Genomic DNA, 144,179 nt, shown 5'->3' on the forward strand with positions numbered 1-144,179 from the left:
TATATACTAAAGTATTTCATATTTTGAGGGAATATGTGTTATTATATTTTTAATTTTTGTATCCACATGTTCTTTACTAATAGATAGAAATATAATTGATTCTTGCATGTTTACCTTGGATCCTGTGAACTTGGTAAATTGACTATAGGAGGGGTTTTTGGATTTTCTTTGGGATTTTCTATGTCAACAATCATTTCATCTGGAAATAAGAACAATTTTATGTCTCTCTCCCTGATCTTTATGTATTTTATTTCCTTTTTTATGGCACTACACTGGCTAGACCTTCCAGTACTATGTTAAATAAGAGAACCCATATCTTACCTTTTTCATGATCTTAGGGGGCCAGTATTATGTTAAATAAGAGAGCCCAGGGGCCGGTCCAATGGCACAGCACTTAAGTTCACATGTTCTGCTTCTTGGCAGCCCGTTGTTCTCCGGTTTGGATCCCAGGTGTGGACATGGCACCGCTTGGCAAAAGCCATGCTGTGGTAGGAGTCTCATATATAAAGTAGAGGAAGATGGGCATGGATGTTAGCTCAGGGCCAGTCTTCCTCAGCAAAAAGAGGAGGATTGGCAGCAGTTAGCTCAGGGCTAATGTTCCTCAAAAAATAAAAATAAAAAAAATAAGAGAGCCCATATACTTGTCTTTTTCATGATCTTAGGGGGAAAGCTTTCACTCTTTCATCATTAATTATCATGTTAGCTGTAGGTATTGCATAGACTCCTTTTATCAAGATGGAGAATTTCCCTCTGTTTATAGTTTGCTGAGAGATTTTGTCATGAATGGTTGTCAAATTTTGTCAAATGCTATTTTTATATCAATTGATATAATCAGTAATTTTTCTTCTTTAACCTGTTAATATTATGAGTTACATTGATTTTCAAATATTGAACCAACCTTGCATCCCTGGAGTAAATCCCACTTGGTCATGGCATTCATATGTATTGTTGAATAATATTCACTAATATTTTGTTAAGAAATATTACATCAATATTTATGAGGATTATTGCTATGTAGTTTCTTGCTTTTATTTTTTTAACTGTCTTTATCTGGTTTTGGTATTGAGGAAATACTATGTTCATAAAATTAATTGAGAAGTGTTCTCTCTTCCTAAGTTTTCTAAAAGTGATTGTGTAGAATCTTCTCTAATTCTTCCTTAAACATTTGGCAGAATTCTCTAGTGAATCCAACTGAGTTTGCAAATCTCTTTTTATGGGAGTTTTTCAAATACGGATTCAATTTACTTAATAATTCTAGGGCTATCCAGATTATCTATCTCTTATTGGGTAAATTGTGCTAGTTTGTGTTTTTTCAAGGAATTAGTTCATCTCATCTAAGTTGTCGAACTTATATGTGTAGTTATTCATAGTAGTCCATTATTATCCTTTCGATATCCACAGAGTTGGTAGTGATATCCACTGTTTTATTTCTGATATAGGTATTTGTGTCTTCTCTATTTTTTCCTTTATAAGTCCTGCTAGAGCTTTGTCACTTGTACTGATATTTACAAAGAACCTCTTTTTGTTTCATTGATTTTCACTCTTGTCGTTACTGTTTCCTTCCTTCTGATTGATTTGGGTTTACTTTTTTCTTTTTGTTTTAGGTTCTTAAGGCAGGATCATGGATTACTGAATTGCTACTTCTGGTTCCCTAATGTAAGCATTTATTGCTATGAATTTTCCTCTCAGCACAGCTTTGGCTGTGTCTCACAAATGTTGATATGTTGTGTTTTCATTTAATACAGTTCAATGTATTTTTTTTAACTTCCCTTGAGAATCCCTCTTTGACCCATGGATTACTTAGAAATGTGCTATTCAGTTTCCAAGTATTTGGAGAGTTAACTATTATTCTTCTGTTGTCGATTTCTAGTTATTTCATTGTGGTACTTCCAGTTTCGGTTTCGACATGTAAAGACTCTAAAACTCATCATTCTCATCCTTACAACAAAAATAAAAGCTGAATGACTGACATCAGTAACTTTTCTTGGACACATCAAAAAACTGAGTTCACCAGGCAATCCACCATTCCAAAACCTAAAGAGCCAGACAAATCCAGAGATTTACAGTCAAGATCTACTTATATGGAGCAGAAGCTGCTGGAGTCATTACTTGGTAGGAATACTGAAACAGTAATTTTGATGAATTTCCGAAGGCTGAGTGTGGAGAAGTGTGAGAATGGGAAACTCTCAACTATGCACTCTTGAGGGTGGAGCACACTGTCATGGGTTTTTATCTTCAGGAGCCCCATCAAGTTCTTGAGATGAAGAATCAAGAAGGTTCCCTCCAGATTCTGGGAGGGAGATGGGAAGAGTAACCATAGTGAAATACGCCCAGAGCATTCTACACAAAAAGACCTGTTCTCTGGGGTAAAAGTCTTTCTTAGTGCCTCATCCAACCTTGAGGAAAGGTATTTCCCAACTAGAGCCCCTTGTAGTCTCCCTGTATGATCTAAGGGGAAAATTAAAGCTAAGAACTTTTGAAGGTCACAACCTAGTTTCAGAACTCCACTAAAACACTTAGATTTAATCATAAGATTATAGAAGACTTCCACTACTCACCTTACTGCCACACCAACAGGGCTCCAGTATAATAACAGTGGATTGCAGCTGAGAGAGCTACACAACTCTACTTAAGGAAGAATTCTTAGGGAAACCCAAAGACGACTGGGGAGGCAAAAACAAGGACACTAGAGGAATTGGAAACCTCTTGAATACTCTCATAGCTTTAGCAATGCTACCTCTAAGCTAATGGAGCACTCTACCTTCCTCTTTATCTGGCGAGCTCTTCCTGACCAGTCAGGACTAATTTGAATCACTTCTTCAAGAAACACACATGAATACAAGGCTTTGTGAAATGTACCACAAAACTGCATAAATTTCTGATCTCCAAGGCAGGGTTTGGCTCCTCCTTGTGTGTTCTTAGTATCTACTACCTACCCCAGATGTGCATTTTAATGCTCTTGATTGCCACGTTACCCAACATTCTTTGTCTGTAACCATAAGTTCATTACTACCAAGGATTCATGTGGTTCACTTGTGAGTTGTTATTTCTGATCACTCATACTTCCTCACACATACGAGGGTCTCAATAAAATATATGAATTCAAAGAGAAATGAGCCCATCCATATTAGAAGCAGGGATGAGATAAACCAAGATTAATAACCACTGAATCCTTACTCTCAGATTAAAGGTAATAGACCTAGAATGGTTCTGGCTCATATAACTCTTCCTTAGGGACACATCGTTGTCCTTTAAATAGATAACGCCCCTCGGTTTTTTCCTCCAACTAGTTCTAGTTGGGTTTTAGAAACGTTTCTCTTTGGTAGTATGGAGAATGGATCAGAAAGTTCTCTTTATTCCAAATGGGCTGTCTCCTTAGAAAAGGGAACATGGCCTCCAGTAACTCTGAGCCGACATGACACAGTTTAGGAAACCATAAGGAAAGAGGAAATTCAAGTTCCATCTCCATTAGGAAAATCTCAGGGAAGCTTCTGATTAGGGTCAGCTTGGGTCACACAAAAATTCCTGAACTAATTACTGTGATAAAAGATGGGGCGGAGGGGGGATTAGGATCAGAATAGAAGCACATGGATGGGACAGTTCCCACAATGGAAGAGGAAGGACTCATGTCAGTTGAGAGGTCAAAGAAGTCAGAGGAATCCCAGAGAGACCAACTAGTAGCTGTTTATTACAATTGGCTTCTCCTTCTTACACCTCACCTCAATTTCTAACAACTTATGACTTTTGCATTGATGGGATAAGAAAGGACATTTGAAACAACTTCCTTTGTGTTTATGGGGCTCTGGAGGTTTAGAAACATATTTCATTTTTTCTAAGAAATGTACTCTGATACAAAATTTACAAAAAAATGTACCACAAAGATGGATAATTGCTTTCATTCACTTAATAAATTTTTTTTGTATGCCAGAAACAGAAATCTTACCTAGAACTTTGACTTATGGGTATTGTACATCAGCCAACACAAACACTTTGAGTCTTAAGTCATTTCCTAAGTAATCCCGTCAAAACTGCACCTCATGTAGGAATCATTTCTAGCTTTTCTGACATTGATCCGAGTTTTTATTGGAATACTTTCAGTGATGAGAAATTCATTGCTTTGCAAACAAACAGAAAACAAAACAATTCCACTCTTAGACAACTACAATTATTAGGGATATTCTTCTTATGATAAATCTAAATCCTCTCTTGCATTATCACTATTGTTCCTTATTTTATTTTCTGGAGTGTTGTATAACAAATCTGTTTCATCTTTTACGTGATGACATTTTAACTGCTTGAAGACAGATACGTTGTTCCTTCCTCATCTTCTCTGTTTTAGATTAAATGTCTCCATGTCTTATTAGTATGGAATGATAAAAAAAAGCTTCTGATTAGAAAAGCAGCTTTATAGTCTTCACACCACAACACAAATTTAAAAAATACATTGGTATCTTTAAAGTTAGCCTTTGTGATTTTCGTCATTCAGGAGTCATTTTGAAAGTTACGCCATGTGCTGATTTATACTTTTTAGAGTATGCTTTTATTTGAGTTGCAAAAGCACATCCTTTACCATTGAGCGCCCCTCACTGCCGGCTGTTACAAGCATAGAAGGACAAATGTGTATGTCATATTGCATTTGGAAATTTGAAGAGGAGGATATTTCTGGAACTATCCCTTGAAACCGTTAAATGCCTATTCTACATATAGTAAGTGTGTTACAGTTTAATTTTGTTTGAGTAAAAGATTGGTCATTGTTTACATCCCCAGCATTTGTATTGGTTCACACATCACATCAATCCCGGAAAAGTAATTACCCTTCCTTAGGCCAAGAAAACTTGATAAATTGTAAAAGCCTTCCAGGGAAGCCCTCCCATCACCTAGCTGCGGTAATAAATCAACTAGGCAATCCCACCTAGGAGTCACTTCATTACTGAGTGTGCACTGAGAAAATGACTTTTGATATTAGCATTGCTTACTTGGGAGGTAATGGATATTATAATGATAGGAAAAATGTGACCTTAAATATCGCCTCCATGATGCGTAATTGGCATTTAAAAAATAATAATGTTCAATAATATACTTGGATCTTTTTTACTTAATTCTGGATTCTGATAAAAGCATTTTTTCTAGCCTCTGTGACTGTAAAGCTGAAACGCGACCTCATGCTTGGAGTCTCTGGCTGTGGGAGGTCTTTCCTGCATGCGGGGCTTCCTCCAGCATCCTTTTCCTGCACCTCCTCAGTACTATTCTGCTCATGATCCCTGTTCCCGATAACACCTAGCTCCCTGACTTCCCTGTCTGCTTCTTGTGCTCCTGCAAAAATCTCAACCCAGTTTATCATGAATGCCTTTCCATTGATTTTCAAACAAAACACAGAATCATTACAGTGGTCTCAAAGATTCTGCATGACCTAACTCCATCTTTACCTCTAAGGTAACTCTCTCAGTAGAGCACCATACATGTGAAATGTTTCTCTCATTGCAACAATTCAGAAAGTGAACGATATCAACATGACTTAGCAGTGGTGAGCAAAGCTTCACCACTTGGATGAGGTGGTATCTGACAGGTTTCTCCACTAAGCAATTACTGTATTCCCTTTGCGTCTCTGTTCTTCGGAGGCAAGCCACTAAGGGCAACCCACACATAAGGGAAGAGGAATTAAGTTTAATCTCCTGAAGGGGGTGGATTGACACATACTGTTTGTAATTCTTCTGTAAGGAGTATTTGTCCCTTCTCATTTATTTTTGTTTAATCATTTCTTTACATCAGTATGGATTCATGAATATTTATTTTATTCTTTGAGTATAATCCAAGACTTTTTAAAACTTTCGTTGCTCAAATTATACCAGCTTTGGTGATTGGAAGGTCTTTCAAGCTGTTTTTGTCCACTTGGATGGGATTATCTGTCTTTTATTTTAAGCCTTTTGTCAGACACAGGCATTGTCAATATCATGCTCCTTGTCTATGGCTTGTCTTTTTACACTCTTAAAGATGTATTTAATTAAGAAAAGTTCTTAATTTTAATTAATCCCAATTTATACACCTATTTAAGATTATTTTTAATCTAGGAAACTAGCTATAGGAGGAAACTTCTCTAATCTACAAAAGGATATCTACAAAAGACCCCAACAACTTTCATACTTAATGGTCAAATATTAAAACATGCCAAAGTTAGAAACAAGAAAAGAATGTCCATTATCACCACTTACATTTAACATTGTACTGCATCCTGCCCAGGAGAAAAAGAAAGAAAATATATCACAGTTGGAAAAGAAGAAATTAACATGCCATTACTCACAGATGACATGTTTATGCATGTAGAAAAGCTAAAAGGATCCACAAACAAATTAATAAAAATAATGTGTATACAACAATATTGCTGATTAGAAAGTCAATATATAAAAATCAACTTTATATGGTAATAACAAACATCTGGAAAATAAAATTTTAAACACCATTTACAAGAGAATCAAAAGTAAAGTAAAAAATGTTCATGACATCAACAGTGAACCCTTAAAAACATAACTTCGAAAGAAAGATTATCTAAATAAGTGGAGATACACACCACGTTCATGGGTTGAAAAAATCAATATTGTTAAAAAGTCAGTTTTCTCAATATTGATGCAAAGATTCAATGCAATCCTAATCAAAATCCCAGAAGAACTGTTTTGTAAAAATTGGCAGGCTGATTTTAAACTTTATATGTGAATGAGAAAGAACTAGAATAGCCAAGCCAAGGCTAATAAACAATAAAGCTGGAGAATATGGAACCCTGATATCAATACAGTGTAATGATGGGCAAGGGTAGATACAAAGACTAATGTAATAGAGAGTCTAAAAGAGTTCCAAACGTGCACACTCACCAGATTTATGACAAAGGCTCCACTGTAATTAATTAGGGAAAGAATGATCTTTTCAATAAATAGTAATCCATTAATTAGATAGGAAAAAAATCTTAATCTCTCCACCTTACATGATACATAAAATTAATTTGAGAAAAATCAGAGATCTAAATAGAAAAGATAAAACAATAATGTTTCTAAAGGAAAACAGAATAGCATCATGATTTTGGGAAAGAAAAATTTTTCCAAAACAGCACTGCAAAAGCACTAACCATGAAATTAATACATTTTTTTCAGTTCCTTTTCTGAAAAATTTATCTCAAGAAACACTTTCCCTTTACTCTCTGAATATTGTATATCATGAACTCATTTTTGGCAATTCTTTTTCCATTTGTTTAGAACTCAACCTTTTACTTAAAACTGTAAAATGAAAAGGTTTGACTAAATACTACTTAATATCTCTTTTTACCTCTAGTACACTATTATCCCAATATATTGAAGAAGATTATTTTTCCCAAGGTATTTAATTTTTAAATACAAGATTACAAAGTGATATTTAAATAACAGTTTCAGTTGTAAAATCCTGCATGCTTTTGAACGACTGAGAGCCCCTGTGAATAACAGCCATACTTGTCAAGTGCCAGCAAACTTCCTAGTCACAGGAAAAGGACATCTCTGTTGCATATTCCTGCTCCAGGTGAGATGTTCCCAATATCAAGACATTAGTGCAGCTACTGAAATTGCCAAGTGTCTCCCAACAACGAAACAAAATAGTCCTAAGATACATTTAGTACAAAGCCTAATTATAGGATACTATGGGTCTATAACTATCATCATTCGAAGAGTTAAAGCACTTTACCTAAATTGTTGCTTTCTTTTTTCCTCATAAGAAATTGATTCAGAATAACTGGAAGACTTCAGTGAGGTGATTATACAAAAAGCAATCCAAAATTATATATATATTTGCATGCTACACATACGTTTCCAGCTGCTAGTATCTCCATAAACTACATATAAAAAACAGAGATATAAAAGGATGGAAAACAGAAATGTACTTAACTTCGCTCCTTGGCATTTGAACACGGGCAACAAACTAGGATTCCGATACAATATGATCTCCAGTAACATGTGGAAGCTAATACCCATACACACATATACAGAAACTATAAAACTCTGAAGACTTTTAATTTTTTATACCTTTGTTTTCAATGAGGGTGTGTATTTGTGTTAAAGGAAACAGATATCTTTATGGGTTTGAAAAGGATATTGGGGCAATAGCCATTTTCAGACAAAATTTTAAAATAGTATCCATTGATTATTTCTGATTATAAAAGTAATGCATGTTCAATGAAGACAATTTGAAAAATAGGGAGGAGTGAAGAGCCAACTTTCATGCTATCCTCCAGAGATAACCATGTTAGCATCTCAGTATATTATACATCCTTCTAGTCTTTTTTCTTTAGGCATGATTTTAAATGAAAAGATAAAAAATAGGTATGTTAAGTCTCTGAGAAAGCTAAAAAAAAAAGCAGAGTCGAGGGGCGATTTGTAAAATTCCATTCAGGAATAAACTGAATAGCATTATAAACCATTTTCATTTCCTATAAAAAAGTCTCATATACTGCATGCAGTTTGGAAATCATTTGCATTTAAAATTGCAAAATGATAGAAACTGAATTATTCGAACTTATTTTTTTAAGAATCACTTCAACATGAGGAAATCGAACTTTTTCAACAGAAAAAAGATGAAGCGGGGCCAGCCCCGTGGCCGAGTGGTTAAGTTCATGTGCTCCGCTTTGGCGGCCCAGGGTTTCACTGGTTCGGATCCTGGGCGCGGACATGGCACCGCTCGTCAGGCCACGTTGAGGCAGCGTCCCACATGCCACAACTAGAAGGACCTGCAACTAAGATATACAACTATGTACCACAGGGGATTTGGGGAGATAAAGCAGGAAAAAAAAAAAAAGATGAAGTGATCCCTTGTGTTGGCGACCTAATGCATCTGCTCTTTGTCCTTTGACATCTTTGTGACCCATTCATCTCTCCTCTACTCCTTCAAAGTGTTCTAGCTGTGTAAGATTCTACTTCCTGCTCTGAGTCTCTAGACTTGAGACCGTGGACCCGCTAAAGGCTCCTTAAGTCTGACTTTCTGAGATATGAACACTTCTCGCTTTCCCACTTCCTTGGGGCTCCAGAGTTATTTCACTCTATGTTCTCAGGCTCTGCCCATCACATGTCTCTTGAAGCCATTTGGCCTCGTTGGAGGGTTGAGTCCAAGTTCACCAACCTTCCCCTCAACGCCCACCTTGCAAGCTCTAACCCGAAAATGAGAAGCCTATAGTCCCTAATTGACCTAACACCTCCATGTGTCCCAGAAGCCAGTCCAATAACCACAGCACGACTCTCCCAGGCTCAATTTTTCCAATTCTCATAGTCCCAGGTTCCATACACATCGATGCATGACCGCAGTTTTGAATAAACAAGGTCACACCACCTTCTTCCCGCTTCAGTGATAATTTCAGACACAGCCTTAAAAAACAGTTAGGTGCCTTCTCACCAAAGAAGGCAACAACCACAACTCTGATCGTGCGGCTGTATGCTCTTCTGAACTCACGTCTTTCTCATTTTTCATTTCCAACTTTAATGACAACAGCTTCACTGCTGCCGCAATACAGCTACTGAGGTAACCATCAGCAAGTGGACTCCAGCAAATTCTTTGTTAAACAGGACCCACTTCTCCACTCCCACCAGCTTTTTATTTAAGAGTATTGTTACGGCAGCATCTGGCAGAAATACCTAATCAGGGAGTTTAGAGTATCAACAATTTTAACCTATGTCCACCCCACTCTCATTTCCACTGGCTGAAACTTTTGTTCTCTTGGGAACGTGCCTGGTATTGTACATCGATTCCTCCCTCTTCTGGAGGAGAGTTCCCCTATTTCAAGTGTCAGGTACCATCTGCCACTGTTGGCCACCTTTACAATTTCGAAATTGCTGAGAAATAGAGCATAAAAGCCAGGCAGGCTAGGTTGAAATGGAAAGCCCTGGGGCCTGTGCCTCAGCTGGGACTGTAATAGCTGATGATGCAAGAAAGTTTTCCTTACAAAATATTAACCATAATATGCTCATGACACTTTGCATGACCACATGTAATACAACGAGGATGTCAGAGATTGAAACCATGAACCTTGACAGAACCTTTGAACTTTATCAAGAGATAGAGCCAGAACGTGGGGGACCTAATCTTGGCTGGAGGCCTGGATCTCCATCACAGTAACACCATGAGCAAATGAACTAGAATGGGAAATTTTGTCAGACACACTTAATTTCCCCTAGGATAACGGATGGCTTCTAGTGGCACCGGGCCAGACTCCTGGGGCCCTCAGAGAGTTGTAGGCTGTGCAGCATCTGATGACACCAATACTTCAGGCTCTGTGAATTGAAACTATGGCTCTCTCAATAAATTTTCCTTTCCTCCCTCTCAGCTATCTGAGAAGCGCGATTGAAAGGCCACATTTTTAGATGTGCACCATCTGGATGTAAAAAACTGTAGTTGCCAACATCAGGGAGACAGGTCCGTCTCCTTAGGAGTGCCTGATAATAACTTAGCACATGAAGGTGTAAATGAGAAGATAAATGGATTTATGAGTTCTTAATAGGGTACATGATTATTTTAATTCTAGTCTATTACAAAAATGGTTTGAAGTGATTTACATTATTACATATATTATAGCAAGTTTTTAAAAAATAAATATAGATTGGGTTAAGGGAAAAAGTGAAGCCAATGAATGCACGACTTAATTTCCTCTGCAGTAATTAGAAAAAGGTAGATTTGACTTGAAGTGCCCTAGTATACGAAGAACAAAGAAACAGACGCTTGAAATAAGCACAACTTTTTTTCTGATACTGGACAGTATCATTTAATTTAAATTAATTTAAATTTTAGACCCTCATAAAGAAGACTTTTGGAATTTATTGAACCATATCCTCAAAAATATTGCTAAAACAAATGCAAAAGTAATTTGCCAATATTTTTTTTAAAACATCAATTTATGCCAATGGCACGAAACCAAAGCATCATTTGATAAGAACAAGTCAACTATGAGCTTACACAAGGCAGTCTAGATACTGATACGGTTGTTTGATCCAAGAATAAAATTTAAACTAGAAAAATAAAGAGCCACTCAGCTCAAAGAAGGACCAGGAAATACTATCACCTAATTAACGCCTTTAATAATAAAGACCTCAAAGCAGACAGACAAAGAAATGCACACACACATAGGATGATGCTACTGGCTTAGGAGAGCATTCTTCAGACAAAAAGGCAGTTTTACATGCTGTTGACTGTCTCATAGGTTAACTTCTAAGGATTGAAAAAGTTAAAGCAGAATGAAAAAGAATGGAAAAGGAAAGGTGCATGAATTATCAAACAGAGGACTACAGAACCATTTTAACTCAATAGTTTCATCTTTTAAGTGAAATAAAAATAATTAACTGTGAATGTTATTGGGCGCAGACCCTTATGAAAACACATTTGGGGATAAATATTTGTGTTCCCCATAATATACAGTAGATTTGACATGCTACACCAGAACTGCTCTTAACCAACCTCCACTTAAGTGACTCACCAGAAACCAATGCTCTCAATTACTACTGTAAAAACATTCTGATTGATGTCTCTGGTATATTTGAATGCTCATGGCTATATTATCTTCTCTCCCCTTGAGTTGCTTACTCTAAAGCGTTGCTCCCAAACCTGATTACAACAGTTGAACTTGTAATTGCAATCAATTGACTAAATATTACAAAAATCAATAACCTATGAATACAAAAAGAAAGACATTTCTATGAAAACCAAATCGAATGCTCTGGAAAGTACTACAAAGCTGAGTTGCTAAAAATAATTATTCTCCAGGGGCCGGCTCCCTGGCCGAGTGGTTAAGTTCGCATCCTCCGCTGCGGCAGCCCAGGGTTCGGATCCTAGGCGCGGACATGGCACCGCTCATCAGGCCACGTTGAGGCAGCGTCCCATATCCCACAACGAGAATGACCTGCAACTAAGATACACAACTATGGGGGGGGGGGGGGGGAATAAAGCAGAAAAAAAAAATATTGGCAACAGTTGTTAGCCCACGTGCCAATCCTTAAAAAAAAAAAGGAAGATTGGCAACAGTTGTTAGCCTAGGTGCCAATCTTTAAAAAAAAAAAAAAAAAAAAGAGTGGGTCATCTTTAAGACCTTCTCCTTCTTAAAAAAAAAAATTAAAAAAATAATAATTATTCTCCAGTGAAGCACAGGAAAGGCAACTATGAAATACCAGGAGGAGAAAAGCTAAAATCTTGAAGGCCTCTGCACTCAGATTAGATCACAAACGTCTTGAATTCCCAACTCCTTTTTAAGAAACGAGAAGTGGAAATTCTTAATAATGCACTATGCAGTTTACATTAAAAAAAAGTGTCACTCCAATCAATGGCTCCTAGGCCATGTATCTGAACGTTCTTTTTTTAATTTCCCACTTGTTGTCCCTCCACAGATGCCTCACAGTTCTACTCTTCCTATCTGCGTTTTAAAGAACACACTTCTCCAAAAGCTGAGATTTCTACATACCCCCGGGTAACTTTGCTCCCAGACAGGACAGGTTTCTCCGAGTCGCACAGGACCACGTGCTGGGAAGGGCCATATGCTGGGTTTGAGGCTCTGCTACCTTGTCTGAAAATAACCTTATCTTTGAACTTGAATTTTGCAGTGAAGTCAAATGGTACAATGGAACTCGGCGGACGTGAGGAGACACGCCGGCTGGAAGCTCACACAGGCGGCTTTGGTCCAGGAGCAGACTGGACATGCGCAGGATCAAGCCCACGGGCACAGCCTGCTGCGCCTGCGCAGACAGTTGATCTGGCACAGAGGTGTGGGTCTTGGAGCCCTCTGGGATGCTGTGGGGCCTCAAGGAGGTTGCCCAGCCCACGTCAGGACCTGGGGCCAGACTGCTGGCAGAATTGGCAGCATTAGCCCCTGCTGTGGGAGCAGTGCATGGGGCCCCAGGACACACGGTGGTGCCGGGTGCCCATCTCTCTCTGCACTCTGTTGCGGCAACAGCTGCACAACCACCGTCTTTCCAGCCTGAGCACCTAATCAGGAACTACCAGCACTCAGGTTGCAAAATTTGTCAGTAAATTATTACAAAATAAAAGTGTATGCCTCGGGGCCAGCCCAGTGGCACAGTGGTTAAGTTTGCACGTTCCGCTTTGGCGGCCGGGGTTCGCAGGTTCGGATCCCGGGTGCAGACATGGCACCACTTGGCACGCGATGCTGTGGCAGCCGTCCCATATACAAAAGTAGAGGGAGATGGGCACGGATGTTAGCTCAGGGCCAGTCTTCCTCAGCAAAAAGAGGAGGATTGGCAGCAGATGTTAGCTTCAACATCCCCATAAAGCATATCAGGAAGTTACCAGAATCTTTTTAAAGAGTTTAGAATTTCTGGTTTTGAAAACTAGTGCAACACAGCAAAGCAAGCATCTGCAAGCTTAGAAATAGAAATTAAACTTAAAGAGCATAGCATTCAATGGAAAAGAACACTATTTTCATCTGAAGCTTCAGATAAACCAGTTATTAATAAGGAAGACAAATTTGTCTTCCTTATATTTGAAGCTATAGTAGTAAAATGCATAAACAGGCATTTTGAATTATATACAAAGCATGAAGCCTTTTTCAGTTTTTCATACAACCCACACAAATTTCAAAAAATGTCAGAGGAAACAATTTATACTTAAAAGCAAATTCAGATTTGCACAAAACTGATTTTCACAGAGTTAAATCTTTTTAGAAAAATTATTCAATGAGCATTATCAACTCTAAATATACTAAAATTTATATGTGAAATGATTAATCAAAAAGAGATCCCAATGTTGTCACAGCTTACAAAATACTCTTAACGGCTATAGTAATATTTGCATCAGCAGAAAGATCCCTTTCAAATTTAAAAAGGATAAAAAATTATTTGCAGCCTTGCATTTGCCAGGAACAACTGATGTCACTTTCAACTTTTTGAAAACAAAGTTACAGTGATCTAATAAATTAATTTCCAGAAAAGTGAGTTAGAAAAATCACGTGATCAATCAAGATATCACATTATTATATAATTATTTACTATGTTACAATATTTACTATTACAACAATAAAAGTCTTTTTAAATTTGTAAGCCTATACTGTTACTCATGTATCACTGTTACATGTATTATAAATAATAAAATATTTTAAACAGCAAAATTTATATTTCAGTATTTAGTGGCACTTTCCCCCTGGTTTTTGAATAAGAGGTCCGGCATTTTCATTTCATATTGGGCCTCATAATTTATGACACTAGTCTTACCATAGAAGTTTGCTTTTTGAATTTCATAATATTAGTTGAGCTCTTTTGACCACAATTTATCTCAAAAAAAAAAAAGGTAGCCTTTAGTAATGTTTTACCAGGTTTATTAGAAAGAAATCTTGATGCTTTAAGTATCTCTCTTCAGAAAGGGAGGGATTTTTTTTAAACAATGGACTCATCAAAATTTCTCCTTTTTTAAAAAAAATATTGGCACCTGAGCTAACGTCTTCTGCCAATCTTGGTTTCTTCTTCTTCTCCCCAAAGCCCCCCACTACATAGTTGTATATTCTAGTTATAGATCCTTCTAGTCGTGCTACATGGGATGCTACCTCAGTCTGGCTTGATGAGCGGTGCCATGTCTGCACCCAGGATCCAAACTGGTGAAACCCTGGGCCGCTAAAGTGGAGCGCAGGAACTTAATTACTCAGCCAGGGGGCCAGCCCCTAAAATTCCTCCTATCTTAAAGGCCATAGACGTTTCTTTGGAGATTTTCCGTCTTCAACCATCATTGACAATAACTTCATGAAAACTGTCTATTGGCAGGAGTGAGGAAAGTAGTTATGTATTGCTGAAGTAAAGACCCTTGGGAAGAAAGCCTTTTAAAAATCTGGTATCCTGATGGAATTCTTCAGGTTCCTATGGGAGAAAAGAAAATTAGTCAAAGTGCTTTATTGAATCCACAAGAATTTTCCCAAGTAGTGAGCCTTTTGTCTGCACCTTAACTTGTAAGAAGGCCGGCTTTGTTAGAGCCAAAGAGAAAAGTGTTAATCCGATAAAGGAGCTAAAAATACTAAACCCTGGCAGCTTCCCCAGGGCCTCTGAAAAAATGATTGACAGGGCAAACAACTAACTTCATATGGAAAAATTTTGAAATACAAAGTCAGCACACTGCTTACTTAGGCTCTCAGGCCACAGGCAGCAAGAAGCAGCAGTGTTGTTACTGCCCGAGGTGGGTCATCTGCTCGCCGCTAGACATGCCAATAGTCAGGAGGCAAGGTAATGGGAGAGAAAGGGTTTCTTTATTACAGCTTGCTGGCAAGAGGGATGATGGCCCACTAATGTCCAAAAGAACCATCTTACAGAACAAAGACTACAGGCCAATTATATTAGGGAGTGGTTTCTGGGTGCGGGAGGCAGCTGGTCTCTGGGTGGGGGCAGACATCTGGTCTTAGTTCCTGATAGTCTTTTTGTTTTACTGTATTTGCATCAGAGACCAGAAAATGCCCTATACCTTGACCTTTCAGTTGTCCTGGGTGATGGCTATCAGGGTAGACTCTCTCCCAGGGGTGATCACATTCCTAAGGAATGCAAAAGAACAAAGTTATGATCTTAAAGCAGTTGGGAGGGGCCACAAAATCTACAGAGCGTGTCTGGGACAGTTCATCATAGGTCGTTTAAAGTTACAATATGGTTTCTTTTCTACAATATGGCTTCCCTTATGTCAACCTTGTCTTGAGCTGGTATTAGTGTCCCTCTGGGCTGCCTCAGCCCTCCCGGTTGCCCAGTTCAGGACAGGCTCTGCCTTCTTTCTGCATTTCCAGTGATGGAGCTGTCTCAGGAGTGGTGGCACGTCAGCAGGCCCTTCCTATGTAAAGGGTAGTCAGATGCTGCTCTGACCCGTTCATGTTCGTTGGTCAAAATATTTTCATTCTTCGACATTATCATATGAAAGTATAAAGTTCCAGATCTTTCCCTCTTGGCAAGGTCATTACAGGAGACAACAGTTGCTTAAAAAACAAAACAAAACAAAAAAAAACCCTGGTTTACTTGTAAGACTTAATTGCTTTTCCTTTAGCAGATCAAGTTCATTCCTGATCTGAGTTTTTGCTCCTAAGGAAGTAAAACTTCTACAAAAATCTATGGAGAGGTTTTGACCTACAAACTCATTTCTGAGACTTAAAGTGCCACAGGAATCAAACAAACCCATTAATTTCACATATTTGGCGAATGTACATTCTCACCAGCTCTGCTGTAGAAACTTTCACTCCATCACATGCAAAGCCACTTCCAAATTTTCTATTTTAACTATCTTTTGTTATTAAATATTGTTGTTTTAGAGTTTATTATTTAAAATGTACCATGGTCTGGGTATTGAAAAGAGAATTCTGTTCTCTGCGACTTTAAAATTAAAGCAATCTTTTAGCACAAAAAGTCCATTATCTGGGTTACTGTCCTTTGTGAGTTTATGTCTTAAAGAGTTTTTAGAAACAAAGCCCAGTATCTTAGTCCTTGGACAACATTTTACTCTCCCTCCTCAGCCCTGCCAGGGCACATTTTTATGAATGTTACAAGCAAAAGAATTCTTCTCTAGAACTGGTTACAGGCTTTTACTGGAAAGGAAAGAAATCTAATATTTATTATCATATAATAAGTCAATTTCATAATAATATCCCCATATAAAGAAGAGCAAATTATGGCAAGAAGAACTTGTATAATTTATTTCAAACCACGAAGTGGAAGAGTCAGAATTTGAAATGAATTTGTGCCTTCCATTGCTGCATCTCTACCGTCTTCCTGAATAATAATAAGCATATTATATAATAAAATAACATAATTAACAGAGATGACTAATCTTCATATGGAAAACTGTAATAATATTTTAATATCAATAGAAGCTCTTTCCATATATATTATAAAAAAGGGGTAAGTAACAAGTAGGAGTGGGGTTACATGTTCTAAGCCCTACTTTGGGGATTTTATATCTTATACACTATTTTCCATACTTAAAAGAAAGTGAAATATTTGATACAAGAACGTAAGATGACTTGAGAAGCACATACAAGACTTGAAGGAAACACTGGCTGGTTGAAACTTCTGGTGTTTCTCAAACTTTAGAACTACCTACAGAGCTTTTCAATAATTCACATTTCTTATTCCCACTCCTACAGTAAGTCTGCATTTTGAAAAATCCCTGGAAGATGATCGTAGTGGAGGTGGTCCATGGAACACACTTGGAGAAACACCAATCTAGAAATTTAATTAAGGAAGTGGAATAGAACAGAAATAATGGTGAAAATATGGCAACAAACGAGCTCTCAATTTTCAGACACCCAAATAGAAACCTAGTCTTAAATCCCCATTGTGAGCCACAAGCAATAAAAATTGCATTATTGCAACCTTCCTTTGAATAACAAATAAGCTATGAATAGTAAATACGCCTATTTTAAGATTTTGAATTCCCGTTCATAACTGGAATGAGATAATCCTCACATAACTAGTACTATGAATGTCAGATTATTTACCTTGATGAATTTCTCCCTATTAAAACTCTTTCTTGGGGCCAGCCCCGTGACTGAGTGGTCAAGTTCGAGCGCTCTGCTTCAGAGGCCCATGGTATCACCAGTTTGGATCCTAAGCATGGACCTAGCACTGCTCATCAGGCCATGCTGAGGTGGTGTCCCACGTGGCAGAACTAGAAGGACCTGCAACTAAAATATACAACTATGTACTGGGGGGCTTTGGGGAGAAGAAGAAAAAAAGATTGGCAATAGATGTTAGCTCAGGGCCAATCTTTAAAAACAAAAAACTCTTTCTTACTCTAAGACAGGAGAAAGCAATCCCAGATATGTCTGTCATTTGGTTTTTACCAATTAGCACAGTATCATTTATTGAACATTATTTGGTGGTGGGCTCTAGTCTGAGCATTTGAAGTACATTCTCTAATTTAATCTTCTCAATCACCCATTAAGTTTGTGATTATTAGCATTCTCAATTTGTAAATTAAGGAACTGAAGTAGAGAGGGGTTAAATAAATCAGCCAACATTGCAATCAAGTTTAATGGATACCATGTTGATCAATGCTTTTAACTAGACAACCCAAAAAGGGATCCCAACCATTTTTTCCCATCACTTTGTCCCAGGTTACTGGGTGCCTCCCTCTTGATTCCACACAGAGATAACTCTGACACCCCAAAAGAGGCGTATTCCCATTGCCTCATCAGATGTTCCCCAGGCTCTCTCTCTACATTCTAATTCAGAGCACCAGACACAAGGCACCCCGAGTGTCATGGAAACAGGAATTTAGTTCGGGGAGGAATGTCTTGGCTTGCTCCAGAATCTCATATTGTGTAATTTTAGCCACTTTCAGCCCTGTCTACTTTCCAGCATCAAGTTTGTTCAATTTCCCCACAGTTGTACGACTCAGCATCCCAATGCGTCACTTCTACTCCTGCTTCATGTAGACTTTTCTTCACATGGTGGCCAGAGGGACCCTTGAAAATAAATCAAATCACATTACTTCCTTGCTGCAAATCTTTTAATGGCTTTCTATCACTGTCAGAACAACTCCAAATCTAAATCTTTCCCATGACCTGCAAGACCCACCGTGAACTGACCCCTGGCGATCACTTTGACATAATTTCCTACTCCTTCCTCCTGATCCACGGGGTTCCATCCCACCTGTTGATGGAACATGCCAAGCATCTTCCTTTCCAGGACATGTACACCTGCTGTTCCCTCTTTGGAAGATTTCTTCCTCACACACTTGCATGACTTGTTCCTTCACTTCATTTGGGTCCCTGCTCAATATCACTTCCTCAGAGAGGCACTTTCTGAGCATCTCCTAGTAACATCGTATTTCCCACCGTCTTTTTTTCCTTCCTACAACTTACCACTGCCTTAAGTCGTATTGTACTATTTTTGATAATTTATTACCTGTCTCCCCAATTAGAATGTAAGCTCCATTAAGGCAGTATTCCAATTTTGAGAATATTTAAAAGTTTCCCAGATGTTTCAAATGCACAGTCAAGTTTGAGAACCATTTCTCTAAAGGAAAGTAGGGAATTCAACCTTGCTTTGAGCAGTTATTCCCACCAAAAGTCATTGATGAGAAAGAGAGGCCAGAGGTTCTGGATAGCAGGTGGTTCTCATAGTAAAGAAGCTGTTAGCATTGAGATTCTGGGAGATCAGTTTACTTGAAACTGGACCCAAACAACAAAGAGATCTGGGGAGTAAGGCCCAGGATGCCAAGAGGAGCAAAGTTAAGAGCAAGGCAGAATGCCAAATCCTTGGTCAATGGGGCTGACATGAAAGGGAACAAGGGTGCACAACGGGCCGTGAGGCAGGAATAAGGGGACGTTTGCATCTGATGAACATGTACATGCATAAAGGCAGACAAAGGGGCTCTGGAAATCCAACTAGCTTCTGCCCTCACCTGCTGAGGGAGGAACATTTGTAAGGCACCAGCTTTCTAAGGAATTCCAAAATTAGTCATCGTTGGTCCTTCTTATAAGCTCAGACTCTGGAGTTCCACCTTAGAAATCCTGATTTATTGACTATGGGATAAGAGAAGGACTCTCCAGCTTTACAGGTGCCCAGGATGAGTCTGAAGCATGTGGTTTCGGGGACACAGTTGGAGAAGTCACATCCTTGGTGGCATCTAATAGGCGGAGCTGAGCAGGCAGGAAAGATGCCTGTGGCTACACACAGCTGCATAGGAGCTAATAAGTTGGATCTGGTGGTGTGGATCTGAGGTTAATCTCCAGTCTGTAGCCAAAAAGTTGTCCAGAGACCTTCAAGAGTCTCAGCCATGACTCCTCTTCTACTCTGGACTTGGGTCAGCTTGTGCCATTGCCAATCTCAAGCTCTGATTCCCTGCTTGGCATGAAGCAAGTGGCCTCAGATCTTCCCCAAGAAGTAAGAGGAGGGAAAATCATGTCCCATGAGATAGCTCCACCTTGATGAGTAGCCTCGCTCCCTCCTAATAAATTGAAAAGAGTATTAGCTGCATTGTGCACGCCCGCACACACACTCTAACCACCACTGGACCTAGTGTCTACCAACTAACTCTGGAAATACTCAAATACAAGTAACATCTTGCAGTCACGGGGCCAGCCAGAAGTGAGAGAACGTGAGCGTATCTGGCTCTGGCAGGCCAGTACTCAGAGAAAGGTGAGACGCGACGGGCCCTGACAGAATATTTTCCTCAAGTAAGGAGTAAACTTTACAGTAAATCATAAGAAACATTGTCTGTGAGCCTGTGCCCAGGCAAGACATCAGCATCTCCAGGTAGGACCTGTTCTGATCAGCTAGAAAATGTACCAGCTGCCAGGACCATCCAGAGCCATGTCCTGGCATCTCAAACATCTATTTTGTGGGGAGAGCAGGCCCTGAACAGTGTTTGTGTAGAGTCTCCCACTGCCCCAGTAATCTCTGCCCACACTTGGGCACCAGCATATCCCTCCAGACTACCCTTCCAGTGTTTTCTCTACACCATCCTCAATGTGAAATAGGGAGAACTTGCCTCAGGCGTTTAGGTCCATCCCCTCCAGCCCCCTCAGGCCTGCGACCCACCAATAGAACGTCCTTCACCTCGTCAGGGCCACCAAGGGCTTCTGAGCAGCCAGCATCACCAAAGCCAGACTGGGCACATGGAGACAGAAAGAGTTGGGGACCCTTGTTACCCTTTTGGCTCTACCCAGAACCGCGCAACATGACCCTAGCTTAGGAGCTGGTTCCTCTGGGAAAACAGGCTCATTTGTTTCATTTAAAAAATTGGTTTTTCTCCTCAGGGTGAAGTAAGCCTTCCTCTGTGTTCATAGGTAGAGGGAGGGTGACTCCCTCACCGCTGAGGGGCTCATGTGCAGCTCCTGTGCCATCTCCTCAGCCCCCTCACCAGATCTAATTCTTACATCTTTAAAAGGCTCACAGGCTTTCCCGGGACACAAGAGATAAACCCCTTGGACTCCTTTACAGCCTCCATTTTCCTATTATTTTCTCTTTATCTAGGGATTTCGGAGTCTTTGGATTGTCATTACTAAATTCAGCACAGGATTTCACCTGATTTTCATCTTAAATTCCTCAAACAGCTTTATCTGTGCAGAGAGATTGTATGAAAATGATACAAAGGCGTCTAGATCACTTGCTGATCAAGGAGATAATTTGCCAAAAGTGAAATTCTATAAATAATTTGTCAAATGTGGACATCTTTCTATCTGTTCATGGATTACGAAAACCCCTCAGCTTTTCTTTCTGAGCAAAAGCTACCAACATTCATCAAAAGCCAATTCATTTTCAAGGTGTGATCATTTCTGAACCATAATGCCAGTGGTTTTCTTCCTGAAAATGAGCCTGGAATCTCATCCCACATACAGTGGCCTTAGAGGAGGTAGACCAGGGGCTATGAAGTATCTTGCAAGACACATGAGGAACCACAGCCAAATTTGGCCTCATTCTCCTAAGAACACGAGTGTTGTGTTCAACTGTCTCATTCATAGCCATGTAGGTAAAAGCACATTTCAATGTTGAAAGTCCATCTTAACTAGTCACCGGCTCTCTGACCATGCCTTTACTAAAATCAACAAATAGATCATGCACAGCAGCACAGGTAAAGCCTTGTCTGCAGCCTAGCACACAGTAAGTGTTTAGATATATGTATTACCCTCCCGTTTTCTTATAATTTGCATCAATTCTATTTGACATATCTATTTGCTATATTTCTACCGAAGAGGAATTCAGTTTCCTGTCTTGTGGTTTCAATCAAATTTTGAGAAAAGTAAAAATATACACAAATTCACTAGCTGTTATTCTTACTGCTGTAATAATCATCATCATCATCCATTCCATGTTAATCATGTATCCTAAAATACTTTTCATTGGAAACTCAACTTTTCCCCAGAACTTCCTTTCCTTTTTATAAAGCCTTGGGTAGTGTTTTCAATCAATACCACAAGTGAAATCTCAGCTTTCTGCGGGCCTTGATATTTCAGGAGTCTTTGACAAATTCACCACATTCCCAGTGACTGTTCCCTTCCCCAACGTTATTCAGAAATGCCAATTAGTTTTCTCTGAAATCCAGCTGTCTGATAGAAACTTGTGAATATCTTAGTTTCCCTGGCGATGCCTATAGATTTCACTGTATCACACAAGGAGATTAAATAAGGTCTCCAGAGAATTTGTGTTACCTCTAGCTTTTGGTCAACCAAAGATGTCCTCCTGGGAACCTATTAAAAACCCAAGTGTTCAAGTCCAGAGCTCAGCTGCCTGATAATAAATGGAAGTTACTTCCTAGCCCGTCTAGTGCTTGCCCTGTAATCTGAATTCCTTCCTACACAGAACAGCATTTTTCCTGCAGCCTCATCTTATTGCTCCCTTGAAACTTCAAGAAGGGGCTATGTTTTCCTTCAGCATCTCCTTGGACCAATTTGAAGGCTGACATTATGACTCTTCCCTTTGTCTCTCCAAATAACGATTTTCAAAGCCACTTGTTTCATTTCACATTTGACATGAAAAGAAAAGCAAGTGCTATCGAAAAAACCTGTTGGACAGGTAATAAACACCATGACTCATTAAATCCAGACAGAGTTTCCCAAAGCTTTCCCAGGTCTGAGCAGTTAGATGCAGTAAAACAACTTGACTGTCTTTAACCAGCCTTGATTGTTGTCTAATAGTGCAAGACACTCCTGAGACTCCCTGGTTACATTACACAGGAAGACGCATTTAATGCATCCTATATTTTGGATGTCTGGTAACCTCTAAAATGGTGGCACCTTTGGTCGTGTAAAAAGAACCTGCATCTTATGTGTTACCCATAAAACAGTCTCAATAATTGCAAAGTGCTCATCATGGACAGGCGGGAACTGAAGATTCCTTCCCCCGGGCCACTGTGGCTTTGGAAATGCAGCTCTGCCTTCCTGGCCTTGTACTTAATCTCTTCTGACAATTGTCGTGACTTGTAGTAGGTCATCACAGCACACCTTCAGACCACAGTGAGTACTCTTACCTGTTGTTGACACTATTTTGCTGTAGACAGCGGGGAGTAAGCACGCTATAGTTTCAAAAACTGGACATACATAAAGTTTGGAAAGTCTAGCCATTAAGGTCACATCTTATTGGTTCCTTCATGCCTTTAGAGTGGATCTCTGAAGGAACGAGTTTATTTTTCTTAGCCAGGAATCGTTTTTATCTGGCTCCCCCAGAAGAATTCCTGGTTTGAATTTGCACTCCTTCAGATGCCCAAGAAATCTGTTCTCATTCTCATTTTAAACTGATCCTTCTTTCTTGGTTCCTCTTTGTTCATATCATTTTAGAAATCTCATATCATGTGGCATCTAGCAGATGCTCAATAAATATGTGTTGAATGAGCACGGACCCATAAGGTCCATTAAATAGCAGGCATGAACAAAAGATTGGGTCAGTCACATACCTTGAAGAAAGTAAAATTCTCATTTTGTGCAAGACACAAGCAAAGACTAATACAATGGTGATTTTAAGTGATACAAGATGTCGGAGAAGAGAAAGATTCAAATGGAGCCGAAGAATTCTGGAAAGGTTTTATAAAAAGGAATAAATTCAAGCAGAATTCGATCATATTATGAGCAAGCGGAGAGTGCAGAGGAGACAAGAATTCAAGGGAAGAAAAATTCAAGAACTACAGAGAAGCAAAAAATAGTTTGAAAACTAATTCTGTAACTTACTAGGTCTCTAACTTTGGAAACAAGATCTTCTGACCTCGTTTTTCTCATCTCTTAAATAACAACAGTGCTTATGTTGTGAGCAGTTATTAAGATAATTTATGTAAAATTTAACAGTGTCTGATAATAATAACAAATAGTAACCATTATTGTTATCACTGCTATTGTTTTTACTGAGATAGTATTATTAAGACAATGAACACAACCAGCCTGATGGATGAAACGTTTCAAATGGACCACAGAGGAAAATAAAACCAGTGAAGTAACATGACTGTGAAGGTATCTGAATGTAATTGTGAATGCAGAAAATTGATCCTGTAAGCAAGGACTTTATATATCCCTGAAAAAGAAATAAATACTGTTTTCACCTTATTTTTTTAAAAAAAGAAGTGAACTTTATGGCACTGAATAAAGGAAAAGAATATTACCTTAGCTGAATTCCCGCTAAGTGATTGGTGCTTTGGTGAATATTATCATATTTATTTTCTTGTGAGATGGTAGAGAATGAAGCTAGAATGAAAATCCAAGCATGCATGATCTCAGACCCAGTTTCTTTCTAAGATTGAATGCTGCCTCTCTAACTGAAGGCCATTTACTGGATTAAAACCTGTGTCAGATGGTAATAATCTAGAACAGGGATCAGAAAACTACAATACACAGGCCAAATCCTGTTTCTGTAGATAAAAGTTTTTTGGAACACAGCCACACCTGCTTGTTCCACGTTATCTATGGCAGCTTTTGGACCACAGCACCAGAATTGAATAGCTGCAACAGTCACAGACCTCCAAAGCCTAAAATGTTTAATAACTGACCCTTTACAACAAAAGTTTGCCTACTCTTGGGCTAAAATATACCCTCTAAACCATCTCTCTCCTCTTCTATTCTGCCTCTTCTAGTTTGGTTCATATTTCACAGTAGAAATCTTGGAGTGTTCCACATTGATATCAAGATACAGTCCAACCTTTCTTGTGTAATAGTCAGATCGTTAACTGTCTTTGACTGCACTTACTTTCCAGCCTTCTTTTTTTTCACTTTCTCCACATGACCTTCTCACCTGTAGGCTTAGTTCTAATTGTCCTATCGACCCACCATGTCCTCATTCCCCTTCTGCCTGCCTCCGTTCTATCCATCCTTCAAAGCCCAGATCAAACATCATCTCCTTCCAGCAACCCTCCTACCTCAACTTCCCTCCAAACAGTATCCAGCTTCCCTTTTTCCCAACGCATGTCTCTTTGTATTATACTTACTTTTACGCATCTCATGTTCCCCTTATTTTACAAGTCTCATGGTCCCCTGTAAGTTCCTTGAAGGTGTATATTGTGCCACAATCATCTTTACCACTCATACTATTAAGCACCTTATAGATACATAACACATTTTTAAAAAATATATGAGTAGCCACTTGGTTTAAAGAGCAAACAATCTGAGTATATTTCTATTTCATGTAATAAGTAACAAAGTCATAATTATATTAACATAAATATAAAATATAAAGATTTTCACATTCCTAACCTTTAGTCACCATTTCATCTATACAAGGACTAAGGAAAATTTAGATCTATCCTCTTGGTGAATTTTATTTTGCCTAGAAATTTCCCCATCATCCTGATAAGGGAAGATGTATCTTTAAAATCACTCATTGTACTGGACCACATATCCTATTGTTCTTCCCAAATAAGACTAAAGACCAAATAATAAGATGATAAGCATGAGGCCATAAGTCATGGTGAAGATTTCCTTTGCAAAACTGTAATAAATGTCCATCCTCATTAGTAACGCATTCTTGACTAGAGTCTAAAGCCAATCATCCTTTATTAAAAATATTATTAGTACAAATGAAGAATATGCTGACAAACTCGTACTTAATCATCTAACTTCCTCATTTTTCCTGGTGTTTTAGTTAACACTTTGTTAATTGTATTCTATGTAAGGCTTTATTTTCTTGCATCTAAGATTTCTAAAATTTCATTTCATTTTTGTGATTTTGCTGTTAACAACTACTGAAAACCCAATGTGGCACATTCATTCAGATTCTCACACATTGGCCAAAGGCTTTACATAAAGTGTTCATGCATTAGAAAACACTGTTAAAAATACACTTATTTTTAGTAAACATCTACGCATCTATGGGCCCAGAAAAGTAGACTTTCAAAATTATTTTGCAAGAAAATCTGCTGGTTTCTTCTAGTTCTTCTGGCAAGAAATGGAAATACATTCTTTATTTTAAAATACACACACATGCACACACACATAGATAACTAGGCCTTTTTGGTCAAGAAACCATTTTTCTGGGAAATGGGTGTAAGAAGACTTTTGAAAGTTTGGAAAAAGGTCTTCCTACACCAGTATAACAGCTAATTTTATGTGTTATCTTGACTAAGCCAAGGGATGCCCAGGTATCTGGTTAAACATTATCTCTGGGTGTGTTTGTAAGACTGTTTCTGGAAGAAATTAGCATTTTATTTGGTGGACTGAGTAAAGCAGATGGCCCTCGCCAATGTGGGGAGGCTTCAGCCAATCTGTTGAAGGGCCTGAAGAGGACAAAAAGAGGAAGGAAGGTTGAATTCACTCTCTGCCTGACCTCTGAGTTGATACATCAGTCTTCTGCCCTTGGTGCTCCTGGTTCTCAGGTCTTCAGACTTGACCTGGAATCTACACCATTGGCTCTCTGGCTCACAGGCCTTGGAACTACAGCATCAGCCTTCCTGAGTCTCCATCTTTAAGATGGCAGATCATGGAATTTCTCTGCCTCCATAATCATGTGAGCCAGTACCTGGTAATAAATCTCTTTTGATAGATAGATAGATAGATAGATAGATAGATAGATAGAAGACAGAGAGAGAGAAAGATATTCTATTGATTCCATTTCTCTGGAGAATCCTAACTAATACACCTGCACCCATCATTTCCCTGATTGTTGGAAAGAAGTAGGTCTATTTACATAGAGGCCCAATGAACCTACTGGGAGACCATGACCCCTCTTTTGAGGTTGGATCTTGTCAGAATAACTCTGTTGAGGTAATACCAGAGATTCCCCAAGGAAAAAGTAGTCAAGGAGGTAGAGTTGGGGAACTTTGGACTCTTGATAAGGTCTGGGCCATGAGACCAGAGACAAGGCTTACCCTAGAGGAGGGCTGTTTGTGTGACTGAGGCCAAGACCCCTCCCAGATGTGGACACCCAGAAGTCCTGGGCATGCCTTGGCGAGATGGTTGTAAATGCAATAAAGATCTACAATATTGAGAGTCTGGGCCAATGGAGGTGCAGAATGGACCTACTGGACATAACCAGCCCACTCCACTTCCTCCTTGTCAAACCTATGCACAGATAAGCTACCACATGACCTAGACGCACAGTGTGCTCGGTCAGCACAGGTCTCCCCACGGTGGACAGTGCAGTAGCTAGATAGGCCAGGTCATTTCTATTTCAACAGTGGCAGAAATTACAAGTGAAAAAAGTTGAACTTCTCCATGGTGGCTGGAGCAAGCTTATGGCTTTCTCTGCTCTGGGCATTAAGCACCCAGTTCTGATATTGGGATAACCATGTTCCTTGGAGAGGGGAAGACAGAAGGAAGGAGGGAGGGAGAGGAGAAGGAGGACCCCAAAGGGAAGAAAGCTAACCTTACAGGAGGTAAGATGGACTCCAGCAATCATTTAATTTGTTGATATTAATTAATTAGGTTGTTATTATTAATAAATATTAGATGAAGCTGAATATATCCATAAAAACCCAAAATGAGGTGTGAATTCTCTGAAATTAAGTATTTAAAAGCCTGTAGTAAAGATAATCAAATTGTTCTTCACACAAAGCCAACAATTTTGGTGATGAACTATTGCAAGGTATCATTTTGGACTCATCAAGAATTTCTCACTGCTAAATGCAATACTAGACCCACCCTCTGGCTGATTACTGCTCCCTGAACTTACAGTATTAGGTCTATATTGCATTTGTAATCATTATTCCTACTTAATTTAGGACTTGGTGATTTAGAAACTTTCAAATTATGTATATCTTCACTTAATCTGCCAAAATAGCCAGTGAGAATATATTTTTATTCCATCATATAGATGAATAAACTGAGGCTTATTCTCCAAAGATCAGTTCCACAAATGGAAGAGCCTGGATCAAAGTCACCTGGGGTGTATGCTTGGATATTCTCGGACAATCTGACAAATGAAAACTCATAATGCATACACAGCATAACATAGTGCATTTTAGAATATCAATTAAGAACAGGTTTTGAAAAAGGGACAAAAGAAAGATCTGGAAGAGTGGGTAGGCATGGATGGGCACTGAGAGACAATGAGTAGGAAAGGATTGCAGAACTGAAATATTAGATAGTAACAACCACCAACTTTACCTTCGAACAAGCATCAGGCTAGCACAGGCTTCTGAAACGAGCCTGGTTGACAGAAAAGCAGACTGGTTTCCATTCCGTATGGACTCTTTTTTTTCCCCATTTTTGATAGCTAGACAACCTAGTTCTTAATAAATAAAATAATAAATAAATAAATGAAGGTGGAACCACGAGTGAATCTCAGACTTCTATTTAGGGCTAAGAGGCTTCCCTCATTTCAACTCATACCTCTATTTTTATCTGTCAGCATTAAGAAAAGAGAAAGATTATCCATTCAAAGGCAGCTGCCATCCAATTAACACTTGACTCCAAGTAATAAATCATATCACAGATTTTATTGACAACCTGTAGGACATTATCTTTCCAGTGACACTTGGCATGACCTTTAACTCCAAATGGGTTAAAAGAGGTTCAAGTACAGCAATTCAGAGGCTGCCACAAGCCCTATGCATGACACATCCTGGCTAACACACAATATGGAAAGGGCACGCTTTGCTTAAAATACAATTACTGTTGATTAAGTATCACCCAACATCTCATGTATACACAATCTATTTTTAACAGGCATATTTAAAATTCCATTGAACTGGGTTTCCTTTCTCAAGTGTTCATTCTTGCTACCTTTTTTTTTTCCCAGAGAAAAATCAAATGTTCTGTAATGCATTTTGTGTAGAACACTGTTCTAACACCACAGAAAATTCCGTTCAATGTCAGAAGAATTTAAAGCCTTGTTGTTGAAAATCACAGGCTCAGGATGTTACGAGTATTTAGATCTTTGCAAACCTTAATAACCAATGAGTGTGAAAATCTTTTAGAAGTCCCTATTTGGCTGTAGAATATGATATGTTCACTAGTTTATTAAAAGAAACCAGTAATTATCATGTGAAACAAGGGAAAGATTTGGAACGCTTTCACTGTGGTGCCATATAAGCATTCATTCCAATATAGTCTCATATATTTCATGAATATAAGCATTTCTTCTCATTCATCCATTCACTATATTAAATAATAACGTCTGTAAGGCTGTTAAAATAATTTTCCATCTTGTTTTATGCTGTGAGTACTTGAAGTATTGAAAGAAAAACAGAGGGAGACTTTTAATCTACAGGTGGAAATTTCGGAAGACACCAGAAGGAATTCAACACAGGTTAACACTCACATGCACGTGTGCTCGCATACGTACACTTGTGCCCACACATGCATGCACATGCAGAGACACTCACCACACAGAGTTATCTAACTTTGAAACTAGAAATCTAAGAAGACCTTTTTCCTTCTGGTTAAGCTCTAGGTTACTTAGGAAGACATTCCTATCCCTAATAAGTATTCATGTTTCCTTTCAAAAATGTTCTAAACCTCACTAACTACTGCTTTTCTTAGCCATGCAATAGTTATAGTCCTAGAGGTATGAAGCCTGATGGTGTGGATAGTAAAATATTTAGCAAAGAACTATTATGGCAGCTGGATAATTAATCTCAAAATTAATAAAACTAAAAACTTAGGAAAGAGTACAATATGAAGCAAAGACATTTGAACTCCATACAGAAGATGCTAGCAAAACTTACAAACCTGATGTCTATACTGATTCATTTAATTTAAATACAAATATTAATATGTATAAAGATAGTGTGTCTTCCGTTTGACAGGCCCTCAACTAAACATTAAGGGTAGAGAAATAAATGTGAATATTCCTGCTGTCACAGAGCGCTTAATCTCGTGGACACATAAATAAATTAAACTACTAAACACAACACAAAGAATAATCCTGATGTAAACTTTAGCCAACAATCATAACTATTCTATAGGTCAGATATTCATTATATGTTATATATGTAAATTCAACAGTAGAATTAATCTGGGAAAGCTTCATGAAGGCAATATATTTTAAATCCAATGTCGAAGAAAAGAAAAGGACAAGATGTGTTAGGCCAAATTGGAGTAGGAAAATAAAGAAATTCTATACTTTGAGATATTAGGGAAGCAAGAGAATTTGAATTGTGTGCAAAAGGTAAATACTTAAAAATTACTTCTTGAATTGAATACACATGAAAAGTTTTAAGGGGAGATGGTAAAAGGAATAAAAACTAAGTTCATAAAAGGCCCCAGGCGTGGACCTACACACTGCTTATCAAGCCATGCTGTGGCAGGCATCCCACGTATAAAATAGAGAAAGATGGGACCCGAGCTCATTGGTGGTGAATGTTAGTTCAGGGCTAATCTTCAAAATAAAAGGGACCTCTTGCTTAATGAATCTCAAATCTCTATCCTTAGTTCCAGAATAATATTGATATATTTTATGGTAAGCTATGGAAGAAGAGTATAAGTTTTAGAGTTTATTTAGTAAATATGACCTTGAAGGAGTAACTCTGATCTGAAAATTAGACCAGGAACTCTAATTTAAGAGATAGGTTTGAGAATTAAGTGAGATAAAATACGGAAAGGGCCTAGCACACTGCTTGATACCTACAGTACATGAAATAAATGTTAGTTCATTTACTCCCCTAAATCTTAGTTCCCTAAACACATTGGTACAGAAAATTCTTACAGTTGGATTTTACCAACACATCATAAAGCACTGGAACAGAATGATATTTGAAGACATGATTTTTATGTTTAAGATTCACGCTACTCTAATAAAAGAAAATTCTCTGAGTTAGGATTTTATAAATCTGCTTTGCAATAGACCCTATAGAAGTTTAAAGAAGCAAATCTTACATGATTTAATCACAATCGGATGGATCCACACACTGTTGCTATAACGTGTATTTCAGGTAGTAAACTAAGGTCCTCATCCACATTTGTAAGAATTCTGTTTCTTTTGTGTACTGTGCCCACCCCTCTCTCCTACTGCCCCTGACGGTCTTGCCTGATGTATTGCAATAATAAGCTACTTGATGAAGAGTTATAAGGAATATTTCCTCAATTAAGCATAAGGGGAAGGGAGTTTTCTATGTGCCCCTGTGATTATCTTCTGACGTGCACTGGCCAGTCTAATCTCAAAGTGAGACCCATATGGTTTCTCACTCCCTCCTTGGAGCCAGGCAAAGCCCCTCCTTTCTGCAGCAGCCAGTAGCTGAGTTTCCCTTGAAAGCTCCGTGTTTGCCTCTCCTGGATCCCGGGAGGCACAAGAGGTAGGGGAGTGACGTTTGTAAGCCAAGGTCACCCTCTGGAGAAGGCTGGGTTCCATTGAGCACTCGCGGGAAAAGTCTAAAGACGCACAATGTGGTTCTGCCCTCACCTCCTCCCCAGAAAGGAGCACAGTGCTTCCTCTGCAGAAGTGCAGGATTTTAATGAGACACTGGCTGTCAAAATTCATGCTCAGGTGTTGAACCTCTCCAAAAGTGGGAGTGTCCTGCCATGAGGAAAGAAAGCTGCTAGCCTCAGTTAACAACACATTACCACCATCGTAACGAGAGAGAAACTGGAATCTCACAAGCAGGGTCTTCAAAATAGGAGAGGATAATTTATGAGCAGGAAGTAGAAGATAATGAAATAATTCAGATCTGCTTTGGTTTTACCAGCAGTCATAAATATTGCATGTAGTGTTTCTCAGGCAATAAGAAAATCTCAAATCACAGAGCTAAAACTAAAATACAAGCCTATTTCATTAAGGCATATTCAATTCAATTCAACAAAGATTTATTAAACAAAATATGACTGAGCATCTACTATATGATTTTCTCTTCAGTTTGTTCATTACTAATATACACCCTGATTTAATCCTTCTTTTTGCCTTTTAAGCATTCACACTACTAAACTCTGCTTGATGTGTCCTCCTTTCCCACTTGTAATTAAAATGTTGCTATCTATTTAGTGTTTCCCCACAATGAATTTGAAACTGGAAAAGAAATTTCTTTCTTATATGAGGTAACTACTTCACAGATATGTGCATCCTCAGTTATACAGCCAACCACACACTTTGCTAAAACGTAATATCTTTTGTAAATAGAAGTCTTTCTCCAAAAGTTCTGTTTCCCAAAACTCCTGGACACTTTTGCCAGCCTATTTTTCTCACACGTTGACTGAGTAGAAGATTTAGTAAGTTTCACTCCTTCCATTCCCTCGTTACCCATTCATTCATTCAACCAATATTGATTACTGATGATAGGGGAGGCTCTTAGCTAGAAGCTGGGGCCACAGGGGATCCATCAAGACAGGGTCTGACTCATGGAGTTGACAGTTGTGGTTCCATTTTACGATTGCGGAGATTTCCTGGGATGCTACACAACTCTGGCAGCCTGACAGGGAGACTGTGGAGCTGAGTGGTAAAGCATACACACTAAGAAGCCATAGTACATGTTCAGATAGGAGTTCCACCGTGGTCTTGGGACCTTAGGGAAGTTATTCTGCCTTCTGATGCTTATTTGCCTCACGGATAATTACAGAACCTTCATAGGGTTGGCATGAGGAGAAACTATTATGTTGTCTAGACTTTTTTCCAACTGAAGATTTGATTTTTTTTTTAGACCCAGGACCGAGATGACAAAACGCCAGCCTCCAGCCAGCTGCCATCGCTCATAGCAAGCATACACGCCGTACTTCTTCTACTCTATAACACTGATTAAAAATAGATTTTCATTCCCCACAGGACAACGCTAAATCTGTGCACCTGTGCTTGCTCATTCCACTAGGTAAACCCTGTCAGCTCCCTGACAGGATGCTCTGCAAACAAGTTGTAAGCTTACCCATGTCTGCAGGACCAAAGGAATTCAGGAATCACTCCCCCTGGAGAAGGGAATCTTGCTCATTAGACAAGAATTATGAAGGCACTTTTGCCACCATGTCGTAAACTTATTTTCTTAGTTCTAGCAAATCAATTGAAAAATTTTAAAAAGCCTCCAAAGAATTATAAGAGAGATTGTCTCGTATCAAAGTTTTGCCCAATATAAACCCTTTGGGGGAGGGGGGAGGGAGGAGGGAGGTGGGGGAAGCTGGGACACATTGGCTGGGACAGAGGACATTCCAGCCCCGCCTCACGCTCGGACACTGGGTTCTTTATTCTAAAATTAGAATGTCCTCTGCATTTCTGGGCATTTAATGCCTGCGCTATATCTCTTTCCCTTGAATTCTGGGTGTGTTTATCTTAATTTACAGAGACAATTTAAAAATCTTAACGTGTAATAGTTTTGTCAACCCCAGTCTAATGATTAGCGATGTGGGGAAATATTTCAACGATATTTCTATGGTTCACTAGGAGCCAAATATTCCAAACTGTCCAACTAGATTCCAAGTGCCCTGAAAAGGAATCAAGTCTTGTTCAACTTTTTACCCCACAGAAACGTGCCTGTCTCCTGCGAATATACGATAACGAATGAATGAACAGAAGAATGCACAGTAAATTGGTGTTCCTGCGGTAGAAACCTGCGGCCTCGGCCATGTTGCCCTATCGTTCTCACGGCTCTCCAGGGTCAGAGAGAACCTTACATTGATTCCCAAACACATTCTGAACAGCTGTCTGCAGGCGCTCTGAACTGGAGACTTGGGAATTAGTGCGGAAGCAAGATAGGGCACTAGCGTGGGGTCATCGGTAATCCTTAATCAGATGCATCTGGGAACGGAGAAAGAAGAAAGCTGGACCTTTAGGCAGAGAAAGATACACTCACACTCTTCCCTTCTTCTGCCCGGACTTCCTTCTTCCACAAGCCCTTCCCTATTTTCCCCAAACCCCGCCCCTTTTCCAACCAGGCCCCTCCCCATTCCCCAACCCCTCCCCCTTTCCCCCTGAGACCCCCCCCCCTTCTGCCTCACACCCCTGGATGTGAGTCAGCTTCCTTCACAGCCTCATAAGGAACCATGAATATGGGTATTCTCTAAAATTCCATCCTCCTCCTCTTCCTTTTCCTCTTCCTCTCTCTCAGAAATCCCTTCTACTCCCACAGATTCAACTGTCTTTGTAACGTCATGATTAAGAACACCAGTTCTGACGCCAGGCTGCTCTAGCACTTTTTAGGTGTCGAACCATATGCAAGTTGTTTAAAATCTCTGCCTCCATTTCCTAATCTTTAAAATAGGAATAATAATAGTACCTCTTTAAATGGCATCATTGTGAGAGTTAAATGAGTTGATCTCTGCACAATCCTAAGAAAAACGCCTTTTTAAGTGTTTTTTAAAGCATTGCTATTGTTCCTTCTGAATGCCGATGACTCTCAAATCCTTATCTATGCTAAAAACTCTGACATTCATCTCACAGTCCAGATGTCTGAATCTGCACTCATTATATTGGCATATCTCAAACCTGCTCTCCTATAAATTTTCCCCAACTCAATTATGACACCCTCATTCACCCATTTACCCAATCTAGAGACCCAAAGAGTGTGCTTTCCTCTGCACTCTGCTTCACCTCTGTTCAGGATCAAGGATAACTACTAATTTTCCTTGAGCTCTGCCCCCAGGTCCCCTTGCTGGAGTGACCACCACCACAGTGGGTCTCACTTCCACAGGTCTCCACTTCCTCCACTCTTCACTGCCTCAAAAAGCAGATCTGACCTGAGAATCACTGACCGATCCTGTTCTTTGGAAAGTGTTAGCACACCGTTTAGGACAGTGCTTGTGTCTCTGGGAGGGCAGATAAGAGGGGATGCAAATAGAGAGATCAAAGTTCTTGATGTTTCTTAAGCTGAGTGGAAGGCACGCAAGTGTTTGCTGATTCGTCTTGCTTAAATCATATGGATACACATTATATAAACTCTTCTGTATGTAAGATTTATTTAATTTAAAAATGAGCAAAAGTCTACAAAGAACTCTAACTGGGGGCAGTGCCTGCAGAAAGGGCCAAAACCTGATTCATAAGTCTTTCCACAACGTGACTCAAATAACTCCCCAGTCCCTAATTCTCGGTCCTCATCATACAGGTAGAGTTAACCCACCTTAGGCTTTCTCCAAATACAAGGCAAAGGGATTTTTGTGTATTTGTGTAACGAAGAGGGTGTGAGGGCAGGAAGGGAGAGAGGCACGACAGCACAATCTGTGTGATCTGTGGAGCTTTCCTGCCCCAGTCCAGAGGAGGAGCTCTGATGTCCTTACTGAAACCCAGGTGGGTTCCCTCCTGGCAAATTCAATCAGACTCTACCAGAAACATTTGTCCCACAAGTAAAGTATGTTTGCTGCAAAGAGGAGACCATGCAGAATCATTTCCAGAGTCATGGTGTCCCCAAACAAAGGGAAGCGGGGACTTTTATTTCAGATGGGGAATGAATATTCAAAAGGGTGAGGTGGGTATTCCCTTGCACAGGTTCAGTTGGAAACATGCATCCACACACACTGCAGGTTACAGTAATAAGGCCTATGCCCCTCCTGGAGAGACCTTAGCACTAAAAATAAGGCACAGGTCATAGACGTAGCTCTCGTGGTGAGGTTTGGTCTGGTTCAGTGTGGTTGGTGATGGCATCTCCTTAACATAACAAAAGAAAAAAGAACAATTTGAAAAAGTTAAAATATCCAAAACCACCCTTGAGTTCCTTGGCGTATCTAGTCGGTGACAATGTCACCTGTTCCCTTGTTCCTTTCACACACCAACGTGCTGCAGAAATCAGCAGCTCTTTATGTTACACAGAAATGAGCAACTAGTTCCATTCCTACACACACACGAACAAGAGTGAGCAATGCGGTCTTTAGGGAGCATGGCACAGCAGAGGCAGAAACCGCGCCCCCACAGAAGTCAGCTTTAAAATCTCTGACCTCTCTGTTCCCCAAACCGCTCCTCAGCTGAACTTCTTCCGGGGAAGCTCCCAGGCTGGTGTCTGCTCCCCTCCCTGTACGTTTGCGTGTGTGTGCACACGCGCGTGTGATCTCCTCCTTTCTCTTCCCCACCTCGCCTGTAGGCAAGCTTTCCTGTCATCTGGTTCTTGGTACTTTACCATGCTCTGTGAGTCTCACGTTCTACCTTATCACGATTAGTCTTTCTAATACCATCATCTCCTGACAGGAATCCTGGTGAACATCATGTTCTTCATCTTAGAATAGTTTTTCTCTCTCTAACAATTTTGAGATACTTACAACTTTCCCCTCTTGGGATATCAGCATTATGTTGCAATATTGTGGGGTATGCTGTCACACGACTGGGGGAAGTGACTTCTTCTCCAGTGGTCCCTACCCCACAGTGTTTCCCCACTGATACTGAGATATTCCCAGGCTCTGAGCATTCCCACATGTTATTGGCTCTGTCTGGAAACTCTCTCTCCCTCTTTATCACATAGTTAATTCCTATTCATTCTGCCATCTTCCTTCCATTCAATGTGAGCCCCTCTCCAGAGCTCCTCTAGGGAAATCTTTACTCCTCTCTGGATCACAGCATACAGTTGCCCGGGTCGTTCACTGCACAGCTCCAGTGGGCGCCATCCTCATAGCCATTCACATTGGAATCTATATGAATACTGCAGGGTGTAACCTGTATGATCTAATACTCCTTCTTTTGTTCTTCCTCAACAAAGCACTTTCCTATTTTTGTGTAATTTCTTTCTTCCTGCTTGCCTTTCCCCTACTGAACTCTGTGCCTCTGAGGAGCAAGGAACATGTTGTCTTTGAGTCTGTCCAACATCTTAGCCTAGTGCCAGGCACAAGTGGCTCTCTGTAAATAAGTGTGAGCTAATTGATTGGTTGATTCCAAATGGCTTGTAAACTCGTCACGTTCTCTCTCAAACACACTGCTAACTTCATGAAGATTTTTGACCAATTGCTCTACATACATTAGTCAAAGAGAGAGAGGGACACAGAGAGAGAGAGAGAGAGAAGGGGGTAGAGAGAGAGAATGTTCAAATAAAAACGCAGGAAAATAATACGTGTAATAAAACTGAGTAAACCCTAAAGAAAGTGTCCTAACCACCATATGTGATTCAGATCAAGTGTTAGGGGGTCTACCCAGCTGCGTGGATAGAGTGTGGGTAAAGCAAAGCAAGCAGGGAGATAAACAGCCAAAAAGGACATCTCCTGTGCTTTGGGGGGAAATGTCGGCATTACTGCTCTGTTTAGTAAAAAAATATCACCCTTAAATATTATTAGCTTGTTTTCATTAAACTTCAGGTTAGTGAAATGAAGATAAGTCAAGGCTCCATTCACCTGGTCTTAATTACAATTCCTTGCTCATTGCAGTGGAATCCAAAGATTGTGCCCCCACAGAATAAATAGAGCCCGCCCAAGCCTGCGCTTTGGGGTCATTCTGCCTTGTTTGGTACGTACTGTTTTAATTCACATTATTTCTGGAAACAAGGTAATTGTCTCCTGGCTACGTAATTCCCCAGAATTCTCCCAGGGCGCTGCTGCTGGGAGAGCTGGAGGCAGCGGGAATGCCATTAGCAGCTCTAGATTGTACCGACCCCTCACAACCTCCCCTGGGTCTCCCCAACTCCTGGGGAATATAGATCAGCTTGTCAACGTCCACCCCTGGGGAATTCTCCAGCATGAAAACCCTGGAGAATTATTTTCCATTTTAGGAAGGGAGGGAGGACAACTTTAGCATCTTTACAGTAGTCAAAATTAGGGAAGAGGCTGAAAAGAATTCTGTTAAGAGGAGAATGAACAGGATCCTGAAATATCTCTATGTAGAAAGTCTTGCTAATAAGCCAAAAGGCAGAGTTGTAAGATCACTCATGTACATACCTCCCAGGATGTCTTCCCTGATTAAGGATGTGTGAGGGTTATTGAATTTTGAATTAGATGCACTTTAATAAAACAGTAGAATGCTCTTGTCTGATTGCACCTGTATTGATTCTGTTAAAGAGGTTTATCCTTGGATCAGGGTCAATGATTTTACATAAACTTACTAGGGACTCAGACTGAGTATTAGTGTTTGAATTCTTGTAGGCTATTCAATTTGTTAGATTTCAATAATCTAAGGAATGTGAGAGCTGGCCTTTTGTTGGTAAAGTTTTATTTTCCTTGTGTTGTATTTTCCTTAATCTCCCTGACTACATGGTCAACTGAGGTCTTTAAAAAACAACCCACTTAAATAACAGCATTTATTTCAGTTGTTTTTAAATTTTCAGAAGTCTTTGGTACAAATGTAAAATACATCATTAAATATCATCACAGAAGAAAACTATCCACATCTCTAAATAAAATGGAATGCATGGTTGATAATTAAAATGTGGAATATGCATTCAGCAGTATATTCAAATTACTAGTTGTATTGTTTCTGTTGACTTCCAGAAAATCAATATACACAAGCAAAGTCATGGGCAACCTCCTACCTGTTAGTATTGTAAACCTCACTTCTGCAAGGGAAAACATTAATAGAGCTGACGTTTGGAAAATTTTCAGTTGCCACATGTATGACATTGTAAACTCTATCCTGTATTTGGAGGATATTAACAAGGACATCTTTGAAGTTTTCTCTCTACATTATACAGATGTTCTTTTAACATACTTTTAGATTTTACGTGTAAAGGAAAACCAACACCTCAACATTAGAATTTATTAATTTTTTTATTCAGTAAAGTCTTTTTAGTTCATACTATAGCCTGGCACTGTTCTAGGAACTGGAGATATGATGATAAACATTCTGATGGGATCTGCGCCTTTATGGAGCCAATGAGCTAGTGAAGATGACTGACAATATGAGCTGACAAATAGATACACGTGAATTCAGATGAGATGGAGAAAATAATGCATGGTGGGGTTATAGAAAGATGGAGGAGAGGTTAGGGATTACCAGATGGTAGGAGGTTATGGTGGTTCTCTTAGAAGAGGTAAGAGATTATTAGCAATATGACCAAAGAGGAGAGGAAAGTGTGAAAATGTGCAGGAAGAGTGTTCTAGGTAGAAAAATCAACAAGGGTGAAGACCAAATGTAGGATGAGTTTGTTATGCCTTAGAAACAATATGGCTAGAGAGGAAAGAGTAAAGAAAAGAATAGGAGGGAAGATGAAATAGAGATTTATTTGGGGGCCAGATCAAAAAGAACCATAAAGGACATAGTAAAGACCTTTGGTTTTAAGTGCAGTGGGAAGCTATTTAATAGTTTAAATAGGGGAGTACCATGTTCTGATTTATCATATAAGATATCACACTGGCTGCTGTATGTAGAATGGATCCATGAGGGCATGAAATTAAGCAGTGAGGTAAATACAAAGATGTGTGAAGCATTGCTAATATCCACCCATGGCTCTTCTCCTTTCTTACTTAGTAAAACAATTCAGCATCTTTTCTGGACAGTCTTACGACTACCTAGACAGCTATATTCATTTGCCCTCATTCAGGTTGGGAGTTGCCAGGGGGGTGTAATCAGAAGTTGTGGATTTTCTGGAGAGGGAGACAGTTGTGTGGCATGTGTCTTGTTTGCCCTTCCCCCTGGCTGTGGTCAGCCATGTGAACATGATGACCTGCCACTGATGCACGCAGCTTGGACCATGGGGTGACTCTAGGATGGCAGAGTGGGAAGGTAGAAGAATTCCCTGACTCTGGAATGCTTCTGTGTGAAAGAATAAATTCTATTTTGTTTAAGCCACTGGTATTCTGGGATTTATGTTAGGCAAATCTAATTCTGACTAATTTGCTATACAACAATGGCTCAATAAGACACACAAATGCTTGGATTGGGTATAGTATAGAAAGGTGGGAATAGATGATATAAAAATATATTTTGAAGGTAGAATTGTGAGTGTTTACTGATCTGAATCTTCTGGATGAATGTGGATGATGAAAGAAAGAGAGGAACCAAGGATGGCTCCCAGGATTTTGGCCTGAGTTACTGGTTGGATTGTAAGCATGGAATGTAAAACCAGCTCTTAGTGTATAATTACAAGGGGGCAGATTTGTGATGAAAACATAAGAAACTTCCCTATAAATTACTTCTATTTCTATTTCTTCAGTGAAAAGAAGTAAGTTTCTCAGCTGAGAATGAGAATGATAGAGGGGCCGTTGAACACTTAAGGGGAGAAGAAAATGTGTAGAATGGACATTTGGAAGAGGAGGTGAGTAAATTGAGCTTTGAGATGTACTTACATTGCCAGCCAGCCCTGAAATTTCACTTAACATTTGCGATAAGAAATTTAAAGTAAGATGAATCTCTCCACCACCAGCAGAACCGTTAGATAATTTTTCCCGAGGCACATTCAACTAGTCAGGTACGAACACATAGCTAATAGAGCTGGATTTAACCAAAATAGTCCTTTTACTTAGAGAGTACAAATAGAGGGTTAGTGGATGTATCAAGGGAGCCACCATAGCAATGGACCATGAAATCTGAGCAGGTGACCAGGGGAGCATGAGATAAAGTACGATAGACATTGAAGAAGGGGTAGATATGTGAATGAGAGGTCTCAGTTCAGATGAAGTCATATTGGTGTAGGTGTACCAGAGGAAGTGAGCTGGAAAGATCAGAGATTGGGTCAGAGGATGCTTTAATTAAAGGTTTTGTAGGGAGTATGTTTTTGGTAGTAATAAATACAAGGAAATAGTCATGGAAGTGGATGGCATATGTGGGAGGCAGAAAATTTATATTGGAGGTGAGAGAATTAAGGAAGAGTGGGGCAAGGTGTTTGATGATCCTTTTCTTGGATATGAAAGTCTCCAGGAGCAATGGTCAGTGTGTTGATGGAGAGAGAGATGTGGATGCTCAACTCTGGCACTGCCCAGGAGAATGGTAGATGCTTCCAACTAGGAGAGGCAGAGTTTGGAATAATCCGATGGCATGGGCTTCAAGGATGCTGGTGGAAGCATCTGCTTGGTTTAGCTTATTTATTTTATAGAAGAGAGACAGATAGTGGTCCAGAAAGAGCAAGAAGGACACCACCCCACCTCCGGGCCTTGTGGAGTGTGTCACGTGAGAGGTAGCCATCATCTGAGTGGCTCGCAGGTGAAACTGTGGCTTCAGAAGGGAGTTAGGTCTGTGGCAGAGCAGGAAGGTATCAGTAACAGAACATCAGTAACAATAAGACTCCTCATGAAGAAAACAAAGTTTGGCAGAAATGTAGTAAAAAGAGAAAGAAAGGCAAACTGTGAACACAGCTGGAGGCCAACAGCTGGAACACTCTTCAGACTTGAACATATGGAAAGCATCTTTGGTTTGGAGGGTGGGACAGAGGCCTGTGGGAAGCGGTCGGCTCTTCCTATCACAGCCTCATGAGTAGGTACAGCTGATTGTCAAGGACCTGAGGATCGTTTGGCCCCCATTTCCTCTCAGGGGATATATGTGAAGGTTGAAACTGGACTAACTCGGCAGGCTGTCTCTGTTTAACCAGCCCTACCCTGAAGCTTCCCTGTATTGGAATCAAAGGTCAGAGGGTCGTCACATAGAGATATTGCAGTATGCTCTCTTAGGAAATGTCCAAAGTCCCAGAGGGGTGTGCCCTTTTAGCTTTAATTCCTAAAGCTTGGGGCTAGATGAATTCGGATGTTCTTTCCAAATCTAAGAATCCATAACATCAAACTATTCTTGGAGTATAAATCATAAAAATGAATTTTTAGAAAGAGAAATTCTAAGACCCAAAAATGTTGATACTAGCCCTTCCTGGACTGTGAGCACACATGCACACACATGCACACACATTCTCCTCCTGCCTCATTGATGTTTATCATTCAAACCTCTTTGAATCCCCACTCTTATGCCCTCTCGGAAGCCTCCATACCCATTCCTATTAAGCACGTACAGGATTGTGTAATTTTTCTCTGTTCTTCTTACCAGATTTGAAGATAGGAGCTGTCTTTTATCTTTGTGTCCCATAACTCAGTAAGTGGTAGGTGCTTGAGAAATGCTTATTGGATATAAAAGAATAAATAAAAGAATGCCCTGAGACACATGAGGTAGTAGGAGACATCATTTTGTTTTCATGACTCCAGACATACACGACAAGTGTAGAGTTTGCCCTCGTTCTAAGTGGGGCCAACCACCTTTGCCTTCTTATTCACCCCGTAAGCCAAGCTAACTGGTGGAGGTTGTGGAAATGGTTTCAGAGGGGTTCATGGTTGTGACAGGATCATCAATACTGGGCTGTCCTTTTCCAAGTCGGGGGGATCCTGGGAGTTTCATCCATTTCATGACTAGGCCCTAACATAACGCATACCATTAACAGACATTTGTTCATTCATTAAGTAGTTTGTGGCCTCCACACTATGTCTACCTCAAAGAATCAAAGGCTGAAAAATAAGTATGTTTCAATGAATTCACTTACTCACACATTTCAAGTATGTTCTTGAATAGTTTCTTCAAAAACCAAACAAAAGCGCACCTAATCGTATCAATGAAGCTAGAGTACCGAAATAGTACCGCTGATCAAAGCCCTGTTCATACCACAATTGCCCCTCACAGATGCATTTCTCTCTAATCACTGTCACCTTATACTGAACCTATGCAAACAAGAGCATTCTGTGCACTGAAGGTGTACAAAGGCCATATGCATGGAACCAAGTAGTCCTCGGAGGGGACACATTACCTGGTCTCCATAGGTAATAACTTCATTGTCAAAAGGCACTTCTGTCCTCACAACTATCCTTCAAATCAGGAATTAAGTAAGAAGCTGAGGATTCAATTTAAGTAAATCACAAAAGGTTAAGAAAAAAATAGTTGCATGTGACCAAGCCAAAAGAAGAAGTTTCATTTCATACTCTCATTGCCGTCATAAGGAGACAAGAGAGAGCCTGACTATATGTGTGTGTCAGCTCATGTCACTCTCCCAAACCTCGTGCAGATGGCAGCAAAAACCCCACAACCATGAAGCCACTGATGAAAGTCAGTCGCACTGGCTGGTGAGATTCTTGTGCCAACCGTACATTTGGCAGCTAATGTAGGAAGAGTGTGCAGAATAGCTCAGGTTCAGCACTGGCTTAGCATTCACAGATAGGGGGTCTTCCATGGATTACCTCCATGACTTATCCTGCCTCAGTTGGGGACCCAAGGCCAACAGAACACGCCAGTGGGAGAGCAGGACTCTCTACGTCCAAGATTTGACAATAATGTGAACACACAGAAGCGTTTTGAGGGAAGAGGGAAGAGAAGAAAAAGAGATTCATTTGTCCCCGGGAATGATGTCCTTCGGTCCTGAATAGTTGCCATTGGCTACGAATAGTTGCTGTTGGCTACAAATAGTTACTATTGACAGTCGGGCTGAGGAAATATAAGGTCCTTCTAGCATCTAAATTTTGGGTCCTAAGATCAGACACAAAAACTGTTTTGGAAACCACTATTGATCCTTGCCAAAATTTTTATTGGTTTCTGGTGAAATGAGAAAAATAGGGGCAACGTGGCAAGTTTTCTGTAAAATTAAATATAATCGTAAGATCTTGTCTTATTGTTTAAAATTAACCTCTCCCCTTTTTTTGGTGTTAAAATGTCTTTTTTCCTCCTTGATTACGGTGATATATATGAGGTAAAAATTGTACCCATTTGGCATGACTTACAATGTCCTCGTTAGCACAATATGGGGTAGGCAACACTGCCAGACGTCTACTTTCTTTGGAGGTTTTTTTCTCAGCTGGAGACCACTCTCCCAGAGGAGCAGAAAAGAAGCTGCTCCAGAAAGCAGTCTTGACTCTTGCATTTAAAACTTTCAGCAGAAATTATTGCGGCATCCAGACAAAACCCAGGAGACTGGAAGGAAGTTCTGTTGCGCAACTTGCTCTGCTGTGAAAGTGAGCATGTGTCCTGGACCCTCTCTTGAACCTCCCATCCTGAAGGCGTTTTATAAATCAGCAGAATTCAAAGGACTTCTCAAAACGTACCACAGGATATCCCACAAGCTCTGCCATCAGTGGAGAGCTCCAGCATCCCTAATTAGAATGAAAACCTAAAGGTCAGGGTCAAGTTTCTCCCCTTCATCCTTCCCAGACTGGAAGTCATCCCAAGATACAGTTCTAAGAACAGAACACAGAAGATACATTCTGCTCGTTACTCCTAAAAGCAGGGCATTATGTGTGACTCATGATTAGTGTCATTTCAGAAAATGGTCTCCTAAAGAGTCCCTCTCTCTGGAAATCTCTTTTCAAGCATGCTTTCTCTGCAATCTTTTAGAACATCTTTCCCTTCAGCCACTCCAGCTCCTTCTTTCCCTTTTCTTTTCTTTTTTAACCTTCCTGACTCATGGCACCTTATTTCTCCAATTGGAATCATTTATGGTAGAGAAACTTACAGAGAGACCACATGATGTGGTAAAGAGATATTGATCCGGTCCTAACAATGAATTCTTTTATCTTAGACTTTTCGGAGGTATCAATTTCTGCTGAAATTCTCTCTAGTATCTCTTCCGGCTCTAAACATATGATCTAGGATGGATCAGATGTAAATATATTTTCTTTAACTGTAGTCGCAGGAATTCTCCCAGAATCTAGCCAATGATCCCCTCCACTCCTCTTTGCTTATACTAGTGTGTGTCTGGTTGTGATTTCACTTACCTATTTTTTCATTCATTTGTTTATTCACCCAGTCAATCATTTCTTATTTATCAAATATTGAATAATTATCACCTGTTTTTGCCCACAGGGGAGAATGGAAAAGCAATTGCTGTTTTCTGCACACACAAGCCTTTCTCTTCCCCTCTGTAAAGTCTTCATTTACCTTCCCTCACAAAGATTTCCCAACTTTGTGTTTCATTTGGACTTCCGTTGTGAGATTTGTAACGCTGTGTTATTTTTCATTGTTTACACACCTCCCTCCCTGACTATCATGTGAGCTCCTTGAGGATGGGAATCTGGGTCTTACCCACTTCGAATGCCTAGAACAGAGCACGGTGCATAGCGAGTGTCCATTACAACAGCAAGAGCAATTCCTTATAGAGTGCTTTCTAAGTTACATACACTGTTGTAGCCAATTTACACATATTAAGTCATGTAAACCTGGGAGTTACCCTATCATTTATTTATTGTTATCATCCCCACTATTCAGATGAAAAACTGAGGCTCAAAGAGTTCAAGAAATTTGCCCAATTTCCCACAGAAGATAAGCAATAGAGTTGGGATTCAAGCCAGTAGACTGATTCCTAATTTCAGGCAGTAAATCTTCCACTATGTGGCTTCATCATTCATTGAACAAATTGAAGAAATAATAATACCCCTTGGCCTCACAAGAATGCTGGGATGACATAAAATGCAGTAATTAAATCCAATATGTAATATACCCAAAGAGCAGGAATTTTGTAATGATCATCAGATTCGGAAATCCTATTTTTATGCATAATTTTAATAGCTTATATCTCTATTTACTGTATAATATCTCATATTATATTAATTACATAACTCTTTGGGAGCATTCCATGGTAAACTCCTCCACTGAACTGAACATATTTCTCATCTCCTGAGCCCTCTTCTAATTCTCCTTCCACATCAATCTGCTAAGTTTAACTTGTAAATACACTTACTTGAATAGTTCAGGTTTTAGTCAGGGAAAAAAAAAATTGCAATTAGGTTGAAAATTCCTGATTTTGGAAACGAGAAATAAATCTCAAGGTGTTAGCCTTGATTGAAAATATTTCAGTGAATAAATGGACAAATTTAAAAAACGTGCTTTCAACCTTTATTATTCACTGAATATTGACTAAATAAATGCTGAACTGTGGGCTGTTCACAGATTAATTTGCCAGTTCAATGTGCAAATTCCTTTGAGGTTTCCTCAAGCTGGACTCAGTCCTCAGTTAATTTCATTACAGCTTGAAGAGACTAGATAAAAAGGAAGATGAATGATATTTGAAATTAGTATTTTCCCCTCCAGGGCTAATCTACAAATCAGATATTATCAATTTTTTATTCCGTTCCCAAATCAAATCATTTCGGAGACTCTGTACTGGCTGAATTTGAAACAGAAATCCCCAGTGACTTGAGACTCACAGCTGTGGTTTACTTGCTGCGTCCTCAACTTAGAAGCAGATTCATTAATTTAGACTTAGATTCCAGCCTTGGCTCCCCTGCAAGGGGAGGGGTCGGGGGTGGGAGCTTGGCAACTTCCCTCAGGCCTTGAGGAGTTAGACCTAAATACATCAGCACTTCTTTTTAAAAGATACAATAGGAACTTGTGAAGATTCCTTTTTTATTGGTCATTTAATTTTCCTCTCTTTAAAGACATTCTTTAGTAATGTGGTCCTCTTAGCATCTTAAATATCTCACAGGCTGTTACAAAGACTCCATTCAGGGCTTTGCCGAAGCAAAGCTCTGAGATATCGCAAACACAGGAACTGGGAAGCTACAGTACGTTCCCCAGGAAGGACCCACAGCCTCAGAGAGTTGGCAGAGGGCAGTCACTGCTTCAAGAAGAGAAGATGGCATGAATATATTTGAAACAAAGGGCCGAGCGAGGCCGGACCCATTTTCCACTGAAAAAACTATAATCAGCGAAACTACTTAGCTCTGTTCTCTTTCATTCTTCTCTTCTCTAACCTTCCTGTCAGCATTATCGAATAAGCCACACCATTATATGTCATAGAAATTCTGTAAAACACAGAAATGGGATTTTATCGAGGAATATAAAGCTTAACTTGGTGGGTCACCCACCATATTTGCTGCTTTTATGGGCAAAGTAACCTAGGAGGCAAATATGCATTTTATCTAATGAAAAACTGAGTTTACTCTCCGGGTGACATATCCTTGAGACCCAAAACATTTTATTTTTCAATGACAGTAATGTTGTTACAATAGTGTTTTATAGACTTACCACATGCTTTCCTCCCAAAACAAAAACTGTTTAGGAAGGGTGAATGAACCCCGTGATCAAAAAATCAAGAAACTTTTAAAAAACAATTTACTTCATCCACATTATTGGTAAATGGACCAAGAAGTCCTCAATGATCAATAAACCATTATATTATTTAAATCATTAAACCAAGAGAATATAACAAAATCTGCCTCCCTAATATCTAAAACAAAGATATTTGGAGACTTAATGCTCTTCAGTCTTACATTATTGTTACTGTACATTACATGTTGTTACCAGGTAATGGAACTGTTTTATAACAATATTGCAGGAACTAAAACTTGGGCTATTCAATTATGATTGTTCAATAATGAAGAATTGCATGCATCTTTCCCACAGGATGAAAGCAAATTATAGAAACGCTTTTTCTCTCTGACAGCAATACTCAACAAAAGGCCATTTCTTTTGAAAGTCCAATTTAATTATGGTCTTTGAAAAGCAGTGGGCATTTTGGAATTTCACTTAAATCCAATAACCGTGGCAGAGTATTTGACTTATGAACAATATTAACAAAGTCTAAAAAACGGACAGTAGAATCCCCAAATTTCCCTTTGCTCATTTCAAACAAAGTTCTTGATAAACAAGTTGGTCGGTTTTCTCCTCGCTCAACTAGCATAGCCCACATGCTTTTCTAAGCATGCCCTTAAGTTGCAACTTTTATAAAGTCTCCTCTTGGGGCTACTTCAAGGTGGGAAGTCCCCTACAGAGATGTCTGCAGCTTCCCCTGAAGACCATCTATGGGACTCAGTTGGAATCATGATTCACTGTTGTCCCTAGCAGAGATGCTGAAGCATTTGTTTTGTCCAGCTCACTGAGCAAGTCCTGAAGCTCCCGACTGAGATGGTCTTCAGTTATTTTGGTCCCTATAAACTATTCGTGAAACCTCCATTCAAATGTCCCTCACCTGTAGGATATGAATTCTGGACAGTATGGTATGCGATATGACAAAAGATCATCAAGAACAGTTCCTTCTCCTCCTCTTACTGTCTATGTGACCTCAGGAAAGAGCATTCATCTCTCTGATTTTCAGTTTCTCATCTTTAAAACGGATACAACAGAACTCACAACTCATATCACAGGGTCATTTTGAGGCTTAAAAATGATCATGTTTGTCAAGAACTTACTAGAGCACCTTGCACAGAAAAAATGTTAGAATAGCTATTATTTGGAGACTCATGAGACAAGAATAAAAAGCCTGGGAAAGTCAACAAGAAGAGGAAAAGTGATGAATGAGCTAAAGCATGGAAATAAATGAAAATGCTCAATTACCAAAGGGTTTTTCACCGACTAGTCATTCTGCTTTGTAAAAAGCTATGTAGAAGGGTTACTCGCCCTCATTATTGTTGCAATCCATGTAACAAGATGGTGCCTTCAATCCAGTTGGAACAACGTGGAGTGTAAATAAACACTGAAATGCTGGATGTTGAGAATGCATGTCTACAATCTGGGAAGAAGAGCCAGTTGTAGGTCTGCACTCCCTACTAGGTATGCTTTCTTGCGTTTTCATAATTGTGACAAAAAACAGACAGCCCCAGCTCAAGGTGATTGACCAGAGAACTGCAGGGCCCCAGCCCCTGCCCTGTAAATGCTTACAGTTCAAGGAGGGCAAGAGTGGCAGAGACAGATGGCCAGTGGAAGACATACAGCTCTGAGCCAGCATGAGGCTGACAAGGAATGTGTGTGATGGGAAGATTCAACGTCAATGTCATTGAGGTAAGGATGAGTTTATAACTGAATGCCTAGCCAAAGGGTTGGATATCCAGACTTGGTAAAAGCTGGAGAAAGAAGAGATGCTGGCATTTTCTGATGAGCCCAGGAGGACCCTGCAAGTATGCTTCTCAACACTGAGAGTGTCACGGAAAGGATAAAATGTGGTCAGGATAGAACTTCACGTGCCACAAACAATCTCCTTCACTTCTGAGGAACTGAAAAGGCCCTGCTGCCAAAGGGACCAAGAGCAAGATTGACATGTGATGGCTGCATTGGTGTTCAGCAACCCTGCCCTGTCCACTGGGCTTGAGCCCAGTTGTGGTAGAAATTTCACTGGGGCAAACTGGACCCATTTAAGGAACTCCATAGAGAAGAAACTGATCAGGAAATCAAAACTGGCCATGGGACTTACAGCACAATTGATCAAGCCATCACTCTTATACCTAAACTTTCCATTAAAACACTCTGATTTTGGAATCACGCCCAATAGTGAGCTATTTTGGGGTAGTCTTTGAGGGTCAATATGTGCAAGAAGTTCTGAACCCTCTCTGCAGGTGCCGTAGATGTTCTGGGGTATCTCTGCATCCCCAGCAGCTTTGCTAGGCAGGAGACTCCACTGATATTTGCCCAAACTGCCCAGGAGCTGGTCCTCACCTTGGGGTTTATCCTCTTGGTCCAGACAGGAAGGAAAACTGGAGAGGCCATGGTGGCTTCTAGGAGTTTCTAGTCTTTAGACAGCAGCAGGGTGTTCTCTCTCTTTCCAGGACTCAGTGAGCCAGGTACAGCCTTTGGCCATCTTAAGCCAGGGACACTTTTCAGGACCTCAACCCTCTTCCACAGACAACAATGGGGAGGCAGGTGCCCACCAGAAATGGTGAAGCCATAACAGCAAGTATCTTGACTGGACCTTGGCTTGATGGCAGTAAATATGTCTATTCATTATTTCTCTGCTAAGCCAATGTTTAACCAAGATTTGGAAGGTAATATTAAGGGATAATTTAGTTAAGAATTTCTAATGGTACAATTAAAGAACTTCTGTATGAAAGTGAAAAATATCTGGTTTTAAGAGAAATACATGACCCTTGTAAGTACACATCTAACATCACCAGTTATTAGCTGTAGACAAGATTTTTAAACTTTCTAGAATTCAATTCGTAATCTGGCAATAAAGTGAACACTTAAACATATTTCTTATACTAATATAGTACTGTTCCAGATTGACTGCGTATAGTAGGAGCTATGAATATATTGATTAGTGACAACGCTTATCTTCATAGGGATAGTCCAGTGATGGAGACAGAGAGGCTAACAGCTAATTTCATCTGAGAAACGCTTTCAGAGATCTGAGCAGAGAGCTGTGAGGGCATAAGAGAGGGAGAACTAGACTTCTGGGGAAAGCAGGTCTGACCCAAGAACCAGCACCTGAGCTGGGTAGGAAAGGATGGCTAGGAGTTTGCTCAGTGAAGGAAGTCACCTGATGTGTCTAAGGTTAGGACGATAAGGGATAGATTTTCCAGTTGCTATCTTCCAATCCTTTAGTTTAGTTTTGGACTTGGATCCTTGCAATAGTCTTTTTGCCATGATTGACTAGAAACTGTGCTACAGTCAGAACGAGACTGGCATTTGCTTCCCCCACCCCCACCAAAATGTAACTAGGTAAATATTAATCTGGGAGAGGAGATGTAAATTAAATCTGACTTTTACATCTAGCAATGGCTAGGAAATAAGAGTGTGTGTTTCAGTTGAGAAACCTTTTCTCCACTGTGCAACAAAGGAGTCTAAGCAGAAATATTGAGAGGAAATTTTCCCGAGCATAATATGTGTTTTCAAAGGAAAGGGAGCAAAATTGATAGAATCTATGGTTTAAGTGGAGCAAATGCTTCCTTTTATTTAAATAGATTAACTCTCCTTGATGAGCAACTGACTTAGGGGACACATTGAAGAAATGGAAATTTTCTCCTAGGAAAAGTTTCAGGTCTTCATAAAAATAAAGAAATTTATGAGGCCATTTCTTTTGAGAGTCCAGTTTAATTATAAGGCCATGTGCACATGACCTCCAGAAGTGACCAACTCAGAGAACAAAGATTCCGTATTTCGAGCAAGTTCCCATTGATTGGCATCCACACCACACCTTGCTTTCCTCACACACACTTGTGAAGAAAACTCACGTTCTCAGTGACAGTAAGACAGCATGAGTGATCACATGTGACCCAAGAGCCTGTGAAATTTTCTCTAATAATTGGATTTTTCTTTTCTTTTTAAATTTATATCTTATTGGTCTTGGGTAAGTGTGTCTTTCTGCATCAATTCTTTTGCAAGGACCTTTTATCGCGAATGTTTATTTCAGCATTTTCGAATGCTGATGCAAAACACGGATGAGTAAAAGCCAAGCAGCTGCTGGTGACAATGGGTCCAGGATTCCTTGTGCTCACCCTAGGACATCTGTTCAGACTAGTTCAGCACCTGGAACAGCTCCCCCCTTACCTGAGGGTCCAGCCACAGATGCCCTATGAAAGGGTGACTCTACCCACCCTCATTTCCCTAGAGTGATCTCTAATGCAGTCCCTTGGTCTCCCTCTTCTCTCAGGCTGGTCCATTTGGATTGGAAATTTTGCTCAGAGCCCACTTTTGGTTCCCACCTCTTGTTCCATTTGTGGATCCTACACAGTAGGGTGCACCATGACTCCTGCCCTCAACCTGGGCCACATTTGCCACTCAAGGTCCAGGTCCTGACTCCACAAACTTCTTAGAAGGTGGTCCAGAATCAAGAATGTTAATACACTGTGATAACTATAAGTAGAACAGGAAGATAAAAGTGATACCAGATATCTTAACTGAGCTCTTTCCTGTGTCTCATAATTTCTTTTCTGTCTCTAATTTCGTGGGAATCAATGTATGACCTTGAGCGCACGCTGTGTTTTAGGCATTCTTTAGACCCTTTTGCATAAAGATCTTCATCATTATTGTCATTGTCCTCATTTTCATCACTTACCATGAGTCTGTTATTCAGACTCTTGTTAAGCACATTGCGTAGACTTTTGTATTTAACTTTATTTATGATTTTGCTGAGTAGGCATTTGTACATAGCAGGAAGCGGGGGCTCAGGCTGGCTACATTACCAGCCTGTCTAGTTATCAATAGAGCAAGCGTTGATTCTGAGGAAGAAGGGCTCAACTCCCAGTCCAGCTGTTATCTCCGGGACCTTGCTTCATTAATTATATATGCTCTTTCATCTTCAGTCTCTTCACTACCTATGCCACTTTTCCCTCCACCCACAAATAGGCTTAATTCTACTGGAAAAAAAAACAAAAACAAAACTTCTTTGGATCCTGCTACTCCTCTTTTCTTTTTTCTTTCAAGGTCAAACTTCTTTGAAAAGTGAGAGAAAACTCCCGCCCCCACTTTCTTACCACCTGCTTGCTTCCTCCTCAACACATTGCTGAAATGACTCTCAGAAATCACTGCAAATCCTCAATTTGTTTTTTTGGTTCATTCTCTTCTACTTCTCTAAGCACATTCACTCTGAACTCCTCTGTTCCCTCACCCCCCGTATCAGTTATAACGTTCTTTAAAGTTTACTTTCATAATTTTTCTTGCATTTAACTCTGTATTTCCTTCCCACGTCACACTGTCATTGTTGTAGGTTCTTATTATTTTTCACCAGGATTATAAAAACAATTTTTCACTTGTCTTTGCAGTTACATCCATTTCCTCTATAAATCCCAGCAGAGATGATGCTATTTTTCTGCTCATGCCTTCTTAATCCCTCTTTTCCTTCTTGATGCCTAATTATCCCATCTTCAAAGAGCTCCCAGCACTAAACTTCAATTTAGAGCATCCTTTCTTCCTCTCTATCCCGACCCCAGAGTTCAAGTAAGGGAGCACCACAGACAAAGCCCAGTTGGAAGTCTTGTTGCACAAGATCCCATTGAAGTGGCCCATTAGTTGGGTGGTTGTGCAGTGCTGTTTACTCCTCCCAGACTCATTAAGAACATGAGGAGATGTTTGAAGTCTAGAAAATCTTAAAATATATGGATGGGGCGAGTCATTCATGCATCTAGCAATCTGTCCCAACATAACAGAATTATAGGACACTCTTTGAAACTTAAAAGGGCAAATGAGGTCAATTAAACGTTGCTTTTGCAAACTTGATAGCCTATGAATGAGAAATTTTGAGATGTTTTTAAAAGGGTCAAGAAAAATTTGCACAAATGCATAACCTAAATTTCTGCTGGAGTAGTGGGTGTGATGAACATCTAAACTCTATGTTTCCCACATGGCCTAGCCGTGGCCCGCTCTTCAAGCTCCTTGTTCTGAGTTCCCACAGCACTAAGAGTTCAGTGCAGACAAGTTACCGCTTAATTACACACTGTCTCAAAATTTTTGATGTATCATGGATGTTCATTCTATGACTTCAGCTAGATTATAAACTCCTAGAGTTCAGAGCCACATATGCTTTTTTTATACATCCCCACAAATTCTATTTTAATAACCATGCAAACATTTTTTAATAAGTAATTGCAATTAATCTTCAAAAATTTGAGATTTTTGTCATCTTAGTCAATCACATTTTTTACATTTAACAGAATGCTGGGAGTCAGCTCTGATGGCCTAGTGGTTAAATTCAGTGTGCTCCGCTTCAGCAGCCCAGGTTCGGTTCCCAGGTAAAGAACCACACCATTCATCTGTCAGTAGCCATGCTGTGGTGACAGCTTACATAGAAGAACTAGAAGGACCTACCACTAGAATACACAACTATGTACTCGGGCCTTTAGGGAGGAAAAAAGAAGAGAGAGGAAGACTGGCAACAGATGTTAGCTCAAGGCCACTCTTTCCTAGCAAAAAAATATTGGTTAAAAAAATACACTTCTCACCGTCTCCACTGCTATCACCACAATTAAAAAAAAGCAAAAGAATGTTGGTACCTCTTCCTAGGCAGAGCAAGGCAGCACATGGATTGTTGATCTGACCAATTACAGTATTTCTTGTATGTGTGTGGGGGTAAACTATAATTCATTCTCCCAGAATTGATCATTTTAGAGCTATATATTAACAGTTCAAGCCAAGGACATATAGAGACAGATAAAAATTATGCTTAAAATTTCCTAACACAACCAAGACAAGTCTTTGGTAATTATTTTTAATATTAAGCTTACACTATGATGTGCAACATTAAATATGAAAATATTATTTCCTCTAAAACAGATCTTAATTCTTTAATAAGTATTCACTTATTTTTTCTATAGTATGCATTTTTTATAACCTAACCCATAATTTGTAAGTACTTAGAGGCCCACATCAGTTGTTATTTTTTCAAGGATTATATAATATTTATAAATACTCCATTGCAACGTTCATGTAGGAAGACTTGTAGGAAATGTGTATTTCTTGACGTAATTAAAACTTAGGCATGTTGAGGAAATGGAAAAGAATCTGCAGGGACTCTAGTCCATTTTCTATAAAATTTATAAACACTTCTCTTACACAGAAATGCTTCTCTTACACATAAATACTTGAGCCTTTATAGTACTTTCAGTCTACCAACAGCATTATTTTTTGTTGAATTGCAAATGGCAAGTTTAAGAGATTCTGTTAAAATTTGGGATTAAGCACAATCCACTGTCATCGAATTTGGTGAGAATGTGTCTTTCTAGACATCAGGGGAGTGAATCCTGAGTTCATGCAACCATATTTACATGACAGAAGAGAAAACCACTGAAGTTGGAATAAGATGTTGGTCCTGCATTGATGGTTTCTCTCCAGTGCTGGCCCACTTCCTTCAGAGATAGATTCTCTTTTTCAGGCATAATTTTGAGGTTATTTGTAGACAGGGGAATCTCTCGGGACAAAAACTTAGTCCTTACAGTGAGGAAGCAGCCACTGAGCACCACAGGGCTAATAGCAGAGTCTCGGCTCTCAGAAGTTGGTTCTTGGTCAGCTAAGGGCGGAAATCACAAAGAATTGTTCAGTCTTAAATGAATAGTGCCATTTTCATATTGCTACCAAATCTGCATGCTTAAAATTCCACTCGCTCAGAAAGTATTAAGTGTCTGGACTTCACAACCACTTCTGCTCGTTTTTTTGTTTTTATTTTTTCACTTTGAAAAAATAAAAGCTTGAATCTAAAAGGAGAAATAGTCAAAAAGATCTCAGTCCTTGAGAAGTACGATTTAGGCAGAATCTATTCGTACTTTCCTTAGCTGTACCTGTAGGGATGTTATTCTTTATTCTCATCTTTCCTCTCCTTCCTTACCTCTGCTTTGAAGAACTAAGAGCTTTACAGAAAATTTTATTGATTCAAGGAACCAAATGTGGGAGATGCTGTCCCAGCAGAGCCATCTGCTAAGCAGTCAGATTCCCCCAGGCATCTGCTTGTAGCAAATACGACATAACACCTCCAGGCAAATTGCATGACCCAGATGCCAATAGATTTGCTGTTCTTGAATCGTTTCTGTGTGGTGAAGATTTCAATCTTGGCAATCATAAACATGGCTTCTGATTTATTCCAATATAAGACAATTTTCCTTTTTGTCCGATACTAGGGGTCGCATTCTTTTGATAAAGTCACACTCTCCTTCTAGAAAGCTACACTATTCCCCATCTTATCACAACCTTTTCTTGCTCTTTGCTTGTGTGCATTACAAAGTATCTTGAAAGGCACTTAAAAGAATTTCCTTGACCTAGTATAGAAATATCTCCACATACATATAAAATAAAATAAAACAGCTTCCAGTTTCTGAGCACTCCCTGTGTTCATCTTTAACTAAAATTCAAGAACAATATAGTAGCTATAAGCCATCCTAAGCTGCCTAGGGAAAATGTTATTTTGCAGAGAGTCAGTCATCTGGCTATTCTGCATTAATGAATGCCTTCTGTATGTTTCCTTAGATAAAGCTATGATTCACCGAGCAGATGCTCACTAACGTAGCTCAAAGGTCAGAAAATGACAAGGAAAAACATTTTAAAATACAAACACAGATTGATTATTCCTAAACTCCTTATTCCCGACCCTCCCATCCCTCTCAATCGTGTGGAGCAAAATAACTCCTTGCATTTTCTGACCGAAGCAGTTCCATTTGAAAAGCTTGCCAACCGGGATGTTTTAAAATGTTGCTGAATGATTAAACACAAATCCTTAAATGGAGAGAGCTGATTTTTATTAAATATCCTAGAGCAATGCTGTCTGCCCACACTTGTGCCCATGTCTGGCTGCTGGCTGATAAACGTTGTGGCTTTAAGATATTACTTATTAGCATGCCTGTATATTTCTACCTCACACAGTCACCCAAGGGTGATTGCTATCTGTTAATTGAATTCTGTGCCAGCAACTGTGTCTTTGTGCGCTTGCCATTATAATTTCAAGGATTGTAACTTCATTTCCTATTTACAAATAATAGTGATAAAAATATAAAGTTAAGTATTTATGCATTCCTGAGCATGTGATGTGTGCATGTAACAATAAGCAAAAAATATATATATATAAAAATATATATATAAATATATATATGTGTGTGTGTGTATATATATTTACATATATGTGTATATATATATTTTTAAGGAGAGTCACTTAAAGTCACAATATATTACAGAAATACACAATTTAATAAGCCAACCACTTCTATATAGAAACACACCTATCCAACCACTTGACAATTTTCTGCTATTGAGCGTGGCTGGTAAATCTACAAAACAGAAGCAGGCATTTTTATTTTTTGCACAATAATCAAAATTGACATGGTGGCCAGAATAATAAGTGAGCAGTTATAAAACTGTTCATTTATAAACCTGTGCCTTTCCAAAGCGTATAAGAATCAGCCACAGTGATTGGGTTAGCCCGCTTTGGATTTCAAAATGTCTGCATCTGCTTTAAGCGTTGCATGAAATTAACCTCCAGTGAGGAAGGAACCTGGACTCGAGATCGGGATGACAGTTTGTCGGCTGCGGTGAGTAAGGTGAGGGGATGGGGCTGTGGATGGCTTCCGGTCAAGGATTTCAGCTGCTTCGATGCCAACCTGATCTCAATCTCCTCTCATAGAGAGTGAATCATTTGCTCCAATTTTCTAAGACTCAAGCAGTCTCCTAAAGCATGGTGAAAGTTTTAAGTCCTCATGTAGCAAAATAATGCCTGATGAAATGTTTGGTTAATCATTGGTAAGGAACAAAGGTAATGACGGACTGACATAACTAATCCAGAAAAAGTGTTCCAGGCATTACTAAGAGCCCAAATGATTTCACCAAATCATACAACAGCCATTTCCCACTTTGTGGAAGACAAAAAGAGTGGTTTCGATTTTCTAGAGACAAGTGGTTGAATCTTAGGTGCTCTGACCATTACCTTTACTGGGACCTCTATTTATGTACCCTTGATCCCTAGTTCTGGGTAAAACTTTCTCCTTTAGATGTCCCAAGGAATGTAGCAAGGCAGTACATATTGCCATGCTTAAAGTTTTCATAAGATTCCTGGTATCTCAGAATATTTAGATTAAAATTACAACGCATCTCTACTTTTAGACTGAATGTGGCAAAGTAACAATAAGCAAAAAATGATTAATCAAATGAATGGACGCAGTTTTCTAAAGAATCGAATTTGATCTGGAGATAGTTTCCAGTTTTATAGAAACTGCTGCTTCCATTCCTAGGGTAAACGTTGATCCAGAAGGACATGGCAGATAGACAGAGGCTTGTCTTTCTATACCACACCAAGTCCTGGCATTCTCTCTGCCCAACTCTGAGGTTCCCCAACACTTGATACAGACCCATGACTATGCTAAGCTCCCTCCTAAAGTGAATCATCCCAGACATGGAATTACTTACTCACAGCATATGGTATCTTCCCCACAACCACAAACCAATTTAAAATGTCATTCTATTACTGCAGGTGATTTTTTTTAGGGACTGGGGAAAATACAAACTATTTTTTTTCAACTCAATTCAAATAAAAGTTGAGACCCTACTTTGTAAAGCACTGACTTTCAAACCACAGAAAAGACAAAAAAGGAGGGGGCTTACACTCAAGCTTAGAAGAGGGTTTGGGTGGGGTAAAGTGGGAGTGATGGAGAAACAGGAAGAAGGCAAGCATGCAAAAAAAGTGAGTGTCATAAATAAAAGAGAAAATTAGAATAGTATTGAAAAGAGGAAAAGATTACAACACCCACAGTGTTGAAAGAATGGCAAAGAATTTGTGGAGAGATGGTGCCAAGGATTTATCTTGAAAGATGTTTAGGATTCCCAAGTTTGACAAAAAATGAGACAGACAATCTGAGCTAATGAAACAAATCGAGGAAAGACACAAGCAAGCAAAAACCTTGGGTGTATTTTGAGTGTGTAAGCACTTCGGTTTGACTATAGACTACGTACAGATAAAGAGAGTGAGTTGAACCCTGAAATGGAGGATAAGCCGTACTGTGCAGGGCCCTCACTGACAAGCTGTGGGAGGTGGATCACACAATAAGAAATAGGGGGCCCCTGAAAGTTGTTGAGCTTCTTCTGAAGTCTATGACTACGAATATGCTTCAGAATAGTAGTCTACCAAGTATGAAATAGAGGTTGGAGTTGAGACAGAGAGAAGACAGAATTAGAAGCAGGGAATATTAGAATAGAAACAGAGGTATGCCAGTTAACTATGGCCACAATAATGCTGTGTAACAAACAACAGCAAAATTAACAGCAGTGAATAACAATAAACCTTTATTTAGGTCACAAACCTGCAGGTTGCCTGGGGTCAGCTGATCAGGGCTTCTGTGGGGCCAACACCCCTCTCTCAGGACCAGTGGGCTAACTCACGCCAGTCTTCTCCTGGCAAGGGCAGACACTCAAGACCAGAAGCACAAGGACAGGTGCACAAGAGCACAAGCACAATTGTGTAAGCACATTTCAAGCTCTATGGAGTCCAATCTTCTAACATCCCATTGGTTAAACAGGTCACTCGTTCAAGCCCAGGGTTAACAGAGTAGGGATGTCTACCTCTCCCATGAAAATAAGCAGGAAAGAGTGAACAGTCCAATCAATAGTCCAACCTGCCATAAAGGGGTCAAGCCAAGGCAGTGACACTGGAAATTGTGAAGAAGAAACAGATGTGTGGAATCTTACAGAGGTAAAACCTGAAAAGTCAACCATCATTTCACATAAAGTATAGGATTAAATGACCAAGTAAACAGACAAGAATTTCAGGTTTCAAACCTGGGCAGTTACGATGATTATGAGGCCACTGTCATAAGTGTTAAAAAGAAATAAAATTTGAGAAGGAACATAATGAATTTCATTGTGGATGTATTGCATTTAAACTGTCAAGAGAACATAGCATCAATGTCAAGGCGGCAGCTGCTGCCATAGAGCTGGAACTCAGATAAGAGTCATATTGAGAGAGAAGTCTATTAATCATCTGCATAGGGGTTGCACTGAAGGAGTGAACAAGATCTTCAAGAAAGATACCAGTCTTAAAAAAAAAAGAGAGGAGAGGCCCAAAGTCAAGGCCCACCACTCACTTAGATTCCACACAGCAGGTTGTCTCCTACCGTTCCTTCTCCTTCATCTTTCACATCCAATCACTTTCAAAGTTCTAAACACTCTGACTGTCCATCAAATGTTTTCTCTAATTTTCATCTCCACTGCCACATTAGAGTTTGATATGATAGTAGCACATCTCATGCCTCATGGGAGGCTTAAAATATAGATTTGGAGTGTCGTAGCTTTGAGAGCTACAAAAGCTAGAGAGACAGATAAGAGAGTGGTCTATATAGATTTGGGAGAGTTGAAGTTATAGGAACTAGTTGAGATCGCCAAGGGGATAAGTAAGTAATGGAGTAAGAAAATCAGAAACTCAAGGGAGAGCATCCCTACATTTTGGAGCTGCCTGGAGGAAGAGCCAGTAAAGTATGGGATTCATTCAGAGAAGATGGAGAGGCAGGACTGTATGATGTCAAGACCCTAAGGGTCCAGAGAAATCTAGAAATGAAGTGGTTCCATGTGCCAAATGTGATCGAGTAATAGGAAGAAGGCGAGGTCTAGAGAAAAGACAAGATATGAAAAGTAGGAAGTCATGAGTGTTTTAGAGAGACTTTGTACTCAAATGAAGGAGAAAGCCGGATAACAAGGGGTTAAGTAGGAACAGGGGGAAAATTCAGACCATGCTCCCAAGAAACTTGATAATAAGGCAAGAAGACAGCCTGTGAGGGACCTGGAGAAAAAGAAAGGCAGAAAGCAGTAATCAGAGGAAGCTTTCAAATGTTTGCACACTTAAAATAATTCCATTATTCTCCGATGGAATCTTTGCATTTGAAGAAGATTCTTTAGTAAACTGTTGAAGTGTGGCAATTGGGCAGAAGCATTTTAGTACTTTTCTTGTGTCTCCTTGCCCTCTCCCGACATGCAATCCCATCCTTTCACCAATTTACTTCTAACTAACAAGGGCTGAAGATTTGGCTGGCTTTTCAAAGTAATCAAAACTCCAATCAAAAATTAACTGTCATTTTCTATTTTCTTGGGGCTGAAAATTCTCCTGATTCTATTATCCTGGGCCACTGTAGTACGTTGTTCATATTCTTTCAGCTACCGGCTCCCACCTATTTCCTGGCTGGATCTCAGAGCGGTCTTTCTCCTGACCCTTACACGATGTGGGTACACAAAGGAGGTGTCAAGGGTCATTAGGGTGACTCAAGGTTGTTGCTTTCCACTATGTCTGAGTTTTGCGGCAACTGGAATACGCTAATCAAAAGCACAGGAGACTTAAAACAAAGTTAAATATTTTTTACTAAATATAATACCAAATGCGCCTGTTTAACAAGGCATGACAGTTTCCTGCAGAAGGTTTCAATTATTAACAGGGAAGTCAACCTGAGCAGCCAGACTGGGGGAAAAAAGAGTGTGTGTGTGTGTGTGTGTGTGTGTGTGTGTGTGTGTTTAGAGAGGGAACTTAATCATTTTTAAAGTGAAACACTTGCCTCGTCTTCTCCATGATGCAGATGGTAACCAGAACTACCATTTGGGAGCATTTGCTGTGTGGGCACTTTACACAGATTACCTCGCTCAGTAGTTTACCTTTCAGATAAACTATTAATATTTTTGAGTCCTCAGAGCAAAATGCTGCTCTCTTTTGGACACTGGCACATTTATACTGTCCCTCTTTGTCCCATCTTGCCTTTCTTTTCAAAATATCTTTTCTAGAATTGACTTAGAATGGGGTGTTTTGATTTTCACCACTCCCAGTGGTTTTCATTTTTAATTTTTTGGTATAATCACAGTTTAGCTAAAAGACAAAATCAGAGAACATTAGAATGCAAAAGAACTCAGGAGGCCTTTATTGCTCCCCTGGTTCTGTTGATAAGAGAATCAAGGCTCATAGAGGCTGAGAGAATTGTGAAGCTTACGGGCTAATTCCTGGACAAGAACTCCAGTTTCCTGGATCCAAGTCCTAGCACTTGACTCATGAACTGTTCAATTCTCCAGAGCGGTTCTAAATCCACTTGATCTGCCGCTTCCCCGGGCCCCTTTCTGAGTCAGTGGCTGGATTTCCCAAAGCTGATGTCACTCTGCAGCTGGCCTGAGTACATGAATAAATTCAAAAGGACAGTAGGCAATTCTCAAAGAGTGAGTGAGATCAACTTCACTTGCCTAGGTATGGGATTAGTAATGATCTGCAAACCAAGTCATTGGCCCCAGTTTATCAGGGCTATTGCTGGCTTTGGGGAGCTCAGGTAAGGAAATCCAAGAGTAGATTCAGTACTAAGACGACCTGAGACACGAACACATTGCACAGCCCATAAACTCACAAAAATTAACTCCTCTGCTGCCAAGATTCCACTGCCCCATGGAAAATGGGAGCTTTCCTAGCCAGAAGATAAGCAAAGCAGAGGCTGGTTACCTAGGGACCCATCACCATAATTCTTCGAGTCCATAGGACCTGCTAATTCTATGTATTTGAAAGATGAACATTATTTCTTTAGTTTCAAAAGTTAAGAGCAATTTGGTTTAGTTTTTTGTATTATGTGTTTCCTGAACATGCAATATAGCAGCCAACATTAAGGTATCGTCTTAGTTCAGTGATTGAGTGGAAATTTTCATGAAAATAAATATCCAAGTATTTCCTAAATATTTACATAATGAGCTATTTAAATGCAAGGGATTCTAACATATGTAAACAACTGCAAATAGCGTATGTGTGAAAATCCAAAGTAAAAATGTCCACTGTTACTTGTAATATGTGATTCATAATTTAGCCAAAGCATATTTCTAAGTTTTTATGCAATAAAGAACTATATACCATATTCATAAGCATAATAGATTTTCAAAGCACTTAGAAATCGATAACATGAAGGAGTTAAAACGTAGCATGACAGTGTTGAAAAGTTATCAGTTTGACCAAGCGTCAATTATAAGTGCTTTTCCTTTAATTACGTAGTGCATAACGCCCAGAGGAATATATTTTTAAATCATTAGGATCATTTCTATTGCAAGAAAGCCCATAGGAAGTGATTTCACACTTTTTTAGTAAATTCTGACAAATCGCATAATGCATAGTTTTTGTTCAGAAACATCCAAAATCTTGTTTCAATTCTCAGTAGCTGTGAAGTTTTTTAACTAACCAATCAAAATATGCACTCTCAAACTATCTGTTAAGGTCAAGTTTGCAGAGCCAGCTCGGTTGTGCAGCCTGTATGGATTAGCTTGTCCTTCTTCTCCATATTCCAATCTCTTTCCACTCTTTCTCTTTTCTAGTTTTTTTCTAGAAGTGAAAGTGGAGAAGGATAAAGAGGTGAAGATAGTGACAGTGAATGCTTTCTGCTTTTGATAAGCAGTCAGACTGTATCCAGCCAGGAGAGACGTGACATAAACTGTATTTCATATCTGCTCCATACTAATTACTGCCCTAGGAAAACCGCTTTTCACACACAAACAGCTAAGATCAGTTAGCTCAAGGCTAATGGGGGACACTGTCGCTGTTGTCGATGTCGGGGATGTGGAAACTGTTTGAGCAGACAAAAATATCTGTTATTTGCTGGTCAGCTACTTCCTTTCCTCCCTTTCCTCATTCCAGATGACCTGAAATAACCAAACTCCTGAACAGAACGTGGCGTGATGGTTTTTTCCATCTGCATAGGCCACCATAATACATTTCAAAAGCCAAAAGCAAATTAAAATTACGAGTGGCCTTGAAATTTTTCCTTAGTTCCCAAGGCTTACCTTATTCAAGGGTCTGAATATTTGAAAACTAATTTCTCTAAAGAACTTAAGAGCCATGGTAGTGATATCAGATGAACAGAAAAGAGCTGGACATCATCTATTATGTAGCCCTGAGCATTTTGTACAGTGTCAGCGCCACATTAGGCAAGATGGTGGCTTGTTTTGTAGATGAAGTGTGAGCCTGGAGGAGCAGCTGCATATACATACTACGTGTGTGTGAATATTCATATGAATCTGAGTGGGAGGGGTCCTATTTGCCATTTACAACTCTCAACTCTAAGATGAACTCTCTGAGACTGTATAATTCCCTGCCACTCTGTAAACTGAAGAGTGTCTTTTCTGTGGATTCTTCTGCGTTACCTGAGGAGAAGATAGCATAACCAACAGGGTCCACTCTCTTAGTATGGATTTTAGCTCCTCAGCCATTTAACTGGCTGAAATGGACGAAAATAGACCTTGTCATCCACAAACACAATGTTTTTTTGTTCTTTGCGTTGAAATAACAATGGCCTATCATTTAGCCCGTTAAAGTTTTCAAGTAATATTCAAATTAGCAATCCAAAAAAAAAAAAAAAAAACCACAGAAGTAGCCAACAAGGGCTTCAAAAGTTTTTTGAAAGATTTTTAAGGAAAAAATATTATGAAAACAAAACACAAAAATTGGCTTGATGAGCCATTTCTTCCAGCACGTACGTTATTTTCACAGCAAGCTCTTCTGAAGGAAACTACAAGCTTTCAACAGCCTCATTTTCCCCAGCCTGTGTCCAAGTCAGTCAGTTTTCACATCTGAGTGCATGTATTTTGTTCTGGACACTGAGGAAGGTTCACTTTCTTTTTCCTTGAAATTCTTCCCCCATGGATTTTTTTCTTTTCTTGCAAAGTAATTTTATACTGCTGGTGGTGTTGGAAATAATATATTAAAAGTTAAGTTTATGTCAACATCCCCAGATCAACTCTCAGATGTTGCTATTAACATTGACATCAAAATCATTAAGAAATTTCCATCATGTAAATTAATTATCAGAATTGTATTGGCATGAATACATAATGGCATTATTCATGCAAATAATTAAAAATATGCTTCCTGAAAACAAATTATAATAAGGGAATAAAATGTCATTATTCTGGCTTCTTGACAATCCATTAGGCTTGGTTTTAGGATCAAGACTTCCAGATTATCATAAGGAAAGGGAACAGAGTGAAGTCATGTTATCAACGTTATTAATGCCAAACTGGAGACTCTGGGAACAAGACAGCAATGGGTGGGATTATGGTGATGACCAGGCAACCTTTTTATGGCACCTCTTTGCTGTACAATTATCTCCACAATTATTGTTGAAAAGAAGCTAGGTTATTTTATTGTCAATATCAAGTCCCAAAGGACCTCTCACAGAAAAAAGTTGTAGTTATTAAAACACTAGTGTGATTCTAGAAGACAGCAGAAAAGAAATAATTAACCTGTGTTCTCACAGGTTATCTCTCACCATTCCACAAAAACGCAATTCCTACCCATCACTGAGCACAGAGAGAGATTAATTATGGAGTTTGCAGATGTCTACCACCTTTCCCAATAAGAGAGAGACATAGCAACGATGGGATCCAGGTTCCTCTAGGGTAAAAAAGTCTAACTTTGCTGAATTAACACGGCTGAGAATTTGTACAGCATTGAACTTAGTTCTATGGTACTTCCCATTGATTAATAATATTTAGAACAGAGAAAACATTTACTGTGAGGCTAAGGGAGCAGCAAGCACTGAAACCATTAGCAAATAGGGCCTTTGAGCCTCTCTCTTAGAGCCAAATTCTCTCAAAGAAACGTTATCTGCAGAAGATTTAGAACCTCAACCAAATCTGCTTATAACTTGGGGCTCTAATTCTGGAAAAGCAAGCAAAAATTCATAAGCATGAGTTGCAATTAAATAATATAAAAATGGCAGCTCTACCTGTTGAATACACGTTCTGATAGTGTTGTCCGCAGAATAAGTAGCAATGGTAGATGGAGAAAAGGGACGTTGTATCCATTCCCTAGAAAGGTGCTTTTCTAGAAAATAGAGAGCTAATGTTTGATGGAGTTTGCTTAACAAAACATCAAAATTTCCATCACTGCTTGGAAGCTCAGGTCCTGCTGTTGTTACTCTAAAAACACACAGATCAAACGTGGACCCTTAACTTTAAGTTGTATTAACAAAACCATGTCTTGCAGCATCTCAACGATAATATGTAACGTGTTGTAACCATTGTGTTTTTGCAAAGAAATCACTTGTACATAATTCACGTGAAGTACTGCAATTTAAAAATAGCATATTTTAAAAAACTAAACCAAACATAATTTAAATAAATGTCTTTCACAGGGACCCTCTATAAATCCACAGTGGGGATTTGCCACATCAATCAAACATGAGTGGAAAGAAGACTGAGAATTCGTCCTTAGGAACGGAAGATATAGACCACAGACCATGCCTGTCTGGAGTGATGAGGGAACTGTTTGTGATGTTCTCAAGAGGGATAGTCTCCTGAAGTTAGGAATATTTTAATTTGCCAAATGCTTAATAAATAACTATAAATCGAATCTTCTTCAGAACTGGAAAACCTAGTCTCTTACCACAGAAGGTCACAAGAGTCCTAAGAATAAAACCCTGGAAAACCTTGGAAAAAATGGAACGTTTATTATGATGACACACTCTAAGTTAGAAACCCCAACAAGTTACCTCCAAACCAAAAATTATCATGCACCAAAACTTCCCCGAAAAAATGAATATTCCCTGTAAAATATAACACATATATTAAGTAATACATAACTACATATATTTACCTACATACTTATACATTGTGTAAGATATAGCACTCACAATACAAAGCGCCCAGAAAACCAGTTTTAAGATCATCTAGAAATCAAAAATAAATACACATTTGTCTTCCCTCTTTGTAGGCATTATTTTTAATTTTAGCAAGAAAAGTAAATGATTTATTATTGTGTCATGGCCCTAAACCCCCGTGGAGGTCATCAGCCCTCGGCAATAAGAGAACCAGTTTCCAGGTTCTCCTGGTGGAGAAGTAACTTCTAACTCCTTCTGCTCCCTGTATTATCTGCAGAGTTAAGTGATAAAGCCTGTGATGACTGTAGTCGGTGGCCAGGTTTTGTCACGACTACCTCTTAGGGAGGGAGAGAATGGGATCCGGTTGTGTTACCTGCTGGGCAGGAGCATGAGGAGGACGGTGAGCACCACAAAAGAAAATGAACAGAGGGATCAAAAGTCCCAACAGGGACACAGCAGAGTCATCCATGTCTAAGCCAAACCTCAGGAGTCCAGGGAGAGCAATGCACGGGATGGAGCCCAGTTCTGATAGTGCAAAGTGGACAGAATGGGATTCCCCAACCTAAGCTGAGTCATGCCCAAAAGTCCATTTGAGCCACAGACGGAAGAGCAGAAGTTTCCCAGTTACCCAGGGATGGACAGGCAGAAATACGGCAAGAAGTAGAATCCCATTCCAGTGGGGTAACAGTCAGGCCTGTGCCATGGGGTCAGGGCCCTGAATGGGGGTAGAGAAACCCTGGGCAGTCATAGGATTCAGGCGGAAAGGTGTGGCCAGCATTCGGCCACCACGGATGTAGAAAAGACTAGAGGGGTGTCTCAAGTCTCTAAAGCATCCACAGGCAAGCTGAAGGCCAAGTCCACTCACCGTAAAACCTACTGGGAAGCAGAGAGGCCGGGAGTGCTGCTGGCCTGCTCTCCCCTAATTAGCTGGGGCAAAGTAGCATTGAAACCCGCATCAGCAGCTTGTTTATGCCTGCACCGCGAATGGAGCCAAGCAGGCGCATGAGCTGATCCGTGTGGGTTTGTCTGACAAAACTACACAGGCCAGTTAATTAAGCCTTGGCCATTTGCCTGAAAGCAGTCTGGTGTCAATCAACGAACAGTGGTTCCTATTAATTGGCATACTGTCTCAGAGCGATGTGCCCCCAGAGTGTGATGCCCCAAGAGAAACAGAATGTGTACTTATCTCAACCAGCCAACCATTTTCTCTCCTACAAACACATAACTCCTTTTTAAAATACTAGAGTAAATATTTACAGTGACCTCTGATTGAATGCACTCTGAGACAGTCTTCTTCCAAATACACAAAAACTTAATCAGATTCACTCCCAGCCTCTCTCCTTCCACCAAGAACATTGCTAGCTCTAAGTTTGAGTGGAGGCCTGGATTAAACAAATGCAAGTGCTTCCTTAATGGCACCAAATCCCTTTGATAATAATAATTTTTTGAGAAATTACAAACATAGTAACAGTCACCCAAGTTCCCACCAATTTAATTAATAAATATTACATTGCTTTATTAACTTTTAGACCTTTTCTCCTATAGGTGTGCTTTAAAAAATAAATTAGGGGCCAGCCCTGTGGCACAGTGGTTAAGTTCGCATGTTCCCCGTCAGTGGCCCGGGGTTTGCTGGTTCGAATCTCGGGTGAGGACATGGCACTGTTTGGCAAGCCATGCTGTGGTAGGTGTCCCATATGTGAAGTGGAGGAGGATGAGCACAGATGTTAATTCAGGGCCAGTCTTCCTCAGCAAAAAGAGGAGGATTGGCAGCAGATGTTAGCTCAGGGATAATCTTCCTCAAAAAAAAAATAATAAAAAAAATAATAATAAAAAATAGTAATAGGTTCACATGGCCTGTCCTTCAAAATGAAGACAACTTTCCAGGTGAAGGTTAGTCCCCTCTGTCACTGCTCCAATTCCACCCCTTTTAGCTATTTTCCAGAGGAAAGCATCATAGGCCTAATAGGTCTTTCCGGAATATCCATAAACCCTTGAATTTAGGCAACTGCAAACCCAAATTTGGTCATACCACAGCCAAAGTGGTACAAACTTCTCTTCATTTCGCTCCATCTTCCTCAATCTTTTACTTCCTCCTAAGATTATCGTTCTCACTTGTCTTATTGATGGCAAAATCTTTTTTTGTTCTTCCTACATGAGAGCATGGCTGTTACAACTCTCCAGTCAAAATGACTTCTATCATTTCTCTGCATTATTCTTGCTTTAATCAAACAGCCTTTCAATGCTTCTTCAACTTGATAGGAACCTGTATCCTCACCCCAGCAAGAAAAACACCAGTTGCCACAATGTTTTATATGAAGAAACATCCATGCTCTTTATTACTCCTGTCATGGTATGGGAGACTTTTAGTAGGGTTGTCACACTACTAAGATAGAGGGACGATGGTTGGGTGGAGGGAAGGAATGGCATAGGTAACATCAGCTTGAAATTGTCATTACACAAATTCATACCATTGTTAATTAAATATCCAGATTTTTGAGGTCGCCAAAGGTAGACACTCACCTTTGAGGTAGAATGTTAAGGACATTGCACCACCAAAATATTTCCTCTGGGAACCTGGGACTAAGGCTGTGGCTGACTTGACTTTCTCATCATTAGTCACTTAAAAACATTTCTTAATGTGAAAATACAAAAATCTAAGAAGATAGCAATCTTCTGGTTGCTTAAGATCTGGTTGTGGTTTATTAAGATAAGCACAGAGCATGATTCTAAGAGGTAGTAGAGAGAAAGACTAGACATGTCGCAATGAAAAGAAGAAAGACCAACTGTACTTGGAGCAGGTGGCTCTGGGAGAGAGGCCAAATCTCAGAGACTCCACAACAGGTGGAGATGAGCGGGGTCACTGCGGGGACCCCTGGGGGCCACGCTGAGTGGATGAGCTGCACTGGAAGGGCTCTTGAATTAAAGAAGGAACTTCAAGTCCCCTTGACCCCCCAGGAAAAGGAAGAGCAGAGAAAGATAGTGACTATGTCCAGCAAGCTATCCAAGCATTTCCCAAATAGGAGGTCACCCTGGGTTCTTCATGGGGCCAGTGGGGGCTGCTCACATCTGTCTAACTTGCCTTGAGAGGGGATCTAGTGACATAACGCAGCTTCTGGTTGCAAGTGAACAGAAATTCACTTCAGATTGGTTTAAGATATAAGAGGAATTCATTAGAAGTGATCCGTAATATTCCTCAGGACCTAAAAGAAGACTGCTTTTCTCTCTCTCTCTCTCTCTTTCTATCTACACACATACACATAGACACACACACACACACACACACATACAGATGTATACATATCACATAAACACTCATGCATATGCACATATGATGCTGTGATGAATGATTGCCAATATTCAGTCATTTTTCACCTTTAAAAATGGTAATTTTATAAGGTGCATTATACATAATTTTTCTTCTCTCCCTCCCCCACTCCTTGCCTCTCTTGAAGATCGTCTATCTCAGTTTAAGAGAAAACTTTCAACAGTGTTGAATCATCTCATCCAAATTCCCGAATTCCAAATACCTGGGAGAGAGGATCTTATTGGCACAACTTTCATCCAATAGTTAGAGGCTGGGATTAGAGGCTACTGACAGGTTACTTTTTTGAGTAAGGAGTGTGTGTGTGTGTGCACACGCGTGCACATGTGCATATGTGTTGTGTGTGCATATGTGTGTTTACTTGTGCTTTGTGTGCACATATACGTGTGTGTGTGCACGCACACCTGTGTGTGTATGAGTGTAGGGGGTAGATGGGGCCACTAGCATCAGAACTCTAAGAAAAACGATCGTGGATTGGGACACCAAACTGGGGTAAATTTTAGTGTGCGTATTATTTCTACAAAACACTCAGACCCTGACAGGAACCTAATAAAAATTAATTCAATGATAAGGATGAAGTTTCAGTTCACTTACTACACTGTTGAACCATTTCATTTGATGGCTGCATGTAACCTTATATCCTGTCATTACCACCCAAATACCTCCCAAGGAGCTCCATGCTTACAAGACAAAGTCCAAATTCCTAAGCCTGCTGTGTGAGGCCTTCCTTGATCTGACTCCACTCCCGCCTAACTAACCTCATCTCCCATCTCTCCCCCAAAATTATGCTTTTCTGTTTGGCCAAGCTGGACTCAGTTTCCTCAGTCACATCTCCCTGAATCTCAGCACCAAGTCTTCACTCTTTGCCCAGGAATTGCCTTCTTCCTCCTCACTGCTTCTCCCCATTCTGCTTCTTCAATATTCTGCCCAATTTCATCTCCTCCGTGAAGACACTTCTCAAGTGTAGAGAAGTAACAACGCCTTTTTCATAAAATTGCTGTGGGCAGGCACCAAGGTAATATACAGCAAGCAGCGTGTCTGGCGCTCTAGAACTGCTCAGTGATAACTGGTATTGATATTATTCTCTCTCTATTGGCAATATTATCTCATAATAGTGTCCAATATTATTCTCTCGCTATTGCCTTTCCCGCACACTTCTCCATTCCCAGAGCCTTAGAGCTCTTCCCTACTTTGATTCCATTGTGCGCTGCCTGGCATTGTTATCCAGCAGTGTCACACCTGTAAGCTGTGTCTTCCCAAGCCTGTGTTCTCCTGAAGAGCATGACCCCAGGACCCTGCATCGTGCTTCTCACCTCCTAATGAAGTGCTGGTTAGAGCAGGCGCTCAATAGATACCTATTAAATTGTTTAGACAATGAGTGAGAAAAAGCAGTGAATAAGTAAATAATTTTAGAAAACCAGACTTTGCACATTTTATATGAAAAAAAACCCCACTAAATGGCAAAAAGATGAATTCCGAATGGTAGAAGGAGGGTGCACATAAACAGCAGCAGAAGCAGAGAACATTGCAATTTATTTTCATGTCGCATCTTTTATTCAAAGCATTAGGAGACATTTGCTGGAAAGAGTTAGTTGCACCAAGGACAGATGACTCAATGAAATATTTTAGTCACATTGTGTAATGGCGGCGAGGCCCTCCCGAGATGTCTTTTTGCCAAGCTGAGACCCAGCAAATGATCAGTAGGCAAGAAATCAGCGGTGCGGGAAATTCGGAGGCTAAAACAAGCCTTCGCGTTTAACCAGACAACAGGCTCGATGCAGAGCTGAGGCAAGCTTCTTGTAACTCAGTGTCCTAGCCACTCGAAGGGATGATAACAGGCCATTCCAGGAAGCAGCCTCAGTCTACCAGGCTGCTCTGTGGATGAATGCCTTCCTCCAGGGCACCAGGGAACCAGAATTGATGTAAGTCATGCCAATATTGTTCTGCTAGGAGCGTAAGGGGCAAATACATTCTGGATAAATCCCCACACAGGCAACATCTACACATGTCACCAACAAAAGACACATTTACTGCATTCATCTGGGAAAATACAAAGTTTGAAGTATTTTTATTGGTATTGTAAAAGATTGGGCTACTTATTCATATTATTTATTACTTGTTCCGAAGTCCCTACCCCTTGATTGTAAGAAAGCAGTAATAAGAGAGTAGTTTTCTGACCACTAATGCCCCCTCCCCATCTTTCTGGCAATATTAGTCAACTAAACTACCGTGAGCAGGGAAAACAGAGAAGAGAAACAAGGAAATTTCTCTAATATTTGATTCAGCAGAGTGAGATTTATGCATGAGATGCAAATTACTACGTGTTATTTACACATCTGAGGAAAAACAAATCTTGAATGTAAATGTTTGGAGGGCATATTATTTTTGAATATGAAAGTGGTAGAAAATTATTAGAGTGTCTGCAACTCCCACTCCGTTACAGAGACATTCAAATAAGTTTTTAAAAGAACTTTTGTCAGAATTACAGGAATGACATCAAAAAAATAAAAAAGCATAAAATATCTGGCTGTCTCTACTTCTGCAAATCCTTTAGAATAATTAGTTGGGATTTTCAAGTGATCTTAGGATTAGTGCTCTCTCTATAAACACTTTGCTATTGATTAAACACCAAACGTCCAACATTCACCCATTTTTTTTGAAGCCCGCCATTGTTTCTGTTGAAATTCAAATAAATAGAGCATCATATTATTTAACTATCTTGGTCTGATCTCTTTTATAAACTTAATTTTAAAAAAGTGAAAGAAGTCAAGAAAATGGAGATTTTCTGAATCACTAGTAGTGTGTTTGGTAAATTATGCTAAATATCCAAGTATATGCTGTGCAGGACAAGGTTTATTTTACTCACAGACAACAGAATAATCACTAACACTTAGCACTTGTTATGTGTCATCTCTGTTCTAGGTGTTAGCATCTACTATTTCATTTAATTCTCACAATCATATCAAGTCAGCACTATGATTACGGTTGTCATACAGATGGAGAAACGGAAGCTCCGGGAGTTAATAGGATTAACTTAAGTGGTGCAACCAGAATCTGATGCGAGCGCTGTGCCATGCTGAAGAGCAACTCCTACAGTTGAGATTTACAGGGTGTATCTCAAAGGCTGTCATGGGACATGGGAGAGAAAGATGCACACATGCGTTCATAAAAATTGCTCACTAAACACAAATGGCCAGCCACTATGCTAAGCACCTTATGTATCACTATCTCATTTAATCTTCCCAACAGCCCAGTGAAGCCAATCAAGGAGAAGAGGATCCTGGCTCTGTTCAAGGTCACAGACTTAGACATTGATGGGGAAGAATTCACACCCAAGTCCCCTGACTCCAAGCCCATGTTTCTAACTAGATTTCCTTCCCAAATTATTTTCTTTTGGATTAAAGTGAAGAGTCCCAACTCACGGATGAGAGACCAATTAGCAAAAGTTGGATGGATCTATTCATGTCTTGGAAAAGCGCTCTCTAGTCTGAAAAAATGCTTTCTTACTCCTATTGGTACAGCTCTTTTTCGAAGACCTACTTCTTGTTACTCCTTTTTAAACAGTTTGGGATTTAAGTTGAGGTATAATTGATAAACAATAAACTGTGCATATTTCAAGTTTTGATTTATGTGTATACCCATGAAACCGTCCTGCAGTCAAGGTGGTGAACTTATCCGTACCCAGGCAGGTGTGTGACTGGGCGTGTAACTGTGCACTTGCACAGGGCCCCACACTTAGAAGGGCACTACACTTGGTTTAGTGCTCTGCTGTCAGCATCTTGAAATTCTTAATAATTTTTTTTTTTTTATTTTTTATTTTTATTTTTTTTTAAAGATTTTATTTTTTCCTTTTTCTCCCGAAAGCCCCCCGGTACATAGTTGTGTATTCTTCGTTGTGGGTTCTTCTAGTTGTGGCATGTGGGACGCTGCTTCAGCGTGGTCTGATGAGCAGTGCCATCTCCGCGCCCAGGATTCGAACTAACGAAACACTGGGCCGCCTGCAGCGGAGCGCGCGAACTTAACCACTCGGCCACGGGGCCAGCCCCGAAATTCTTAATAATTTTTGAAGAAGAGTTTCCACATTCTCATTTTGCCCCATAAATTATGTAGTCAGTCCTACCATCACCCACAGATGCTGCCTCATGCCCCTTTATTTTTATTGTGGTAAAATTCACGTAACATAAAATATATAGTTTTGATCATTTTTAAGTGTACAGTTCAGTGTGCATTAAATACATCCACATTGTTGGGCAACCATCACCACCATCCGTCCAAAGATCTGTGTCATCTTCCCAAATAGAAACGCGGTCCCCATTAAACAACTCCTCATTTCCCCTCTAGCTTCTGGTGACCACCCTTCTCCTTTCTGTCTCTATGAGTTTGACTACTCTAGTTGCTCCTGTAAATAGAATCATAGTATTTGTCCTTTTGCGACTGGTCCATTGCACTTAGGATAATGTCTTCAAGCTTTATCCATGGTGTAGCATGTGTCAGAATTTCCTTCCTTTCTAAGACTGCACTACCCTCCATTGTATGGCTACACCACGTTTAACTTCTCCATTCATCAGTGGATGTCTTGTGCCCTTTTGTAATCTCTTCCTCATGCTCCTCCTTTCTCCTCATGCTATCTCCAGGCAACTGATCTGCTTTCTGTCCCTATAGATTAGTTTGTATTCTCTAGAATTTTATATGTAAATAGAATAGAATTTTATATGTAAATAGAAGCATGGTTTTTTTGGTTGACTTCTTTTGCTCAACATTATTTTGAGATTCATCCATATTACCTTGTGTATCAATAGTTCATTCCTTCTTATTTCTGAGTAGTATTCCATTGAATGGATGTCCCACAGTTTGGTTTCTGTTTTATACTGTTACAAATGAAACCACTGTGAACTTTTGTGTACAGGTCTTTGTACGCATATAAGTTTTTACTTCCTTGGATAAATACCTAGGAGTAAAATGGATGGATCATATGGTAAATGTATGTTTAACTTTTTAAGAAACTGCCAAATTGTGTCCAAAGCAGTTGTAGCATTTTACATTCCTACCAATTGACTGGAGAGGTCCAACTCCGCCACATTCTTGACAAAACTTGATAATGTCTGTCTTTTTAATTTTAGCCAACTTCAGTAGATGGGTAGTGGTACCTCACTGTGGTTTTAATTTGTTCTTCTCTAACTACTCATGATGTTGAGCATCCTTTCATGTGCTTATTTGCCATCTCTACGTTTTCTTTGATGAGGTATCTATTCAAGTCTTTTGCCCATTTTTAAAATTGGGCTGTTTGTTTTCTTATTTTTGAGTTTTGAGAGTTGTTAATATATTCTAGATATAAACCTTTCACCAGATATAAGCCTTGCAAATAATTTCCCCCAGTCCGTGGCTTGTCTATCTACAGAGTCTTTTGAAGATCAGTCATGGGGCTCACTTCATTTGTTTGCATCTCTCAGGGATTCCTGTCCCTTGTTGCCTGGTATCCAGGGTTTTGAAAACTATTGTTACATATATTTTTTCTGGTTTTATTGGTTGTTTCTGATGACAGGGTAAATCCATTCTTTATTACATGGAAACTAAAGTTTTATGTATGCTAAAACAAGTATAAGATTGAGGTTACCAAAATACAAATTTGTTTCAAAGTATTTTAAGTTGAATTTTTAGCAGACTTTTGGTAGGATGCATTTTTTCACTCAAATGATACTTGGAGAATAACTATCAACATGTCGGAATCTGAAATTTTTTCTGAAGTTGACAAATGGTTTTCACTTTTGTAAGACAAAAACTAAACAATAAACGTTACTTCTAAGAGGAATTATCCTCGCTGTGAAAAAGTTGAGACATCTCAGAACTAAGGGGATTAGCCAAGATGCAAGGAAACTGCGAGTGGTCATCCTTTAAACAATTGATACCATGGTGTGAATTAGCTTCCAAGAGATTTTTAAAAGTTAGTCATTTGGCAAAACTAGAAGAAAATACTTTCAGAATTCAGAGATGACAAATTAATGACCTTAGAGCAAACTCTGTCCTCAGACATCTTTTGGCTGGAACCCACACAGGGCATTTCAAATTTTGAAATCATTGTCAGTCATTATGAATTGGGAGACTTCACAGAAAAAGCTAATTCCTGGCTTTTTTTTGAAAACTCTGGCAACATGGTGCCCTGTTCCCTAACGGCAACAATTGAGCAAGAAGTGGCCGTCCCGTCCCAGCTTCCTGTTTTCTCCCGGAGACCAAGTGAGATCGACATTCATTTTCACGTGTGCAACAACGTGCCGCTTAAACTCTCCAGCTCCTCTCCTTTCCACTCTGCTCAGCCCCTTTGGAAAGCCCTGGCTGAGAGTCTGGAGGATGTACAGAGGGAAAGCAAAGAGCGCTGGGTATGATGGGAGTAAGGGACTGAGAGGAAGGAGAAAGGCAAAGAAATGGCCAAGTGGTGCTCACCTGTCACCTGGCCTGGACTGCCCTTGAAAGCTGGACATTGTTAATAGAACTCAGCCTAATATTTTGGAGGCAAGGTTATCTCTAGAAGCAGGGCAAAAAAACGGTATAAGGTTTCTTCTTGGTTTGTGATTTGTTTGTAGATGACTCTTCATGTACCCTCCACTCTCCATCCTCCTTTTTTAAGAATTGAGAGAATTGAGGCCAGATCAACAGACATGTCTCTGCAAATGGGAAAATGGCCAAGACATTTTAATCTCAGGTGTTTCCTGGAAATTAGGGAGGCATATATATGTGTATGTGTACACGTATATACACACTCCTACACATAAATATATATAAACACACACATATACACGCACACAAACATATAACACACTCACACACACACCATACATAAATATATATACACACATTCTCACACAGATATATACACATACACACGTAAATATATATACACATTCAGACATACACACAAATATACACATACACATATATATCTATATATATATCTTTATTTTTGGAAACCTATAGATATAAGTATATATCTTAATGAATACAAAGGTCTATTAGACTCACCATTATATAATACTTTACCATGTTTATTTTTATCTCTAATTTGCTTCTTCTTTTTTTTTTTTTTGGTGAGGAAGATTGACCCTGAGCTAACATCTCTTGCCAATCCTCCTCCATTTTGTGTGTGGGTCACAGCCACAGCATGACTTGACACTTGATGAGCATTATGTAAGTCTGCGCCCAGGATCCAAACCCTCAAAGACAGGTCACCAAAGCGGGGCATGTGAACTTAATCACTACACCATTGGCTTGGCCCCTCTAATTTGCATTTTAAAAATGAGAATATTATACATTTTAGTCTACATATCAATATACTACCAAAAGAAAGAATATACAGAGGTTGTTGTGCCAACCTCCATCTCCTTCACTCCAAAGAGCTGGGCATGTCCCTCTTAGCCACTGGGTTCAAGGACATACTCCTGGTACAGTTCTAGATCTTGTCTACATCCCACACCTTGGGCCTCAGGGTCCTTACCACTCAGCTCCTGGTTTGTGCATTAATGTGCACCCTTGTCCAGCTTTCCTCTTCCCTTGGCCAAGGCCTCCTCTCCTTGAGCATCCTTTGTCCCACACTCCCATAGACACCAATGTTAACAACCTGGTAGGTGTCTTTCCGTCTTTGTAGCCTATGTATATATGCATAGATAATAGTATATATAAGTAGGATATTAGTCTTGGTTTCTGTTTTAGTGTCCTAGGGTTGTTGTAACAGATCACCCAAAACTAGGTAGCTTAAGACAGAAGTTTGTTCTCTCACAGTTCAGAAGGCCAGGAGTCTGAAATCAGGATGTTGGTGGGGTTGGTTCCTCCTGGCAGCTCTGAGGGAGGATCTACTCTACACCTCTCTCCTAGATTCTGGTGTTTCCAGGCCATTGCTGCTTGTAGATGCGTCACTCCAATCTCTGCCTCCATCTTTTTTTTACATGCCTTTCTCTCTCTGTATATCTGTGTCCCAAATCTTGGGACAATAGGACACTAGTAATTGGATTTGGGGCCCATCTAAATCCAGGATAATCACATCTTTGGATCCTGAACATAATTACATCTGCAAAGACCCTATTTCCAAATAAGGTCACATTCACAGGTACAAGTGTTAAGAATTGGGCGTCTCTTTTGGGGGCCATACATAACTCCACCCACTATAGTTTCCTTCAAAAATATTGTATTGTGTGTTATTAAACTTCTCCGAGTCTTGATTTTCTCACTTAATGGTACATAGTGAGATTTCTTCCAAGTTGCTGGATAAAGATCAATCTCTTTATTTTAGGTAACTCCATAATATTTCATTGTACAAGTGTACCATATTTTATTTAATGATTTTCATTAATTGGCACTTATTTTGGGTTTGATTTTAAGTATGAACAGCACTACACTGAACAGTCTTGTAAATATAGTCTTATAGTCCGATATTGTATTTCTATGGAATAAGTCCTACACATGGGATTACTATGTTAAGAATCTATATGACTCGTTTTAATGTTAATAGAAGTTTCCAGATTGCTTTTCAAGAAAGATGAAATAATTCACATTTCCACCAAAAATTTGTGAGAGTACAGTTTTCCCACATCCTGCCACCTTTTTTAAAATTTTCCAATCTGGTATGTATAATGTGAGAACTATGACTTTGGATTGAATTTCTTTGACTATGAGAGAGGTTGAGCACCCTATTGTGTGTTTATAGGATGTATGGATTTACTGATCTATTGTTTATGGGTAACCTTTGCATATTTTCTCCTGGATTATTTGCATTAATGTTATCAGTTTGTAAACATTCTTTACATATTTGTAAATTTTAACTTTTTATCTCTCTTTTAACTCCCCTGGATTGTAATGTTTTTCCTCCATCTTTCATTCATCAGTTGACTATGTGTGTGGTATCTTTGCCTTACAAAAATTGTTTTATTTTTAAGTAGGTGAACATTTTTACTTATTTATTGTTTTATGGCTTCTGGATTTACTATCTTGCTTATAAAGATTCCGTCATCTTCGAGTTTAACATATCACCTGTCTAATTTTGTTTTACAATTTTTACCTTTAAATTTCTGCCTTCAAGTAGTCAATGCATCTCATGTTTTGTATATCATGAGAGAGAATCCAGGCTAAATTTATTTTAGACAGAGAGCCAGTTCCACCAGCCCCTGTAGTAACAGTCTCTCCCTTTCTCACTGAATTTACCTCTTTGTCAGGTTTCCGTAATATACTGGGGTCTATTTCTGGGATTTCAATATTGTTCCACTTTTTAAAATGTGAGAATCTTGGAGTTTGTGGATATGCACTCAGATGAGCAAGAAGAATAACTTTATATTTTCTCTGCAAGTATTCTAAAGACTATTTCCTTTTCTTATCCTATTAGATTTCCTAGAAACTCAAAAATATCAATAATAATAATGATAGTAAATATTGCTGTCTTGTTCCCAGTTTTAGTGGAAATCAGTTTAGCATTTCACCATTTAGAATAATACCCGCTGTTGCCTTTTCACAAATTGTTTCTTTCAAATTTAAATTATTTCCTCCTAATTCGGATTTGCTTAGATATTTTATTAAGAATACCTGCCAAAGTTTATAAAATATCTTTTTAGAATGAGTTGATGTGATTTTTTTTTCTCCTCCGACAGGCTGGTGCAGTGAATTGTCTAAAGAGATGTCGTGATGGTGAACCATTCCCACATTTCTAAAATAACGTCCATTTAAATACATATAATCTGGGGGACACATTGTTGGAATTTGGTTGCCAATTTTTGGTTTAGAATCTCTGCATCTGGAGTTATAACAGGGGGAGTTGTTAATGGATTTGCTCTTGATGATCAGTTTATCAACTTGCAGTGTTGAAGTCATGCATAAAGAGACTGTGAGATGCTTGGTTTGGCCATAGGTCTATGCCAGGTCCTGCTTTTCCTCTGACAGCCCTGTGCGGTTGCTGACTAAGGAGAAGCTGCCCTTTCTGTGTTGCTCTCTCGTGCCAATGCTCCCACCTACCCCTAATCTCTGCAGACACCCACAGTCCCTGCATTGATACACACAGACAAGGCCTTTTTGTGCCAGATGACATCATGATCATGAATGCGTCAGGAAGTGGCTTCAAAACCACGTCGTTGAAATATACTCCAACAACAGCAGAATGGAAACTGACCCAGAAGAAAAGTACTAATACTGATCAGCGAATGTGTCAACATCAAACGGTTTTCTAAAGAAACTCCAGGGAGTACTATAAATTAGTATATTGGATCTGTGCAATAAATTTTCCTATTTCATAAATGAAACGAAAAAGAAAAAAGACTTGTTTTAAGGTTCTCGTAACTCCCTAAGTTGCATTGTCTCTAAGAGCAGGCATTTGTGGGAACCCAGCAGAGACAAGTTATGGGTTTATCTCTTCATCGGCATTCCTCGGTATATCCACAAATCCATTGCCCAGTTGGTAAGAAGCAGGTCAGCAATCAACAAAATTCCTAAATACCTTTTGTACTCAGGAGGCTGGAACACGTTGACCACACCAAAGCATTGGGAGACAGGCCTGGCTCTCCCTTACAGGCCTGCTGAGGCCACTTCTGATCAGCCTTGACCCTTGCGACAGCGGCTGCTTGTTTGTTTTATTGAATGGCCTGGGGTGATGCTACAGCAGTGTAAACATGCCAGCCTCTCTCTCTCTGAAAAAGACCGTTCTCTCGTTCTCTCGGAGCCTGGAATGTGGAAGACAAACATCGTCCCGTCTTTCCCAGCTAATGAGGATTCCTGGAATGTGCGAACTATGGCAACTTGCCGCCAAGGCCCCCACAATTAAATGAATTCTAAGATCATTAGAAGACAGAATTATGACAGTGATTTCAAAGACAGCAAGAGAAAAACGGCATATAGGAAGGCCCATTAAACGGATGTGACTTTTTTTTTCAAACTCTAAGAAAATTACTTATGAAGATTTAGCTACATAAAATTATAATTGGTTAAAAGTGACACAAGTGCTCCATACTTCACAATGTCAATTTGTCAGGCAGGTTGTTCCAACATCGTAAAATTCCTTTGAAGGTGAAGATTGACACTATGTGAAGAAATAAATTGCTGTGGGGACCCCAAATTTGTACAGTTACAGCACCCTCCAGCAATGAAAACACATCCCTCATGCGGCCCACTGTGCTCTGTGGCATCTCTGTTCTGCCTCTTAACTTTCTCTTTCTTAATGAATAAAAATGAACTAAATGTGCAATGCACACCAGGCAGTCCAGTCTCTGGCGTGTGCTCCTTTTGGAAGTTGGCACGAGACTCAGACTGTTGGACATCATTGCCCTTGGTGCCTTATGCCCAAGGGGACCTGCCAGGCACATCTGGGCGTCAGGAGGTGAATATGTGTTAGCGTGTCCTTTTGCTCCTATCTCTGTATGTATTCCAGCTTTGTAACTAGCGGGGTTTGATAAATGCTCACAGTTTTTTAAATCTCAGCGACATCCAGCGATGCGAACATCACCAGAACATTCCAGTAATGGAATTCCATGGAGCATCTCCTCAGAAACTGGGCTAGCAGTCCCACCCCAAGGAGCCAGGAGGATGTCTCAAGTCAGGCTCATCAAAGGCAGAGGAAGGGTGGCTGGAAGGTTCTCAGGAGCTAAGTGAGAGTCTAGGAATGCAACTTTGACAGGACCCACTGGGAGTGAGTTCCCCGTTACCTGACATACCTCAGCCCCAACAGGAGCCGTGAAAGAAACACCCCTCTGAGTGGATTATAGCTTCATGCCGTTTAAACGCATTCAAAGTAGTTTGCTTTAGTATTTTTAATTAAAATTAACATTCATTGTTCTTTCATTACTATAGCAATGCGTGCTTGAGAAAATAAAGATAAGCAAAATTTCTTTAAAAAATTAAAAAGCATCCATTATCTCATCGTGCACACATAGCTACTGTGAATCCATTGCATGCATTTATTTCCAAACTGCCTTCTGCCTAGATATATTCATCTATTTTTCACAAAAATAGACTCATCTGGTCACATTTCTTTTTAACTCTCTCTGCACTAAAAAATATATCATAAACCCATTTCCATCCATTAAATATTCTCGTGAAATAACATTTCAACAATACATTGTTTTGCTATTATTTCATGACAGTGTTGTTTTATTTCCTTCTTCTTCTTTTACAAGGTCAAGTTTAGTTTTTAAGTTCAATAAACTGCTGGTTACTCTCTCAAATAGATATTTTGGGTTTTTTTTCCTCCCCAAAGTGCCAGTACACAGTTGTACATCCTAGTTGTATGTCATTCTAGTTCTCCTGTGGGGGAGGCTGCCTCAGCATGGCTTGATGAACAGTGTGTAGGTCCGTGCCCAGGATCCCAACCAATGAAGCCTGGGCCACCGAAGTGGAGGGTGGGAACTTCACCACTCAGCCACTTGGACGGCCCCTCAAATACCTTTTTTGATTTTGTTCATTCAGTGTATTTACTAGGTAACTGGTATGAGTCTGGCTTTAGAGATGCTTGGTGAACAGAGCAGGCACAGCCCACTCTAATGAAGCATAGAGTCTGAAGGACGCGTTTACAAAATTTACTCCAAACTAAAGAGCAAATGATAAATGCTAGTAAGTGTCTTGGAGGGAAAGAAGAGCAGGCAATGAGTGAGAATAATGGTATTTGACTGGAGGCCTCAAGGAAGCGACAGCACCAATGAGGAGGGGCCAGGCATGCAGGAGATAGCGTATTTGAAGACTCTTAAGATGAGAAGGAGCTTGGGCCCTCCTGGTGGCGCAGCAGTTAAGTTCACGCATTCTGCTTTGGCGGCCCAGGTTTCGCCAGTCTGGATCCAGGGCACAGACCTACACACTGCTCATCAAGCCATGCTATGGCAGGTGTCCCACATATGAAATAGAGGAAGATGGGCATAGATGTTAGCTCAGGGCCAGTCTTCCTCAGCAAAAAAGAGGAGGATTGGCGGCAGATGTTAACTCAGGTCTAATCTTCCTCAAAAAAAAAAAAAAAAAGGAAGAGAAGGAGCTTTGTGTAAGTGTGGAACAGAAGACCCGATGCCTGAAGGACAAGTGCACGGAAGAAGGGAGCCCAGCCCATCCCTTCAGGGGAGCTGTGAGATTCCTGTGGGTGCAGTGGGGGAGCCCAGAAGAGTTTACCTAAGAGGGTGACAGTATGAGTCAGGGCTGGAAACATCAGTTTGGCATCCATGTGGGGCAGGGACAAGAGTGACACAACAGAGCAGTTAAGAAGTGGTGGCAGTGACCTGTGTGAGAGGTGGAGATGGCTTGGACTAGAGTGGGACAAGAGGAACGAACATGTTTTCTGTGCATATTATGTGATCTTTGCAAAACATTCAGAAAATACTGAAAATAAAAAGAAACTCAGAAATCACCTATGCTTCCACTGCCTGAAGAAAATGCACGTTAAGATATCTTTGCACAGCTTTCTAGAGTTTGTTATGCCTATGTTTACACATAAGTATAAATTGCTCATTGTTTTTATAATAAATGAGATCATAGTATATACTATATACTGTTTTCTCCTCACTATTTCACTAATATTTTTCCATATTGATAAATATAGAATTAATGAATCTAGGATTTTCCATGTTGCTAAGTTTATTAATTTATTAATACATAGTAACAAAGAAATATAGATATAAAAATTTACTTAATCAGGGGCCTGCCCAGTGGTGTAGTGGTTAAGTTCGTATTCACCACTTTGGTGGCCCAGGGTTCATAGGTTCGGATCCCAGGCACAGACCTACACACTGCTCATCAAACCACACTGTGGCGGTATTCCACATACAAAATAGAGGAAGATTAGTATGGATGCTAGCTCCAGGCTAATCTTCCTCACCAAAAAAGAAAAAATTTACTTAGACCACAATTAATGAACACTTACAATGTTTCCTTTTCTGTATAAACAATGTTGCCTTCATAACCATTACTTCCATCAAGAAAGAGAATATTTCCAGATTCCAGATCCTCTTCTTGTCCTTTCTCTGTTATTACCACATACCTCATCTCCAAAAATAACTTCTATCCTGACTTTGAAGAATTTGGATTAATTTTGACTGCTTTGAACTTTATGAAATCATGCAGTGATTTTTAAATTATTATAGTACTATTATATGAAACATAATAATTAATATACTTTAATTATGTTAATTATTTTCATAGGATCATATTTAATTATAGTACATTTTAATTATATAGATTGTGGATTCTTTTGCAGCCTTCTCTCACCAAATTTTATGATTTTGAGATTCATCTGTGTTATTGTATGTAACTACAATTTGTTCATTGTCTACTTCTCATCCCATGGCCAATGCTAATTATTGACTTTATTTTTTAATCTTTGACACCCTGATGGACAGCTAACACATTGTCTTATAACTCCTTTTAAAATTATACTTTGTTAAAAATTTGCACAAATGCACAATTGTTTTTTAAAATCTGTTCCATAGCATTTTTCCCTTAACAAAATATCACAAATATTTTCCTGTGTCCCTGAATCCATAATTATGCCATCATCTTTAATTAATGCATTATAATCTATATATGGAAGTGCCAAAATTTACTTCTTGAGAGTTAACTATGTCAAAGGCATTGTTTGAATTTTTTTTAACCAATTCATTATGTCAGAATGTTCCTTAATCTTCACTGCAATCCTATAAATTGGAGTCGGTTATTATGCACATTTTAACAACAAGGAAACCAGGACACAGGGAGATTGTGTAACAATTTGCCTAAGACTAATCAGCTAGTAAGGTTTGGAGCCAAAATTTGAACTTAGGCAATTTTTTATTCTGGCATCCATGATTTTAATACTCCCAAAATACTGACTTTTTAAAGTAATTAATTATACGACTTTATTCTCCGTCACAACCAGAGGCGTGGTTTATTCCCACTGTACTTTCGTAGCCTCTCATAGATTGTAATTGCCCAATAAATGCAACTTCATTTATATTGTATTTCTAATCACTAATGAAATGCAATACAAACGAGTGAAAACACAAGTTAATTGCTGCTTGATTTCAAAATGTAGTGTTTTGTTTCTTACAATATTCACAGTGATACCTGTTGTTATGTATAACCACATCCATGAGATCACTTTCATTTTCTCTTTTAAGCTTTACACGGTGAATCTTTATGGGTCCAAAGAACAGAAATTCTGATACATTTCTAGATGTCAACTTCTATGTAGGACCAATTTCTTCAACTCGGTTAAGAAGAGTTACCAATTTCACCAGCAAACGATGCCTTTGGTTTGCTTCTTCCCCTACCGAGAAGCTAGTTACGGAGTTGCCAGGTCTATATGCTACAGTGGACGAGCTTATGCATTGTCCAAATCATTTCAGAATAACTTCTTGGCAGTTTTTCCAGAATTACTAGATAACTTACTTAAATCCTCAACTTGTTTCTGGCCCTGGAAAGTGACATTAGGGTGGGAGATAACAGAAGAGATCAATGATTTCATTAGGTTTATTGAGCATTCACGATACACGAAAAGATGTCTGCAGAAATGACCAACACAATTTAATTGTTAACTATGGGTTAAAAACAGTGTGTTCAGCCAACCTCTTTCGACACAGTGGTAACCTAAATTGCTGTTTCCAAAAGCCAGCGCCTTTTCCTGCTAAACCCAATAGCTGTCACATGATTAATGTGCTGGTGTCTTATTAACTGCTCTGTTACAGAAGCTGTCCAATTCATAGCCACCCTCACTGCAGAGACCTTTCTGTAAAAACCTGGTTGAAATCACGCTGTTCTGACTGCAGGCTATTGCACCTTCCACCAAAACATCATAAAGAGCAAAGAATTACTGTTTCCAGTAATCCAGGCCATAAATCAACCCGCTCTGAGGATGGAAAAAAAAATCATGCGTGCTTCCTGCATTCATATTCAAAAGCTTATCTGTGTAATGGCATATTCCGGAAAACGTCGAGGACCTGTGGGTGCCTGTGTGTGTGTGTGTGTGTGTGTGTGTGTGTGTGTGTGTGGTGAGCAGAGGTGAAAGGAAGGGGAACACATGGGCCAGGGTAACACAAAAGAAATCTCAGCACCAGTTAAATAATTCCAAAGGCTTTGATCTTATCTGGCCCTTCCTTGCTGTAACAATATTTTAAGATGGTTAAAAATTGCCACCTTATCTGTTTGGTGCTATCATTCGCTGCTTCACTTATCTGGGCCCAGCTGTTTGAGAAAAATGCAGTATGGCATGACCTTGATTTCTTAGCACCTGACCTTAATATCTAATCAGTCGTGTGCCTCACTGAAGCCATCCAGAGATGTCACCAAGGCCCCCTCCGGCATCCAGCGATTCAAAAGATGTTTACTTCATCCATCCCTTTGGAGAACTTCCAGCCCCACTCAGTGACCCCATCCTTCCAATTCGCGCACTGGGTCCTTCGGGGGTTAAGGGTTATTTTAAAATCTTGGATGCCTTTTCCATTGAAAACAATTTGGTTGTCTTTAAGTCAGTTCTGAAAAATGATCTGAGTTCGTACTAAGATTTCTGAAGGGAAGTCGTAATTTGGGTATAAAAAACATTAACCACTCGTGGCTGCCGCAGTGTTTATAAAACACAAACAGCCAATTTGAAAGTCGTACAATACTAAGTAGTGAACACACACACACGTGCACATACACACACGTGTATTCATGTGCATATGAACACACACACGTATATACACACATACAAACACACACAAGTGTACACATGCACACACACACGTACACACAAACTCTAAATGTTAATTTTAAAGAGACTTTTTTACCCGAAAGATCCAAATGTGGTCCAGTGACCCCAGATTGATGTGAAGTCTTAGAATACTGGGATGATATAAAGAGACGTCAGAGTTACTAAAGTATCATCATATGAAAAGTGACACAAAAAGACCTGGATTTTTTCTCTCTCGGCAACATTGGAATCAAATGTGCTTCGTTGACAAAGTTCCCTGCCAGCCTGGCGGGCTCAACCTGGAACCTGGAAATCAAGCTGTTTTCTTTCTGGTTCTGACACTGTCACCCAGAATAAATATCCTACCATCATGACATTGCTGCCATCCCACATCTCAGACCCAGGCAAGAAGTCGCCTTGATTATGCCCTTTCCTGTTACATTAGCATTAATTTACATGGTCTACTGTAACCATATAGCCTTCTCATGGATTGAGCCTTGAGAATAGTCACTTTCCACGTAGGAAACTGTGATGTTGCCTCTAAACTTGAGAGAACAAACTAAGGAGAGAGCTGAGCCTCCCTCTGCCCCATCCCCTGCTGGTCTCCACAGAAAGCTTGGGCTAGGGAAAGACAAGACCAGCGTGTCCCTGGGTGCCCTACGGGGAAACGACAGTCCTAGTGATGTGCTCTTTGGACATGAGCTCTCCTTTGCCTGCATGGCCCCCTCTCCAGGTCCCCAAGTTAGAGCATCGGTGAGAAACAGCACATCTGTTTTTCAGGGGCTGCAATTCATTATGGGGTCTCAGGAGGCTGCGATCCTTTCTGTGGGAGTATCCCTGACCCTCTGCCCTGTGTGAAGAGAGACTTGCAGATGGGGAGACACGGGGCTCCTGCAGCCGACCCCAGAGCAGCACCTTCCCAGGGCATGAGTGGAGCTTCTGGCAGCAGCGTGACTCCCGGCCGCAGGGTGCTGTGTGCTCAGTTACTGTTCCCGCCCACTTAGTCAGTTACTGTCCGTACTCCACCTGATGCACTGACGGCTCCGCAAAACCTTGAGCAAGTTTCCATCAGCTCCGAACTTAGCTTCCCTGCTCAGCTCACACGTCAGGCTCCACCCAAGAGACCTTCGAGGCCATGTGGAACACCACCCCGCAGCTTTAAGCACCGAGAATCATCTCATGGGAAGAAAGACCCAACGAGACCGGCTTACACTAAACAGCTTGGCTTATAGAGGTCTCCTGTAGTTTGTTAAAACTTGGTATAGGCTGTTCTGTTCTTCAAAGCCAAATCTTTGCATTTATAATCCAAGTTCATTCCCCTCGCCAACAAGAGGCTTCGTGACACGTGCCCACTCCTTGTTCTGTTGGATGTCACCTACCGTAAACTTTTACACAATTGTGACTTGAGGTTTGTTTTTTAACTGAAATTGCCCTCCCTCCTGAATTTTCTCTCTCACATTTTCCCCTATAAACCAAAGCCATTCCTGAGTGAGGAAGTGAAGACCCAGCTGGGGGGGGGCGGAAAGGATGGTTTACGTGCTGAGATTCTAGTCACTGAAGAAATTTTATAGTCTAGAGGCTGGTCTTCAAAGCTCTTTGGATCTATACCAAGACCTCCCTCCAAACTTGAGCAGGAAAACTGCTCTGTTGCCACTGGCCACTCCCCACCCCACTTGCCTCTTCCCTCAGATGCACGCTCCAGGTGCCTTCCGTGGGGCTGCCATCACGTGAGGGCCTGGTGTGGAGTTCCAGATGAAGAAAAGCTGCTGCAGGAGAGAAAAGCAAGTGCTCTTCACATGCCCAGATGCCCACACACAATCTCTCTTATCTGGGCAGAGATAATACAGCCAGGAGAGCGGCCAAGCGCACCCTCATGGACCAACGATGCATAGCAGGCTCCCCGGCACATCCTTCCAGAGGAGGGGGCTACAGAATTAAGTGGGGCATTACTAAAGGGGGGAAAACCCTCCAAAGAGAGGTTGAACCCCAAAGCTGCAAATGTCAAATTGCAGAAGGAGAGCTGCACGGGGCCAATGGGAATAGACCGGAGCTGTTCCTCCCATGGGAGCTAAATCAGATGGCAGAGAGGCGGCCTGGGCCACATGCTACAGCAATGATGAGTGTATCAAAATATTAGCATCAAATCCTCGAGGACTATATTTGCAGTGTCATGTAAACTGCTCCAAGGAGCAAACTGTCCTGCTGTGACTTTATATTAATCTCTGGCTTCTGGCTGGTCACAGGGTGTCACATGCGCTGTAATTAGATTTTGGAAATGCGTACAGGGAGAAGGAAATGGTGTCATGAAGGTAACCTATCAGATACCCAACCTCATCCTCATCCTTTAGGAAGGAGCCCGTATGGGCACCCCCAGGTTCCGCACTCTGATCTTCAAGGGCAGCGGTGTCAGGCACAGTAATTGCAAGAACTCCAAAGCTGCTCCCACAGCATCCTTCTTTAAGGGAGCCTGTTTTTCACACCACAATCAATCTGGCGAAGTTGTTAGCTGAGAGTGCGCATCTGGAGAGGACGTGCTGGCAACTCCAGGATGGAGAAAGGCAAGGCACTTAGCAATTTGAACCCTGCATTTGAAAATCCTGTCTTCAGGATGGAGGGCTACAGGGAATTTATATGGAAAGAAAAATTCGCTTTAAAACTTGGGCTGGGGGTTTTTGCTTAAATAATCAAACCAATGGACGACGCAGGGTTTCTGGAAGCAGATTTGGCCAAGATGAACTACGATGGAGCAAGGCTCTAGAACTGTTTCAGCATGTTCCACCCAAGGATTTGACTTTCCAAGAGGCTAGCTTTTAACCTCCTTTTCTAAGAGCAAGGAGAAGAGGAATTGAGTAAAGTTAAACAGGAAGTCTGACTTGAGCTGCCCAAGTCAAACGCTCAGTCTGAGCTCTGCCACCCTTTGACTTGGGTCCACAGGCCTCAGTCATTATGGGAGTTGTCTGAGTTCAAATCCCAGGTCCTCCTCACATGAGCTGTGCTACTTTGGTCAAGTTACTTAACCTCTCTGTGGCAGCTGATTGTAGTCCTGCCCCCCACCCCCAAGTCAGTCCATGTCTTCCTTTTTCCACCTCACTGGATAATGCCCTCTCCCCCCCACTTTGCATTTGGACATGAGATGGTTTTGGCCCAGGGGACAATAGCAAGTGTGACACAGCTGAGACTTGAAAAGCACTTGCTCATTGGGCTGTGTCCTCTATTGCTGCCCTGGTACTCCTCCTGCCACCCTTCTGGAAGATGTGGGATGAGGCCCTGTTGCCCTTGTCCCCCATCCACACTCTGGACAAGTGCAGGAGGCCATCTTGGCCAGATTGCAGAGTGCAGCCCAGCTCAACCTCACCCAGAGCTGCCCAACTGGACCACAGAATTGTGGGCTAAATCAAGGGTCACTGTTCAAAGCCACTACATTCTGGGGAGGTTTGCTATACAGCAGCTGACAACAGACACATTTCCTAAGCCTCACTGTCTTCATCGCTAAAATGGGGACCTGCAAAGTCCTTGCCCCAGCAGGCGGTTGTGTGGGTCAAGGGAGGTACCGTGCAACATGCTGATGCCAGGCACGCTGAGGTGCCTGCTCGTCCTGATAACATGCCTTGTACCCATTCCGGTTTCAAAAGCCAAGTGTAACTGACCCTTTTCCTAAATTTCTACAAACAAGTGTTTGGCACTTCAGGAATGCAAACTATAACACTTAAAAAACTTGTCAGAGCCACGAAAGAAATGGCGGGGAGAAGTTTCAGCATCATTTCTTCTATCCTCTCATCTCTGGTGACAACAAAATGACTTAAGGGCATCCAAGGGGGGCCCTTTGGGCAAGTTATGTGCAGCCCCCAAACTGAAATCCACTGTAAGAAAGCCTGATGTCATTTGTTGGTGGATCTGCTTGCCCTAACATGCAAACTCTCCTCAAACACGCAGAAGAGGAGACTACCACCAGCAGCTCACTTTTGGTACCCACTTCCCAGCCCTGAGGGGGTTGGGGAACCAAATGCGTATTCTGAGGTGATGGTCTTCAGATAAAGCTTGCAGGGAGGTAGTGGGAAAGGAGGTGCTGGAAGGGTAACCAGCAGAAAACCCCTCCTAACTAATGAATGAACAACACTGAAGGAGCACAGGAAGTGGGCCCTGTTTAGGTCGATAGAAAATCCAGGAAGAGAAACACTCGGTTTAATGGCTGACTCGTTTATAGATGCACCGAGCTCTGGAGGGTATGATGGGGGCATGCTCTGCCCCGTTACTCACCCCCACAGGCCCTCTACTCTGTATTCCAAAGAGCCATGGGGACCCCAGAAAGAAGGAAAAGGGAGAGAAAGCCTGGAGTCTGTTTAAGGGCCTACTATGTGCCCCAGCACATCACAGGTGGCCCTGAGAGAGACACTGGGATCTGATTTCAGCTGAGGAATGACGATGAGTCAGGGTTTGAACTCAGCCTTTCTGACTCCAGAGTCAGAATTCTTTCTGCTCTTCCACACTAGTCAGAAAGAGGAACTATAAATCATTATGATTAAGTACTAAGAGAAACAGTAGAAACCCAGGGCCATCCTGAGGCAAAGTCTTCAATATTGAGGGGGGATGGGGGTGTGTGGGAATTTAGACCCAAAAAATATAGAAGACGCAGTTCAGTTCCTGGCATTCACAGAGAATTTAGGAAATAGAAATCTGAATCAGAACAACAAAAAACTGACATAATTGCCACGATGAAGCTTAGCCCATGGGGATTATCTTTTGGGTATTAAAAGAAGCTGATAAATCCCCCCCACACCTACCCCTCCATAAGGATTATTACAAGAGCCACTGGTAAGATCTGTTATTTTACAGAAAAACAGGTTTTTGAACATGTTAGTCAGATTGTAGGGCTAAATCTCTTGAGTGTGTGACTAGAACTTCTGTCGGAATGACATTTTTATTCATTCAGAATGCATTTATTAAACACTTGCTAAGAACTCCGGGGGGAAGGCCAGAAAAACTCAGAACCCAGCCTGCGAGGGTTTTGCAGTGTTGGAAAGGGAAGAGGCAGAGAAGGAGTGAGTCTCAGCACAGAGTAGGTGCCACTGAATACAAACGTAAGCTGAGCTCTGGATTCTGAGAAGGCAAGAGAGGGAGGTGCCTGTGAGCGCCAGGTTTGAGGGGCTTCCAGCAGGAGCTGGGCTGGGAAAGAGGAGGGAGCCCCCAGGGTGAGGACGCCTGGTCTTCCAGAACAAGATGTCCTGTTCCTGGGTTGGGTGTGGCCCAGTCCTTAGACCCTCACGTGACAGCTGAACTGTTACCCTTTAGGGAAAAGTCCTGGAGAGCCACCCGTGACGGCTTCAATACAATTCTCCAGACAGAGTCCCAGGTGTCTGCCGGGTGTGAGAAGCATCTGTGGCGTTAAAATAAAATGAATGAAGTTGGCTGATTACAAAAAGAACAGCCTTTGCATTCCTTTTCCTGGCCTCGGAATAAAAGTCATTTTTCAAAAGTCCAGAGCACTGTGTTGTCAGAGCCCAAGTCATTTGGAATTAGGGTGGATAGAGTTAGCAAATAAAAAGAGGGGATGCCCAGTTAATTTCAAATTCAGATAGAAAGTGAATAATTTTGTCAGTAGAAGTGTGTCCCAAGTATTGCCAGGACTTTCTGGTTTGGTCTGGGAGCCCTCCTTGGAAGCAGGAGGGGAAATTCAGGCGTCCTTCTAGCTCTGGTGGGATTAGCAGCCTTTCATTAACAAGACAGCAGAGCATAGAAAGGCATACGGTGCCTCGGCGGGCTGAACAGTGTGGGCTTAACAAGAATTTTCCGTTCTATTTAATATCCATCGTATTGAGAGCATCTGTTTGAAGGAATCCAATACATTTTCAGAGTAAAGAGGAGAAACAATTATCTAACATTTGTGGATCTGATTTAAATCAAATATTTGTATCTTGCATTTTCTTAAAGGAGAAACAGACCAAAGAAAAGCTTTTTGAAGAGTAAGCTGCGAAGCCCTGAAAGAGATTACACGAGGAGATTGGGAAGTCCTGAAGGCCCGTCTGGAAGCTTTGGGTGGAATCCTCTTGGGCTCAGAAGGACAGACGGCAGGTTTCTCTCCCACCTGAATATTCTGAGGAGGAAGCTGAATCCGGCGTCTCCTGACCTGGAATCAGCAGGGTTGGAGTAGAATTTACAACTTCAGGACGCATCACTGAGAGGGGAGATTTAAGACTGGAGAATTAATTTTCTCTTCCTCCTGCGTAAAGCAGCTCTTTTCCTAAAGCCGAGAATCTTTCCTGAATGAATGTACCAAAGGGAAACAATCCAGTAAGCACTGCATGACCCTAATAATTCTGACCATTTGCGCCACATTTTGCAGTGGCCTAAATTAAACAGAAGAGGATCCACGTGACCCGGTGCTCATGAGAACAAAGCTGAAGCTTTGCCAACAGAACCTATTCCCTGGGGGAAAACTTGGATTCTGAACTCAAAACTGTTTTTTGGGTTAAAGTGTTTTAGGTGATACTATAACTAGTAACTGGCTACCGAGCCATCAGAAGATCGACAAGAACACTTGTTTATTAAAACGAAATTGAAACAGTTAGAGCCTTGTAAATATTTCAAACTGGAAATCCTGCAAGAGTAAAATTCTCTCATGAGATAGCTTACCTGTTTTCTAGAAAATATCCCCCTTGCTCAGTGACACTCACAAAACGATATGCATCTATCTATGGTCCCAGGAGAATCTTTTTAAAATGGGACGTTTTAAGAGAAAACCATTGTAGTAGTCATACAAATAAGATACTTTCCTTTTCAAACACTCTTTGATTTTATAAGAAGGTTTTGGTCGCACAGTACCTCTATGAGACCAGTGTGTTTTTTTCTATATAGAGTATTTCATTTGTCTACAAATCTGAGATGCAAACAATTCTTAAGTCTTGTTTTCAAAAACTGCAAATTATTAAAACAAAGCAGTCCATCAAAACTAAGGAAAAATAATCTTCATGAAATATGGATGAACTTAGATCTAAACAAAGATATTGATAAGACCAGCACAAACATTGAACAAAGTCAGAGGCTCAAGACAAATTAAAAAAAAAACAAAACTACTGACTAAGTGCAAAATACTGTGTCCCTCAGCATTAAAAACAGCAATAAAAAATGTTGATAAGAAATAGCCCTCCATTTTACATACTATCATAATATTAGAATAAAATTGAAGTGAAATATTCTTCAAAACAGAGCTCTCAGCAAAAAAATGAGAGATGAAGATCAATGGACTACCTACACTCATGTTCTGTGACACACTTCCAAAAACACTTAAAAATGTATCGCAAAATAAAAGTCAACCAAGTTTAGGGAAAACTCTGTGTTGTTTGAAATGCTCTTTTTGCACTAAAGGCTCTGAGAAGTTCTGCAAAAGAGGATCATATTTAATTGGATTTAATCCACCATTTTCAAAACTCACTTAAGGATACGAGTCCTTTTCTTCCTGCACACCGATCAACAACCTAAAGAATAATCTCTCAGGAAGTATTAATATGAGAAACAGTAGATGATGTAAATAGATCAAGGTCTCTGCCATTATTATTCAAATTTTCAAAAGGAAAAGAAATGTTATTAAAAAAATACTTTGAGATTATTTTGGCTCATACTGTCAGTCAAAAGCATGCCATCCATTTTTTTCACGTCAGTGGTTATATTCCAGCCTCCCAGCCTCCCAGCTCTTGGGAGGGACCTTCCCTTTTCCATTGGAAACCTGCTCCCCAGAACCTCCAGCAGGGGGCGCTGTTCCCTAGTCTGACTGTGAAGGACTTGAAGCCCGTTCAAGGTTAAGATGGCTCAACAAATAACAAGCCAGAAATATCATCTGGCCCATTAGGACACAGAATTAAAAAAGTATAATCATGGTTCGAGAATATTGCTATGAGAGAAATCTGTGCTCAGAATTTTATTAGTTTTTATCATGGGTACATTTTCAAATATAGCTAAGAGAACCCAAAGGAAAAAAACATTTAGAAACTAAGTATTTTTATAAAATAATTATCAAATTATAACACATTGAAAAAATTAAAAGGATTTAAAATTTTCCCTACGTGGTTGCCAACTCAAGTATGCCAATTTTCTATCAAAAACAGCGCAGAAAAACAAAAATGTGAAAGTGAAGTTGAAAATAAATGGGAAGAAATTACTTCCATTGAGATGAAAGACAAATACAACTCTTCAAAAATAATATCCCCAAATAAAAGAAGCGCATTGTTTTGGCACAGTTGTGTGTTAGTGAAGTTCACATCCGTGATCTGGGTTATTTTTTCTTAAACCCCGTATCCCGGATCCCCTTCATAGATACCTCCCCCAAAAGGAATCAAGGCAAAACAAAAGAAAATGTTTTAAAATATTTAAAAATTGGGTTGTAAAGAGAGAAAAATATTTGGTTCAAAGTGAAAACAGCACCACTTTAGCCAGAAGAGTTGGAAAGATGACAAATAAAGGCACCAGACGGGAAGATCAAAGATGCAAAATAGATTTAATGGACGCATGCAACAGTGTTCTCTTGCTTCAGTGGCAGGAGGTGGTGACTGTTTGGAGGGGCACATATTCCCACTGGGAAAGAAATGTGCAGCGTGACAGGTGCAAGTGGCTAATAAATGACGGCATTTACAAGAAAGTGCAACCATTCCCTCCCAAGCGTTAGGAGAGTTTGTGTGTAATACACGTGCACACACATACACACGAAACATCTCCCCAGTCAGTCAAACCCTTGCCAGTCTTTCAGTGAAATGCCAAAACTATCTCTACAAGTAAAGCAAGTGGACTACACTCTAATTTTCCCATAATCACGTGTAGATGATTCTGGGAATATGATTACTTTTATCCTACATTTTGATCTCGTTAAAAATCTGTGTTACATAAAGATGCTATTCCCGCATACTTTGTGCTTTCATTTACCTTTTGTTTTGCCCTGGAAAAGTCACTGCTGAAATGCGTTCAAGGTATACAGGTGCAGGGGCAGATTTGAGGAAAATACAATGCAATGTAAGTCAATAATACCAAGTATTTTCCTACAAGGGGAGCATTCACTTGGACTGATTCTCAGTCCTGTCTTTTTCATTGGGAAATGTGACTAGAGGGGAGAGAGTTCCATGTCTCTGGGCATTTCTAGCCCAGGCAAGCCTCCGCAGGTCACATGGGCTATTTGTAGCAGCTAGTAGTGAGGATCTGGGTGGAATGATAGCCCCAATGAAAGAGAGGACACAGAGCCACAGAGCTCCTCAAGGCACATGTCTGCCACTCCCCAGTCCCATAGCCAATCGTCTTGGAGGACTCGGAGACCAAACGTGATTCTCCAGAGTTTGCCACAGAGTTAGCAGCAAGGAAGAGCTGAGAATAAATCATTCCATAGAATCAGATCATCACAGGGTTTTCAAATACATAGTGCCCTGAATACCAGCTAGAAACAGAGGTATGCTGACAAATACTTAACAAACCATCTCTTTCAGGGAATAAAGCTCTGATATGTAGAATTTGCCTGTATCTGTGGTATAAATACCATGGCCAATTTCAAGCCACCAATATGAGACCATTGGATGCAGAGTTGGGAAGAAATATGTACAATTGGCTCCTGGGAGCACCTCTCGCACAGCCCTGGGCCTGAACCACGGGCTCAGAGTGGTCCAGAGCAGGTCGGTTAAGGCAGATGGAGGTTTCCAAGAAGGCTCCAGGCTCCAAGTCCAGGGAATTTAGTTAAAACACAAAAATTATTTGGTTTAGGAATCTGTGGCCCCATGCTGGAATTCCTTCTCTTTATTATAAGTTAAAATTTGTTTAAATCAGATATCTAAACGGCATTTTGATGTTTGGCCCAATGAACTTCAAAGCATTTATGTTTCTTATGGATTTTGTGTGATTTTATGTGTAGCCTGCTGAAAATCAAAGATGAGGGTAAAAAAAGATGCACTACTAAGAAAGATACTCATAGTGGTTCTAAAGTACAATATCAAACAATTCGTTTGGCTGGTAAAACCTGTACATTATATTTTCTTTTTTAGTTTTAATCAAGAGTTATTGCTGACATGGAAATTTACCAATAAACCGCCTCCAAATGATGAGCATCTTAAGGAGGAAAACTGAAAAAATTTCAATTCCCAATTCATCATTTTACTATTCATTTTATTTCTGGGTTTATTTCATTATACTTCAAACAGAAGAGTGAATGGAAATAATTCAGTTATTTTTATCTTTGTGCCTCTGAGGCTGTCCTGTGCTCTCGAACACATTTTGTGCTTGGAAGAAATCTCTAGGGCTGTAAATATTCTGAACATGCCAAAGTGCTATGCTCTTTTTTCAATTTGACTGTAAGTTACAGATATAGACCAATTTTGCTAATTTTAACAATGTCATTTAGAATAAAATATAAATGTGATAGCGCTCAAAAGATTTTGCATAATCGACGTGCAGTACTCGATAACTCCCAGAAAATGGAAAATCAGTCATAAAAAAGGGCAAGTTGAACTCTATAAAAATCCAAAATAAAGCATGTAACAACCTAAGCACTGAGGAATTAGTGAAGGTAATTAAATATGAAGAACATTTTCAACGGAAACAAAAGAAATCAGGGACTGAAAAAACTAGACACACATTTAAAGACGAACATTACGATTAGATAATTGGGTGAGGGGTTTTTGAGAAACATCATTGTTCTGTTCATTGTGAATTTATCTAAAATTTGAAACAACAGTAAAAATACGAAGGGAAGGAGATCCAAGGAGTCCAGTCATACCAACTTAGCTAAAGAATTTTCCAATAGCCTGCAAAAATATTAAGGAAAGAACAAATGAAAAAGAAATATCAAGAGACAAGCAACTATTGAGTTGCTTCACGTCTAAGCAATCACCAATGGAAAGGGGCAACAAGTGCTAGAGATAATTCGTGCTGGAATCAGCTGTAAGGACATTGTTCCCCTCGGTATTTACCTGGTAAAAAATAAATCCAACACAAGGAGCTTTGCCCATTTGGGCCTTTTCTCTCCCTCTTTCTTAAGCAAATAAAGCAAATTGCACATCCTTAAAGACTCATTAGGAGATGAAAACATCTCAACAAATGGAATATCACTGACCATATGTGTTGACAAGAAGCTGGATGCTGCAGTAGTAGCTTTCTTTTTGGTTAAACATTTCTGAATGCCTGACAATTTTATGTAAATGTAATTTGTTGAACACAATTCAGAAGGGGAAAAAAATACCCAAACTGTCAACTCATGGCTGATGATGCTTTGTTGCTGTTTAACACTACAAACCAACCACAAAATCCTGAATATTCAAATAAACCAAAAACAGAATTAAAAGATCACTGGTAATAACCTCTTTTTGGTGTGTGTGGAGAATGTGCGTTGGGAGTTGACGGACAGGTTGAGAAATCAGTGACCGCTGTAAAATTTAGCATAGGTTCACTTGATCTAGGCTAAAACTTTCATAAGAGTGAATGTGTGTCCCAGACCACAGCAAGGAAGTCAGCAAAACCAGAAGGGTCTGCATGATTTCTAGGATTAACGTGAACACATATGACCTGAGAATAAGGTCTAGATATGATTCTTCCAACCCAGCTCCTTGGGGAATTACAGAAATGGTAAAGGACCATGGATTTTGTTTTATGTGCTAGTGGGAGGGAATGTACAGTGGACCGGAGAGGAGTGGCCGGTTTGGCAGAGTATGTGGCTAGACTACAAGGATCTGATCTCGTGGAGTCGATTTGGTACTATATACAAAGTTTTCTGGTTGTGACGGTGAAAATGTGTCACAAATACAATAGCCTCCAAACCAGCCTCCCAGACTCAACATTATTCCCTTCCAACCCTGTTCCATTGTGCTGCCATGGATATATTTCCGAAATGGCCACTCTGATCATTCTACTTTCTTACTTAAACACCTCAGATGGCTCCAGCATCCGGTCCACAGATGGAAATACAACGGTGAAAGTATTTTACCAGCTGGCCCCAATCTACCATTCCACTCTCACGAACTACACGCCATGTTTTGCTCCACGCTCACTAGAGTCCTAGAAGTCCCCCAAAGATACCATGCCCCTACCCTTGTCCCTGCCCATTCCATTTCCTTGGAAAGCTCTCTTCCACCTTCTGTACAAATCACCTGTCTATTGATTACTTCCAAATGTCACCTCCTCAATTTGGTGCTTTGGGTAGGATTAATTCTCTCTCTTCCTTGCTTCAAGAGCATTTTACTTGTACAGAAAGTGTACACAGAGTTTAGAAGGTATCATATTGTATTAAAGTTTAGAATATATTATATTTTTATTATTGCTATCATGTATTTGTCTCCAGTTAGACTGAGGGCTTTTGAGGGTGGGGCAAGTTCTTATTGCTTTCTGTATCCAGCATCACACTGACAGTGAGGATCCAGTCAGTAATTGTTAATTGAATAAATGGAGCTTTGCAAGTTTGATTATTTAAATTTAGTGACTTTCCATTTTGCAGACTTGAAAATACAGATGCGAGTTTAGAATCACCCAGTGAGTTAGCAGCCATTCTATTAAATGACGGACCCAGAGATGTTGTATATTTTTTCAAAGGGCCCTGAACTCTCAACTTCCTTTCTGTAAGCAGGAGGATATATCAACAAGACTTGCATTACAGAAATGTTTATTTGCAAAATTCATAGCATAGACATTGTTGTCGGGCTCAGTTTTTTACATGAGAAAACATTAGCACACCGAAGCTAAGATTTACTGAAATTCCAAGTTAATCTTAGTCCGTTGAACCTTTCTGGGGCTCCGTCAAGCTAGACCTAAGGAAGAGGGTCAGGGTTGACGTAGCCCTGTTTCTGTTACTAGCCGCTGACAGTTGGGTGTGGTTGGAATCTACTGCTTTCCTGTAGGGTAATGAGTCAACAATAACCATTTCACGTCTCCCTCTGATCTCTCACTGATTCAAAGCAAGTGCATGACAACTACTCATGGGACTCTCCTTGGGCATGAAGCAGAGAGAAGCCAAGGGAAATAGCTTTCCACCCGTTGAGGTCTAATCTCTTTGCAAAACTCCTCAGCTCCAAGGCATAAAAATCTTTCCTGAGCACTCAATGCCTTGAAGATTATATTTTACAGGAGAAAAAAATAAAACTTGCCAAGTTATGCATTGAATGTGACAACCTTCAGTACATTTGGATGTTTCTAAGAAATGCTTCCTAAATTACATTTGGATTTTCTGCATGCTAAGGGAAACAATTTGCATGTCATCAACAGAAACATGAAAATCCCAAGCTGTGTTAGAAAAACTTTATAAACACAAACATTTGCTATGCCAAATTTTATGCCTAGGTTCTCAAGGAATAACAGCATACTCATGGTTCTGTACTTATGATGTCAACAAGGTCAAATCAGTGATGGGTACGATGTTTTCATTAAAGAGAAGGATGAAAATGGTAGGCAGATTTGGGAATGTGTAAGTAACTACAGGAGAAAAAATGGGAAAAAGTGTAAAAGGATATCTGAATCAGTGTGACATCAGTTCTCCTTTATGTTTAATGTTCCATAAAACGACAGTGCCAAGTAAACACACACACACACACACACACCTCTAGTGATGTAACCCCTCCAAAATGATGTAACTATGTGACCTTGGGAAAGTCACAAACTCTGAGCCTGGCTCCTAATGTACAAAATGAGAATGGTGATGTCTTCCTCATGGGATTATTGTGAATTTAAAATAAATAAGTACATGAAATCTGTTATAACTATGAAAGGCTTTTTTAGATAAGCAATAGAAGCAGCATCAAAATACAAGTAATGAAGTCCAATGTGAAAATCTAATGAGATGTAGATAAATATAAAGGCGTAAATGACCCATCTTAAGTGTAATGCTTTTCTAACACGGTTCTATCATTTTCTTTCTTGTATCAGGACTCCATTTGTAGAAGAAAAACTAGATTATTTTTATTTATACACAGAAAAAGCCTCTTCCGGCAGGCCTGGTTTCTTGATATCTGTCTCATCTGGTGAACTCCCCTTGGGTCTCCAACCAACCCATACCTACCTGTCCTGCAAGGCCTCACCCCTACCAGTGCCTGTCACAACTGGAGCCCATTAGCTACCCATATGGGGAAAGACAAACTGTAGCACTCAAGGAAAGAGCTTCTGGAAGACTTTTCCATTTTGTTTTTCTCCAGGACCATTCTCTGTCTAATCTCACTTTCTTAGTTTTATTCTTTTTTTTTTTTTTTTGTGAGGAAGATTGGCCCTGAGCTAACATCCATGCCAACCTTCCTCTATTTTGTATGAGGGACACTGCCACAGTATGGCCCAATGAGTTGTGTGCTTAGGTCCGTGCCCAGGATCTAAACCCACAAACCCCAGGCTGCCAAAGCAGAGTGCATGAACTTAACCACTATGCCACCAGGCCAGCCTCTATTCTATTTTTTTGTTGAACTTATTTTATCATTTCCTTTCTGACCTCCACTTCTCTCACAGCTACTTTCCTGCTTCTAGAATATTTTTCCTTGTCCTTGCCCTACAGCTTGGTTCTTCTCTTTCTCTTTTTCCCCCTCCCTTTTTCTTCTCCCAGGACAATGTGAACATTGTGCCAAGGACTTAATACTTTTAGGGCCTTGTGAAAGGTTTTAAGTTCTTTTAAAATCAGAAGAAAAATTGAATTTTTAGGTCAAATAAAATGTGTTAATAAACAATATTAACATATATATATATATTTTGGTGAGGAAGATTGTCCCTGAGCTAACGTCTGTGCCAATCTTCCTCTATTCTGTGTGTGGGATGCTGCCACATCATGGGTTGGTGAGCGGTGTGTAGGTCCGCGCCTGGGATCTAAACCTGAGAGCCTCGAGCCGCCAAAGTGAAGCATGTGAACTTCACCACTCAGCTGCTGGGACAGCCCCAATATGTATCTTCTTTTTATGGAATAAAGGACCCACAAAAGTCATCATGCAACCCTATCTTCTCCCTCCACTGAAACTTACCAATACTTTCCTTTTATTTTGATAGTAAAAGCTCCTTCATCCTTTTTCCAGGTTTTCTCAACAGCCACATCCATAGCTAACATTTCTGTGTTTCCGTAGCACTTTGAACATATATATCCATTACTGCAATTATGATATTAACATCAATTACCCTTTTATGAGCCTTGGTGGACTATAAGCAATTTGCAAGCCCGAACCTATCTTATTTCCCTTTTCAGAGGATAAATCAATGTTTCATATGCTGAAACTGATCAGCAAATGAATCAGTATATAATCAGTGACTTAGACTGAGTCCACTGGTGCTTCTCATTCACTGAAATGTACATACGTCATCCACCAACCAAACCCGGTCATGAGCAGGGAAGTCCTCAAAGGAGGAGGTATGTCAGAGCCATGTTAGAAATTTAGGGGTAGGTGGTGACATGGTCAACAATGCCACGCGCTGGTGGAGGAGAGGTAAAATTAGGAGGATATGCTCCCTGTTGTGGATGTGGCAACTGGAATTATGAAGATTTTTGATGTGTTACATCTTCTCATCTTACATATTCTGTTTGCCAACGGAAACTTCCACTGACAGATTCTGAGCAGCTAACCGCGCACAAATGAATATCTATTTACCCACATAACAAACCAACCCGTTATCCATACTCACTGAAGTCCGGTTAATTGAGGCAGCAGAATTCCCAGAGGAAAAAAGGCGCTGGAATTGTACTACAATTACATGATCTTCGTGTTCATAGAAAGGCAGCCTTTGCGTCATATGAAGGGATGTTTAAAACTGAAAGGAGGAAACAGGAGCAAAAGTTAAAGAGAAAACAGACCTGGGACAACAGGCTCATATTTCCAACACTTCATAATTTAAGTAAGCCTATATTTCAAGGCCAGAGTAATATTTCTTGGTTTCACATTATGATATCTTGACACAGTTTAAAAGCACCACGTGTACTTCTGAATTGGATACCGCACAAAGGAAGGGTGTGTGATATTGCTGCTGGAAAGAATCCTAAATGAGGATTTTGAGCTCTTAAACTTCAGCAAATGTCTTGATAGGTGGGTAATTCAAAACCTCCCACTGAAAGAAGGAGGCATTCTCTGAAGCAGGACCCCTGTGAATATGTGTCTGCTGGAGAAAACAGTTGCGACTTTAAGAACTCGACTGGGAAGAAAAGAAAGTGCCGTTTCCCCTCTAGAACTTTTGGTTCTCATAGCATCTTTTGTGGCTGTAAAACTATGTTCGTGAACAAAGCCCCTGGGAAGGCTGCCTTCGCTGAGCGGCAGTTGGAAATAAAGCTGCCGAATGAGAGCAAGTTGGATCCAAAGGTTTGCACAATCCCAAGGCCTCAGGAAGCTGAGAGATTAAGCAACAACCCCAGCCTGGCCACGCACCTTGGAGTGAAACTCCAGTTCCACTGCCTGTGCTTACAGGCTCTACAGGACTCACTTCATTATTTATTCTCGGTTCGCTCAAACCCCAAGACCCAGCCTCAAAACACACAGAGAGTATGACTCTACCCGGACAAGCCTTTATTAAAAGTCAAATCAGAAAAAGTGAAACTAAATGGAGAGCCTAATCTTAGTAGTCTACCAAAAAACTGAAAGTGGGAATCTTTGTTTTACTTAGCAAACGTTATCGAACCCTGCACCTCAGGCACTGCAATCATTGGACGAAGAAAATAAACGTATGCAAAACAGCAAGTTTTGGCTCCATCTGTAGAAGGCTTGCATGGTAAAGGCATGTTAGTGGAGACGTGTGGAAGGTGAACTTGTGATATACAGACGATCAGTTAGTGATAGCATTCCCATCCACAGCCCAGATGGCAACCAGAATTGTACCTCCACGAGCCCTTTCCTCTTTCTGAACCCTCTTCAGCAAGTCCCTGCCTCCCTTAGCTCCTTCCTCTGTATTTACTTAGTACTCTGGGCCACTGGATAATTGGGGTTGGAAAAGACTGGTTTGACTCGTCTTGCTAATTTCAGTTCATCCAATAACTCACATGCCTCTTCCAGCCCTGAGGAGCCTCGTCTGTGCTGAGATGAGGATGTGTAAGGACCTGCTGCTTAAATGTAAATGCAAGTTGATCTGGTGCCCCCAGTGTGTCTATTAATTGGGCTAAAGATTTAGATTCTGAGTGTGAACTTTTCCCTCTCTAATAAGCCATTAATTTTACAGGCTGGATAAAGAGAAAATCTACAGGCACGCCTGAAAGAAACGAACATAAATAGTTCCTCAGATGGCCACATTCAAACGGTGTCATCAGATACCTAGCGTTTCCTTTTAGCTTTCTTCTTTCCAGAAATGTTTTCAAAACTTGCTAAGGTCACTTTTTATGACTAGTATAGAAATAAAAAACTCAGCTGTGCAATTTGATTCGTTCTGACAATACTTTTTTTGTGGTTAGTTCTGAACGAGAAATCTTCCCTGAGATTTTGAGTTTATAATGCACTGGGTTTAATGTATAATGACCAAAATACTCTTTCCATATATAAACATCAAAAATATTCTATAAAGAAAAGAACTCTTGCTCTGTAACAAAAACGCAGGCCTTTTGTCAACGTGTCAGAATATTGGAAAGAAAACTTGGGGCCACAGTTTTTACAGTTACCAAGAAAGAAAACTGACATGCTGATGATCACTAGCAGGAGACATCTTGTCCCTCAAGAATGAATTTGCTTTATCTCTGTTTCCTCGTCTCACCCCAATTGCTCCCAGCAGGATACCCTATACCCACGAACACCTAATAAATATTCACTGATGATGACAATTTATATCTACCCTGGAGACTGTGACAATATCCTTGCCTGTCTGGTGTCACTGGCATCATGCCACCCAAATCACAAATGCAAGCAGCAGGTGGGTTTGGGGAGCAACAAAATGAGTATGTGTGAGGCCACTGGAGGGAAATCATGCCCGGGGCTGGCTCTTCCCAAAACTGCCTTTGCTTGCTAGTGATGAAGAGACAGAATACTTCCCAGTCACTTTTGTACCAGATAAATCCACACTTCAATCTATTAATGAGAATCTCAGAGGCAGGGAAATTACTCAAACAAGATATTTCACAATCAAAGATGCAAATCTTTAACATCTTATGTTTAAAACATTTTTTAAGGGGAGAGGGTATCAAAGAAACTTTCTAAGTGCATATAATCTCTGATTTTTAAATATTTCAAATATGAGAAAAGGAACAAATAGCTTAAATTCAGCAGTTCTCACAGGAACCTAAAATCTTATTTTTTACAGGCAGATTATTTTGTTAGAGGCTATTACAGTAATTCACTTTCCCATTAGAAAGTTCCCCTGTTTATAGATGGTTGCTAAGCTCCATTAGCACAAAAGGTTGCCTGTCTTTTTTTCTAGTAAAGGTAAAAACATCCTGTTACTCGTTTTAAACTCTAACAACACAACAGAAGCCCCAAACCTCTCTCTTCAGCAGCATCCTAATGAAATCTAACTGGAAAATGATAAAGCTACAGAAATCCCAGGCTTTGAGTGTTGGGGGGTTTTTTAATTGCCAATTTTCCCCTTGCACTGAGGCATTAATCCTTGAAGAATAGAAAGTAGACTTGCCAATAACCCAGCAAAGAAGGGGCCTGGGAGTAAGAGAAGGAAGGAAGCTCCTCACTGTAGAAGAACTCCTTCCCTCTCCCCAGAAACCACTATTGCATCTTGAGCGCCATCGCAGCCCTGCCTGCCTCCCGCCCTGGAACTGGAAGCCAGCCCAGAGTAGCATTGGTATTCAAATTAGTCTGCCAATCGCAGCCTGGCACAGTTCTTGGTGGCCCGTCAGTACACTGCTTGAAGAAAAGGTACCAGATCTCAGATCCGGGAAGATCCAGCCAGATTTCAAACCAACCCGGAATATATGTCATTAGCTTGTAAAGCAAGCTGCTTTGTGGTGGGGAGCATTTTCTTTTCAGAGTCTTTGTTTTTATTAAAACAAAAGTAACCGGAAGACAATGCATCTCCAACAGAGATTTAAAAAGAAAGAGGAAGGGGCTAGCAGAGTCAAGCTACTCATTCAACTAAACACTGGTTTCTATGGGAACAAGAGTTGCTTTGTGTGGCTTGAGCAACTTCTCATTCCCTCCGCCCAATGTGCTAGTGCCCTGTCCCTGGTATTGTATTTGTGTGGCCAACTTTTCTTCTGTTTCATTCACTCTCCTTGCCCTCGTCAGTCCCCAGCAACACCCACCGCCACAGAAGTAAAAAGGAAAGAAGAACTTAGAGCATCTGGGCTGAATTGAATCAGGAAACACAAAAGTGTCCAAGTGACTGGGAGCCAGCATTCTGACCAAAGGACCATGGCCATCCTGTTGTTTTTTGTCATTTCTTCAAGCAGGTCACGGCTACTATTTCTTAACTCTTTTCATGCATAATCCACACTTTATGTATCAGTTTTAAATTAAGTTCTTACTGTGGGCACATCATATTGTACAAGACTAATAATAGTGATAACGTAAATGGAAAGTGGTCAGAGAAGCAGGGTTTAAAGTAAACTTCACACAGTAAACGTTTTTAATGTTGGTGTATTCTGTTTGTGTGCAAGCTCACGGGTGCATACATGCATGTGTGTGAGCGAGAGAGAAACTTCTAGAAGGTCATCTCTGGCTACCTTTGATGAGGCAACTAGGTACAGGGCTCCAAGACTGTGAGGTCAGGTAAAACCCAAACTTCATCTTCTCTATTTGACTGGGTACCTTTAATTTGGCTCTTTTTTCTAATTCATTTTGACTTTTAAATTAAAAAAGGGAAATATTTATGAATCTATTACCCAGAAGCTGCCATGCAAAACCTTTTAGCACATAAATCCTCATCATTTTACTAAGTGTCAGGACTTTTTTTTATTAAAGGAAAGGCATATTTCTTAACATTGTCCATAAATCACCACTAAAATATTTAGTGCTACAACTTCCTTAGCTTTCAAAGACACTCTTTTCTATTAAAGCTTTACAGAATGCTTCAAAGTCTACCCCTGGCAAAGCCCCAATGTTATTCACTGGTAGGCTTTCAGATTCAAAGACGTTTGCATTTTGTTTGTAAGTTTTTATTTAGGAGATCTGCAATTCATTTTCTTTTGCAAGATGAAACGTCAATTTTCATCATTTAGATTCAAACTTGTAAAAAAAAAAGTTTAACCTATTTGTGTATAACCGAGTGGCAATCTTACAGTTTTGAGAAGTATCTTGGGATATATGGCATGAAAGGAGTTATTAACGACTGAGAGCCATTTCAAGCCTTAGTGAATAAGAAATATGATTTGTTCACAAAAGCCAGAAATCATCTTTAAATCCATCTTTTCCCTCACTCACCTTCCTCATGAATATAATGTCTCTTTATCACAAAGATGTTAGGACATTGGCAATCTGTACAGATTTTTACATTCTCACAACTTGCCTCTTCTGTCCTCTTTCACAAAATTGCGAAGGATTCTCTTAAAACATTATTTCTCAAAATGTCAAGCAGACTGAACATCCTCAGCATGCTGATTTACTTTCAGGGTCACAGTTAAGTAATATGCTCTGCTCTTCTCTGCTCTGCTCTGCTCTGCTCTGTTCAGCTCTTCTCTTCCTTTCTCTTCTCTGCTCTGCTCTGTTCATCTCTTCTCTTCTAAGAAGCTTCCCAGAATGAAGCATTCAGAGTCAGGGTGCCCTGAAGACCAGAGAGTGCTTCGTCAATAATTAGCAAAACCTTCTGCTCTTCTCCCACACCCATGGGAAATTAACGATCATTTCCATTGCTCTCTAATCTCAAGTATTTTTCATGTCCCCTGTCATGAAGGTGGGACGTCACTCACCTGCTTCTCCTACGTCATGCTCCCCTTCGCTTTGTTCCTAGAGACTCTGACTGGTGAGTGAGATAGGCATGGCCTGGGGACCTGAATGGGGACTCCATTCTAATAGGGGAAGGCAAATTAGCACAGAATTATGTGAATATTTGTTAAAGCACAGGTGTGGTAAGTCAGTGTTTTTACACAGTGGCCTGGGGAAGAGTGCCCGGTCTTCCTTCCCCACTCAAGGAGAAAGCCTCTCCAGATTAGATGACCCTAGTGCTCTGGGTCGCCTCTCCTTCTTACCTCTCAAGTACCATCCCTCTCTTCTTCAAGGCCGGTTCCCTAGCTCCGTTCTCTTTTTCTTTGCACTGGCTCCGTTCCCTCTGCCTTGAAACATGGGTAGGTCTCTGAAAAATCCTGAAAAGATTTCCACCAGGGTTTATTATTTCCTTTTGCTAGTCACACACCATAAAAATGATCCCAAAGAAAGGTCATAGTCACCACATAATTTCACAGAGTCATGGGGTCTGTATGTGGAAGGCACCTAGTCGTTTCTCTCCCCTTCCGTTCACGGTGAAATCTCCAATGGGTGGCCTGCAGTTTCTCTGACTATTCCTTCTTTTCTGTCTTCAGTCTCTGTGGTCTCGCTCCATGCCCACTAATGTACCAAATCCACTTTCCTGAAGTTCTCCACAGGCAGACGGAGTTGCTTTAGCATATCCATCGATTGATCTCTGTTTTCCATGCGGCTAAGTTTTCTGTTGCTTCTCCTGCCTCTTTCCCTCATCCTATTTCCTTTTCTAAATCCAGATCCTTTTCCTTCTTCTTCCTGATCTTGCCTCCACCCTTATTTCCCCTCATGTAATTTCAACTCCCATTGCAAATCAGTTAACAAATCTTGTCTTTTCTTAAACATTAACAACTTGCCTTCCATTACATGCCAATGGCTGCTTCTGTATATCAGGCACGTGTCCCCCCCCCATACATGGATTACTAAAATGACCTCCCAACAGGTGAATTCTAAATCCAAAAGTTTAGTTGGGTTCAAAGTAAGATATTGAGTTAAAAACTGAAAAAAATATATGGTCCTTGGGCATTGGACTATCCTTCTCAACTCTGAATTTCCAGCACATCATAGATCCATAAGAAATCTATAGAAATCCTAGGTTTAGTGAACCCTAGAAGACATTCATTCATTCATTCATTCAAAACATCCACCACATCACTACTATACAGCAGAGATACAGTAGCAAAATACACACATGGGGGTCTCTGCATTTCCGGAACTTCCAGTCTAGTGGAGGCAAAGAAGTTGAGCCAATAATCATTAAAATAATTAATTATAATTAAAATACAAGGGAAAAGCACAGAATGCTATGAAAATGAATAACAGTAGTGCCCACCTGGGATGGGGGAGCACAAAAAACTGCCCTTAAGATGGGACCTGAGATGGGTCCTGAATGGACGTAAGGGAAGATGGGGTGGACAGGAGCATTGGAGCAGCACATGTAAGGATGGGAAGCAGGGAAGTGAAAGATGGTTGGTAAGGCAGAAGTGTAATGAGAAAGTGAAGCAGTGATGCAAGACCGGAAAGGACGTAGGTCATTCAGGGCCATGTCATACACAGTGAGGATGTTGGGCTTTATCTAGAATAAAGGGAAGCCATTAGATGAAAAGTACACATGGTGCTTTTACATCTTCTTTCCCTAGCTTTTGGGCAAGTCGCAAAACATCTCTATACTTGTTACCACAAGTTTAAAATCTCTAGAATAAGTCTAGGTAATATTAAGGATAGAAGTTTGGAATGGAAGTGGTTGGAATAAGAAAACATTTTACCTTCTCGTAGATGGAGAGGCATACTGTTAACAGGACAAGTTAGAATCACCATCCTCAAGGATCATGCAGTGCCGAGAGAGAAGGCGGAGAGGGCGAGTATTCCACACACCACCACATGACCAGACATAAATAGCCAAAGATGACAAGGTCATCTGTCTTTGGAAACGTTCAGCTCTAAAGCTTCAGGCATGTAGTGGCACAGGATGACCTCAGCCTTGAAAGAATCTTTTCCTGTAGGATCTGGGGAAATGATCCTTTCAAGGGAGAGCTTCTTAAAACTCTGTAAACATCTTCTAATCAGTACGGCAGCACAACTTGAACAAGTAGCCCCCAGAGCTTTCTGACAATACATTGCATCCAGTTAACTCTCCGGGGATGAGCCTGAGAACGCTTTGGAACGCAGACACCATTTTTCTTCCATTTATTTGTGACCATGATCTCAAAAATGGATATAATTTTACAAATGAAACAATAGCTCTCCTGTATGCCTAACTTCTGCACCACCATCCATAAAGTAATAAATACAAGAGGGCGAGATTTTATTTCGAACTTTTCACTGAAGTAATTTGAGGTTAATTTGTTTTTATCAACATCTAAAGCACAGAAACTGCTATTCTAATACTTGGCTCTTAATAATCAAAGGCAATCTCACCCATTAGTCATACCAGCAAAAGCTTCTTCTATTTCTATTATCACTTTTTTTGTTTGATTGTCCCCAGATAGGTTCTTCATCATTGAATCAACCCGAATTAGCAATGTAAGAATAGGCATTCAAATTCATGCTTACTAAAAATAATGTAACAAAAAAGGATTTTTGATAAGTCTGGCTTCCAGGTTATCAAGTTAAATGAGCTTGTACAGTTACTTTAATTTTTAAGTAATTTAAAGGTTCAAGAATATTTCTATTTATATCCAGTTACTTCATTTGATTCACAACTCATTTATTCAGCTGGGCTGCATGACTTATATTTTGAGAACCCTTGTAGATTTCAAATATTATTACTCCATCTTAATTTAATTGAGGTGAATGTTTTGAAAGTTATCAATGTACATATTTTTTAGGATATAGGTTTAGCTACTATAGCAGAACCTATAATCAAACCAAAAATGACAGTATCTTAAGTAAGATGGAAATTTATTTCTCTCTCATATAACTGTGGGATGAAGAGAACAAGGCCAGAAGGGCAGCCTTCTCCTTTTATCTTGTTTCTTGGTCCTTATGAAGGTGTTATGCTTAGCCACATTCAAAGGTGGCTTACGTTGCATCCATCTTTGGGGAAGCAGAATGGAAGAAGGGCCAAAGAGAGGCGAATTTCATCCATTCCTTTAAGGTCACCATCTGGAAGTTTTACACATCACTCTGCACACTCCTTTGGCCAGGACTTAACCTTGTGGCCAAAATTAGCCGCAAAGGAATCTTGGAAATGTGGTCTAGCTAAGCAGCAATGTGCCTGGCTAAAAATTCTATTGCTAATGCAAGATAGGGAGATTGAATTTAGGGAGTAGAACTAGCAATCTGTATGATTTTTTTTTTTTCCTTTTTAGCTTTTTCACTTCTGGCAGCAAAATAAGATTTTGCAGTGAGACAATGAGCTTGACAATTACATATTGTTGAGAGAGAAAGGATATAATACTTTACACCCCCATTAGCATATCCAGAAATAATCCTGGAGGACTCACATCAAACTCTTCTCTCCTAGAATAGAGGGGCTTCCTTTCAGTTAAGAGGATGGAAATTGTTCTTCTATGACTAGTAGAAAATGATATACGACAAGAAAAGGAAAAGACTGATACTTCTACTAGGATATGGTGAGAAGGACAGAGAGAGGGAAGGAGGAGAGTAAAGAGTCAAAGGCATAAATTTTCAGGCTGAAAGAAGGAGGAGCTTCAGAAATCCGTGGGTAACACAGAGAGCAGGAGGATGCTCATACTGCCACTGCCAGGTCCTAACATCCCCCTTGGGATTCTAGAAAGAGGATTTCTTCCAGACTTCTGCATATCAGTCTGAAGTTGTTGCTACAATATGATTTCAGAGGGAAGCCTTGAAGCTAAGCTCTCTGGGGTTACTCTTAGCTCCTTTATGTTTTGAGTGCTGAGTTGAGAGTCAGTAGATATGATATGTGGCCAGCCAAGGCTGAGCTAGGTGACCCCACAATGATGTCTGGGGGGCACAAGTTGGGCTGTGGGAAGGAAGTAGCTGAGATGCAGGAAGCCAAGTTGAAGCTGAGTAAACCAGCTCTGTCTGTGTCAAAAGAAAGACCACTGGAGTGTATTTATAATTTTTAAATGTCATGGGAAGAAAATACAAATAGAATTTTTTCCCAGACTTTCTCCCAACAGTGGAAGAGAAAAGAGATTTTTTAAAACAAACAAAACCCTTGTTCTGAATAAAAGTACATCATGGTTTCATAGAATACATTCCACAAGGTAAATCTGAACTGTTGCCAAACTTTTATGAAGAAAAGTCAGAAAACGTTCCACCCATCAGTTTCCAAGTTCTTATAGTGAAACCATTTCCTTGCCTGACTAAAAACAAACAAACAGAAAACCAAAAGGAAACAAAAGAAACAGTCTTGAAATGAGTGAAATTAAAAGCAATATATATATATAATATATATATTCTAATATTTTTAAGTGTAATCTGGTCCTCAAATCATACTTGTTAAGCATTTGTATACCCTTTAGTGTTTCTTTTCCTCAAAGCCTTCTTACTTTGGAATGTACACGAAAAAAATCCCATTGAAAGTACACAAGGACACCCTTTTTTATCTTTTCTGCAGTAGAAATGAAATCTTACAGATATGGACCCCACTCCATCACATTCTTCTGTCCCTACTGCATCTTTATTCTCTCCGCTTCTTTACAAACAGCTCAAGTCTCACATCTCCAGAAAAAAAACAATCTTTCCCTTGATCCTGCCCTATCCACAGGAGAATAACTTATTTTCCTCCTTTCTCTTACAACCAAACTTATTGAATAATCTCTCTAGCTTTCTTAAGCCTGTCACCTCATTGAAACTACCACTCTAGACTCCTATCCTATCTCAATACACTTGGGTTATTCCCTTGTGGTACTGCCCTCATCACTTCATTTAAAGCTATTTCAAAATTTTCCTTGATGATTTCCCAATGAACAAATTCCACAGCCCTTTTGAAGATATCATTCTCCTTCAATTTAGTAGTATTGGATACAACTGACCAACGCTCTTCACTGAAATTCTCTTTGACGGCACTGACCTATATTCTCTGAGCTCTCCTCCAATCTTTGCAGATGCTCTTCTCCCGCTCCTTCCTCTCTTCTTCATGTAGAGTTTCTGCAATGACCCATCTTTGATGCTTTTCTTGAATCTCTCTGCACCCTTTCACTTCTATGACTTGTCGAGTACCTGTGCAAAAGTCTCTCTAGGTTCTAGTGTCTTGGGTATGTGCCCAGGAGTGGCATTGGGATCATAGGGTATGAATGCATTCGGTATCACTGCATCAGCTGAATTGCCCTCCAAAGTGATGCAACAATTAACATTCTCATCAGCAGTGTACAAGGGCACCTCACCTCTCCATTTGTACTCCACACTAACCGCGGTCAGGGTGGGAGGTGTCAAACTACATCTCACTGCCATTTTAATCTGCATTAAATCAAATGGGCTAACATCCTTCCATATTTTACTGACCATTTAGGTTTTCTCTTCTTAAATTTTCTGTTTATATAGTTTGCTTAATTTCTAATTAGTTTGTTTGTCTTTTCTGTTGAGTTGTTGAACTTCATCATATATTCTGGATAATAATCCTCTGTAGGATCTGCGGGTTTGCAAACATATTCTTTCAGTCTTTTCAATTTTTAAAGCCATCTCTCATTATAGAGAAATCTTCATTTGAATCTTGTCAATTTTATCAATCTTTTCCTTTAGGTTTGTGCTTTGGATATCATACTTAAGAAATTGCTTTCTACGATAAGATCAGCAATACATTCTCGTAGTATCTTCTAAAAGTTTTGCTGCTCAGTTATAGGTCTTTAATTCACCACCTTTAATTGATTTTAGTGTACAGTGGGAGGTACAAACATAATCTAGATTTCTGAAATGTAGTAATAACAATCAGTTGTTCATGATTAGTGAATTGCATCCATTTATGCACTGATTGACAATGTTGTTTCTGAGGTTTTGCCTGTGTGCATGTCCAATTCCATGCTCTTCACTCTACTCCATTCTGCTGTTGCTCCCCCCTTCTATCAACAATGCACTCTCTCAGTGACTATTGCTCATATTGGAGTCTTTCCTTGTACAAGCACATCTTCAGCTGGACTTTATCTGAGGGAGTCTGGTGTAACCTTGGGTGAGGGTGTATAACTATGGTTCTCATGTGTTTAATTCTACTAGATGTCCCAGAAGTATAACCAACCTAGGTTCACTTTTTAAGTAATTTTTGGCTTGTGGATCCTGGACCATATAGGTGGTATACATTTCAAACCCAAAGTAGTATGAGGCCACTACTGTGGTTATAAAACCTTTGAGGAGACTTTTTTCTATGCAGAAATAACAACAAGAAACATAAGCTCCCTAGTAGTTTCCATCTCTTATGGGCACAATTTTTAAATTGAAACTACCAGTCTTGGCATAGCCATTTGAGGATCTCAGTTTTATGCGCATGGTTCTACTTCATAGTTTCTGGATCCTATTAATTTGGGAGTCTAACTTTGCAATTAAAATAGTTTTTAATATATATATGCATCTATACACTTATATACATATGTATACCATGTGTATATATATCATATATATGTACATGTATACCTATGTATATGTATATGTATATAAACACCTAGTGTATATATATATATATACACACACATATACATAAATACAAAAGTGTATATATGTATATATATATATATATATATACACACCTAGTCTCGGTAAACACCCAGAAAATCTTGAGTTCATATATGAAATTTTACATATGATTGTCTGGGTGTTTACTGGCAGAGGAATTTCAGATTATTTAGCCAAAATAATGCCGATATGAAAGTTAAGTGACTTGCTACTAAATCTGTAACTTGAACCACAACCTCTTTATTCTCACATCTGTAACTTTGGTAGGATATTCTCATATCATCTAACTTTAGCACGATGACCCATGAGCAGCTCAAAATCAACAGAACTTTTCATTTTCCTTCCAAAATAAAGCTCTGTTAATGACATCACTGTTTTTCTCATACACATAGATTGAAAATATCAATCTCAGAGCATTTCTTGTATGTAAATTATACTTCAAGGAAGTGGAAACAAAATCATTATCTTTATGTCTTCTTTCCTTGCCTCCAAAGCCAATAAATTTCCAATTTATGTTTAGTCGGCTCCTGAAATGCCCAATTCTGTTGCTTCCTTTCCAGCTCCAAGGCCATGACCCTCACTGAACCTCTCAGTGTTTCTGTCCAGACCATTGAAATGGGCTCCACTTCACGACGGGCCTCCTCTTCAAGCCATCTCACACTCCGTGACCAGATGAATCATCCTGAAGTGAAGTTTAGATTCTGCCCTTCTCCTAGTCTAAAAATATTAAACATCTGTGGAACAAAATCCAAGCTCTTTAACCTAGAACTTAAAGGCCTCCATGATCGGATCCCACCTTACTTCTGAGTCTAACTTCCTAATCCTTCCCTTCTCATGGCATCAGACTCTACAAGCACAATAAATTTTCAACATCCATCCTACCCTTGGGGAGGAGAACAGAGGATGGACTCTGGAGTACGAGTTTGGATTCACATTCTGGCATCACCATGACACACAATTTGGACGAGGTAATTTTTCTATCTCAGCCTCATCAGACATATTTTGAAGACACAGCGGGTACAGTTTGCTGAAGGATTGAAAATGGGGTGTAAGAGAAAAAGACGAGTCAAAAATAATGCCAAAGTGTATAGCCTGAGCCACAGGGAGAGCGAGGTCACCACTGAGCGACAAGAGGAGGATTGCGGGGGAGGAGGAGGAAGCAAGATTGAGTCCATTTTGGACATGTGACCTCGGGATGTCTGTTGATACACGTTCTTCAAGACACAGCTCAGATATGATCTCCTTTGGGTAGCTGTCACAAATTCCACCCTTACAGTGGTGCCCACCTCTGCTTTCCTCTGGACGCTGCTCTCTACCTTGCAGCAGAGCGTCTGTCTCTTTTCTCCTCCTACACATCAACCTTGCTAATAAGAGGGCTCCTGTCTGAATCACCTCTGTCTGTGCCCCAACATGTAAGAGACTATGCCACACGCAGTAGAAGCTCAAAACATTTTCTGAATGAGAATGAAAATGTATATGGAACTGTTCATTTTATTTTATATTGTGAATATCAACAAAGCTCTTCAAACCAGTGAGAAAAGTCACCCTTTCCGACTTCTGTCATCCCAGCAACAGACAGAGCCTCTTGTCAGTCAGACTCTTAAAACTTCCTTCTAAAGAGAGCTCTTCTAAACGTGCTTAGCATTTTCCATTATCTCATATAAGATTCTGTGATTCTAGACGGCTATAAGGAAGCAATCCGTTTCCAAACTTAGTGCTAAGTACCGATTAATAGGAACCTACGGCTGCCCTTCCTTCATATAATGGAGATAACATGTTTACCAAACAATTAAAGATAAGAGAGTGAATTGGGGAAAAAAAATTACCGCAGAGATATGAGGTTGGCCATTCCGACAACGTATAGCTATGTGATGGTCCAGGGAAAAACTGGGCACCCCATGCAGAAAACCTTCAGTCCAACATCTTGCTAGAAATGTGCCATGTCCATGTTTCTGCAGAGAAGCATTTCATTAGTGAAAAACCTGGCCTTCCCTTTCTAAACTCCTTTGAGTCTTTCTAGTGCCTGATACTCTCAGGAAAGAAAAAAAGTTTTGAATGTGCAAGAGACAAGTGTTCCTGGATTGAGCATCTTATGACTGTGAGGGTTCAGTGGAGAGGGGGTACCTGCCTGTTGCAGCTGACTCTGCATTCAAGCAGTGCACCCCAGCTCCTCTCAGACCTGAGGGGGTGTGTTCATTGCTGTCTGTCTGCTTGCTTAATTGATTGATTAAGGTTTTCTGGAAATCAGCAGAGTGAACTATAGTTCTGCCATAAATCTCAGCTGGCTTTGGGATGCCCTGGGGAGATTCCAAAAAGTGCATGTCTCTGACCCCCACCCCATACCTGCTGAACCAGCATCCCCAGGGGAGGAAACTGGCATCAGCATTAAACCAGCTCCACAGGGGACTGGAGAGCCCCCTCTGTGGAGGTCAGGCAGGTCTGTATTTGAATCCCAGCTCTGCCACCTAATAGCTGTGTGGTCTACCACATGGTACTAAATGTCTCAGAATCAGCATTTTCACCTGTACAAGGTTTATAAGGTCTACCAGTCTGTCTTAGAGATTAGAAATGAGGAACATAAAGGACCCAGCATTGTGCACGGCAGTCATTGCTCAATATTGATAGCGCTATGTAAAGCTCTTATCACAGTTCAGATCTATTTTTACGACAAAGCCCTACAGGAACAGCTTCTGCCCAGCTCTTGAGTGCATTCGATTCCTCCCTCAGCCTTGCCCCAAACACTCCAGGCAGTCTGGCCAGCCTTAGCTCCAACACAAGCACAACAAACCCGTTCCCACCAGAGGTCTTAGCTACAGTTCTGCCCTCTTCCCATTGCTGCCTCCTTCTTGTTCTTTAGGTCTTGAAATTCATGCATCCTCTCTGTGAGGTTTCCCATTTCCCTGAGGACTGATGTGGCCACCAAGCATGGACTACTGCATCACAGCACCTTGCCCTCACCTACAGCTCTTCTGATGACCTAACACTTATATTACATTGGCTTATTTCTTTATTGTTGATCTTTCCCCACTGGGCCCTTGTCTGTCTTATTCTCTGCTCTAGCCCCACTACCTGAGGCAGGAGTAGAGTAGGTACTTAACGAGCATTTGCTGACTAAATGAACAACTTTGAAAATCAAATATTATTCAACCCTAATAAGTTCATATATTCAGTTCTTAGATTCATCCCTCAAATACTGATGATAAATCAAAAACTCATATTACAAATTCAGAACCTAGGGAATCTTTCCAGAAGTAAGAAGAGAAATGCAGGCCATTTTCCACAACTCAGCCAATCCCCTCTGCCAACATCAGTAAGCACAGAGTGCAGGAAAGGGTAAAAACATTAAAAAGAAGTGAAAGGACAAAGTTTCCCTAATTTTCCTCTTTCCTTTTCAGCTTCCCTGTAACATTTTTCTTCTCCTGCTATCATCACCTTTTTATAAACTACAGCAATGTCAAAAGGTCCAAAGATGACTTAACAGTGTCCACTGCCATATTGACAGCGACCAGGAAGGAAGGAAGGATGAGAATAGGATGCTGTAGGATCCTTATCCTGCCTCCATTCCCTCTGGAGACCTGGCTGTAAGCTTCTGGTAGCCTGGCTCAGGAAACCGCGGTTCAGAAGAATGGGAGCTGATGGGACTATAGTAGTTTGCTTGGAGAGAGCTGAAGCTCTTGGAAACAGCAGCTCCACAAGGCTCTGTGAAAAACTGGGAGACTAGACTCTCCATGGAGTTCTTAACTCCAGACAGGGGGCCCTTGAGATCCAACCTGGGATCTGTCTAGGGAGCTGAGGATGAAAGAATGGGAATTGCCTTCAAAAAGCAACCTCCTTAAGGGCCGGCCCAGTGGCGTACTGATTAAGTTCACACGCACTACTTCAGCAGCCAGAGGTTCACCACTCGGAATCCCAGGGGCGGACCTAGCACTGTTTATCAAGTCATGCTGTGGCAGGCACCCCACAGATAAAATATAGGAAGATGGGCACAGATGTTAGCTCAGGGCTAATTTTCCTTAGCAAAAAAGAGGAAGATTGGCAGCAGATGTTAGCTCATGACTAATTTTCCTCAGCAAAAACAAACAAACAAACAAAAAAAAACTCCTCTTTTTCTTTTCTCTCATTTACTTAGCTATATTTCTACATTTTGAGTAGATCAGATAAGCCCTAAGGCTCTTCACTTTTAGAACCCACTTTTCATGACCACATTTCCAGGGAGCACTTGACAAGCTGGGAGTGGAGGAAGTCCTGGCCTTGGCATTGGGTTGATCTTTGGTTCAAAGGAGGCCTGCTTATCAACGGAAGAGTTTCAGTGCTGCATTATGTATGGTATAAAATAACTTTGTACATTGACTGTTGCAAGTTTTCTTTTTTAATTAACTTTTCGTCAATTTAATTCTTTAGCTGCTGTTTCTCTTTAGTCAAACTTTCCTGAATGAATTCTTTTTATTCATTAACTGTCTTTTCTGGAAAGCCTTCCTGTCTTTTCAACAGGCTGTTTACCTATTTTCTTTTTTCTTTTACATTTTCTCTTTTATGTTTTGTCCCTGGTTTATTATAAAATTTTCTTTTCTCTTCATTGGCTTTGTTAGTGTCTGGTTTTAAAGCATTTCTGGGACTTCTGAAAGAATAAACTTGAACATCACATAGAATTTGGTATTTAATTATATACTCATAGCAAGTGAGTGCATGATAGACGTGAATTTAGGACTTTTTAAGAGGGGAAGGATTCCCAAAGTTGGGCCATATACGTTACCTATTTCTTGCAAATGAGTCTCACGTGTGCTTCTATTTTGAACACTGGAGAGAAAGCTGGCAGGAACTTAAATTCCACCATTCAGGAACGTTCCTTTTCTTGTGGTTGATAGGAGAGCATTGGTTGAGGAAAGGGTGCCAGAGGGAAGACGGGGGCAATGTAGATCACTGGCCCTAATGTATTTAATGATGCTGGTGTATCTAGCTGATCCTAGTGTATACAACTGATCTTAATGTATATGGCTGATCTTAATGTATACAATTGATCCTAATATATATAGTTGATCCTAATGTATACAGCTGATCCTAATGTATATAATTGATCCTGATGTATACCTAATTCCAAAAGCAGACCAAGAAGCCACTCACTGCTAAATAAATCATAACGGAGAGAAAAGGATCACAGAAGAAAATCCCTACCTCCTTGCCACTCAAATCCCACTATAGAAGATTCTGTACTGTTTTGGTATATAAGCCAGGGAATAGTTTTAAAATTCTTTCAAACTGAGGATAAACAAAGTAAGGGTCACCTTCTAGAACTTACCAAGGGTTATTTTTGAAAAATGGAGCCTAGGCAGAATCATTCTGTGACCCCACAGAGCCAGATCCGGCCCCTGTCCTCCTGGGCTGCGTTTAATGTGTGGTGGGAAAAACTCTTCCTTGCTAAGCAAAGGCAGCTGTCCTCGGTGCCAAGTGACGCACAGTGGTGAGAACCGCCAAGTAGGCAGGCTCTAAAGCCGTGTGTCCTTCCAGCCCGCAGTGACCTACTGAGCCTGGACAAAGACTCAACAGGCCTAAAGTTTCCTCCTTATTTCTAAAGATATTCCAGCCCCATTCTCGAGAGAACACTCCTGCAGTATGGCCGACCTTCCATAACCCCTACACCCGCCCCCTCCACAATCTGGCTGAAGCTAAGAGGCTGTGCCCTGTGGTTTCGTTCTTGTCCTGGAAGCACAGCAGAGAGTCAATTTTCTCTTGAAAGACAACCCAGCATGTCGAATCTTCATGGCTCACAGTATCAAATCCCATTTCCGAAAGTAAAGTAACCCCTATTTGCAATTTCCAGAGCTAACAAAAACTGATATTTGGGCTAGAAGGGCAATTCATAAAAGGTTTCGTAAAGGCTTATATTATGGCAAAATGAAACTACGCTTCCAGAAATTAAGCTAGGTACTTGACATTGCAGATCAATGAGGTTTCCAAAAGAAATTCCTATAGGAATAAAATAAGAGAGATTTCTAAAATGCACTAGGAAGCCTTATTTCTAGGGAAAAGACTTTCAGTTTTCCATATTTCATTTTGCTATTGTTAGAATCATTTAATTCGCAATGGCCTGTGTTCAAAAAGAGCCAATTAAGCATTTAATTCAATTCAACTCAGCAAACAATCGTTGGGCACTTACTTTATCTCAGGTTACTGAATAGGCAGTTTACATCTGTTATCTAATCTTCCGTAGACAAAGGTGATGGGCACCGGCCTGATATTGCACATAAAAGGACAGAGGCTCAGAGAGGCTAATAAGTTGCCCAAAGTCACACAGCCCTGTGTGAACCAGCTGGGGTTTGCCTCCTGGTCTTTCAGAGTCTGGGCTGTTCCTGCTCTTAAACACGATGGCTTTCAAACCTCACTCTCCACCCCCAAAACTCACAAAGAGCATAGAGAAATGGGAACAGAAAGATATTTTTCAGTAAATATAGTGATTATTATAAGGTTAATGATAGAACTCCACAGAAAGCACTGTGAAAGCACAAAGGAGGCGTGAATTAATATATATCTTAAAAGTAATCTGGCTATTGCTGTCAGAAACACATCAGCACATCCCTGGGAAGGCTGTTGTGTTTTTGTTGTTGTTATTGGCATTTTGGTTTTACTTTGCTTTGTGTTTTGGAAAGGGAAAGAAACACAGCTCACCCAATGGGTTGGCTGAGGCCACCTGAAAGGCATTTGTAGGCAGCCTAACTCCCTTTTATCCACCCTCCACAGGGCCACTGAGAGCTTTAACTGTCACATAAATGTACATAATTCACCAGTGGGAAAGAAGTGCCATAATGAAGCATTCAAAGAACCTTCACTATAAATGCATAAAATTATCCAGCTGTTCAAGTCTCAGAGATGCTTAAGCTCTGTTGAAAAAAATAAAACAGTGTTACAAAGTTTGTTTTGCAACAATGTTGAGCCTCTTCCCATCAAACTATTAATAATATTATTTCTTTTGTTCTTAATACCTTACAGGTACAACTCTCAAAGAAGTCAATTGCCTGGCAATAAAGCGTGATGGAGCATGTGACAATTATGTAACAGCTGCATAGACATAACATATATAATTTAGTATCTTCTCCCACCCTAGGATATAATAAAAGCGAGACTTAAATATATATCAATAAAGCTGATAGAGCGGCACCAGAACAGGTTAGTTTCAAGGTCTTTTTCAGCGTAATGCCACTGATAAGCATGGAAAAGAAAGTAAGGACGAGGAGGAGATTGGAGGAGAAGGAGGGAGAAGAGGAGAAGGAGGAAGAGAAAAAGAAAGAAACCCTATTTGCTATACTGCAGGCATAATGCGAGCTTGTGGGGCGCCATCCCCACATTCTGCTCCCTCCACACTGTCCCACAGGCCACCCTCCCCTCTCTGCACATCCATTTGAATATTTCTGTGCTTCTGCCATTTGGTCTCACAGTTTACACCTTTAGATAACTCTAATTCTGTTTCTTCATTTTCCTTCCGAAATGAAGGATCATTTCTGCTTCGCTCCAGTTCCATTTACAACCTACTTTATTCCTTTTTCCTCTCACTTTCCTGACAGCAATCAGACTGCCCTCGCTCAAGCACACCTCTTTTATCTAAGCAACCCGAATTTCTTTTCTCCCAGACTTGTTGTGATCAAGGCTGGAAGCCAAAATGTTGCATCTAATGTACAAGATAATATTTTAGCCAGCTTTTACTGAGATGCTGAAAATCAATGCAGCACAAAAATCACTCTTGTAAATGAATGCAAGACAGGCTCAAACTGGCCTCCTTGCATGTAAGCTACACATAGAAGAAAGTGGAGAGAGAGAGAGGGAGAGACACAGAGAGAGCAGTGTTCTGTTATCCCTAATGTTCCAACTGATTTGTTATTATCTACTGAGCCTTTGCTCAACCGTTTTTAGGATTATTTAGATAAATTACAAGATGCCCAGGAACACAATACTCTTGTCGGAAAGAACGTCATGTTTTACTTCAACTAAAACATGTAAATGTTTCAGCGGGTCTGAAATCTCAATGGCCTCTCTTATGAACCACCAGGTCTTTGACTTGTCACCTCATTCAGATCCAAACCAAGGAACTGAAGAGATCCTGAAATGAGGGAGTCAGCATATTTATTAACACAAACCACGCAGTGCGTTTGAATGAGCTTAAAATGAGCTGGAAGTCATCGGTTTCCGAAGAAGCTGGTTTGAATGAGTTTTGTTATTTGTTACCAGTCACACCAGGGACTTTTTCCACTGGAGCCAGAAGCAGGGGGATGTGAAGGCATCGGGCAGAATGGGAACCCAGTGTTGGCTTTGGAATGAAGGGGAAGATAATGAGAAGGCAGTAGGGCACGTTCAGGAGAAAGACACTTCCTGTTCCATAAGATACCTGTCAATAAACACACAGGCAGTTTCCTGTACTGGGTGATTTTGAAGTGAGAAAACAGTCTAAAACCTCCAAAATGCTGGTTGGAATTGGTTTACACAGATACAATGCCACGGAACTCACTTTTGAGAGGTAGAGAGATGTAGTGAAACAACTTTTTTTTTTTTTTTTTTTTTTGATACTGGGAGCTGTTTGGGAGTATTTGTTTCTTAAGTTCTTCAATATCCCGTTAACCCAATTTTCTAGAACAAAGCTCTTTACCAGATCATATGAGGGGTATTGGCATGTACACACGGCCAGCTGAAAGCTTGGCGGCTACCACTTCTCTTGTTTCCAATTAGTTACTTAGAAGCCAGGCAGGAGATGATGGGGAGGAATGGTTGCATATAACAGAAACCCAAATACAGTGGGGGTTCACTCTTCGCACACTAGACGCCCACGAGTGGGTAGCTCGTGCTGTGTGGCAGCCTCACCAACTCTCTGGGACCTCTCTCTCTCTCTCTTTCTTGCTCTCTGTCCTTCCCAAGGTGTGGCTCCAACCAAAAGTGCATTATGACTTCTGCTGTCCCTGGGCACTTTTGCCTTCATGGGGCCTTCCAAAAACCATAAAAAATTATATTTTATGACTACATTGCTGTAAAGACAGATATATAAAAATTATATGAAAATATTTTCTTCAACTTAAAAGTTTGGGTTTTTTCCTTCTCTTTTTAAAAGGACTTAAAACCTTTTCATGGACCCCTAAAACATTGTGGACACTAGGCACTGCAGGTACTGTGCCTAATGGATGTCAATCCTGGCTCCAGCAATCACAGCTGTGTTCCAGACAAGAAAGAGGGCAGGAAAGGACCTCCCTGCTGAGTTCTCACTATGCACCTGCCTGGAAGATGATTGGCTAGAGATTAGTCACATGACCACCCATAGTGGCAAAGGAGTCTGGGAAATGTAGTCTTCATTCTAAGTACCCAGTGCCCAGTGTTAAGCAGGCAACTAACAGAATCTGCGCAAAATGACACTCCAAACAGATGGATACCTCTCTTAAGTGAATAGAAGAAGCACACACCAAGTAATGAATGACTGATAAAGCTTACTCTGCTGCAGGTAGTATTCAATAGTTCTTTCAAGGCAGCCCATACAGGGAAAAAAAAAAAAAACCTCCCCTATTTGTTTGCTTATGCTTAAAATTTCTGGACAGAAACTCAGTTTTACCCTAAGCTTTGGTGCACATTATTTTCCATCGTCATCAATATTTATCCTCCGAGCCTCAATTCTGAGGCTCATCATACCTCTTCCCTCTGATTTCAAGGCTCAATTCAAACATTTTCTTCTAGAAAAGCTCCTCCTAATAGCACAGTGCAGCACCGCCCATCTCCCATGGCCCAGCGAACGGGTCTCTCATTGCTACTCACCAAGCATTTTGCAAGGAACCTCTATTAAAGTGTATGTTTTCAAACCCGTACGAAGCTTTAATAAAGAGCTGTTGAATGAATAACTAAGTGGTGGATTTAAACTAATCATGTGTTTGTCTCCTACCATCAGCCCTTGGACTTTTTGAGAACAGTCTTATTCTCAAGTAAGTCTATAAATCTACAGCATCTGAGAGCATTTGGCACAGAGTAGGTGTGCCTTAAATGGTTACTGAATTAAAAAAGCAAAATTCTAATGGCTTCATAAGTAATAATTTGCTGTGCTGAAATTTATGAGAGGCCAAAATGTCACCGTTCCTTTTCTGCTTTCAAATTCTTGCTAAAGAAAGAATGCTAGGCAGAAGTGCTCCACCCGAGAGCGCAGACTGGGCTGTGGAACCCGACACTTAAATGCACGCTTGCTGCCTGGTTATGTAAGTAACTTGACTAAGTTTTTACTACTTCCAGAAAGTCAAGGCTCTTTGGAATAAAGGTGAAATATAAAAATAAAGAAGTGGGGATTTTAAAGTACTCAAAGGAAAAACTATCATCTTTAAAATGTGTGTTTCTACTTTTTTCAACCTTTAGAAGGGACCCCACTGTCACCATATAGAGGACAGCAACAAAAGCAAGCAAACTCCATATTTGACGAAATGGATTTACAACCAAGAAAAATTAAGCACCTAGAAAAGGGGGTAGCACGCTCAAAAAAAGTGCTTGAAGGAATAAATGGAAATTAACCAATCCATAAAGTAATTTGTCACTTTTTCAAAATAACTCACAATTAGATTTCTTCATCAGGCTATGTTAGTATAATTTAAGTGATTTAATTTATAAAAAATCCAATGTACACTTACTTTTTAAGGTAAGACCTAGTTCTTAAAACTAGGTATGATTTCAAGTTTATCTGTTCATTTAAATTCATATAACTCAGGGCTTTAATTACCCCTCAACACCAGGATGATAAACTGAAGGATGATGATTTTTTTTTTTAAAGATTTCATTTTTCCTTTTCTCCTCAAAGCCCCCCGGTACATAGTTGTATATTTTTTTCAGTTGTGGGTCCTTCTAGTTGTGGCATGTGGGATGCTTCCTCAGCGTGACTTGACGAGCGGTGCCATGTCCACGCCCAGGATCCGAACTGGCGAAACCCTGGGCTGCCGAAGCAGAGCGCGCGAACTTAATCACTCAGCCACGGGGCCAGCCCAAAGATGATGATTTTGACCAGTTCCAAAGTCCAGGTGGTGGATGAGGATGCAGAAAGGTAGACCCGAGCTGGGAATGAGCACAGCAACAGGTAACAGGAAAGGTATGCACTGAAACTGAGAGGCAGAAAAGCAGAAATGGAAAGTATAGGAAATATGGGAGGATTTCATTTTACCCACAGGGTTCGAAATAAGTCACATGTTGTCAGGTTAGAAGGACAGACCCTATTAGGCTAGAAATGCTAGAGAAATGTACCCTTAAAAAACCCCTTCCTTAGCAATAGACTAGGACAGGTCAAACCATTATTGACAGTACATAACGAAGGGCTGCTTCAGGACAAGTAAAGCATTTATTCTAATTAACAGAGGGCAAATTTCCTCTTCTTCAGACTTAGAATTCATTTCCTCCTTGAAAACTGCTGGCACGTGTGGAACCTTCCCAAACTCCTCAGTTAACACCCATGAGCAGGTCCTGTATCTACAGTCACAACTCAGATGTGGTTTATTTTGCAAGCTCTTATTTCAGGGGGATAGTGGAAAATTTTATTTAAAATTGTCCATGCAACATCTCTTTTGCATAAATAATCAACTCAAAATTCTGCCCCGCTTCTCTCCGTCATTCCTTGCAATCCGTCATCTTGTCTCCCAGAGGCTTAAATGTGGTTCCTGCATCAGGGCATGGCGTCCTGGTCCCTGTGCCTCCCTTCTCCACACAGCTTCCCTCTCCCTTCCCATAGTTGCCGCTGGCACTGCTGATGCTGACCTATGGCCCCTGCTGAGGTTCAGTTTGACTTTCCAGGGCCCTGCGTGTTCTGCTCTGGCACCTTCTCCAACCTCTCCGTAGTTGTCCTGAGGCCAAGTTACTCCCATCCACTGGGCTTCTCAGCATCGTTTTCTTCCTCTTTTGTGGAAAAGGATGTTCAGAACTTCCAGATGCAATCCTTGCACCATGCCAGGAGGGCAGAACTTCACCAGGCTACCAGCGCGCCCAGCTGGAAAGCTCCCTCGGGAATTGCTAGTTTGCTGTCTCGGTGTTCATCCCTCCACGATGCCCACTGCAGTCTACTTTTGAATTCACATTTCCTCTGGGGGAGGAAAAATGACTATGATATCATCTAATTTTCCTTTTTCCTTTGAAGGGTTTAGCATATGTTCTATGCATACTGTTCTAAGCTTAGTTTTTGATCATCAAATCCCAACCTCTTTAGTACACAAAAAAATCTTTTAATATTTTCTTAGTAAAGCCTGATTCTTATAAATCAAAGTCAGTTTGGCTTTCTGGCTATTGTTTCTGTTATGTCTCTAAGAAATCCATCCAGATATTGAATGTCCCTTTTTGTTCTAGGCACCCTCTGAGATCGGTGCATATCCTTGCCACATGAAATAAGGGGAAAGATGGGAGGTGAAAAGAATGGAAAAACCAATAATAGCAAATCAATGTGACAAATTAAATATGGAAGCTTAGGAGCCAAGTAGCTATGATCCAATTCATCTGCCCTTAGTCAGATTATTGCTGCATGTGTTGAAAACAATATACCCTGAAAGTAAAGAGGATAAATATAATTGGCTTGTCTTATTAGTTGTTTGTTAATTTATAAATTTATTAAATTATGAAATGTTTTGCCAAACACATGACACCCTCAACAATGCTAGATTTTGAGCTCCTCGAAGGCAAAGATCATGTCTCAGATTTTGTTATATGTCATAGCGACTGTCACAGGCCTCAGTGCCCAGAAGATGTTCAGCAAATACCTACTGCTCCACCCATAGCTAATGAAACAGAACCCAGCTCAGTGCTCCCGATCTACACCGAGAATCGCACAAAGGAGAGTGAGGTAATCAGTTGAGAGGAGATGGTGTTAGGGGAAGGAAAATGCTCTATTATTCAATATCCAATGCGTATTTTGCATCAACAAACTCCACGGGCAGCTGAAGCTATGTGCTAAGCCGTCTCCATGAGAATGAGTTAGGATCGCCATATTAGGCGAGGTGACCATGTCGTTCACTGTTCAAAGTGAGAAATATTTTAAAGAAAAAGGAGCACTATTAATAATTAACTTATCTCACACACACTGGGATTGACAGTCACTCCAGTCCTAGGAGATTTTAAGACACAATAGAGTCATGGAAGCTTAAAGCTGGAAAGTTCTTAGGAAATCATATAGTTCGGTACCAAGGGAAAAAAATTCCATTCCCTGGGCCAAGAGGTGTTACTTCTGAGAAATTAGTTTTGTTAATACTGAGAAACATTAAAAAAAGAACTATTTTGGAGCCAAATAAATTCGGTGCATACTCTTAGAGACTCATAGGGCATATTGACACATTAAAGGGAAGTTATTCCATAAGCAAACTTTATTTAAAATAGCATTCCCTCAAATATTTTTATGCTGATCTCCTTTTTTTTTGCAACATGCTTATTGCCGCCTTACAGATGGAAACAAGTATCTACTTCTAATTTTACAGGAGAGGAAAAATCCCTAGCAGACTAAGCAATGTGTCAAAGCTCATATAGTGTGGCAAGACTGAAATAGTGGTGGAGTACTAATAGTAGGAGCAGTAGCAACAGTAGTAATAGCAATAGAAGTACTAACATCAATAGCAGTAGCAATAGTATACACTAGTAATAGTGGTGGCAGTAATAGTAGTAGTAACACTGATAGTAGTAGCTGTAATTGTGGTGGTGGTAGTAGTAACAGTGGTTTTAGTAATAGTAGAGTAATTGCAGCAGTAGTAGTAATAGTGGTGGTGGTGGTAGTAGTAATAGTGGTGGTAGTAGTAATAGTGGTAGTAGTAGAAGTGGTAGTAGTAATAGTGGTAATAGTAATAGCAGTAGTAATATTGATGGCAGTGGTGGTAGTAGTAATAGTAGTATTAGTAATAGCAGTAGTAATTGCAATAGTAAGGCAGTAATAGTGGTAGTAGTAGTAATAGCAGTAGAAGTAGCAGTAGTAATCACAGCGGTGGTAATGGGTACCATTTTTTGAGCATCTTCTACTAGGCATATTATAAGAGTTCAGAGACTGTATTATTTACCAGTCTCCCCAACCAGCAGGTAGGCTCAGTGAGGGCAAATTGCACCACTGTATCCTCGATACTTTAGTGTGGTGCCTGGCATAAAGTAGGCACTTCATACATATTTATTGGCCATAGGATAAATAAGTGCTTACAAATGGTCGATTTCAAGACTAAAAAAGAACTGCTCCAAAGTGCCAGAGCGTTCCTTTATGACCATGAATCAACTAATCTTTCTACTTTTTCCCCTCTCTTCTCTTAAAGATAGAAACATACAGTGCAGTATATGTTCAGAAGAGCCCTGTGAAAATTCTTGAATTCCAGGAAACAGAATTATGAATGACAGTTCCTCATGTAAATGAACGCTGAAACCAAATTACAATGGTTTTGCAAATTACTTTGAAATATGAACAATGTGCGGAGAAGCAAAATTCGAGCTGGGCTTTGCTGTCTACTAGGGTCACACACTTAAAAGATCCTCACTGACAATCATTCTGTTAATAATAATCCAAAAAGGGCAACAGCAGGTGTAGGCAGGCAGGAAGAAAACTGGTCTACAGAATGAGGGGCATCACCTGTAATAAAGGAAGTTAAGGATTTTAATGAGCCTGCCCAGAGCCACTTGGTAATCACTGTTTAATAAGAGGAAAAATAAACAAAGAGAGAAATGATGGATGCTATAGAACAAGAAAATGTCCTCAATAAATTACTCATCTTCCGTCTTACTGAAGATGTTGACTCCAAGGAGGTTAGTTTTTATTTTTAGTCTAAAGGAAAAATTGAGAAGACATAGTGACATGATGGCTGTCTTGAAACATTTGAAAACGCTCATGAGAAAGGGGAGTACATGCTCTTACCCCTGTAACTCCAGGGGGCAGAGTGAAGATCAGGTGGAAGCCACAGGGAGCCACATTCCAGAAGAATGTGGATCAGAAGTTTCTCATAATTAGAGCTGACCAATAATGGGTCAGTTTGCCTTGAAATATGCATGTTGGAGCTTTCTGTTACTAGAAGTGTATGGGCAGAGCTGGGACACCATCTGTCAGGGGAAATTTTCATTGAGACAAGTTGGCATCCGGTGTCCTTTAACTTCTGGGACTTCCCAACTCTGTGTGGAACATGGGAGCTTTTCATTTTCCCACTATTTCAGCCCTATTGCAGGACATTTAGTGACTGTTACCAACCAGTGGCTAGTCTCAGAGGGTTATTTGTCCCAGTGTAATCATTGGAACAAAGATTCTTATCTAAGCACCCAGGTGAACACTAGCTTCTTCCCATTGTTCAAGTCAAGTAGAGAAGGCAAGATGTGAGCATCCCATGGAGACTGTCCTTCTTCCCTCATTCTAAGCCTGGGCCTGCCAGGGGAACGCACCAAAAGTAGTGGAAATATGCTTACGCCGCCATCCTTTAGAACACACAGTGAACTCTCAGGAACACCTGAGGGTTCGGGCAAGCTCTAATTTGGAACTACATTGAATCTCTTATCATTGTTTACCTCCATTTAAACATCATATAAAGAACTCTTACAAACCAATAAGAAAAAGATGGACAACCAAATGGAAACTAGGCAAAAAGACTTCTCAAAGGAGGATGTCTAATTGGTCCATAAATATACAGAATGTCCTTAACTACTTGGTCATCAAAGAAATACAGATTAAAAGTACAACAAGTTGTCACTGTATAGTCACCAGAAAACCTAAGATTAAAAAGACTGCCAATAGAAAGAGTTGGCAAGGATGTGGAATAAATGGGACTCTCATACATTGTTGGTGTGAGCGCATACGTGTACAATCGCTTTGGGAAACTGTCTAGCAGTGTCTACTAAGACTGAACACGTGCATACCCTGTGACCCAGAAATTATACTCCTAGGTACGTATAGAAGTGTACTTTTGTGTTCCCAAAAACCTTGCAAGAATGTTCATAGCAGTACTATTTACAATGGCCAAAAATGAGAATCCAGCCCAAATACCCATCAAAAGAGAATGAATAAAGAAGTTGGTATGCCCATACAATAAAGTACTATGCAGCAAGGAAGATGAACTACAACTTCATGCAATAAGAGGTTGAGTCTCCTAATATTAAATAAAAAAACATGAACAAAATATGGTGTATTCTGGGAGCCTACCCAGAGGTGTAGCAATTAAGTTCAGGCACTCTGCTTTGGTGGCCTGGGGTGCACTGGTTCAGATCCTGGGTGCAGACATACACATTGCTCATCAAGCCATTCTGTGTCAGATGTCTCACATATAAAATAGAGGAAAATGGGCACAGATATTATCTCAGGGCCAACTTCCTCAGCAAAAAGAGGATGATTGGCGGCAGATGTTAGCTCAGGGCTAATCTTCCTAAAAAAAAAATAGTATATCCTGTATGATTCCATTTATATAAAGCTCAATAACAGGAAAAATTAATCTACAATTTTAGAATTCAGGAGAGCACTTACCTTTGGAGTGGCAAAAACGATTGGGAGATGCACAGGGAAGCTTCAGTGGTGCTGGTAGTATTTTATTTCTCGACCTGGGCTGTGGTTACACAGATGTAGTCCCTCTGTGAAAACTCATTGAGCTTTGCAGTTATGATTTATGCACTTTTCTGCATGTCGTCCATCCATACATGTTTGTTAAAATAGATTATTAGATTGAAAAATTCTTATAACCCTTAACTTCTTCACATTATTTTTACTTTATTCAATACTAAATAATTCTAAAATTCAGACTGACTGCATGTAAATTCTAGGAAAGGAGAGGAAATTAAGTCATGGTATGGAAGAAACCGGTGCATCCCAGAACCAGGGAAGCCTGACATTAGGACTGGAGTGGGCTTCCAATAGAAGCCATGAAGGTAACATGGAACCCTGATCCAGAGGACATTAATGCTTGACTCGTAACTGGATGGGAGGAAATTTGTTAGTATGACTTCCAAGAAGTCATTAATTTCAGGCAAAATTATTTCCACCCATACACTCAACTCACCAATGTACATGTACATGCTAAATGCACGAGTGTACAGAACTTAGCATCAGGTTATGCATTTGCATTACATAACCATGTAGGATATCTTACTTCTTGAGGTTCTCTCTTGCACAAAGATATCAAGGCTTATTGCCATTTTAAATTCATTACAGATCCATCACCTTCTGTGCTTAGTACACTGGAGCACAAATAAACACAAAGCTCTTATCAAAACTCAATATATTGTTTTGTGATTTCAACTGAATTGATAGAATTTCTTTAAAAACGATTTCTCCATTCTCCATTTTATGTTCATTCCTCTCAATTACGACTTCTTGCACACTAGTGTAATACATTTTATTTAGCCAGCAGTCTGTACAGGATGCTGCCAAACTGGCTTGTTCATTATAGGGCCAAGATCTTGAAATAATTTTCCTTTGAGTTCAGTCTAATTCAGTAACAAAATTTAGAGAGGCTTCTTTGTAAAAAAACAGCAAGAGAACTGAGAAAAATTAAACTGACAGATGAATTGAGAACTATATGTGTTATTCTGACAGTGAACTGAAGCCTCATTTCATATGTAAGTACGTGTGTTTGCTTTTAGATATATATATGCATATGTAACTATATCTATCCATCTATCATTCATCTAGGTCTTTATTATCTATATCTATCCCTATCTATCTAATACCTACCATCTATCCATATCTATCATCTATCTATCTATCTATCTATCTATCTATCTATCTGTCTATCTATCTATCTATCTATCTATCTTACATCTATCATAGTTCTTGTATCCATGTCAAATCCTCATTCACCAGAGACTTGAACTCCGTACTATAGAGTCCTAGGGAAGTTTCTGACCCAGGCAGGTCTGAATTTTCCATTTCTTCTCTGACTATCTCTGCCTGACACTGCCGGGGCCCACATCACCTTCATCATCATGCATGGTTTCTTCTTCGAATTATCAGCCTTCCTGGCCATAACTGCTTGAAGATCACACCTTATCTGTACATTTCAGGAGACTCACTTCCCTGGAATATTTGCTTTCTGGAGACCACAATGCCCTCTCTTCAATCCCAAACATTTATCCCACCTCACCCACCAGTACTCAAACTTCTGGTGCTTTATAAAGTGGAACAGGTCTTCTTAATTGAGTACTCCTTATAAAGAGTTCCATATTGTGCAAAACTCATAATTCCTATAATATTTCTTGTTTCAAACAATTATCTACCTCTCTTTCTATTATTCCCCAGAGTTTGGCTACTTGGGATTTTGCTCTTTAACTGTTGGCAACTTTCATTTAGACCATTAGACCAGACCATCCTGTTGTAAAGGATGTTCTTAAGCAAAGAATTAGGACCCCACCCTTTCTTTTCTCCAGCTTTGTTCACCTTTACAACTGGTCATATCTTCCTGTTTTTTTCTGAGTTTTGAGTTACTTGAGAATAGTCTTCCATGTCTGACTCATCTTAAATATTCATCCAAGCAAATTGTACATAAGTTTTCTATAAATATCTGCTTAATAAATTTTAAAAACTCATTGAATGAATAAAGACTTTAAATGTCTTGGAATTTGCCATTTTGAAAACCTATTTAAAAAAATACTAGATAGGTCATTTTGCACCCCAGCTCCTCTCCACTATAATGCTCTTGACTTTTGTTAGTTCTGTGTATAAAATAACACAAATCTTTAAAATTGACCACTTCCCAACACATCCTATCCAAATTATGGAAGCATTGAGAGTCATCAAAACTTTGTAAAAGGGGAGTAAGGGTGGAGTTGAATGGTCAGACTACCCTCTTGCAGAAAACAATGAGAAAATATAGACAAAATATTGTTTGTAAAGACTAATGCACTAAGAGTGACCCAAAACAGGGGTGAGGGGTGGGGGGGGGGATGAATTGCTGGAGCACAGAGGAGTTTCAGGGCAGTGACAATACTCTGTGATACCAGAGTGATGGATTCACGCCATTATACATTTGTCCAAACCCACAGAATATACAGCACCAAGAGTGAATCCTAATGTAACCTATACACTTTGGGCAATAAATAAATGTAACACTCTGGAGGGGGATGTTGATCATGGGGGAGGCTATGCATGTGTAGTAGAAAGGGGTATATGAAAAATCTTTCTATCTTTCTCTCAATTTTCCTTTGAACCTAAAACTGCTAAAGAAAAACAAAGTCCTACAAAAATGCAAGTTCTAGAGCTGAAAAATACAACTAAATGGAAATTTTTATGGGTTTGACTTAACAGACTAGAAATGGCAGAACGTTCAGTGAACTTGAAGATAGATAAATAGAAATTATTCACTCTGAAGAAATGCAAGAAAAAATGAGTGAAGAAACATGGACAGAATCTCAGTGATCTATTGGACAATAACGTTTATACACATAACACAGACAACTGGAGTCCTAGAAGTAGAGAAGAGAAAACGGGGCAGAAGAAAATAATGGAAAAAATAATGACTGAAAACTTGCCAAATTTGGTAAAAAAATCTAACAAAAGGGCCCATGCCTATTTAATAAAGTACTTGTAGTAAGGCAAATATCAAGATTTTAGTACTTGTCATAAGCCCCAAAATATTTGAGACATTTGGACTCTAGAGGCAAAATAACTAGTTTTGCCCTAAATTCGAAGTTGATCTCTTTTTATTAATTTGAAGTCAGAATTACTTTTTAATTTTTTAAATTACTCATTTCACCTCTGATCAAAAAATGGATCTATTCAAATAAGTGAGCAAAAAGTATGCAATACACACAAACTACTTTGTCACATATGGGTATCTCTATTCAGACGTGTTTTTCTGGTCCAGCTCTTCCAGACTTTCCAAGGTCTGCTATACTTGAGTACTATTCTATAAGAAGTAGCATTTCCATGCTTCATTATGTGGTACTATAAACTTCTTTATCTGAACAATGGAATATTACATTTTACGATGTTTTCTCCTGCCTAGAAAATAGCTATTTATTTCTTAATAAAATTGTATAGTGTGTTTTCTCCATGATTATTTATGACTCAGTGAGGCACAAGAACAATAAAATAAAGAATTAAAGATTCTGCTCTCAAGATTTGTCCAGCTGAATTAGTTAAAATGACTGTTCTCTAAATTTTATGCACCATTCTTTCCTAACATATGATTTTATATTTTTAAGGGCAATGTCTATCATGTATATTGTCATAATATAAAAGAAAACAGTTAATATACATTGAAATGAAATTGTCTAAACTACAATAAGCCAATTAGAAATATCTGTAAAAAAAAAACCCAAGAAAAATGAGTGCTCTGAAATAAAAATATTAACATTATTCAAGTCAATTCAAGAAACATGTATTGAGAGCCTACAACATGTCAGTGTTATGTTATTTTAGTTAAATTAAGATGTTTTACAAACAATATCCATTTCAATACAGTGTGGTTTTATATACATGTCTTTTTAAATGTTATCCCAGCAGACTAATGAAAACACTGGCAAGATTCAAAAGAATATCCCAAGAATAAAATAGGCAATAGCCTAGTAATATTTTCATAAATTAAAGACATGAAACCTCATTGTTTCAAACACTGGCCATAGTCACGAATTTGATTCATGGAGCTTTTCACCGACCAGCCAATAGTAGGCAATAGAATTGGCATGATAAATGAGCTGTCAGCTCTATTCGCCATCATTTGTCTTTTAATTTTTAATTTTCTTCCCAAATTTCAGGGTCATATCCCTTGTGATTCATGCAATTAAACAACAACAATAAAATATCTTAGAAAAAAGTAAGGAATCAAAGTTCTAGGCATGTCACAAAAGAATAAATTAGTACCTACAGCAGAGCAGTTAAATGCTAGGGTTGAGTACTACTTGCTCTAGTGGAAATCTGTTCAATCAAGCAAGGAAAACTCTGGAGAATGTGGGAGACGTACAGTCTGCCAAAAAGGCCATGTGAAGGTTGCCTAGGAACGTGATGAGGGTCTCTTGGGAGTCCATAACATTCACCCATGACAGATTTCATCAGGTGGCTTTCCCAGCCAGATGAATGTCCTTCATCTTGTTTGTTAACAAGATACATCAAACATTGCCAAAACTCAGTGCAAACCTTGAACATTTGAGTCCAAAGGGTAATTTTTTCATTGGTCTCGAGATACCCCATTTTTTGGCCATTATACCTCTAAATAAGTGATAGCTGGGAGAGCACATAAAAAGAACAGCTAATTCACGCTTGGGGCATCAGAGAAGGGTTTTGAAGGAAAGGAAATCTAAGATGAGATGGAAAAAAAGAGCAGGAATTACCCATGCCAGCGGAGGAAAGAATATTTCAGGCAAAGAGAACTGTGCGCACAATATCCTGAAAATGAGAGAAAGCATGCCCTATTTGAGATGTAGGAAAAAAATTTCATTGTGCCTGGAGTGTTGTGTCCAGGAATACTGGAGTCCTGAGGCATGAGACCTCAGAATAAACAGATGTAGAACATACAGCAGAGTAAATTCTGTCACAGACTTTGCCGGCAAGAGGTACAGAAACACCTGAATTACCTTAATCAGGCCAGCGCCCTGACCAGCTTTGTATTTTTAAAAGACACCTCTGGCTTCAACAATGAGTGTGTTATGAAGTGGGCAATACAGATACAGAACAGCAGTTGCAGGGTAATAAACTGGGAAACTTTCCATAGCTTACTGAAGCATAATGCTAGCAAGATTAGAGGAATAGCAATGGAGATGAAGAAGGAGGGGCATATTTGGGAAGTATTATAAGTCAGAGAAGACAGACCTGGTAAGTGAGAGTGGGAGAAGAGTCAAATCAGAGATCATGACCAGGATTTTTGGTAAGGACAAATGGTAAAAAAAGAGGCCCATTCACTGACTATGGGAGGAGAACCAGGTTTGTGGGGGAAGAGAGAGTTGAGTTTGGGTTTGCTTGAATAGGAAGTATATGTGGGACAATAAAGCAGAGACATCCAATATCAGTCGGATCTGAAATTCAGAACATGCCATTTTGAAAGATGCAAACTGAAGCCATGAAAGCAGATGGCATCAACCATGGAGTGAGAGATGAGGATGGCCCCAGAAGAGACCTTGAGGAACTGGGTTATATCTAAGGAGTAGTCAAAGGATAAAGAATCCAAAAAAGACACTGACAAAAGGCTAGTGATCAAAAAAATAAGGAAATTTGTCAAGGGCCCCCCAAAATGAGAGATTTTCAAGGCGGGAGGATCAAAAGTGCCAATCCCTACACACACATCCAGTGAGCCATGCATTCCTTCAATATTTCCTCCAAGATATTGATTAAAATGTTGAACAACAAAAGGCTAAGAATAAACCCTACTCCAAATCTTTTAATCTTCTCATCAACATTCTTTCAATCTGTTAATATCATTTAGGGTACAATTATGGAAACTTCTAGAAGTCATCACCAATCTCCACTTTGTTATATGTCTACAAGATGATCACAGGAATTTGCTAAATTCCCTGAAAAGTTCTAGTCACATGGTGTTTCTGTCATTTCTCAGACTAGCCTATGCTTCTAGTAACACTACCACCTATCACAAGATGAATGGGGCAAATTTGACATGACTTGTTCTCATTGACCCAATCCTGGATCCTGGTGAACTCTGCTTTCTTTTCTGGTCAACTGGAATCTTGGGGATCATTCCACAGTAAGTATCAGTAGGCTGCCCAAAATGCCCAGCCACAGTTCGCTAAACCCATTAGCACAGGAGGATAATAGTACATAATTCAACACCTTCGGGAGATTTATGATGTTGCCCTCTTTACGGTACTTGTATCAGCAAAGACTTGTTGGGGGAAACACAGATTTTAGAGCCAGCAGTGTTTCAAAATCCTGGTCCCACCTCTAAACATGACCCAACATGAGCTATGGATCTTTAAAGCATTAGTGTCTTAATTAGGTGAAGATAAAAATACCTATCTCACAGAGTTATGATGAACACTAAATGATGCGATCTGTGCACATGGCTGCACACAATGCTAGCACATAGCAGGCACCGAAAAAAGGCAGTTTTCCCCTCACCCCGGCACCTTGTACAGATTGCACAATCCTAGAGGGCAAAGGTAGTTTCTCCTTGGTTCTACCAATCTCATCTCTTATTATGAAGCTCAAACTCATGTATTTATTCAAAATTCACTGAGTTGGGAATGACTAGTGATGGGGTCCAGGGCTGAGACAGGAAAAGAGTAGACATGTTAATATTAGGACGTATAGGTAGGATGATGACAGAAGAAAAGGCACAGCATACTTAGGTCGTTGAACTTTTGTGCTTATTAAGGGATAAGGTTTGATATTTGTACAAATGGAAGCAGAATTCCGGCAGAACACTATGTCTGCTAAGTGTAAGAAGGATAGCGTGTGGGAGGATCTTCAGATATAGGTAGAGGCAGGTGATGGGACTAAAATTATGTCTATGAGGGAAATGAGGAACCCGTAACGAAGCAGAGGAGAGAATGTCTGGCAATTTCTAGAGCATTATCAAGCTACTCAACATCTCCAGATTCTGAGTTACAGATGTAGCACTAATGTATTTATTAGAAATCTATACTGTGGATTCCAAAGACTCATAAGCTACGGACCCTACCCCCAGAAGCTTACAAATAGACTCCGATAAATAAGATACATCCACAAACATAACAAAATAGTATGAGACGAGTCATGGGTAAGGTGTGGTGAGTGAGGTCTCTGGTGCCAGGCAGGTAGGTGAGTATTGGCCCCAGTGCGGACCATTTGCGTAAACTGGCTTAACTAGTTACTAAACAAGTTACTTAATTTTAACCTCTCTGTGCCTCAAGTTCCCTGTAACTGAGTAAGTATGTTGAGATAATTCAGTGAGATATTTTTAACACGTTGCCTGGCATATAGAAAAGCAGTCAATAAATGGCAGCTATTCTCATCATTACTGGTGGTTTTGGGTAATTCACTTCATCCCTGAACATTAGTTCTCTCATCTATAAAGCTGAAAGATGGAACAAAAGCAGCTAAAGCCCCAATCGATCCTAAAAATCTATGAATGCAACAAATGGGAAGAAATCTAAATCTGAGCAGGAAGTGTTCCCAGGGGTGGCGTTCCAACAAAGACTTCTTGGCAGGCGCAAGCTTTGCTCTAGGTCTTGGCAATGTGGTGTTCACTGGTGAGTCCTTTACCTTGGGTGGCAGTGAGTGATCCAGAAAAAGAGCAGGGAGACAAGGCTGGAAAGGTAGATAGTGGTTAACTAAGAAACACTGCAAATGATAAGCAACAAAGCTCAAATTTATCCCATGGGAAATAGGGAGCCACTGAAGATTTTACGCAGGGAAGGAATAAGGTTGATTTGACATTTCAGGATTTTTCTGGCAATGGTATGAAGAAAAGATTGGTCAGAGATACAGATTCTAAAGAAAATGAATTAGGATGCAAACGCAATCCTTCAGACCCAAAAGAATAAAGCTCTGAAATAAGGCAGGGGCTATGGGAATGGGAAAGAAAAGAGAACGCAAGAATCCAACTCTGTATTGTTGTTGGGTGCCTGAGTAAGGACTGACAAGAAGGCCCCCAAGCCGCCCCATCCAGGGAGGCACAGGGACCCCCAGCTGGAGAGTCTTCAGGTATAGAATCTTCATCTGAGTATTTGGACAAGACTGTGTACGCCTGAATTTTGCTAATGGATGACAAACAATAGGTATGTCTTTGCTCTGGTTCCTTTCTCGTCTTAAAATAAACCATGATCGACCAGTCACAGCTGCACTTGCACAAAGAAATAGTAGTCATCGCCTTCAAAGGAAACAGCTGAGAAGGGAGAAAACAAACAAAATTGCAAGATCTGAGATTTCATCTGGCCTGAGAATGGTTTTTTAAAGCCATTTCTTACCCTAAACTGTTTCCTGCCTCATTTGAAAGCATCCCCAGTGGGCTGCTACCGCATGCACAGGGTGAAGGTGTTGTCAAGAGAGGGCCATGCAAGCACAGACAGCTGCTCTTCCTCCCAGAGCTCCTTTCCTCATGGCAAAAGCAAATACTGATGCCCTTCTAATATCTGTTAAAGAAAACACTGGAAAAAATGGCATAATTTGTGGAAAAGTTGAAGATTTAGATGCATGAAGGTCACGGGCTCTCTGGAAGAAGTCACAGGATGCTACTTTTCAAAGGTCAACAGGAAAAATATAATATTCTCCTCTTGGCCTTCTCTGGCTATAGAGTAATCGGATGCTGCAAACATCAATAAATTCCTGGGAGAGCTTTCTACGGAGAATGTAAACCTTAATGTTATCTGATATTTGGGTTGTACAAACTTGAGAGTGAATTGCAGAAAGTCCGATCCCAGGCAAGGAATCAGAGCTGCAGACCTAATTGGTACCACACATTTCTGTCCATCAGCCATGCTCTCATTGCAATAGTAGAGAGATGAATTACAATCTGGATTTTTTCATATTCCTAAAATGAAAGGGGGAGACAGAAGGGAAGGGAATTAGGTGCGGGTCGTCTGAGAAAAGCTGGCTAGAAACATGGATGAGGATTCCATTCTGGTGAATTACCTCTGAGCATGGCTGCAGATGGTGGGCAAAGCCAGCCTTCCATGAGTTGCCTCCAGACAAACATCACCTCTCATTCCTCCTCGGAGCCTCTTGCCTCCATCCAGTCTGTTGTTGATGCCAAGAATACAGGCTTCAGTGATGGAAAGGGAATTGATAAAGACACAGTAACACAAACGCCAAGTAATACCTTCTCTTTTCTTTTGGAACATTTCACTTCTTCTGTGAAGCCTGTCCGAGCCAGGCTCCCACACACCGACTCTGCTCCCTCTGAATGTTTAAATCACTTGATGTTTGGCGTTTACTGTATATTGTCTTCTAGCCTCTCATTCGTTCTTGCTGTTTTGTTATTTAACTTTTCCTAAAATCTCAGAGTTGAAAGAGACACCTGGTAGATTCGGCCCAACTCCTCCTTTCATATTTGAATGTGCTGCCAAGAGGTTGGTTGTCTGGCTTATGTGAGAAGACCCCCAGAGACAGACATCTCATTGCCTGCAGAGTCAGTCCACTCCATCCTAGAACACATAAGACTCGTGGGAAATTAGAAACTTCAGAACAGCCCACCTATTCCTGATGGAAGTGTAAATTTTGATATTTCTGGAAGGCAAGTAGACAAAGCATATAAAAATCTTTTACAGTGTTCATACCCTTTGACCGAGAAATTCCCCTTTTAGGAATTTATCATAAGATATCAGCATGGGTGGCTCCAGTCGTATGCTGGAACTAGATCATGCAGGCAATTGCATGAATGTCTCCCAAATCCAGGTTCAGGACCAGCGCCCTGGTAGCTTGCAATTACACATAAACCTCAGAAAATCAGTAAAAACTGCAATTGGGGCTTTTTTTCCCCACTTGGAGCTCCAGAAAGGATTTTCAGCACACCACTAAGTGGCCCAAATGTTTAGCTCAAGTATATGCATTGCAGAATGTTATAGATGAAGAAGAGAAAAAATGAGACACAACCTAAATGCCCATATTTGGGCATCAGTTAAGTAAATTACAGTATGCTCATATTATGGAACATTACACAATCTGCAAAATAATATTAAATAAAAACGTAGAAATATGTGTACATTTTTACCAAAAAATAAAAGTAGGTTACAAAGCAGTGGGCCATGACATAATCCCATTTTTGTTGCAAGGGGAGGGGGAAGAGAGAAAAATCAGGGACTTTTATCTGGATGGTGGGATGGTGGGATAGTGGGATTTTGTTGTTGTTGGTTATCAATATGTGCTAACTCTTCTACGATAAACCCACATCTCTTTTGTAATATTAAAACATTAAGGGTTAATTTTTAAAGACACGCACATCTACATTCTCCATCAGTGCCTGTGCTTAACTACATAGTTTTGTTGTTTGATACTTGTTTTTTTGGTAATGAGGAATTGCTAAAGGAATGGCTGGGACAGAGTCAACTGTGTTAGGAAGGTCCAGGATAAAGCAGAAGATGTGCAAGGACAGTATACAGGAGACTTCTCCTGCCTCAGTTTCTCCCTTGAACTTTTACACTAATCTAAACACAACCTACACAAAAGCCAGGGAACAATCAGCAAAACATGAGATAAATAGTCTAATCAAAGTAACCGAATTTCTTGAGTTTTCAATTATGAAACTGGACTTTTGCTGGTGAACACAATGCAATCTATACAGAAGTCAAATATAATGATATACGCCTGAAATGTATATAATGTTATAAACCAATGCGACCTTAATGGAATTAGAAAAAGGAGAATTGTCTTTATTTCATTTATGAGCACCAGAGCAGCAAAGTTGAAAGTCTGGCCTTTCTCCATTTCTTCTCCAAGCCTTTTCTTTCTTTTTGAAACCTGCTTTCTTTGCACCTCTGTCAGGAAATTTGGAACACTGGGGCTCTCCCAAGGTAAACAGCAAGTGCCAAATAGATTCCTGTGGCAGTGGAGATTGATATCATCATGAAGAGGTCCTCCCAGCTCCAGCTGAAACAGAAGGGCCCCCCAATACTGAGCCTGGTTGGAATGTTCTTTAGAATGCTAAGAGAAGGCAGACCTGCCACAGAACTTCTGCTGCTGCTGGAAATGCAGGAAAAATTCCAAGAACGTTTATGCATGATGCTCCTCATAAAGGTGATGCATTTAAAACACACTCACCGGCTGCTGTGATGCAGGTTCGAGACCTGCCTGGCCCTGGGTGGGAGTCTGGGCATCCGAGTGGCTCTTGCTGCACGTGGGAAAGTTGCTACCCTTGGCCGCCCACTTCTTCCTTTCTCTAGGCAGCTGCCTCCCAAAGATTTCAGATGAAAACGGAGAAAAAGAAAAAGGGAGGCTGTTGCGAGTGGACAGAACGTGCCGATTCAGTCTTCCACTTCCTTCCAGAACTCTCTTCTCCCAACATGACCCAGGATGACTATGAGACGCACACTAGAATCGCCCAAGAAGCTCTGAAAGCCTGTGATTCCTAGCCCCACCCATCAGAAGTTCCAACTTAATTGATTTGACGAGGGGCCTGGGCATTGGCATTTCTTTAAATTTCCCCAGGTAATGCTAATGTGCAGCCAGAGTTTAGAGAACACTGAACACACTCTAAGCTGTGTGTTGCTGATGGGAGAAGACTGTACTTGTTTACTACATTTACTCTCCCCAGGGACCAGGAATCAGAGTGTTAATATTTACTCTGGCCTCGGGAGGGCCGGTATTAGCAATGCCCCACGGTGCAGTCCTGAATTATTCAGAGATCATCTTCTGGCTGTTGAAGGGTTTCCAACCCCTCCTCCCACTATCGCCACCAACCTTTTTCTTTCAAAGAGACTAGTAAAAGCATCTGTAAATGCTTCAAAGGGGGTAAACTCCACAGCCAACCCATGACGCCATTACGGAATTCAGAAGGTCCTGGGAAGAGGCAAAACCACAGATTTGAAGGGAATTTCTCATGAGGTGAAATCTTAGAGGCATGTGGTGAAATCTTCAGATGTGAACTCTTCAAAAGCGTAAAGTGTTCAATCTCCCCCTGGCAGAGTGAGATGAGCTGCCAGAAACCCAGAGAGAGGAAAAAAATGCCCCTTTGTGAGAGAGAAACTGTCTGATAAATTACCAGATATAAGGGGTCTGATTCTTCTGCCCTTAGATCAGGAAAGAATAAAAAATCATAATGCTATTCATGGAACAGTGGTCCAAAGAAGTAATGTAAAGATATGGAGGGAAAGAGATACAAAATGGGAAAAGAATATTCATACGAAATACGCTGCTTCTTCTAAAAGCTTTGCAAGATGAATTTTTCCCTCATGGAGGTGGGGGTAAGAGGTTAAGAGATAGTAACCACATAGTTCGACTGAAAAGCTTTCCATTAGCACTGTTCATAAATTGTAGGGCTTCCAATGAGGACAAATTAAGGTTATCTGAAAAATAATGATGACTATCATTATTTCCAGTGTAAATCTTTTGCTATAAAAAACAGAAAAGAGTAATGTCTACTCACCAAGTTTGCCTTCACTTTCTGTGTCTGATTCTAGGGAACAAGCAAGTGTAATTAGGATTACTTCCAGCACTTCTAAGCTATTGCTGCCCTGACACACAAAGCAATTCCTATTTTCCTCCAGGACTCCACTGTGGATTCAAATGCATGTGCTAAATCTGAATCTGCAGGCTGTCCCACCTGAGTGGCCAGGGAATAATCTGCAGAGTGCACCACCCAAAATTACAGTATGTTGCCCGAATCACTTCAGGCCATGTTCATCAAGCAATAGCTTACAAGGAGTGAAGATGGGGGAAAATACAAAGTTTGACACAAGGGGAGGGAGAGTGTGAACTTTTAGCTTCACATTCTATTGTAGCCTCAAATTCTCCCTCCCCTAAATCTAAATAGTAATAGCTATGCTTCCTATAATGGAAAGTCGCCTGTGAATATTGATCATTAATATTAGCCAATAACATCTGCAATCTGGAAGCAAACATTTTGGCAATTCCTCTGTTGAATAAGGAAGCCAGGTGCTGAAAGTTCTCACTCAGCAATTTTTTGTTAGTGTTGTGGAGTCAGTCCTAGCTCCTAGTGACCCTGTGTACAGCAGAGTGGACCCTTTCCCAGTCTTTCTGTACTATCCTCGCACTTTCTGGTGTTGTATCAGATAATGGTTCACTGCAATTCACATGATTTTCATGGCCAACTTTTTGGAAGTGGATGCCCAGGTCCTTCTTCCTAGTCTGCCTTGGTCTGGAAGCTCTGCTGAAACCTGTCCACCATGGGTGACCCTGTTAGCATTTGCAATACTGGTGGCATAGCTTTCAGCATCACAGCGACACACAGCTGCCACAGTGTGACAATTGACAGATGGGTGGTGTGGTTCGCTGACATGAGAGTGCCAAATTTTAACCAGTAGGCCACCATAGCAGGCTGTTTAGCAATTAGATGCCGTATTTGGGGGCTTCTGGATCTTTCTCTTCCTGCTTTGTGATATTACACATGCATTCATGGCCTAGTGGCCACAAGTATGGACTTCAAAGTAAGGCAGAACTGAGTTTGGTCCCATCTTTGTCACTTATTGGTTTAATGATCTCCAGCAAGTTATTTAACCTTATTACATCTCAGTTTTCTCATCCATAAAATGGGGATAATAATTGTGATGCTTTAGGAGATCAGAGACTCAGTGTTATTCTTTTACCTTTGTACTTTCTGTGCCTAGACAAAGGCTAAAACTATGTGCAGAATGAATGAATAAATTCCAGTAAGGATCAACCTGAGGAAAGGCAAGTAAAGCCTGTAGGCACTACTCATTCATAGCAATTACTCAGTTGATGTTGGTTATCACGGCTATTATCTAAATTAGACAATGAAAAACTAAAGGTATATCTTCATTATTTCTATGATAGGCATTTTAGTTTCCTGAAAGGAGTTGCTTCTCCCCACAGAGAATATTCAGCAAGCTTACCCTGGCCGCCACATACCAGTCCAGGAGCACTATTACTACATGGTGAGATAGCATAAAGCCACGGGATTAATGAGATGATCCATGTGTTAACACAGCCTCAGTCAATGCTGGCTGCTATTTTCATCCACTCTTATCATCGTCATCTGAGGCTGGAGCTCGGAGGGTGTATAGAGATCACTGGGTTTAACCCTCTTCCCTTTGCGGAGGAGACAACTTGCCCAGAGTTGCCCAGAACTTCACAACTCGCCCCTGGCATTTTCTCTGGCACCTCTGGTTCCAATTCTGCTGAGGCCAGTGGGACTTATGTACTACATGTAGTGCCAAGGGTGGCAGAGAGGCAGAGTCAAGATCACAGAGGCCTAAGATGTCGGAATAAGAAAGAATGTTAGGGGTCGGCACCGTGGCCGAGTGGTTAAATTCACTTGCTCTGCTGCGGCGGCTCAGGGTTTCGGCGGTTTGGATCCTGGACGCCGACATGGCACCACTCATCAGGCCATGTTGAGGTGGCGTCCCACGTATTACAACTAGAAGGACCCACAACTAAAATATATACAACTATATACTTGGGGATTTGGGGAGAAAAAGCAGAAAGAAAAAAAAAAGATTGGCAACAGTTGTTAGCTCAGGTGCCAATCTTTAAAAAAAAAAAAGAATGTTAAACACCACTAATCCAAAACCTTCAGTTTCTATTGGGGATGATGATACTTAGGGAGATTAAGTGACCATTTGGGGTTCCACAGCAGGTCCCTTATGCCTAAGTCCCATTACAGTTACTATCTACAAATCAGCTATATTTATAAAAATTGCTGAATGCAATCACCCCTGAAAGCTTGCAATCTAAAATGGATCAATATACAGAGCACTAAGACATTAGAAAATAGATGAATGAGGGAGCTGCCCCTCTAGGTTGGAGGATAGAGCAATAGCAACTCTAGAATAAATTATTAAATTTCCATTGTTGTAACCCAGGTCAGAAACAACAGGTTCTGAAGGAAGGCCATTACACTTGGACTATAAAGGGGACTATATGGGGAGAAACTAAGTAGAGTATTAGTTTTCCAGGGCTGCTATAACAAAGTACCACAAACTGGGGGGCTTAAAAGAACCAAAATTTTTTCTCTCACACCTCTGAAAGCCAGAAGTCCAAAATCAAGGTGTCAGCAGGGCCATGTTCTCAACGAAGGCTCTAGGGGAAGA

The 144,179-nt window shown here is 40.2% G+C and overlaps 1 long non-coding RNA gene across 3 annotated transcripts; it reads right to left on the bottom strand.

Annotated features, from left to right (window-relative positions):
• Positions 1-12,142: 12,142 nt before the first annotated feature.
• Positions 12,143-107,912, bottom strand: LOC103550438 (uncharacterized). 3 transcript variants are annotated; one of them, XR_011535440.1, is made up of 6 exons: positions 107,798-107,912; positions 106,265-106,378; positions 105,986-106,084; positions 105,501-105,840; positions 100,846-100,971; positions 90,154-91,375 (listed from the first exon to the last, which is right to left on the bottom strand). It is a non-coding gene; the product is annotated as an uncharacterized lncRNA (long non-coding RNA). The 3 variants fall into 3 exon arrangements; XR_011535441.1 differs by lacking the exons at positions 90,154-91,375; positions 105,501-105,840; positions 105,986-106,084 and adding an exon at positions 12,143-14,846; XR_544786.2 differs by lacking the exons at positions 90,154-91,375; positions 100,846-100,971 and having other exon boundaries at positions 104,097-105,840.
• Between the last annotated feature and the right edge of the window lie 36,267 nt (positions 107,913-144,179).

This window comes from Equus przewalskii, chromosome 32 (assembly GCF_037783145.1).
Source record: "Equus przewalskii isolate Varuska chromosome 32, EquPr2, whole genome shotgun sequence".
NCBI lineage: Eukaryota > Metazoa > Chordata > Mammalia > Perissodactyla > Equidae > Equus > Equus przewalskii.